Raw genomic sequence first — 144,179 nt, forward strand, 5'->3', positions numbered from 1 at the left:
GTGACCCCCATAGCAATGAGAACCAGGGAAGATCAGGAAGGAGAGACCAGAGGGGGTTATGTTTTGGAGACTTAAGCCAAAAATGCATCTAAATTACACCAGCATGCCTCCACGTCTTCCCACTGATGAGCTGCTTCCTGAGCTGGAACTCTCCTCTCTGCAGGTGGAGGGGCACAGGGCTTCTCCCCATCTCTGCCTCTCTTCCCATGGCTGGGTGTGCTGCTGCAGGGGGGTGGTGTTTCCACTCCACGTCCCCGAAGAGAAATGAACTTGTGTTTCTGAGGAGAGGGTTTGGCTCACGGAGTCACCACGAGCCTGCGTCTCTTTATTGTTTCCCGATATAAAACAGTCTCTTTGGCCGAGATCCCGCAAAGATTTATGCACATGCTTAATTCTGTACTCCGAGACTAATCTCACTGGTTTCAGTGGGACCACTAGCAATGTGTACATGTAAATCATCACAGCACTCATTTCTGAAAATCAGTGTAAATAGAAAAGGGATTTAAATGTATATCTAGCTATTCAGCTTTCTTAGTTAAGGGGAGAGGGGAGAAGAAACATTTTCTCTCAATAATACGGAGCTTGAAAATCCTTCTGCAATCAGACATTATTACAAAACTGGTATTGGAAGCCCATTTTAAATAATTTTTACTGCAAAGTGAAGTTCATCATAAAGGTTTGTAGGTCTTAACTCCTCATTGACTAGTGGTAGACAACTCAAGAAGAATTTTATTTCGGTGACAATTACTGACATTCCTTCTCATTGAGTGTCCTGGTTCTGACCAGAACAGGGTTAATTTTTGCAGTAGTCAGGAAGGGCATGGCCAGGACCCTGAGGCTATTCTATACCACTTGGTGAATACCATTCCTAAACCATGACGCTGAGCTTGGCCTAATTCTTATACCTCCTTCTGTCTTGTCTTGCAGGGTCAGATCTTTATGTTCTTGAGAGAAAATAATCTTTTCAATAATCAAACATCCAAGAGGGTAATGTGGGATTAGAGCAAGTATGGCATGGCTAGCACTTCTTTTTGAAGTATGTGCTTTCCCAACTAGGATACTTTCTCATGATGTTCTGTGGAGTTTGGGATGCTGTCCGAACACCTCAGCCACTTAGCTGGATAGATTAATATTTTTTAAAATTTTTTTTAATATTTTCATTTCTTCAGTAAGCAAATTCTTCCCTCCCTTTACTAAGTTTCTGTATCCTGCAAAGACTTAGAGACTGGATTTTAGCAAAATCAGACACATCAGCCTTCAGCAGATCAGCTGATCTCAGTAGGGGAAACACAAACTGATTCAAGCTGCATGTGACTGGGAGGCTACACAGGGGTTTGGAGGAGTATACCTGAGTACACCAGGGTTATGCTTCAGCGTGGACATAAATGCTGTTGTTTTCTAATTATCTGGGGAGAAGAGGGACTTTCATGGATAAGGAGCGCTAAAAACCAGATGCCTCATGTTCCTTTTGCCTGCATCCCTGCTTTTCTCAGCATCACTTAAGAGTTTGCCTTTAAAGCCTTCTCTTCAGAGGGACTCTAAGGAGAAGATATAGGAAGGGAGTTTACCAGTACAATAAAGGAGGGTGTTAACCTCAGTCTTACCTACTGGAGGGCTTCTGCTGTTGTAGTATAATCCTTCTCTAGAATGAGCCAAACTCTGTTACTTAATTGGGCAAAGCTCCCATTGAGTTGTGCTTGATTAACAGCCCTGGAATCTGGCTCTGTGCAGTTGTGATGAGAGATGCCTCAGCATTTCAGGTCAGCCCGCCAACGCTGATCTCCCCAGCTGCTGGTTCCCAGAATTTCCCAGCTACTGTTGGTGTGTGCTATTTGGGGAGGGAAGTTTCTCCTTGAGCAGCTGAGAAATGTTGCAGTAGGCATACTGAAAGGCACAGGCATAGGCTGGCAAGAGGGAATGAAGGTTAGGCAAATGGCAGAGCAGAAACCTCTCTCCTTTTCTCCTGTCCAGCCCATTTGCAGTGCCATTGCCAAGAAAGTTTTGGATTTGGCTTCCATTTTTTTTTTTTTTTAAATTTTAATGTGATTGGGTTGCTTTTGTGGTTGCCTTTGGAAATTTGTGCTGTGTAAAGGCCATTGTTATTTGGCATTAATTAAGACCTTCTATGGGTCTGTCTTGATGCTACCAGAAGCTGTGAACTGTTTGGCATTTTATTTTGTTTGTTTATTTGTTTAAATGAAGCCAGCAGACCTGTTCACAAACAGTTTTTAGCATCTTGGGAAATTAGAGACCACCAATGCAGGGTTTTGTAGTAAAGCACAGTCTCTTCTAAGTTACAGCAGGATTAGAAAAGCACTATACTGAGCATACACTTATAGGGGCTGCCTAAAATTGTACTCTTCAGAGAGACTGTCATACTCATGCTGATGCTCATTGTACATGGCTTTCTAATGTATGCACTCAGCTTGAAAATCTGCATGTCAGACATGTACAGCCATGCCGTGCTGTTGCTTTGCTGTTACCATATGCAGGAGTCACTTTATGCAGAAAATACTCTGGTCAGTACTGTCTTTTAAAAACAAATACTTGGCTTTACTTGTCTAATGAGTACTGACCATGTTTTATTACATGTAAACTCAAAGAACACCATCCATCCCCTCAAAAAAAAATAGTTAAACTGTATCGAGTGGAAAAATTAGATAGTGCAGAGGGCTGTTATTAAACCACCTCAGATGCCCCATCAGCCTTTGAATTAAAAACAAACAAATAAACAAAAGGCCTGTAGGCTACCTGATGTTTAACAAAAGAGGGGCAATTAATGAATTGGGTGTGAAGCTGCACTGTGATTTTTATGCAAGATTATGAAAAGGGTGTTAAACTTATGGAATCCACAACATTTGGCACAGGGGTTACTGGTTTTAATTTCACATTCTTCGTTCACTCTTAACTATCTCATGCACGTGTAATGAACAGGAGAAACTTCTTGTGCAAGACTTTCTCAGTATCTTCACTTTGTTGTATAAATACAAAAAGGTTAAGCAAGAAAATATGAGCTATACATTATTTGTTTTCTATTACAGAATTATTAATGATATGGCAGATGTAGTGTTTGCATACTATGCTTTATCATTAAAACCTTGCTGCATAATTCCTTAAAGGTAACTCTTTTCAAGCTGAGCAGTAACATGGCTTGAATGAAGACTTCAGAGTTTAGAAATGAGGAGTACACAGGCTTGGGATTCAGAGGAGCTGATGCTCCGTCAGCTCTTCTGTGTTGATGGTGACATGGTCCTGTCATGTTCACTCTCTGTGCTTGAGAATTGCCTTTGGAGAAGCAACAGCATCCCGCTGGCTGAAATTGCTCTGGGGTCAATATCTTTATCCTTCTACAGGGAAGGAACATGGATCCTGCCATCCTCTCTACGGACCACAACATATTTCCATTCCTTTTGTTTAAAGACCATAATTTCTATTGTTTGTGTGGCTTCTTTCCAGTCCATAAAGGTGTAATGGCAGGGCATGACAAACGTGTATGAGATGGATAAACACTAATTCCTGAGACAGAAGTAGATCTAGACAATTGGATTTCTAAACACACCTATCTAGTTGCTTTTCTAGGTAGAGGGGGGATGTCTCTAGGGAAATAATAGGAGGGATATCACTAGGGAAATAATGCTGTTTTGTTTTGTTATGAAAAAAATAGCTGATATTTTGGCCTAATTATATGAATTTCTGGACTTATATACCATCTGAAGAGTGATTTATGAGAGAAGCAAGGAATACTTTTCCTTTGTTTGAAATCAGTCTCCCCATATATGCAGCTGTTGTACACACAGAGCCAAGAAGAACAGATGTGGGAAGAAGAAACTGGAGAACATAAGAATATATAATAAAATAGATTATCCCATGTCCAGAAACACACATGTCTCACATGTACACCTGATGCACAGCTTACACCAATTTAGATTACAATTCTTCATCTTCCAGGTGGATGGAAGCAAGTTTGGGTACACTGAGGGATGGTCTGATCTCATCTAGGATACCTTTATTTTTACATAAATACTGCTTTGACGCTGGTCCCATCTCTGAGGCCCTGCAATGTTAAATCAGGCAAAGCAGGATCACCTTAGCAAAGAACCTGCTACCACACCTCAACCACTCTGGCTCTGCTCTGTCTGTTCTATAACTTACAGTGTCACTTTGTCTGGGGCAGTATAAAAAGAAAGGGAGGGACAAGTGAATTACAGCAGTGCAGTCTCTGGTGCTCTGTAGCTTTTATGGGGCTGCTATGCCTGGCTGCAGGGGGATTCTGTACTCTGCTGCCTTTCATTTTACAGCATCCACTTTGTGTTCCACTTTACTGCTGAATTTTCAGGAGTGTTACTTTGTTATTGATGTTGTTCATGAATTGTGGTTTTAATTGATGGAGACCGAACGTGGGGAAAAGAACTTGTGATGTTTCTGCATATCATTGTCACGGCTTTTTCTCAGCACCTTTCCATAGTAAATCTACTCTTACGCTTCTGACAGTGCACTTGTAGCAACTGAGCTGACTGATTATGTGTAGGTTCACACCAGTCTTTCAGAAAGCAAATCCATTTACATTTCTCAGAGAATCCTTTTTTTAAAAAAAAAAAACCACAAAACTTTTACCAGTAGCTGAAATGACTCTAAGCTTTAATGATATTAAAGATATTTTATGTATTGAGGTCTAATCTTTGATACACAGGACATCCCTAACAGCTAATGGGTTCAAGATCTGTCCCTATGTAATTAATTCCTCTCTTTATGTTTTTAGGCTGGTAGAATAAAGTATTTAATTAAGGGTATATTTGTGAATCTTCCCTGAGGCTGATTCACCATAAAACTTAGAACTGACATGCTGCCCAGGTAGTAACTTTCAACAGAGTCCCTTCCTTTCAGCAAAGAGACCTCCTGTTTTGCAGTAGTAATTGTCTCTTCTGAATGTTTGGCCAAATCAAATATTGGTGCAGATCAGCGTAGCTTCATTGCCCAGAGCAGATTAATGCCCATTCCCAAAGCCCACGGCTTTGATTGACTATTTGCATAAAGGCAACTTTGTCACAAATTAATAGGAAAGTTATACTTGATTTTATGTGACTGGCATTGTTTGCTTGTTTGCTTAAATTTTCTGAATTTAAACCATTGAGCAAAATCTTAAAATGAGTGTGGCACTTGTTTTTGTTGGTTGTTTTTAGTCAATATTAAATTCTATTAAGTCTTCCTGAGCTCTGTGTTGAGAGAATTATTACACCGATGTACTGGAAGAGATGTAGACACATAAATGTATGCCCTTTCCAAAATGAAACAAAAAAATGGTTTTACCTGATTTACCCTGTTGGAACATGTGGTTTTGCTTAAGAAAAAAAACCAAACCCAAACAACAAAAACATACAAACAAACATCAACCCCCCAAAGCAGAGTACCTGGAAAATATTATGACTCAGTGGGAGGCATAATACAGATTTGCTTCATGTAGTAATCCCTTTGATTTCTTTTTCTTTCATGTGTGGTACTATCATTTATAATTCTAGCATTTGTTTGCATGTCTCTAACTATGGTGTTTACTCCCAGGAATTGTTTTGTGATGGCTGATTGCCCTAAATAAAGGATGGTTAGATAACCTCGTCTTTAGCTAAAATAGCTTGGGTTTTTTTTCAACAGACAAAATACAATTATTGTTAGAATATAAAAATCAAATATTTTTCTTTACCCAGTAACCTGCAGCATGAATAAAATGAAATCTGACCTTCTGTAACAATTTGTAGCCCAGTATTCACAGTCTGGTTGAGAAATGGGATTCTTTTGTTGACATGCAAACTAAAAATGCATTTACTTCTACTTGTTTTTTCCTATTTACAATATATTCAGAGACCTAGTAGAATGGCATTAACTTGGAGGCTGAAGACCTAACAAGAGACACGGTTTCCATTTTACGCACCAAAATCTTCACTCAGGATAAAAATTTGGACAGGCTTAAGCAAAGGTGTTGGTAAATGACAAGTGACACCTGCCAGAGATGTGACTACTGTCATCATTTTGACATACGTTCCACAATCATTCCCTCTGACATCCTATATGTATACCAAAGACTATGCTTTATCAAATCCCTGATAAGAACATACCTAGAGTCCCTGGAAGGCATAAAATCCAAGTAGAGATTTTGTGGTTGGACCCTTCTCTGATTTCATCAGGTGTATATGTTTTCGCTGCAGAGTTGTTAAATTATTGTATCAGCCCAGTTACTTTTATATTCCAAAATTGGTATTTTATATTAAAAAAGATAGTGCTGATACATTGCAAAATGCATCTTTCTGTTTGCCTGGGGTTTTGTAATCTTTTGGTATCTCATGAGTGTAGGAAAAAAGTAGTGCCAGAATGAGTAAAAGTTATGAAGTCTGATTTCCTATAGGTTTGTGCTAAATATGTGAATTTTCTTGTGTCTAGCAAGTTTTGCTTGGCAGAAGCATTACCTTTCTTCTGCCCTGCCCTCCATCCATGTCCAAAACTGGATCAGACACAGTATTTTTATGACTGTCACCGTTCTGTCAAAACCTCATTGAAATCACCCTGGAAAACTTGGAAGTTATTTTGTGAGATAGACAAATGGGTAGAAGCCCCTGTACAGGCAGCTGTGTAAAGTGGCCTCCTCAGGAAGGTGGACTGATAATAAAAACTGACTTGCTTAATTCAAGCTGCTTCGACTGTATGCTGGAGTAGATAACCTGTGCCTCTGTTTATCATGGAGGGAAGAAGCAAGAGCAGCCCTTTTATCACCAGATTTGATTTGCTGCAACTCAGAAGCGTTGTCCTGCTTCTAGGATATCTCAGAATGGATTTTATTCTGCAATAGTATCAGCTGGAGGGTGATTGATTTCGTTGCGCTTTTTTTCTTCCCTATTGTGTAAGAGTCGTGGAGATTTCAAAAAATGTTTCTTTTATAGCATTAGCTGAAAGGCTAGGGAAAAAATAAAAATCAAGGCTGTGTCCCCTCTTGATCCTTCTCTTCCACCCACCAGTAAAATTCAGGGAAGTTGATTTGCTGTGTTTCAGTTTTGACTACATATTTTTTTCAAAATGTTAAAGTTTTGTCGTTGATATCACTCTAGAAATAGGAAATGTAGTATTCCATTTGAAACCTCAAAATATACATACAGTTGAAATTTTGTGAATTAAATGATATTCCACAGCTGAAAACGTGGCCAAAATGCTGCCTTCCTGGGCAGATGTCTGGTTCCTTTGGATCAATATTTTCTAATGACTTGTAGAGATCTATAATTATAAATAAATACATATGTATAAACGCTTGGTTGTTCCAGTATTCAGGCTTGGTCAGCCCCTCTCTGAGGAGCATCTGTTGGGAAGTCTAAAGAGAAGTGTGTATATATGATGGTTTTCCTTTCCCCTCCTCTTCCCCCTTTGTTTTCATTTCTCTTTCTGTAAGGGAACATCTGAGGTTCACAGAACTGGGGATATTTGAATAAATGAGAGAGAATGACATCACTATGTTTTATATCAACAATGACTATCTACATGTAACCTAAACTCCCAGAGTACCTAATGATCAGCTAAGCTAAACAGATTGCCCAGAGTACCTGTAGGTTGTTTATACACTTGAGCGGGTTTTTTAAAGTGGAGATGGCACTGCAAAGATCAGTTTAAAACAAAACAAAAAACAAAAAGCCTATGCATACAGAAGATGATGACCCTTTTCAGAAGCTGAGTCCCATGGGCAGGGACACCTTCCACTAGACCAGGTTGCTCAGGGCCCCATCCGGACTGGCCTTAAACACTTCCATGGACAGGGCATGGACAGCTTCTCTGGGAAGCCTGTTCCAGTGCCTCACCACCCTCACAATAAATAATTTCTTCCCCCATATGTATATGTCTGAATATTTCTCCCCCCCACATATCTCCCCAGCTGCAGTTGGGCACCTACCTATACATCTGTGCTCAAGTGCTAGGAGGGTAAAGCTTTCATGCCAAAACGTAAGCCACTTGATGACATTACCCAAGCGAGACCTTCTGAGATGAAAAATATTTGTATGTGAGATCTCCTATATTTGCTCCCTGTGGTTGCTCAGAAGTTAGACTTGGGGAAGGAGCACGCAGCCTGAAAGCCGCTGTCGAAGAACAAAAGAAGGAGAGTTATATCAGGTCCTTCCTCTGGGACTGAAGCTCTGTGTGTGTGTCCTGACAGGACTCCTAAAGCTGAAATTTCTACATCAAGGTACAGGCAGTGGCAGAAGGCCCTTTCAGTGCTGACATGGCTTCTCCCACCTCCACAGCCCCTCTCTCATCCCTCCACTGCTGGGGAGGAGGGAGCTGCCTGCCAGCTGTGGCTGGAAGGGCTGGGGTTTCTCCTTCTTTTTCTTCATATCTCCTTAATGCTATCCTGCTGGTTTTGTCAGCTTGAATTAATCCTGCCTGAATTAATTTCTGCTGTAAAACTGAAAAACTGGCACTGAGAATTTTCAGGGTTTAATTTTTGTCTTCTCTGTTTAGAGCACACGCTCGGGTAGCTGCTTCTCCTGGTGGTTCTGACTCATGGCACCTCTGGATCACGCTGCTCTCTCTGCTCTACAGGGCTGGGGAACAGCCAACAACCCTTCAGAGACACCCGGGTACTCTCTGAGACGTGTCACGATGAACAGTCTGTGTCCAATGCTTGTGATGACCTCGGGCAACTCTGGTTGCTTCCGGGTCTCAGAGCTGCTTAAAGATGTTTGCTGGAGCCTTTGGGCCTTGCATTAGACAGCAGCTGATCCACTGCAAAGCTGCCATTAATTCAGTCCTGTGGAGCTATGTCTGCGTGATGGACTTGGGCAGGCTTGTCTTGCTCAGGGCTAGAGGGACAAGTGTTGTCTAACCAGCAGACACACGCACGGATGCAGTGGAAACTTTTTGCTAGAGTAGGTTTTTGGTAATAGTTCACTGATGGTGGCAACTGAAGAGGGTGGAGGTCACAACAGAAAAGCTGCTCCCATCTTGCTTCTCCATTAAGTGAAAAATGCTAGTGTGGTAGAGCAGCATTCCTGTATCAGAGTGGCTCCTCTGGAACTCTTTCAGACTCTGGATTGCTTGCTGGAAGGAGTTGGCTGAAGAACAGTTAACTCCAGTTGACTGTGACAATTAGAGCTGTCCTGATGAGTGTTCTGTGCAGCATTGCATCCGTGGCTCTGAGACTGGTCACCTTCACTACCCTGCCATGTGCAGGCCCAATACACCACCACCAAAACAGCCATGATTTTAGAGATTTAAACAGCAGCATTTAACTCCGGAGGATGAGGTACCGCCCAGGCTCTCATCTCGTTTGTTTTGTTTACTCCTAGTGCTTGAATACTGGAGATGAGTATGACCAGGAGCTACCCTAAGCATTTCCTGGAATAAGTTTCTTACTGGACCTAAGCCTCGCAAATGTTTTCCACTGCATTCCTGTCTTCAGCCAGTTAAAACTCTTCCTGGTCTCATGTGCGCTGACAGTCCTTACCCACAAACATGCTTTAGACATAGAGGCTACAGTATGTGAGTACTGACTACTGCTACATGTGTGCCTTTACCTTTACATGTTCCAAGGTAGCTGGGGAAGGTTCCCTAAAATGGGGATCGTGATGAGAAAAACAAAAATGCAGAAAATTTTTATGAAGAGTGCAGTACACGAACTGTCCTAGTTAATGACCTCTCTGAGAAGCTTATCAAGCAAACATTGAAGAGTCTTTGAACTTGCCCTTAACACAGGCATTGATATTGGGCTCATCAGTGCTGCAGAATTACAGTATACTTCAGGGAATTGTTTATCACTGTGATCCTCAAAAATAGGATGACTGTAATGGTTAGAGGCAAACACCAACCATTTTGTCCTAGCATGGGCTGGGCTTTCAAACACTTTTGAGATGATGAAAGCTATATTCTTTTTTGCTTTCTGGATGTTATCCTGCCTGCTATTATCTTTAAGCATCTGGCAAATAATATTGTGTTTAGATGAGCAAACTCAGTTTTTATAATGAAATGAAAACAATTTCCTGCATTTTATTCTGCAATTTTTCACCTTTTTTTCCCTCACAGTACTTGTGGTACACAGGTGAGGAACATCCAAACTGATGTACCCTGTGGCTTGGTTTCTAATGTATCTACCACTTCTTTCACTCTAGGCTTTTTTGAGTCCTTTACTGAAGTGATTATTTCAATAGACAAAGCGCTGAACTTTGAGTTGGATTTATTAGAACTCAACAACATCTCTATATTCTATCTGTAATTGAACAGTAGTAAGAATATTTTACTCTTATAAATTGCTTTTTTTTCCCCAAAACTTCTGAAGTTAATTCACTGATCACTGAATCCCTCCACATCTGGGGTGCAGCACTGCTGTCAGACAATTTGTTGAAGGTGAAACACTGGCACGCTTGAAGTTCACACTTACAGGTTTGAGATGTTGCTGCACACATGGTGGTTAGACTGTTACAACGTGAATCTGGAAAAAGAGAGGAGAAACTAATTACAAGAAGTGGCATCAGGAGAAGCAGTGCCCTCCTCTCTGAAAACAGAGAATTTTATGATCTGCCTCCTCCTGTGTGATTAGTCACTGGGAGAACAGCTGTTCACCATGTACTGGGCAGAGTTCCAGCTGTGTGACATTATTGACATGCCCTGATCATCACCAATTTCTGCCTACACTTCGGCTTACATGCTTGAAATGTTCATTTTGTCAGCTTTTGGGTCGACAGGAGGTGAGAGCCTGTGTGAAAGTGAGATGAGGGTACTTCTGCAACAAACAAGACTTCTCATTTCACGTGTCCTTCCTGCAGTTTTCTTGTTTCACTGAGATTACATTTGAGTTAGCGAAGCCAACAAGGGGCTCCCTCAACTTGGGGATCAAGTTGCAACATGAAAAGTTTTTTATTCAGCAATTCTGGGTTAAATAATCTTCAATAGATAAAATAAGACCCTCTTTTTTTTTTTTTTTTTTCCCAAAGAGGTGGGTTTCTGAGTGCTTGATTTCTGCTAGCTGACTGAAGGAGAGATTCCACAGATAATCTTAACATTTCTGTGTGGCCTCATGAAATTATATCTGTCATCCCTTCCCCCTCCAAGGGGTCAGTATATCATCAGGTCTTAGTCGAGGGGGTTTTGGAAGGGTTACAAAAATAACTCCGTTACACTCACTGAAATGTGACTGACTCACTTGGAAATAAAACCTATGCTAGGGAACCATAAGAAACAGATGAGTTATGGCTGTCCCAGATTTTGGATATGCTCTTTGGTCTCTCTTTGCACTTCAAAAGCGTTATGTAATTGTCAGAATTAATCAATGAGTTACGCTTACATGGAGGAAGCTAAAACAGAAAGGTTAGTTGCTTGAGAGCGAAACCAAAAAAAAAGCAGTAATCTTTTCCTTCTTAGTCCCACAGTAGACATATTAGATAGGGCTGTGGGTTGTTCTCTTCCTTCTTATTCCAAGGGAGGATGATGTCTCTTCATCCCTGGTGCTGCATTCCCACAGACATGAGTGGCTCCCCCTCGAGCAGGGGTGCTGTGGTCAGAGCCTGAATGAGCCCCAAGGACCTTGAACCCCTGGCACAAGAGGAGCAACTTACAAACTTGCAGGGGAAAATGGTGATAAATATTCCACTCCAGCAGCTGGTTGTTCTTTCATTGCTCTCTTGAAAAACAAGGAATAATAAAATAGCAGAAGACTGACACATTTAGGTTTTGGTTTACCTTGCTTTTAAGTATCTCGGCAGCTCAGTAGCTGCTTCTGAGAGCTCCAATATCAACTGGACAATCAGTGCTCAGAGAAAGGAGCTTTATGTTTCCTTCAGCGTTAAAGGACAAGAGCTACCTGCCTAGCTGGTGAATGTGATTAATTGTCGCTTGTCTGTAGGAGAGGAGTTATGGCCTGCTGGCTTTTCATACTGACTTGTCTGCCTTGTCTCTCCTACAAGGCTATGGAAAAGAGCAGAAGGGAGGATATTGTAGAATTTGTCTGTATGATGCTGATATACAGTGAAGTGCATGAGTATAAATATACTTCTTCTTTTTAAACTGATCTGCATCCACAAATAAGCAGATTACAATAAAGTATGGAGTAAATCTCTTAATTTTTTCACAGAGAAGAGCAGTCATGAAAAGCAGATCAGCTTCCAAAACTACTGCTTTGCCAAATGACACATTTCTATATATACACCAGCATGCTCCAGCACTGATATCCTAGTAGCAAAGGAATAAAATCTTTGTCTTTTAATGCCTGTGTTTATTCTTTGTTCCCTCAATAGATGCTCAAGACATGACTCTGTTGATAGGCATTCATCAGGTTTTGTTTAGAGGAATTGTTTTTTATATTCTTCCTGTGACAGAGACTGGGGATAGAACTTAAAACAGAAGAGCTGTCATGTTACTGAAAATCTTAATTTTTTTTTTTTTTTTTACTTTTTGTGGAAAACTCATGTAAAAGGATTGTGTTAAAAAAAGAAACTAGTGAGTTTTTATTAGTTGTTTGAGCAATGAAAGGAAGACCCTTCAGAAGATTCTTCTGCTCATCATCATATGCAGTTCTTACTTTTGCTGCTTATTTAAGCACAGAGAAGTCTCAATTTTTATACATAGTAGGTATCTGGATTATGCCCTGAGAAGTCAAGGATGTGTTATAGGCCTGTGTCCAGATGATGATGATGATCATAATAATTCTTTTATTTGGGCTGGTTGGGGAAGATAGGACTGTAGTAAGGCATTTTAAAACCAAAGCCGGGCTCCCCATCAGGTCTCGCCTGCTCCAAACCTTTCTCCTGTTCTTTATTTTTACATTATGATAATTTTCTTTTTCTGTGTGTCCTTCTTAGCCTGCTCTCCTGACAGCCCAGCTGGTACTATTCATAATTGGCAGGCCATTCAGGGCTTAGGCAAAAATAGCTATAAATTAAAACACGACTGACTGACCACTCTCTCCCCTGCCTTGCACCTTCTGTAGATACTTCCATGTGTGGAAAATGAGTGGGAAATTATATCATTTTGTTCTAACAAGGTTTTATGCATGCTTTGCAGGGATGTAAAGGAGTACAGACTGGTATCGTGTAGACACAGAGCCAATAGTTTACATTAAGACTGGTGTGCTAGTTCTTCCTTTGGTTCACACTTTCCACTTTTGGTGCATTTCATTAATTTTAATTATTTATAATATTAATAATACATCAATCTTCCTTCTACTCTGTCCCAGAGGAACCCAATCATGAAAGTTAAAACTTAGGTACGTTATTACTGTGTCTGCTAAGCATTAAAAGCCTGATTATTCTAGATAGTGATATCTGGAGAGTATACTGATAATTTTAGATAGTGATTCACCTAGATAGTGAATTGAAATTGAAAGAGGGGTGGAGGGTGTCAAGCTATTACAAGCTATATAACAGCAGCTCTGGAAACCTCAGTGGTGATTTAATAATGAAAAAGACTGTAAAAGTATTAAAAAAAAAATCCAAAGCTTACGATGGTCCCTACCTGTAACAAGACTGATTAATAAAATACTTTTGAAATGATAATTATTAAGATGAAAGGCTAAGAATTAGTCTGCGTAATTATTAACCAACTTTCAGAACTGACCTGACAGCCATTTCCTGTGTTTTGGAAAGGATGATGGACAGAGGAAAAAGGCTGCCATAGTAATCCACCTGTCCTTACTGCACAGACATGTACTGTGAGGTGTAAACTCGTGACTGGTACTGTGGCTCAGACAGACAGAAAGTCTGACAGGTAAGTGTGTTTATACTGAATGAATGGAAGACATGCTTAGGTTTAACCTGACCTCAATCATCCCCTCTTCTGAAAAATGAGAAGTTCTGGGAAATTTTTGGCATCTGTTTTGTTGACTTTGTGGTGGTTTAGGGTCTGTTCGTAGCTAAAGGGGCGATTCTTCTTCTAGCAGGTTTGCAAAGCAGTTCGTGTCCAGCGCTCTGGTCTAGCAACTGTAAATGGAGTCGAAGCTCTCCTAAGTCTACATTTTGGCAGTGCTTTTTCACTAATGACTTTCCTTAGAGCAGGCATCCAATTTCTCTTAAACGCTTTTAGGTCCAGTTGACCCAGGAGAAGGAATTCTTAGCAGGAATTTTCCATTCCTCGTGCATCCAGTCATTGTACAAAGTGAAGAACTCGGCCCCTTTGAGTAAATTACTGTGTTTGGTATAAGTGTCTTCAGACTTCAGCAGCTGCAAGATGTGCAGCCAGACTTGTTTTCATTCTCTCCTCCTCCCCGCTCCCAGGAACTGCTGCTCAGAAAAGAGTTTCTGGGATGAGTTTTGACTAGCTGTTTCTGTCTTTGCATATACTTTTCTTCCTACATGCTTTCTGGCATATTTGTTATATTCACGGGGTAATTGCTGTTCTGTACCACGTGGAGACCTTGATCTGCCACTAAAGCAACTGCAGGTCCTGTGTTGAAGGTAGAAGCTTCCTTTTGAAGGTCGCCATGAAGTTCCTATTCTTGCAGAAGGTAATACATTTCAAAGCCATAAGGAAAGCTGTCAGTGGGATCAGGGTGAATGTCACCCTTAGGCACATAGATACCTTTTTTTTTCTTTTTTTTTTCTTCTTTTTTTTTTCTTTCTTAATTAATACAGACTAAAGCTGCTCAGGACTTGGAATGTTAGGTGTAACTTCGAAGTGGATTTGCTGGCAGAAGCTGGGGTGCAGGATCAAAGATGCATAATAGGCAAAGAGGCATGGACCAGCCTCAGAGAACTGAGAGCCATCTCCTAAAGATGAAGTCAATGGTGATTTGTTGTGTGATCTATTTTGAACAGCTGTCAGAGCTCTATTGTGACTGGTTTTACTGAATAGTGCTTAATGCATAGTTTGACTTATCATAAAGTGGGAGGTATATACACCATGTTTGGGTATTTGGAAGCTAAAGCCCATTTTAGGATGTAGTTAGCTTCACACACCTTAGTGCAGAAGAGGACAGATTTTGAAAAAAACGTGCTTTTTAGATGTAAAAAGAGTCTGTGTGTGTTTGGTAGTAATTCTCTTTACTTTGAAGAGTGTGCTGAGCACGACAGTGTTGTGGGACTGAAACAAAGGGTGAAGAAGGAATTAGTGTTTTACAGTGCCCCGTTTTAAAGTTGATGGGTGATTTGTTTTGCAACATTGCTTCCTTTTGCAGTTTCTGATCCTGGAGGAACAAACCGAGGTTTTCCCTGGTTTTGTGGTCCGAGTGCAAGGACATAGCAACATGTCAACAGGCAGATGTAACCAAGCACTCCATAGGGTAAACCAGAACATAGACTGCAGAACCTGAAGAGCTGTGACAAAGCAATGAGGGAAGGGATGTGGAGAAATGGATGGGCTAGAGGAACTGGATGGAAATGTTTTCCTCATTACCACACTCTTCTGCCTTTTGTATATATTTTAAGATACTGCTCTTGGTCCTGGTGAGCCTGCTATGTTGGCTGCTGTGCTTTTGCTTTCCCTGGATGTTAGAAATGCTTGCTGAAACAAGGATGAGAGATGGGGAAAATATGTTCATATTGTTTGGTAGTGGGTGAATCCCTGAAGTGATTCCAGGTGAACCACTTTCTAGACTCCTCAGCCTGCTACCACACCTGAATTAATTATCTTCACAGAGATAGTTTTATTTACCGTAAGTCCCCAGAAGTTGTGCTGTCTATGTGAGAAGAAGACTTTAAATCATTCCCGTAACCCCTTTGTCATACCTATTTTCTGTTAGAATTGTTGTCATGTTTATTCTCTAGATAATATTGAGAGCAAACTGATAATTGTAGCATTTGTTAGCTGTTGGTATGATCACTTTTTCTAGGTTAAATGATTTATCATGTTTTACCACAGCCTCATAAACAGGAAAAGCCAGCCTAAAGACAGAAGAGATACTAATTAGAGAATGATAGAAATACAAATTTAAAGCAGCCACAGTAAGGCAGAGAATTTATACAAAAGAGCGTCCCTTTTATTACAACCTAAGCCTTAATTATATATCCTAACTCTTACATTATATCCTGAATTTAATTGCAGAAAACAGGGGATGGGAAAACTAAGCCTTCACAGCCATATTTGGCAGAAGCTCTGGAGCAAGATTGCTATTAGAGGAGAAAGTAGGAAGTGAGCCCTCGTGAGGAGCACCTCAGAGAGATCAGGATGCTCTAACGTGGCCAAGGGGAGATGAGCAGAACCTGGAGCTCCTGCCACCAAGTAACAGGACAAAAGTCAAGTTGGTGAGTGCAGGCTGCATGTGGATGGCCCTAGAAGTAGCTGAGGGTGAAATCTGGTGGTGCATTTTAGTGTTTTGTCATTTAAAAAAATGTTTAACTCTACATGGGTGGCGTGTATTTGTCACAGGATGGCTTAACAGGCTCCCAAATTGTCTGTCAGCTGCCATGAATGGTGTTTTCTTCAGAGTTTGTTCAAGGAAATGTTATTTTGAAGGATTGATAGCATCACATGTTGATCTTGCAGAAGGAACCTTTTTAGTAGATTGTGAAAGGATACAGAATACAACAACTCCTTGTTACTTCTCAGTATTTTTAGATGATAGCAAGATTTCTTTGCTATGTGTGGGGACTCTCTCATGTAGACAGCACCTTCTTGTGCTGTTTTGCTTCTTCCCTTCCTCCCCAAAGTGATCACTGAGAAGGGACATGTCCAGCCTCAATTAGTGTACAGGGCTGTGATCAGTCCTGCTAGCTGGTTTTTCTTCCAGGGAATCTTGGACTTCATCTGTTTTACTAGTTTATTTTTCTTTGTCTCCAAATACACTAGATTGTCTAGCTAGTTTAAATTGAGTCTGTTCTTGTGAGTGTGTTCATTAAGTCTGAATAATGAAAGCATCTCTTTTTCCTCTCGGTTTAATACAAACAATACAAAGAAAGCCATAACCTAGATAATCATGAAGGCTTAAACCCACCACGTTCATTTACTAAAAGTAGATTCCTCAAAGTTGCAGGAGTTAGGATGGTTTTGTGCTTGTTTGGTTGGGTTTTTTTGTTTTGTTTTGTTTTGTTGGGGTTTTGGTTTTGGTTGGTTGGTTTGGTTTTTTCTTTTGTTGTTGTTGTTTAGGGGTTTTTTTGTAGTTTTTTGTTTTCATAAGAGCATTTTCTAATTACATTCTATAAAAGCCTTGGCTGATTTACCCAAGGTTAAACACCCAATAAAATTACAGATGCTAGTGGGCACTTAATATTAAATATTTAATATGTGTCCATAGTATTTTAATATTTCAATACTTAATATTATCTACCTATTTTATCTATATAGGCAGAAAATTGTCCTCTGTTTTCCCTTTTCTCCAGATGAATTTACATGCCAAGACAATAAGACATATTTCTTCCAACCTGGTTTTAAAAGCGTCAGGGACCAATTTCGTAAAAGAATGATGTGGTAGTGTCAGGATCTACCTGTGTCAGGGTATTTGGAAAACTTCATACAATGAGCAAAAGCTCCTGTGGATGCATTCTCTCTGTTGCTTCCAGTGTAATTTTGGGAGATGTTGTTTATGCTCTCCTTTAGTAGCAGCTTATATGAAGCATGGAATTGCTTAGGGAGAGAGCAGTGAGTGAGAGACTTGCAAAAACAGCGTGTGTGGAAATGGGAGAAGGTCTCTACCTCCATTTTAAGTACTGTGGATTGTTGTGGGATTCATTCTCAGCTGACAGAGACACTAGATAAGTCTCCATGCAACTCCATTCCCAACTGAGCTCATGGGGCCAAAGGTTTGCTGTCTTTATTCCAGCTGCTGATCAAGGAAACAGTTGGTCTCCATTGTTGCCATCTATTCACAGACATTCAGAGAGTATAGCTGGATTCTTCACCCACACAGCACAAAAGCTAAGGCTTTGTTTTATTGTAGATAAAGAAAATGATAAAGTCTTCTGTGCTTGTATTACATAATTTTCACATCTGCAGTATAAAATATATCTGTAGCTGTGGCACTGCAAAACCTGGGCTATTGTTTTGTATTCAAAGGCTTCTGCTTTTTTTAAAAGCAGTTTTGCCCTCAGTAGGGGACTTATTTGCCAAAAAATACTGGGGTGAAAAGACATCCAGCCTTCACTCTGTGAAAGAGGTTTAGAGAGAGCTGCTGCTATGTCCTCCTGGACTGGGGGACACAAAGCTGTCTGGCTTGACACCTCTGAGAAACAGGAGTGTATCTCCACATCTCTATCTCCTTTGCATAATCTGTGATATCTGAATTAAGTTTCATGACATATTAACACTTTGAAGCTGAGTTAATACACTGTGTTGTATAATACATTATGTATGACTCGGGCATCAATTGTGCTGGAGCATCAGCAGCCACAGACTTGAAAATGTCTCTTTCAGTGACAGAAATCCTAAATAATACTGAAACCAAATTCTGTTGGCATAATTTTATTTTGTATTTCTTGTCCCATTACAGCATCTCTTACTTGCAAAACCACTCATGTTCAAGCCATCTAGCTTCCTCCTCTCTCCTCCATGTACTTGTCACAAAGTCCCTGTTCCACATCTTTCATATTACAAATATTCCCATGGTGCTGCATGGTTAATTTTAGTTTGTAACATCAGAAGTGTTAGGATTATGTTATCTTTGCTGAGCCTGGGCACTATGATGTGAAAAAGAACAATGATGAGCATTAACATTTATAATAGCAATGTGCTGTAAAGAAGAGTAAAAAACGAATAGAAAACAAACCCCACTGTGTTTTTTCTCTTCTTGTGTATTCGTGTTTCATGCTCCCAAACACAGCTAAGATAGAGCTTGTTTCATCAGAAATTTTCTTGTAAATTATACATTGGTCTGACATTGGATCCAGTGTGTGTGTGTGTGTGTGTGTATATATATATATATATATATATATATATATATAGGCAAATATGCAGTCAGAGGTTTATTAGTCTTAATATAACTCATCTTAAGCCTGATTACTTTGTTTCAAAATTAGACTCTTAGAACATATTAATTATGGACATATCCCCAGACAACATGGCTGTCCACGGGGGATTTCTGCCCTTAACTCTGATTAGTGTTAATAGGAGATATTCATGTAAACTCCTAGAGGACCAAAAGAGAAATAGTGTTCTGCTAGCTGTGGTTTTTTGTTTAGGGTATACAACAGTGCCGAGGTGTTCCAAGAGGGAATTGGTAGAGTGCTTCATAGTGCCAGTCTGAAACCTTTCCTCTATTTACATAAATATTGTAAATATTCCTGTTTACAAGAGCATGTGGTGACAGGACAAGGGGGAATGGCTTCAAACTGCAACAGAGCAGGTTTAGATTAGATAATAGGAAAAAATTTACTGTGAGGGTGGTGAGGCACTGGAATAGGTTTCCCAGAGAAGCTGGGGATGCTCCATGCCTGGAAATGTTCAAGGCCAGGTAGGATGGGGCTCTGAGCAATCTGGTCTAGTGAAAGGTGTTCCTGTCCATGGCAGGGTCTTGGAACTAAATGAGCTTTAAGGTCCCTTCCAACCCAGGCCATTCTATGATTCTCTGTGGTGGATTCTGGATATGATAAAAGCACATCACAATACTATATACAATATTGTATATTTTAAAGTTCATATCTAAAGTGATACTCCTTTTTCTTTAGTTGGGTTTTTTTGTTGTCGTTGTTTTGGCTTTCTAACCTGAATTAGACACTAGGGAATATCTTTTTTATTTGTTTCCCTGGAAGCACTGGACTGAGGAATGCTACTATTATATAAATAATGTCTACGTGACTTGGTATTGTATGCACTAACTATTCACTTGTCGTTATTCTCCCACCTTGAATTTCTTGTGGAAAAAATAATCTCATTTGGAATTAGCAACAGGAACAATTTCCAGACTGAGGGCTGTCTTCTGCTAGAAGCTTGATAAACTTAGAGATTATTTGGCTTGTGTTGTCTGAGACTTCTGGGACCTAGTTTAAGCCAAGCATGTGATAATTAAAATAGTTTCTTAGTGATGGAGAATTTACTGCATCTTTTGACAATTCATCTCAGTAGCTAATTATACTTAAAACATGCTTTTTATCTTCAGATTGAACTTGCAAATATTGGATTCTGTTGTGTGTCTGCCCACTAATTTAAAGTCTTATGAAATATCTTCTTCTTGTCTAGTCCCTTAAAGATTATAATCTTCTCTTTGAAGCAAAATGCATTTAGTTCAATGTCTCACTGCAAGGAGTCTTTTTTTCCAGACCTAAATCGTTCTTGTTGCTCTTCTCGGCACTCTTTCCAAGCTTATTTATTTTTATTTATTTATTTTAATTAAAGGTACTGTAGTTTCCCAGAGGCTTGCCTGCTTTGTTCACGGAGATGTTATGGTTTGCTTGGCTTCATTCATGTGCATGTCTGCAGCTGTCCCCAGCCAAGCAAATGGTGCAGATCCTCATGCCTGCCCTCGTGGAGGGAGGTCTGACACCCTCGAACTGATGGAAAGAGCAGGCAGGTGTTATCCAGAATCCAACCTAAGGGTTTTGTTGTTTAACACCATTCAGAAGCTGCGCCCAGAAGTCAAGCAGGATCTCTTCCAAATGATCGTGTCTATTCTTAGCAACAGCTAAATCTTATGATCATCATGGTAGGCCCGTGTGACCGGAGGGCCGTGTTCCAGGGCAGAGGTGATGAGGAATGCATAATGCATGCTTTGTCATGGGGGGGCACCTCAAGGAGGAGAAGGCACAGCTTTCTGGATATACAAAGGAAAATGATAAGGTGTAACACCCTTGCAGTTGTGCCAGCTGCTTTGCAGTCATAGGAGGGCAACAGCACTCGTACCCAAAATGGGAGCAACACAAGTAATTCTGTCGTTTGCTGTCAGCCCGCTCTCTGCAAGGAATGCAAATCAAACTCTAGGATTAGATGAACACTGATGCTGTCAAAGCAGTGCCCTGAAGGTGAGGGGTAAAAAAATAGATCCAAATAAGAAACATCATGGGCTTCTCGCAGGTAACTGCAGGAGCTGACCATCCTCAGCCCATCGCTACCAAGTCCTGCCAGCCCAGCTTCATGCAAGGGAGTGCTTTGAAATTGCTTTACTTGATTTATTCTTTACCCACCTGACTTGCTAGACTAGTTGAAAATTTCCTTTTTTGTATCATTCTCTTAATGAAAATGAAGGAAAACTGGGTCAGGTGTGTGTGGGCGTGTCTTCATATAGAGGGAAAAAGAAAAAAAAAAGAAGAGAAAAAAGCTCACCAGAGAGGCTTGGAAGGAAATTTATGTTGAAAAGAAGGTAGTGATGGAAAAAAAGTGTGACTGTGATCCCTCTGTCTCTGGCTATTTTTTTTTGTCAAACAGGCAGTAACCAATATTTGTGGTACCTGATGACATGGAAAATACACTTTCAACTATTTGTTTTATTCTAATTGCAGATGAAGAATTGTTCAGAAAATCTTTATTTTCTCAATCTTCTTTTACCACTCTAACAACACAGACACAATAGGGCATTTCCAGGATCTACCAGTAATTTTCTGTCACTCGGTTTTGTTACAGTAAATGCATATGTGCATCTTAAGCTTTTACTTTTGGTATAGAAATGATTAAAGCATTATGTGGTCTCTTTTGGGGTTTTCATTTGGTCCTTGTTTAGGTAGGTTTCTGTTCCTGATCAAAGTTTTTATTAGTGAAGGAAAAGGCATAAATATCTCTACAGATTTGCTGGGCTGTGCATGTTAGCATATGTTATGATGAAACACACAGAAGCCAAGCACTGACAATACTCCAAAGCAAAATCAGTAGCAAAAAGCTGTACAACTATAAAACTCATGACACTTCCATAAAGTATGGCTTTTTAGTGTGGATGGCCTGACACTTTCTTACTATTTCATTTTTTATCTGATTTATTCAGTAAGGTTGAATGTCACTGCAGGCTGAAATACTGTACGTATCATCTCAAGAAGTGGTCTCTGCAAAGACAAGCCTCAAACATTGCCTGATTTCTGTATTTAGCTCTGGTTATTACAATTAAGTCACTCAGAAGAGAGCACACAGCAAATATCCACAGTATTCAGAAGGTACATAAAGTCTACGTTGATTTTGGTTTCAGTACTTTCTAATAGTTAATGTAATCCTATCCAGTTGAGTGGTGGGTTTTATTTTTTGGAGGGATAGGGACGTGGGAAAAAAACCCTCACACCATGTTTAAAGCCACATCAACAAAGAACTTTACTCAAGGAGGAGATGTTAATAAGTAATGAAACAAAGGCTCTTTTATAGAGATTAAATGTACATGTGTCTAAGTGCAAAGTTCGTGTTGCAAAGTGCAGCTGTTTCTCTGCTCACAGCCCCAAAGCCCTGGGTTCAAAGTCTTCCTGCTTTCCTGTCACAGAGCTGACCAGGGCAAGGTCCAGCCCAAGTTCAGAGTTCAGTGTCTGAGGGCCCGCTGGCTCTGCCGGACGCGCTCTCTGACACGCTCGGGACAAGCAGGAGCTGGCTTAAGATTATAAGTACAGACAACAAAAACTTCCTGTCCTCTTTTCTGATGTGTCAGATTTCATTAAAGAAGGGATGTTCTGGAAGGAGCAGCTGGACTGTTTGAAAGTAATGCCCTGCATAACAGAGTGACCTCACTAAACCCCACGGAAGGAGTGGGCCAGTGAGAGGATGCACGTGGGAAATAGCGCCCGTTTATGTTCTCCTTCCTCCTGAGGTTTACTTAAATGAGGGAAAATGAAGTTAAAGAACTAATTATCTATATCCAAAGAGATGAAGCTGAACTCTTTAAAAAAGAAACAGAAAAGAAAAAAGCCGGTCCATGTGTTTCCTTTGTGTCACGATAACGGTGTTCCACACCATGGGGGTGAAGAGAACTTAATATGTCTGGGTATCCTGCTTTCAAATCCTCTTTTTTCTTCTCCTTCAGAGGCTTTTTCGAAGCTAACCCCAACTTTCTTATTCATAAGGGCTGCAAACCCCACCTGTGCAGCTTTTTTGATTAGCTGTGGTCATATCAAAGGCTGCTGTATCCAAGCACAGACCCTGAGTGAGAATGGAGACTGACGGCTGAGAGCAAAGGCTGGTACAAACACCCTTGGAGGAATTTATATCTCAGGCAATGCTGTAGCGGTATTACAGACAGAGAAAAGTTTCCTATCGGTTGCCACATCCTTTATCAAGGAAAGGATGGTAAACCATGGGTGGTAAACCAAGTCATCAGTGCTCAGTGCCCACAGCATGCTGCAGGTCTGAGCAGACTGCTGTCATCTCACTTCATTGAAAACTTTCTCAGACATCAGAGGTCTGCTCCCTTTTTATTGCAGTTTCTATATGTCTGTGTTCAATAAATTTAATTATTGAGAGCCACAATTAAAATCAGGACTCAAGGAAGGACTGTAGTAGCCCAAAACGTGAGGTTTGGACCTAAAGATTTGTGTGTTTAAAAATGATGATTTTTTTCTTCCCTGCAAACATTCATGAGTCTGTCAAACACCAGAGGAGCTTTCCTCTGAGGAGTTAGTCCTGTGCTTTGGTTATTATTTCAGGTCTAACCTCCCACTTCTGAGCAATGTATTTAAGAAACTGAGAGAGACCCTACAGTGAACACTCCAGACCACAGCTTGTAAGGGCTCAGATGGGTGCATGAACTACTTAGTGCTCAAAAAGGGGGAAAAAAAAGGCAGCCAAGGTCCAAAGATCCAAAATAATGTGTTATAATGTCTGAGACCTTCCTGGCAGAATGCTGAGAAGTAGAAATAACAGGAACTGCACCTATGATGTTCCATTCCTGTCCTGGACTGTGGAAACTCCAGTATTAGGCTTTTTTTCTGTCACTCTTTGCTGGCTCTGTGCAACCACTGCAGTGAACAGATAAGTCACTGAGACTAGTATTAAGTAGTGACACTGGCAGAGCATACCCATAATCAGTTCATTTGGTCTGCACTGATGCAAATCTCTGACATAGCAGTGATGGTGAGTAACATTTTCTGTTGCTCCCACTGCTGAAGTTCCGCCCCAGTCTCTGGCCTCTCTTTGCTAGGCTGATTATACCTGGCCTTGGAGTCTTTGTTTCCTAAGAAACTTTGACTAGAGCCACTACCCTCCCCAGCACTTCAGGCTGCTGCAAACATACAAAAGGTGGGGAGAAGATGATAAAATTAACAGGTGTAAAATGTGTACATCGCTTACAGCACTAATAAAAGTCCTTCAGGTGGTACAGCTCTACTGGGTGGTAACTACAGATTTGATCCTTGGCTTGCCTCCTTCAAAAAGATGATCCCTGTCAGGCTATTATCTAGTGTGTGCAGTGGGTTTCTTTCATTCTTTCCTCTTGGCATTGACACATATTAATAATAATATATTTGCAGTGGGAGGTATAATGGCAGGGAGGGGGGAGAATCCCTATAGACCCATGGTTAGTAAGGTTGCATGGGCTAGGGCAGCAGGCTGAAGTTCAGGTACATAGTCCAAATGAAGCAAAACAGGACCAGGTTTGCAAGGTAGCAACTCTTCTGGTTGCTGGCTTTGCTAAAGTAGATAGGTGACTGTATCTCCCTCTTGCCTTCCACTCCCCCCATTTTCATGACAGTCCTCTCTGCCAGCGTCACCTGGCTTCAGTTAGAAATACAGGAATAAGCAGGAAAATTACTCACAGGTCGATTCTTGTTGTCCTTGTTTAACTTCTTCTATTTTACTCTCTCTTTTATTTTTCTTTTAATTTAAACTTTTGCCTGTGTGTGTTTGCTATTGTTTCAAATTTATTATTTGCTTTCTCAGCAGACTGTTTGAGAGTCATCCTATCTGTTGCCTACCTGAACCAAGAATCAAATCCTAGAGAAGGACTGTGCTGTACTACTTGATTGGAGATCTACTGATATCCTAGTATTGGAAAAGACCTAACAGGTAAGTAAAAGTCAGTTTATTCAAGGTGCTGAAACCCTTAGAAGAAATTAATCCTATCGCTATGTTCCCTTCTTGAAAAAACAATGTCTGGAAAAAGGTGTACGCATGCAAATATGCCTTGCAGGATTTTTTTAATCCTGAAACTAGTATCTTTCCACTAAGGGTATGTGCCTGTGAATAGTTTTCTTCTTAGTTTACACACTCCCCAGTCTCTTTTTCGAAGCCCTTCAGGTAAGGCTATCAGAAAAGCCTTCCTTCCATCTAACTTCCCACTTCTCATGCAAGCTCAGATGTCTTAAGAAAATGCAGGGGGATTTCCTTTGGCTGCAATACTGGAAAAAACCAAACCAGAACAGTCCATAATAGGATTGGCATAGCTGCCCTTGGGCTGGCATTTTTGTTTGTTTCTGATTTTTATTTTTGTTTGTTTGTTTGTTTGTTTGTTTGTTTTGCTCTCCTCTTCAGAATTTTCTTTTCTGCATTTAGTCTTGTCCACACTGGAGTGGTAGAGTAAGAGGGCTTGTCTGCAGCTAGAGTTTTACTGCTTTATTCTCCCGGGGGAGTTAAGGCAAACTTTCCACCACCACTTGCTTCTTCCCAACGCAGGTCGTGTTATATCAGCTAGAATGTGCTTGTACAGATACTCAAAATGCTCTGTAAAGCCAATTGACATCTATCCTTTGGTGTCATATTTATGCAGTGAAACAGTTTGTGAATTAAGACTTTACCTAACTTTTTAAAAATTGCATTTCAAATAAAATACAAATGTATAGTGGGTGACTGTTAAAAGCAGAAGAGATCTTTCAGTGCCTCATTACTTTATATTTTGGTAATAATGAAACTAGTACACCTTGGACTAGTGACACACATTGTTACAAAATTAGAACGAAAGAGTGAATTAAAAATGAAGTTATTTTTATGCGTCTACATATATTTGCTATGTAAGGCCTGACAAACTTCTTCAAAAGAGTTGTCCCAACAGCAATGTTTTTTTCCTCCTATTCAGGTTAAATCTTTTGCTGGCAAGAATCTCAGGTTTTTGCACTTCAATCCTAGAGCATGGTCTGCACTGTGTAAAATACTGATTGAAAATATGCCTTCCTAAGGGAAAAAAAATCGTAAAATCATCAACTTTGCCTACAACCTGTTAATTATGATATATTCAAGAAAGGTTCAAGTCTTTATTATGAAAGGACGTTGTTCCTTTTGGTCTTTATGTCTGATTTCATATGAAAACACAGATTTGTATTGCTTCTGTGTTAAGTGGAAGGTTCTGTGACATCTCTCTGGATCTGGGTGCTGGTTTACCATAGTTAAGGGTGGAGATCAGTGGTTCAGAATTGAGCTTTTGGTTTACTGAGATCTCAATTCTCAAAAAACAAATCTCAATAAACTGCCACCTACAGTGGGAGTGATTTAAATATTTCATGATGTCGTGGCTGGAAAATGAATGAATGTAGAAGGATCTTCTAGAGTTAACATAGAAATTATACCTTGCTCGTGCCACTTTTAGCTTGTTCTTCATTTCTTCAAGTCACTCTCACACTCTGGGATTGATCCTTTGTTCCTGCTCTTGTTCCCCAAAGTGCTCCCTGCCTGCCTATCAGTATGGACGTGTAATTTTCATCTGTGGAGAATTTTCTAACTTTCTAGTCATAACTGAAAATTTATGTGCTCAGTTCAGCTCAATGAATTGCATGACAAATCTCTAGCACTGCAGACGCCATCAGGGAGACAGAGAGACTGGCCGTCTGTCTTGCCAAGTATCTCAGCAATCCCAGGACAGAATAAGCTTCCTAATGTGACAATGAGCTGTGTTGACTTCTTGATATATTCGGGTACAAAGTTCCCGCTGGAGATTTTGTTTCCGAATGAGAATTTGCCGCAGCTGGGCATCAACACTGGGCTCTCATATCTGTTGGAGAGGGACAGGGAGGGGAAAACATTTCGGTGCTTTATCAGCCGTGCTGGTGGATGGTGTGAAGATGAAAAAGGAGCAAGTGTACTTCTCACAGCCTTTAAGGTGTGTTTCTGCATGGGAAGGCTGTGTTCAGTAGTGCAACTTAAATGTGCACTAATTAGCTCTTACTTATTTACCTGAATTGATATATAATATATGCTATTTTGATATATTTATTCTTATTTCAAACCCTTCGCTACTTTTTATGCTGGATATGTAACATCACCATGCTTTTATTTTCTGTGTTGACAAGCAAACTTGCTTCCTTGTAAGCAGATGAATTGTTTAGTTTTCAGACAAAATAAGAACATACTCTTTGGAATTATATTATCACACGATCTGGTCTGGCTGAGAGACTGGTGGGTACACCTTACACAAATAACAGGTGTTCAAATTTATTGCTATGGCTAAAATAGCATTTGCTGAAATATAAATAAAAATCTCTGAGAATGTATAAAAAATTTGAAAATGTGCCCAAGTTTTTTATTTATATTGCATTTCGATAGCTCATTTCACATAATAGTGAAATTGTTTTGGCTTACTTGGTTTCAGAAGAAGTGGAGACAAGATAAAATAATTGGTTATCTTCAGTTATGTGTTAAGATGTATTTTTTAATTTTTCCAGGAAAGATCCTTGAATTAAACATAAACCAACTTATTTTCCATGGATTTCATTTGAGCCACAAGTTCTAGGTCAATAAGGCCTTCATTTCTTTTTTGAAATACCAAATCAATTTATGTGAGGGACAGAGCACAAGTTTTAACTTTAGTCTCAGTTTTCTATCTTTAATATGTTTTCTGAATGGACTCCTGTAATCTGGAATATTAGTGATGCAGAGCTTGCTTACTTTGATTATTACCAGTAGCCAGTCACTGGCTGTGCATGTAGTGAAATGAAGCTGATGAAGAGGAGGACACACCCATGGAAGAGAGGAAAAAACCTGGAATGGCAACTTATCATAAAATCATAGAAAGGCTTAGACTGGAAGGGACCTTAAAGATCTTCTAGTTCCAGCCTCCCTGCCACTATGAAATTGGCCACTCATCTTTCTTGTAATACAATGATGCTGGTAAAAAGACTTTAAATCCTGCAATTCTTCATGTCTCTATGGAATTCTTGTCTCTAATTGTTGTTAGATTTTACTTTTCTGTGTTTATGTCCCATTTTTTCCCTACTTTGCCATTGATTTTGTGGCAAGGAGCTAATGTAAGACAGTGGTTTTGAAAAACGCATCCTGTATTTCTTAAGCATCAGCTCAGTGAATCTTCCTTTGAGCTTCAAATCCATTCAATACTCAGGATTTCAGCCAGGGCCACAAGGCAAAACTCTTCTGTTGCACAAAAAAAAAAAAAAGCAAACAAAGAGCCAAGGGACTTTTAATGATCAAGCAGAGATGATAGGACCTTGGCATATGAAAAACTATGATGTAGTAAATCAAAGCAGGCTGTCTTGAGTTTAGTAATATTTCTATGCTAATAAATTAGTGTCATAAGTGATTTGTCAATAAGATGTAGAATATGCTATGAAGGAAGTCAGACAATATTTTTCTTTCACATAGAAAAAATGGGGTGAGGTCATAGCAAAATCCTCAACAGGATTTTTTTTTTTAAGGAAGATGTGGGTAGTCTGACACACTGTACAATATTTGCATATTTAAATTCTTATATGCCTAAGAGATCCTTATATACCTTGGAAGAGTTTAATGAGAACTTCTACAGTAAGGAGTTGCAGTGCTGTAGTGGAGAACACTCCAGTCTAGGGATGCGCAGAACTTCTGAAGCAGTGGCTCCAAAACTTGCTTGACCCAAGCTGTACATGTGGATAGGGTGAAGTTCATGGCCCATTCCATCTTTCTTCTCAGAGATGAACATCATAGCTGCCACTTGCAACAAGAACTGCATGCCCAAGAAGAAGGGACAGTAATATCTGTCCATCACTATTCCCTCACACACAAACCAAACCATGCCCTTCTATGTCACAAACTCTCCAAACTCTCATGCTAATGCAGTGCAGACAAGAACTCTTGTTTCACAGCCATGCACGAAACAGATGTGCTGTCGAAAGGATGTTAGGCACCTGTCCTGAGGAACCAGAAAGGCAGGAAGGAATTTGAGCTTGGGCCTATGACTGTGTTGGGACTAGAACTGTTGAATATCTTCATCAGTGACATAGACAGTGGGATCAAGTGCACCCTCAGCAAATTTGCAGACAAAGCCAAGCTATGTGGTGCTGTTGACACGCCTGAGGGAAGGGATGCAATCCAGAGGGACCTGGACAAAATCCAGAACTGGGCCCATTTGAACCTCATGAGATTCAACAAGACCAAGAGCAGAGTTTCTGGTATCAATCCAGGCTGGGGGATGAACAGATCGAGACCAGCCCTGCTGAGAAGGACTTGGGGGTGCTGGTGGGTGAGAGGTTGGACATGACCCAGCCATGTGCACTGGGAGCCCAGAAACCCCCCGTGTCCTGGGCTGCATCCAAAGCAGTGTGGGCAGCAGGGGAGGGAGGGGATTCTGCCCCTCTGCTCTGCTCTGGTGAGACCCCACCTGCAGTGCTGCCTCCAGCTCTGGGGTCCCCAGCACAGGAAGGACATGGACCTGTTGGAGCGAGTCCAGAAGAGGGTCCTGAAGATGGTCAGAGGGCTGGAGGACCTCTCCTGTGAAGACAGACTGAGAGAGTTGGAGTTGCTCAGCCTGGATAAGAGAAGGGTCTGGGGAGACCTTATAGTGACCTTTCAGTACTTGAAGGGGGCCTATAAGAAAGATGGAGACAAACTTCTAGCAGGGCCTGTTGCAACAGGACAAGATGCAATGGTTTTAAAATAAAAGAGGGTAGATTCAGACTAGATATAAGAAAGAAATTTTTTATATTGAGGGTGGCAAAACACTGTCAACAGATTGCCTGGAGATGTGTTGGATTCCCCGTCCCTGGAAACACGCAAGTTCAAGTTGGATGGGGCTCTGAGCAACCTGGTAGAGTGGAAGATGTTCCTGCTCACTGCATGGGGGTTGGACTAGGTGACCTTTAAAAGTCCCTTCCAATCCAAATCATTCTACTTATCTTTTGATCTGATTTTTCACACCATGCCCTATTGCTTACAACCTTCCTCCGTTGCTACTTCATGTGTACAAAATTGCAGGTGAAAGTCCGGTCTGACCATTTGGCACTGCTCTCTGCAGTGATACTAAGGAAAAGCCTTAGGAGGGTCAAAGAATTGTTAAAACTCTAAAGATCCACCCTGGTGCAACTTTGATCTGTTTGTTTTAATTCATTCCTGCCTTTAACAGATTTGGAAGTTCTGTGTTAGTACAAAATTTATCAGTGTTATGTAGATGTCATGCCTCTGGAACTTTCTGGTTCAGTAGCAGAAGAAATGGAAGCCTTCTATTAACCTACCTAACAAGTATCATACTGAGAAAAGAGGTTCTGTCCTTCTCAACATTCACAGAGTTTGGAAGGGTAGAAAGCTGGTTTATTTGCTGTATTTTTCAGGGCAAAGTTACTAATCTCTACTAAGACCTTTTTTTGTAGTAGTAAATCAGGATCCCTGCAGTTTGGACCTGTTAACCAGAGTACGTCAGCCAGTGACTCAGGAGCAGGTCTCTGAGGCAGAACTCCAGCACAGCCTTTTGCACCTCATAATATATACTCAGAGCCACCTCTGCATTGTGCCCTGTGATTGCAGTTTCTTTTTGTGGGTTTCTGATTTCAGGTCGTGATTCCTGGGCAGATGGTTATTCCTATCTCTGGCTGCTGACCCTTGGTTTGACTTTCTGGTTCCTGAATTTTGGCCACGAACATTCGGCTCCCTTCCCAGCTCTGGACACAGGCCCTAACCTTTGGGCTCAATAGCCTGGGCTCCAGCCTGTAATCCTAGATGGCCACCAGGTCATCTGTAGTAGACTGTACTCTAATTTATTTAGTCACAAATGAACTCTAAGAGATAAGTCTGGGTGTTGGTTTTGTTTTGGTTTTTTTTAAATTATGACAAGTGCAGCTATTTATTTGCAAACTGGTCTTTTATCTGTATTTTGCTAGATTGCTAAATGTGAACTTCTACTTTCCATTAGTTATCATATTGTTCTAATGGCCATCTTTTCTTTGGGGAGAATATAATCGTATCTCAGCCAGTGGAGCAGGTGAGCAGAACTGTTAGCTTTTATAAAAATTTCAAATTGGTGGCTATAAGTTGAATAAATTACATCAGAAAAGGCAATAGTGTCAGAACTTCCATTTCATTTCTATATGAAATGTTATAAATGTTACTGATATACTGTATGCATGATCTACTTATAGGAGTTCATAGTGTCATTCCAACACACATGACATAAGAGTGTAAACAGACACTCAAACACGGTCAGACCTGTAAGAGTGTCATGACTGAAACTTGATGAAAATATGTTATGAAGTTCACAAAGGATGAAGATAAATTTCCAGAAAGAGGAAGAACTGAAACTTATAATGTGTGTTAAATGTTCAGGTGGAAGAAGGGTCAGATTGCTTTGGAAGGAGAATAAATGGAGAAGGAGTACAAAGTTGAGTTGTAAAATGAACTTAGTTACAAGTAATATGGAATAGGCAATAATGTGAAGCTAAGTGAAAAGAAAACTGCTTTTAGATATCCTATATATGTTACATTGCTCATACACAAAGATGGTATAGCATAGACATTTATATACACATGCTCAACAGAAAATAAAAGTCACAAGATCTGGATGAATTTTATTTCATTTTGCCCATAAGAAGTTCAGGAATAAAAAGTTCCCTGTTGATGCAATGTTTTTGCTTTGTAATATTTTGATGGTGCTAGGTATCCAAAATCACAGGAATAAATGATCCATCTGTCCCGTTCCTGTGTCAAAATATGTGACAGTTGTCAATCTAGGAAAAGCATGCTTCTTAGTTTGCTGTAGCTTAAAGGCAAGTTATATTATAGTCTGTTGTTCATGGCTGTTTCATAGCAATGTGAAGCTTGCTTAATTTTAGAGCTTAAATCAAGGCACATCAATATGGAAACATTTAGATTAACTTTTTTATTAAATTATACAAACTTCCTTGCTAAACCCATCTCCTTATGCCCTTTGACAAGAGGAACTGTCCTTTACTAGAGGAGTTTTCCTCTAAATACTTTTTTTTTCCTCTGAAGCAGGCTAGCTCAGATGAGGGATAGCAAGTTGTTTGTGGAATTTAGCTAAGATGTGACTCTCCTTTGCTTTGTGTAAGTGAAGAGGATGGTGGAAGCAGCAAGCTTAGTGTATTGCTTTGGTGTGTTTCTTCCAAATTGGTCACGTACCTTAATAAGATTTTACATACTTTTGTTAAACTATCAGTTCAGAGAAGGAAATCTGGTGAAATAAAACAAGTGCCTTCTTCAATTAGTTCTCGTCCAGTTAAAATTTGTTAGTATAAAAAGCTACAGCAGAACAGCAGGGCATAGCTTTTGTCTAAACTGAGAATTTTTACTTAGTGTAAAGCTCTTTAATGGAACTGCCCATGATTTCATGTGACATTCACCTTGCATAATGACATCTTTTTTTTCCCCCCTCCAAATGAATTAAAAATGGAAAGTACTTCCAGTACCTCTTGGTAGGTACCAAGAAGTCAGATCCCTTGGTACCACGGAGGTCCTTTCTTCATTACAGGCAGGTAGTTTCCATTATTCATGCTGGGTACCATTTCATTTAAAGTCCCACCATTACTTAAAAAGCAAGATATTAATGAGAGATGTTACTGGAGTGTGGTCTTTTAATTTGATATTGTTCGATCCAGCTGTTTTAAAATTTCTAAGAATAAAGCTTCCATTACCTTATATTAGAGAAGATTTTTATAGGCAAGAACATCTAATTCTTGTCTAGTTTCCCTTGATAGCCAATTGCCTTTCCTAAATCTTCACTATATACTTCTTGGTTAATCCTTTTGCTTTGCTTTAAATAATTTCTCTGATTCCTTGATATCCATACATTGCAGTTAGTTATATACAGATATTTTTCATACGACCCCCATCCACTTAGCTGGTGAGTAGCCAAGTAATACATACTTAGCACTTTTAATTTTACCTCATAAATCAATCATCGTAGCTGCAAAATCAGTTACATTTTTTCTTAAGCCATCATTCAATACAAAGAGTCCATTATGCATGTCTGTGAATAATATATTAATTGTGTGGTTTAAAATCATAAACAACGTTACACAATTAACTACATAAAATTGCTCACTTTGAAAACTGTATAACTACAATTTCTATAATAGTAGCTAAAAGACGACAGCATTAAGCCGGGCATTGTCACTCTGAATTGACACTGGTAAAGCAGAGGCCTCTTAAATGTGCAATTATGATAAAGGGAAAGCGTATTCCTTGTTTCAGATTTATTGCTTTAAGTACTTTTCCAAAGGTTTTCACCTTATTTTGTATTGCTGTGCACTAATGGTGTGAGACAAGATTACTTCGGTGAATGGCTTTATTAATGTAAAGAAATATTACTAAAGTTTTTTTTTATAACTGGATTTAAACATCTTTTTCGCTGTGCTGTATTCTCTATCAGGTTGTTAAAAAAAAAAGATAAAAATTACTTCTTTACTGATTTGGCTCTTTTGTTCTTGGCAAATATTTCTTTTTCTGTTGGGGTGGAGATAGAGATGGAATGGATAGCAGGATCTACAGGAAAAGAGAACACAATCCAAAACCAGAAGTAAGCATATTTATATATTGATAATTATTTGTCCCAAGTTTGAAAACTAAACTGGGATCCAAATTCCATAGGGTAGGCAGTGTTAATGTCTCCAGTGAAGGTATTCCTGCTGTATTATGGCATGGTTAGATAAGGCAGAGAAAGAGTTGAAAAAGGCATTACCATTCTTTCAAATCTGGTAAACTGAGGTAGGAACAGAGAAGAAACAATCTGTCCAATATGACAGAATTTGGCAGGAGAATCAAGAGTGTAAGCTCCTGCCTCCCTGTTGAACTGATCTACAAGACTGTATTTATTCTATAATCTGTTTTTATGCTCTTATCTATTTAATCTTCCCCTCATACCAATTTTTATAAGTATGTCTCCACAGAGAACTCCAGTGTAAGAAATGTTTCTGCAGATGAACCCTGAGGTTTTATAGCAACACTGTATAATCATTACACGGGAGGTACCCGGCGCTAAAATGGTGCAAATTATCATTAGGAGTGAATCATTTCAGCCCAGGGAAGGAAGGTTTGCTGCCTGCCTACTGCCTCTTTGCCATCGCTCGCCCTCCCCAGCAGCCGCTCCCGTGGCATTACATAATGTCACATATGTTCGGCCAGATTGCCCGGTCCTGCTGGGGGCAGGGGAGGCACCGCGAACGGCACCCCCTCACCCTCCTCCTGCCGTCACGGGGAGGAAAATCCCGCTTGGGGTTTGCCTATAGGGCTTTTGGGGCATGGGAGACTTCGCTTCCTCGCGTGTACTCCCCGCAAAGCGCAGGGAGGGAGGAGATGCTGAGAGCCGCCACCCGCCTCCCTTCCCACGGCTGGGCTCCCACAGCCCCCCGGAGCAAGGTGGTGCTGAGGGGCTGTGCTCCCCTTTTTCCCAGAGCTGCTGCTAAGGAAAGGCTGCACACCAGCTCCTTTCGTAGCTTGCCTCATGCCTCTCCCATCCATTTTTCCCTGTTATTCCTCTCCGACTAACAGGGACAAGTTAGCACTGCAATCCTGTCACCTGGATACTCGCAGACAAGGGCTGTGTGGTCAAAATCAGTGTCTTACAGCCATTCTTAACCTTTGCTGCATAAAAAGTATGGGCCACTCACGAGTTGGACTCGATAATTCATGCAGGTCCCTTCCAACTCAGAAGATTCTGTGAAATAGCTGTGGAAAAATAAACTGGGGGAAGTTATGCCATGGCTTGTAACTGTGGTATAGAAATACACTCAAATGAAAGCCCAGGCATGGAATTAATGCATTTGGCACCCTACTATGCAAAGTAAAAATCAGCCACTAACTCTTTAGTGTGGTGTACTAGTTATTTCACATGTTATTTGTTTAAACTGAAAATCCCAACACTGCTTAATTGCACTGTATGTGAAACTCCAGATCTGCTACAGTTCCAGATTTATAAAACAGTATTATAGAGAATATAGGCCTATTAATTTTACAGTCTAATTTCTGATTAGATTTTACAGCACCTCTGATGAACTGCATAGATTTCACCCATTAAAAATGATGACAATTCAGTTCTGTCATTTTAAGTAGAATTAAAGCCAGTATTGCCAAGTATGATAATATCTTATGAAAAAAGTGAACCAACATTTATATATATATATATAAAAAATAAAATAACCTGGCGCCTTATTATTTCTCTATAGGAAGATTGCACTTGCCAAGACTGTTACCTGTTTGTGCAGTCAAGAGCCTTTGGGTCTGACAGCTGACATCAAAAGAAATTCTCCATTCAGGCTGAGCAGGTTAAGTAATGTTTCCTAGCACAGCTGTGTAATGTGTCTGCTGGTAATTAAAAGAGTCCGCTAGAGCTTATTAAGGAAAAGTGTGAAGTAAACTGTTTTCTATCAGAAAACAGTTTTGTTAAACAATAAAATCTCTGCAATGTTCTATTCTTTGCTTTAGAAGAAACTAAGAAAAGGGTGCTTGGGGTTTTTTTTTTAAGAGGAAAAAGAAATCCAACACTGAAACAGTCTGTTCTTGACTTTTTTTAGATGCAAACTTAAATAAACACCCCCAAACCCAAAAATGGAAATGTTGTAATATGAAAATAAAATTTCCATTTTCATTATTGTCAACTTTAAATTTGGGGAAGGGGCCTATTCTGATTTGAAACAAAGCCAGATTCTGAAACCAGACGTAAAATGACATTCGCACTTGTGAGATGACTTTCTGTTTGCATTTGAAGATGCAAGGTACGTTTTTTAGCTCTGATTTGCTACACTAATCCTGTTGACTTCGCTTGAAAAGAATGGCACGTTTCCCACTAACTTTATTAGTGGCAGGATTGGGCCTTGATGCAATACCTCATGTCACAGCAGCAAAACTTGTTGCCAAATAGTCTGTCTCAAGGGAGGAGATTTCCAGTAACTGCTCCCTGAGAACTATTCTAAAAATGCAGCTTTTTTCTGTCCAGCCATCGGGATAATGATATACTCCATCCCTGAAGAGAGGGGCATTGACTGAGCTGCATTGATGGCACCAGAGGTCCCTGCTGGCTTGTTCACTAAACAGAACTGGCAACTGACTCTGAAGATAAAAGTTCTTGACGTTTTTCCAAGCTGGTGGAATGGAGCTGAGTGACACTTAGAAATAAATAGAGGAGGGAATAGTATGATCTTGAATGACAGAGGAGCTTTCATGAAGTACTTTCACGGGGAAGATTTGGGATGTACTGTTCCAGGCTTGAGTCTAGGGGATTTGTTGACAGTTGGATAATGGGAATGTTTGGTACGACTGGTATGAAATGTAGAGGAAAACAGAGGGAAAAGTTCCAAATTAATCCTTTATTCCCACTTAAATGGTTAAAACCGAAATACAATGATATATCTTTTCCTTCCCAATAATTGACTCTACAAATTGTCAATCTCTTTGGAAATCTATTAGAAGAACATTCTCGCTCCTGACAAGGAAATGTACTTCATGAAAAACATTTGTCATTTGTCTGTTATCATAATTCATGATCTTATCCTTCATTCTCTTGCTTGTTTAAGCAAACAGAAATAGTACTTTTAACCTGACACTTCAAAGGTAAAAATATTGTGAAGAGGTCCCCATTCTTTTTCTTCTCATCTCTGATCTCAGCCAAAGCCTTTGAACATCAAAGTGGCTCAAAGTTTGGGGCAAGTTCTTAAGGATTGGGTTACTAGAAAGAAATCAATTGAATTTCCATGTTCGTATTCAACATAGACCAGAAAAAATATTAATATTCAAGAATATTCTAATTTAATCACAATAATTAAGACAAGTTGTGCTCAATCTTTTGCTCAGTACAATGAAGCTCACTCATTCCATTGTATTGCCGTGAAAAATCCTTGACTTCTGTCAGTCAGAAACTTCTGGAGAAAATTCCTAACCTAGGAATTATAAAACAATTAGAAATGCAAAATAAATTCCCCAAACAAAGAATCCTGTCATCTTAACTACAGCATCACACTGTCATGTAAAAGGTTAACACTTAAAAAATGAATCTTGTACCCTCCATCTATTACCTCTAAGCAAGTCCCATTTTCACTTTAATTTTTGTAGGCTGCCATCTAATTTCAGCTCTCTCAGTTTATCTCTGGATGTATTCTCATTACAGCCATCACTACGGCCAAAATATTTTAAACTTCAGTATAATGCCTGTAGGCCCATATTCTTAGCTACAACTTTAGGGGTTCCACAACTGCTCTTTTCCTTTTAAACAGTGGTACTCCTTTATGCAGCAACTCTTGCTCTTGTAAGGACTTTCTAGAAACAAGTAAATTCTGCAGTTTATTGTGAAATTACCTTCGTTGTCAGTGCTAGAGAGTCATAAATCCTCCCTCTCCCCACTACTCACCTTCGAAGTTCTGTGTTCTTAGGAAGGGCTCTAATAACATTATTCTGGTAGTTTTAATTTCTGGTCATTTAAAAACCAAGTCCTGGGGACATAACTCTTAATATTTTCTTTTTTTTCCCTTTTCCTATTACTGATGAGAACACATTTGACATAAATAATAAAACATGTTAGTCCTAAAACTAGATCCCTCCTCAGATATATGTGACCACACCTGGGTGCGCAAAGCTGAGGGACCATGGGAATCAGTAATCAGCTCTCCAGCAGAAAGGGATGCCATCAGGAAAGCCAGTCAAGTTGGCCAGTGACTCTGTCACATGACTGCTTCTGGTTTAGGCTATAGTATGTTCTGTTATGGAGAATTTTCACTAATCTCAGTAGCATTACCCAAGAAGGTACCTGTCTGAACAAGGCTGCCTGAAAAAAAACAGGCTGTTCTCGTTTGTTTGCCAGGGCGGGTTTTTGAATTATTTATTTAGTTATTAGTTAATAGTAAAGAGTGCTTAGTTCAAATTCTTACAAATGACTACAAGGTCCAAAATAAAGTTAAACAGCTCTTTATTCTAACATCTTCACAAGCCAGAATCCCTCAGAAAACAACGCAAATCTTGTGCAGCTCGTGGCATACTCAGACCATCGCCAGGCACAGCAGCCCAGACTGCCTCTGTCAGTCCTAATCCTCTGATCAACCTGACGGGAGGGTGGTGGCACATGAGTGCTTCCTTCAGAAGAAAATCAGAGTTTGCAAAGAAATAGTTTTATTTCAGTATGAAGGATATAGCCATAGTGCACAAACATCTGGATTCAGGAGCTGAAAAGGGCTTCTGAATCTGCCAGTTGGGATACATCAACTCTTTCTGAAATATATATAGGACACAAGCAGAAAGCCATCACCCAGTGCCCATGCAATCGCTTTAAGAACATGAGTAGTGAATTATGGTTTTACTTCTCTTTTTTTTTCCTGAACTCGGTGATAAAGCTTCCATTACCTTAACTTGGCAGAATCAGCCCCCTGACAAATACCTCTTAGTAATAAGTCAAAGTTCATGAAAAACTTGGTAGCGCAAGAGCAGTAATAGCTTAAATAGATTTTGTGGTGTATTAGTAGCCACTGGGAGAGACCAGCAGGTATGAAACAATGCATTAGTGTGTACAATATTTGCTCTGGAAACAGAACTTGCTACAAGATGAAATTTGATAATCGGCCTCATCAGCGGATCAACAAGCTGGGCATTAAAATAATCTAGCCTAGGGAACATAAAAGCATGAGTGAGCAATAAGCAAAGCACATTTAGTTCAACTAATAATAGGAAGCCTTAATCTTTTGACTGCAACCCTGAAAGAAGAGCTTGCAATCAAAACAGGGTTTTTAACCAATGAACCTAGGTTGAATTTTAAAGATGGGTTAGAAGTTCAAGTGGGCTTGGGTTGATGGCAAGAGCCAGCCATGAACAGCTCAGGGCTTTTTTTCTGATTTTAACTGAAGAAAATTGATGCTCGTGCAGGCTTTTATGCTTACCAGCTTGTCAATATGGTAATAGCATAGTCTGAAATTGCTGGTTTGGTTGACAAGATCTGTGTCTTACCAGCATAGAAATGAAATCCAGCATCATGAACAACCCTGCGCACAGGCAGCTTTGGATTGCTGAGTAAGAACAGGGCCAGAATGGAACCCTACAGAGCAGGAGAAATAAATGCTCTAGGAGAAGGACACAAATTACCCTTGAAAATATAATGCAGGTAACTGTTGGATAAATATGATTTAAGCCAATTTAGAACTGTGCCAAACAGGAAGATAAAGTTCCTCAGGCATTCAAGAAGAACATTAAGATCTAGCAAAATGAAAGTAGCTGGAGAATGAGAGCCTGTCTTTAGGAGAAGGTTACATCTCATTCCTGTCTTGCTGAAAATTTTAAATAGTAAAAATCCCACCCAAAATCAAAGCCAAAAGCAAATTCTATATGTATTTTGGTGATGCTGGTTTCTGGGGATGTAAAATAACATAGAAATTCATGGAGGTATTTTATGCTTTATGTTGTGCATCAACTTAAACAGAATTTGTGCATAGTGTTGCACCTCTTGATTTCTTCTGGATTCTAGCAACTAGATAATGCTTAGTGCTACTATTTTTTGATTAAGAAGAGACAATAAAAAGACAATTAATCTTAATAAGTGGGCAAAACGTTCCGCAAATCATGATTTTTATAAATTTTCAAGAATTTGAGGAAAATTCCACAGATTTCTTTTTTTATCTTCTGGTTTACAGATTTTCTTTCTACCAGAGGCATTCTAGCAGGGATGTTGATGAAAATGTTCACTGATATTTGAACTCTCAGAGAAGAGATAGGGGAAAGAAAGAATAAAAACTCATAAGAGAACAGCTGTGCAATAGGAGGAAAAGTTGAGTATTCTCTTTTGCAGTGTCTGGATCATAGAATTTATCCCACAAATTAATTTTTTTTTATGTGAAGGTGGGAGCTGGAAGAAAGCTGATGAGTCATAGAAAACAGAATTACATGTCTTCATGTCATGATTTACACTGTGTTTTACTCATAAATCCAAGTACAGCTTATTACTGGAATCACAGTACATCTCTGATACTGGGAAAGAGAATTTCAGTAGAGAATAGGGAGAGTCATAACACAGTAAATTGCTTATGCCTTTTTTTATAGAAAAGAAATGAACAAAATCTATTTACAATTGTAGGAATAACTCTGGAAAACACATGAAACTATTTGTTTCAAAATCCAAGAATTTTTCTGACTTGTTGTATCATTTATTAGCTTTCTTTAAGCATCCATATGAGTGGTATAAATCAGAGAGCATGAGTAGAAAATTACAAATAACTAGTGCATAAAGTGGCTTGGGAGAGGTGAAAAAATGTCTATGGATTTAACTAATTTTTCTGTCTCAACCTGGCCAATATAACTGCTTATTAATTATTTGTTAAATAATTGTGAATAGTGACCACCTTTTCAAGAGTTTAATCTGCTCTAGGCAAACCACACAGACACTTGTTTTTTGCAAACACATTTTTTCAAGAAACTGGTTTTGTACGTTTCTGCTGGTAGACAATGGGCCCAGCCAGTAAAATATTTAAGTATTATTAGGGATATAGAACGTAACATATTTTAGAAGATGCCTGTAAGGAGTTGTGTGAGTCCTTCCTTACCCTTATATTAAGAAAGTTAGCAATAGTATTGTAGAACTGAATGTATCAAGAGTTTCAGTATCATTTACATTAAAGAAGGGATTTTAGGTGGGGCTATAAGTTTAAATAGTTTGTCAGAAGAACATGGGGTTTGTATGTGATGACAGTATTCTGCTTAAACAAAATAACAAAACAAGGCAAAAAGTAGGCACAGCAGGTTAGACAAAATTCAGCATGAAAACATTTTAAATATTTCTTTTTCCTGCTGCTTGATCATCTGGTTCCTCAGATGTGGAAAGAAGCAAGAAGCAGGGATCCCTGGGAGTATAAACTTCTCCTCCCTTTGTGAGAGGAGCTTCCAAGATTAGGTTTCTTAGACTATTTTATCAAGGCAACAACATTAAGGTCCTGGCTTCCCAAATAATTTGTATGGTGAGCAATAATTATAATAATACTGGAGGACTTAAAATGTTGTTTCTAATCAAAATAAACATGAGACTAAACTTTCAAATTATTAACAAAATGTAATTATTTTCTCTACTTTAAAATAGTTGTTTTGGCCATCGTAATGCAAAAAAATGGATGTTGTTCAAATGAAGAATGCAACCCAGATATTCTCTGTGCTAAGTCATCAAAACTCAGAATGAATTCTCTTCTCTACAGAAGATACTTTCACCTTTCTTTTTAATCATATATCAGACAAGAAAAAAAGAGCAGCAATTATTTCAAAGTTAGAATTACATACATAAAAACAAGGTATAGTGTCTGCTGTTTATAAATGGAAGTATCCTCATGCTCTCACTCCTTTCAAAGGAAGAGTAATATTGGCTAGGCAGTTCTCTAAAATATATGCAAAAAGTGGTAAGGGAAATTTCCCAGCTCCATGAGGGGATGCAATTTATGTGAACAGAACTGTTGCTTTCTGGTTTATAGTGAGTTGAGTCACTCCTATGCCTTGACAGTTTTATGTCAGATGTAAACTACTGGTACGATGATCAACAGCATCGAAGCTGGATTTGTTATATATCTAACATTTAGTGAGGCTAATGCCTTCTAATAAAACCTAGATATTTGTGTGCTAATAAAAATATGCAAAGATATATAGTTGGATCAGTTATAGAAGCACAGCTAATATGATTCTGATAAACTCATCATATAAAATACAATCAAGCAGAAACTTATCTGAACTTACATGGCCCAGTGATTTGAGTTCCTTGGGTTTTTCGATACACAATTTAAATGGATTTTCTCAGTAGGCATCTGTAGGTAAACAGAAACACTAATCACTTGTAACTAAATCTGTGATGTTAGGTAGGTAAGTACCAATTTTTTTGAGAATATTTAATCCTCAGACCTGGGACCGAGTTTTCAAAATAGCCCCTGTTTGAGTACCTGCACAAAGAAGCCAGGTTTTCTTCAGAATTTCTTAGTTCTACATAAGCTCATATGTGAAAAAGGAAATAATATTTAATAAAAATACATGAGATGCACAGTTTAGCTTAACACAGCAGTTTCACGTACTTGAGTCAGAGCTCTTAGTACCATTTGTACTAAAGAATATTATTGCAATTTTAATATCTAATTAAAGTGTTCATATATTTAGAAGCATTTGTCCAGTACCTGTATTATTTTGAAGGGCAGACACAGGACAGTTTAGCTTCGGTTTTTTAGGTGCTTCCTAATGGTCCTTTCCAGAACTTTATTCACTTGCAGCGTGGTCCTGGCTGCCAGATCGCGTATGTATAATTTGTACGTACTGTTCACTTTATTTGAGAACATACTGTTTCAACAACATGGCTTGTGTCATCATGAGAACCACGACAAGGGGTTACCCAGATCCCATGTTAGCCAGACAGAAAAATGGGGCTGTGAAACAAAATTGTTACTGAGAGTAACTTCTGAGTGCAGAGCCTGAGAGAGGACAGGATTCTTCAGTCCTCATTCAATCTGTTACTGCTGACATGGGGAACATCTTTGTCAAAGGAAAGAGGGAAACATGAATTCTGAAATGAAAATGAATTTTCTGAACAGTTTCAGCGACCTGCATACAACCTTCTCAAACATTATCTTTGCATTGCCACCAACCCACAAGCCACAACAGTGCTTGTGTAGTGTAATACCTGTGCTACTGGTACTTTCTCAGGCCAGTTTATAAGTAGTGACTCCAGGACGGTTATTTTCTGGACATGCTTTCACACCAGCGATGTGACACGTCAGAACAATGTTCTCAGAAATATGCTTTGAATGTTTGATTGTGCAAGTAGGATGAAATAGCAGAAAATTCACAAGTATGGGATGCGTTCTTCTGAATAAAAACACCAGTATTTCATTCTGCTAAAATAATTAATGTAGTCATATCGACTTAGCATGCACCCATTTGACTCTTCCATGAAAGGTGTTACAGGGGCTGAAAGTAGTGTTTATTTCCTGCCACCAAATATAAGACCCGAAGTGTTAGTTCCTGTCTGTGGTCAAAAAATGCACACCCCTATCCCCAAACCACATATGGCCAAATAAGCCTCACCCTATCTCATGCCTCAGAACAGATACGGAGTGCTAGAGGCATGGCCAAAACTCACCAGATGCTGCAAGCATATGATTCCTTCCATGAGAGTTTATATGGTACAGCTGTCTTTAAATGTTTTTGTAATTGAAAAGACTCCAGCATCTGGTCCTTTGCTTATTACTCTTAGAACAAATAGTCATGATCTGAAGTCTACTTTTAAATAATGCAGAAAAAAAAAAAAGGAACTTGAGTCACTGAGGGTACATTTCTCTCAGATGACCTGCTTCGAAATACTTGTAAAAATGTAAGTAAAATGTGTAATTAAAAAAAAGGAAAAGGAAGTGGAAACCAGCTCCAGTGGGGAATGATATGAGTTATGTATGCATACAAATACCTCTGTAATTTTAAATGTAGGTAGATGAAGTAACAAGCAGTGTGTACTCTTGATACCTTTCAGCTATATAAAGAGTACATAACTCTTCCCTTTACATGTTGTTGTGTAATTCAGCTCCACCACCAACAGTTGCAGACTTGCTGCTGTCATGAACAAAAGAGGATATGTCCTACGGTACCCCCTGCAGAAACCCTCCCCTGGACCAGCTCTTCCTCTGATAACACTTGTAGGGTTACTACTGATTTCATTTAGTCCTAGATGGAACTCCTGAAGAATGGCAAACTTTTCCACCTTACTACTTCAGATTTATGGATGAACACTATCACATGATTATAATATATTTAGGCAAACCTCTTTTGAAGTCATTTGTTGAATAAATAAGAATTATAATGATTCCTTTTTTAACTTTCTTTTCTGTTTTGTTTGTTTGGTTGGTTGGTTGCTTTTGGTTTTTTTGTGTGTGTGTGCCTACCTACGTTTTGGAATAGTAGGTGATTTAATCCTCTGTGAAGGCACCTTTGAAATAGAGGGTAATCTGACATATTACATGTATTGAACTAGGCTGACTCAAGGATGGAATTTCATTATTTGTCTATGTAAGGCTGACAAACTATTTTAGAGGAAGATTTAGTCTGGAAATGCATTTCTGTAAAGCTAACTAGCTTCTCAACCACATCCTAAGCCTTTCATATCATGATTGGATGCCATGAAGCAAGGCCATAATTATTTTGATAGAAAAAAGGTAGTTTAAGAGAAGTTAGTTTTTTGAGAGGCTGAGATAACCTCAAAGGAAAATCAAAATAAGAGCAATTGTAATTCTCTCCCAAGCTCTTCAAAGCACTTTATGTAATTTAAAAATAGGTTAGCATTAGCTTAAAAATGTTTGGGAATAATATAATAGCATTGTCCTTTTAAGACTACTACTTGTTTTTTTACTGTATGGCACAGACCGATGTGTTCTACTTCTGCAAGTTAAAGAAAAAGTTTGTTACTGAAACTGTAGCTTTGTTCATAAATTTTAAATGCATTATTGTAATCGTCAAAGTGAACAAAAGAAAGTTGTGGGTGCATCCACTGTTTATTTAACCATTTTTTAAGCGGTCACACAGATTAATTATGTATCTCAAGAATGTCAGAACCACAATTATATTCTGATTTTGATAGAATTTGTATAGGTCAAAAACATACCTTTCTGCCTGGGAATTTTCTGTTAACAATTGTAAAGTAGGGGGTGTATCATTATACATTTTTATAGATATAAAAAGAAGTGGTTCGCTGATATACCGAAGTGCACCACCAACAGCTCCTCACTAAATGCTTGCAATTCTGGGAATGAGTTCTAATGTAAACTCTATAAACCTGGTTTTCTCTTCCAAGACCAATACAAAGGTAGTTTTTGCTTTCCTGTCGTAATTTGCCTTCCATTCAAAGGCATTTTATAGTGATGAGTTCTCCTTGAAGAAAAAAATTGAAAGAAAGTCCCATTTTGTAATGTCTGTAACAAAGTGAAGGTATAGACACCACCCTAGACAGGTACATCCATAGATGCTCATCTTTTATGCATGGGGGGTGACTTTATGTGTTTAATTTTGGTTGAAGAATGCACAGGAAGGACCAACAAATACACATCAGTACTCTCATACTTCTTGAGAGGCAAATTCCACTGTATGCTGGAATTTTTCCCTTACTTGTATGGAATGTTTATTTTGTATATTGTTTGAATTCTCATAGTTAAGTAAATATGGACAAGTGGCACAACTCAGTGTGATACAAATATTAATTGTTGGAAATAACCTACTAATTCTATACATTGCATTATTTAATACAATTTCAGTTGATTGTATCTTACTGAAACTTGCATCCTCAGGCAACTTAAGTAACTCTAAGTCACCTAACAACAATCATTTTAACAAATGCTCTACACACACGTTTTTTCTGTTGCTTGTCCAAGATTCCTCATTTTGTAGGTTTCTCATCTACGTAACATGTTCCCTAAGGTTAAGAATGAAAGAGGTCTCTACTACAGACATTCTTGATTGAAATAGCAGATAAATTGCTGCAGTAATGAGAAAATTTCTTTTTCCCTAGATAATTCAGTGGCTTAGCATTGAAAAAAATTTGAGGTGAAGATTCTTTGTGAAATAAAAAAATTGAAGATAATTTCTTTAGGATCAGAATTTGCTAATGAGCCTACTATGGAAACGAAGAGCAAAACTTATTGTTTTAATGGAAGTATGATCAGACTATATTTACAAGACTTATGCTCTCAAAAAAAGAGACTGTTGTATAAGCACTGTGACATGCAATGGCTTTAGAAAATTCTGCTGCATGTCTGGAAGAAAGTGGTTAAAAACACACGATGATGAAGTTAACCTAAATCTTTCATTGGCTTAAAAAAATAGGTCAAGTAATACATTACTAGCTCCGCTCTAAGCCTGTACACAATCCGTACATTCCAAAGTGAAAGAGGTTTTGCTTAACATTCCTACATCCACTTTCATTCATGGTATCTCCAGGTTAAAATATTTAGCTTTTCACAAAAGTGAAAAGCCTTTGCTTTATTTAAAGGGGAAACTCCTATGCTCTTTAACAATAGTACTCCCTTACTAAAAAGATGATTGAATAGATCATTTATTTTACCTGAGTTTTAAAACTAAAATGTTGGCGTGTTTTAATGCAGAAATTATCACGCAGTTCGTATGTGACTTGCAAACAGATTTGTTTCTCTTTTTCTCAGTCTTTGACTGCTGGAAGTAAAGTATCATGAAGTGTTCTGTAGAGCGTTTGGCAGACAGCGTGCGACGCGTCGAGACGTTTGTTAAACACAGGCACACAGGAGGTGCGATGAAGGTCGCATGCACTTTGTAGCTTCCCTTATACAGCCAAGTTCAGCCTGTGAGTCTGGGTGCACTCCCTTCTTTGGTGGGAGCAAAGTCTGAAGAACGATTGACATTCAGCGCAATCTCTGACAGCAGAGATTTTGGGGATGCCACCTACCAAAATGGAGGGCTGGGTTAGGGTGGGAAGCTCTGCCCGGCTCTGTTTTTTTCCCTCCCAAATTGTATTTATTTGCCACATGGGCAGACAGCTTTGATGGTTTTGCCCCCGCTCCTGGAGCTGCTCCCGCGGGCTGCCGGGGGTCTCCCCCCGCCTTTCCTCCTTCCCAGCGGCACAGGGACCGCGGGCCGCCCTGGCGCCAGCCGGTAGGGATGCTCTCTGCTCCCGGGAAGCTGGGGCCGAGCGATAAGAAGACGTGCCGGGAGCTGGCAGGGCCGGGGCAGAGCCCGCCCGGGAGCAGTCGCAGGTGCCGGGGCCGCTGCCCTCCCTCCCCGTGCGCTGCCGGGAGCATCCCGGCTTTTCCTTCAAATAATAATATATAATAATAATAATAATAATAATAATTAATAATAATAATATATAATAAAGTTTCTAGCGCGTGTTTTCGGAGGAAAGGCCTGAAAACGTAAGCTCTAAACCGACCAAGTGGTAAACGCTGGAAGCGCCCCCCACACTAATTTCAGGGAAGCGAAGGAAAGAAAAAAAAAAAAAAAAAAGAAAGGTGTTCATTTTAAGCCACTGTTGTTTTCATTAAATACGGGTCCCCCGGTCCTGTCGCTCACAAGTTTGTTTCCCGGGGGCCCTGCGCCTTCGGTCAGGTTAATTAGCGAGGGCAGGAGGGGATGCGATTCGCGTACGTGCGGCGCGGCCGCCCTGCCCTGCCCGCCCCGCCCGGGGCGGGGGGCGCATCCCTGAAAAAAAGAAAGGTGTTATTTTTAAGCCACCGTTGTTTTCATTAAATACGGGTCCTCTGGTCCTGTCGCTCACAAGTTGCATCCCTGCATCCCGCCCTGCCTTCCCTCCTTCCCTCCCTCCCTCCCTCCCCGCGCCGGGGGTTAGAACCCGCCCTGCCTTCCCTCTCTCCCTCCCTCCCCGCGCCGGGGGTTAGAAAAGGGTTAAGAAACTTGGCTGGAGAGATGAATGGCGCGGCGCGGGGAGGGGCCGGGCTGCGCCGCGGCGGGCGAGGTGGAAGGCGGAGAGGGAGGATCGCGGCTGCGGGTTAGGCTTTGAAAGTCAGCCTCGCAGGCATTGCAGCAGAGCCCGAGCCGCGGGGAGCAGCGCACGGAGCTCGCTCGCCCTGTCATGGCGCGGGGATTCGCGGGGGGGACGGCGGTGAGGACCGCGCGGACTCGAGGGTGGCGGGCAGGCGGGCGCGTCCTGCCCTGCGCTGCCCTGTCCTGCCCTTTCCAGGCCGCGCGGGCACCATCCGCCCGCCTGGCTGTGCCGGGCCGCCGCTCTCCGGGCTCCGTGCCGGGACCGGCCGCGGCGAGGCGTGGGGCGGCTGCGGCGGAGCGGCCCCGAGGCTTCCGGGGCGGCGGCCCGGAGGAGCCGCGGCGTCTGCGGGTGTGAGTGCGGCGCTGTTCCGCCGGGGGAAAATGGCTCCGAGCGGCGGGCCGGGCCGCGCTGCCGGCCGGCGGCACCGACCGAACAATGCCGGGGGGGAGCCCCGCCAGCGCCCCCCGGGGCGGCGGAAGTTTGCCCGTCCGGGGGTGGTGTTAATTTGGGGGAGCGCGGGGAGGGAAAGTTACGAGCCGCCCCCCCCCGAGCCCGCGGGACCCGCGAGTTTCTGCCGAGCGCTTGGCTGCCGCCCGGGCCCCCCCGCTTCGCAGGGACACCCTCGCGGGGCGAATCGCCCGTGGAGCCGCTCGCTCGGTGCTCGCAGCGGCCGCGGGCCGTCGGGCACCCGGGGCCGTGCGGGCACTCGGGGCCGGCCTCGCTCTCCGCCGGGGCGTCGGCTCCCGCAGCTGCGGGCAAGGCCACGCTGCCCCCGCCGCCGCCCCCTGGGCGCGGAGCCGCCCGCCCGCCCCGCCGCCACCTGCGGGCCCCGCCGCCAGCGACGGGGCTTGCCGCGGCGCCGCCGCCGCTCGGAGGTGGCTCCCTGCGCCCCCCAAAGATGCCTTCTCATCGCTTCGGGCTCCCTTAGGGACGTCGCTGTTTTCCCCTTCTAGACTAAAGGTTACTTTTCCAGGCGTGGAGGGTTTTTCTGTGTGTCCCCGAAGCCCGTTAAAGGTGATTTTTTTTTAATTGCCAGCCCACCCTCCCTTTCTCCACGTTGTTTGAGGCTGTTCTTTGTAAGTGTCGGTGGGTGATTAAGTTGGAAGGCAGTGAGACCTAAGGAAACGTGGTGTGGGCAAAACAAGGGCAAGCGTTGTAGCGAGCAGATAGCCTTGTGTGTCTGTGCTGCACCTCTCTTCTCATCCTGTGTTGTGTATTCTGGTGGTTTGCTGGGCTTTTAATTTAAAAAAGGATTCAGCTGAAATGCTTGACACGTGTTGAAGGTGCTGGAAAAAAACAGCAGGGTTTCTGGCTTTGGGATTATGTTGTTGTTAAGAAGGCTGAAGTGGAAGTTGTCCTCTTTTGCCTCATCTTTCTGGAATCTGGAGACTATATTATTCCTTGTTTTATTTTGAGGGGACCTGCCTGCAGTGTCTGACAGCTCACAGGCTGATTAGAATTTAACTGAGTCATGGCACTATAAATGTTCAGAGATACCGTAAAGCTTTATTTAAAAAAGAGTGCGAATCCAGTCTGGAAGACCCGTGGGGAGGAAGCAGTCACTTGTGGAAAGGGGGTGTTGTATCTCTGAGTGAGTGGTAGAAAATGTTTTCTTTAATACTCGTATGAGATTTACTGTTTCTAGGGCTGACTGAACACATGAGAGAGTGACACATTGAGATGCCATATGAGAAAAGCTCTCTGACCTGAGGATATCTTGTCGTTAAAATCAGATTTAATGGCATCTGAGTAACTGTTACTATATGGGCAGCAGTAGTTAACATCTTGGAGAGCAAAAGTTCTCATCCAGAATGATGTTCAGGCAGGTTTGGGGTTTGTGCTGTCTGGGGTGAGTCTCTTCCCAAACTTGTGGTTGAGAAGTCTGACTTGTTGTTCTACAGCGGTCTGTCAAGATAGAGTTGACGTGGACTCCGAAGCAAGACAGCACGTTAGCCATGAGTGAAATGCCTACGTAAGGGTGTACGTGTTTTGTTGAGTGGGATGGGAGAGGTACCGAGTAGTGACTGCATGGTTTGGGCAGGGGTGAAATCTGACCTGCTGTGAGACTGGCCTGTGGTTCTGGGTTATCTAATGAGCAAGAGCTATCAATGGCTTTCAGATTTTTGTAGGCCATGCATGCACAGAATACAAGATGCTGTCAGATGCCAAACCATACTGGATGAACTTCTTTTTTTTTTTTTTTTCCCCTGTTAGTCTTGGGGTAGAAAATTACCAGATGAAAACATGCTCTTCCTCTCTGCTCCCTATACTTCTTTTTCCAAAGTAAAAGATGTGCTAACCAAAATTTATTGTAGTCATAAAAACTATGTTGATAAAGAAGTAAAAGTGAACTAATGTTTTTATATTGTAAACTTAAATGGGTGATCTAATTGCTGGCTGTATCACCTACAGTGTTTGATAGCTGTGTTTGGGGTAAATCTGTTCCATAAAAGGCATCAAGGAAATGTTTAATGTTTTTTTAGTGATTCAGTGAAAGTTACAGAACTTAAACATGAATTAACTTTATAGTGATTGTATTTATCTGTAGTTTTGCTTAATGTGTGATTGTTTAAAAGAATTGGCAAAAGCTTGCTTGCTTGAAGCTTGTTTGGTCATTTCAGAGCTAACTTTGTTTTTCTGGCTTTGAACATTGGCAAAAGGTTTCTATAATACCAGCTTTATTGTTAGCAGTGAGAGCACTGTCAGCTTTACCAATGACAGTGCAGGATGTTACTGTATTAAAAGATAAACTGTTTTGTGTTGTGCCAAGCACATGCATAAACTTGCCCAAGGCAAAGCCAGGGAGTTGCATTTCTCCCAGTCAGCTGTCCTGCTCAGGGGCTGCGTTTGACACCTCTTTGTAGGGCTATCAGAGAAAACATGGGGTTTATAATATTTTTTGTTAATTTTAGAATAGCCCTTCAGAGATTGCCTGAACCTAAAACCCAAATGGCTTGTGGTTGGGTTCTTTTTTTCCCTACATGTGAATGTTTTGGGAGTGGAGGGGATCCAGAAGAGAGCCTGGGGAGGGCGTGGGGTTCCCAAATGGGTGCCTGGTGTGGGAGCACAAGCCTCTTTTCCAGTGGGGCTTTGGTGGCTCCCCTCCCATGCATGGGGCTTGCAGGCAGGGCAGGTCAGGTCTTGGCTCATCTCCCATGTGCTGAATGATAGACTGGGTGATGAGCAGTAGGCGGGATTAATAGGATGTCTGTCCTGTGGATTAAAAAAGGATGAATACCATTTTGGGACAAGAAGTGCAAATTTTGAAGTATAAACCATTACCCCTGAGGAGGGGTTTAATGACAGGCAAGCGGAAAGATACACAGGTAGGGAGTGAAGCCTGAACAGGAGGAAAAGGTGTGAAAGAATATGTACAAATGTACAAAAAAGATAAAAAGCGTAAACTTGACATTTTGTCTAAACAGCCTTAACTTAAAAACAAGAAGGTTAATGGTAACAGCATTTGTGGTTTGCTCTGTCTTCCTGCCAACAGGCCAAAACGATAAGGACAGTAACTGAGCTGTGCTGGCCTGCCTGGGGCAAAGAGTTGTGAGGAAAGTATTTAAAAGGCTTGTGGCATCGCTTTTGGATATTACAGGGTTAGGGTTTCGCTGGTTGCATTTTGAAAATGCTGAGTTAGAAAACAGCATACAGTGGTTGGCAGGCAGCACTTCGGGTGGACATCTGTGACCATATGAAAACTTTCCTGCATTTCCCAGTGGGAAGCTCTGCCTTGGGAAAAGTGGGCAGAGGGATCCTTTTAGTAAAGATGAATGCCTGCTCTTTAGTGTTTCTGGATTATTTATTTCAAATACTTGGAAGTGCTAACGGATCTATTTAGCACTTGAAAGAATTAATTTGGTAATTTATTTGGCTGTCTGTTGCAGGTCACTTGGCTTGATGGTTGAAGAAGGAGAATGGGAACTAAAACTCACGTAAATAAATATTCACGTGTAGAAAGGGGAAGAAGCAGTTGCTAGACATCTTGGGTCAAATCCTTTTGGCATAGTCTTCTCATACTTAAATTGTTATTGGAGCTCATTGTGCCTGTTTAATTGCCTATCTTGAGTGAAACTGTTTTCATACCACTGAAATACCATTGTCTTCAGCAGAGGAAAACCAATATTGCTTATAGACAAAATCAGATAAAAAGAAGAAGCTACAGATCTTCTGTTAGTTTCTGGTTTCTAAGATGCTGAGTTTAGCATAGAAAAGAAACTTGGTGTTGGGAAAGACTTCTGAGGGGTTGATCTTCCTCCTCTAAGAAAGGAAGTTGTGAGGGAGTCCTCGTGAGAGATCAGGCGCTAGATGCAAAATGCGTTTCAGTCTTGGATGAAACTATAATTTGAAAACAAATAAGGGAGAATTTAATGTGTCCCAAAAAGCACTTAATGAAGTTCTGTGCTGAAATGTGTCCAAGCAGTATGTCTTGCTCACATATGAACAGTATTTTTGTTCTCATTGGTCCTGAGTTGATAATGTTGCTCTGATACTGATTTTTTTCGCAGTGAACTTTAAGATTCATGGCTGCATGCTTTCTGCTTCTTCCTTGTGCCCCATCCCACTGTGAAAACGAAGAGGGAAAGGGAACTGAAAAGGTCTTTTCAGTGATGTAGAAAGCAGGGCTTGCCTCAGAGGTAGAAAGAAATGATCATTCTTGCCGCAGGAGATTGTCTTGTAGACATCGTTCATGTCATCACCTGTCCTGCTTTTGGCAGTTCATAAGGCAAAACAAATCAACATTCAAAAAACTGTAAGGTGTGCAAAGCAACTAATCCATATGTGAAGTTTTTGGGAATAAGGTATTATTCTAGAAAAGCCTTTTTTTTTCTTAATTTTAAAAATGTTATTGAAGAATATGAAATTTCTCCAGAAATAACAAATTCTTTTGTTCTCTTTTCTCTGAATTTCCATAAACCTTTTTCGTTACTTGGAACAATACAGAAAAGACTGTTTAGTGCTGACCTAAAGCAAAGCCTGTCTGTACATTGAACCTTGATGGCAATACTGTGTGGGGTGGGTTTTTTGTGTTTTATTTTATGTTTTTACCTACTAGGTAGAAATCTTGGAAGGAGGAATGCTTACATTCACTCCCTTGTCAGTGGTGAAAAACATTTTGTCTACATCTATAGATAGTATAGATCATTCTTAGTATTCTATAGTATAGAACAGTAATACTGGAATTAACTATTTTTTCTCAAATTAGGGTGACTTGAGAAGATGAGGATGTTCTTATTAGAAGTGCTACTTTTTTCTGTTCTGCAGGACCTCTTGTCCTGTTTTTCCTTTGGCCACAAAAGATTCCACGTCCAGCTTATTTCCCCATTCAGCAAAATGGAGTTGAGAAGGCTTTGAACTGTGTTTATTACCTATGTTTATTATCACTGTACCCGACATTTCTCTGTTTATTTTGACTGCAATGGTAGATGTTTCTTTTTTCCCCTAATTGAATACAAATACTGAGGCTTGCCTACTGTTCTGTAGCGCAAATTGTCTTTTGATTTTGTGATGTGTATAGGAGAAGGATTTGCAATAGTATCTGCATGTAGTATTTCGGGGTATTTACTTATTTTTCAGCTTAATTGGCTCTGTTGTTAGGTATCTTTTGTTGGATCTTGATGCTGGCAGTAGTCCAGCATGCTGCTGTTATTTCATGTACCTGAAGGCTTTGAATAGGTTTTTTTTTTTTCTGATGATGACCCATCTATCAACACCTGTATCTCTTCTCCCAGGTAGCAGGCATATTGCAGTGGTCAGTTAGATGTTTGCTCTAAGCTGACTTGAGCCCAGGTGGTTTTGTGGAGGGGGAAGTGCTGAGATGTGCCCCCAGCACACACCATTCCCACTCTGCCCCCTCCATCCTATGCACCTGTACCCACCTGTGGGATCCTTGGTGCTAGAGAAATTCTGTGTTTAAAAAGCTTTTGCATGCGTTTTTTATGGGAGTAGAAGCTAAAGGTCTTGAAATAAGGAGAGGAAGTCTACCTCTGCCAAGCTAGAGGAGTGGGGGAAAGTTCAGCTAAACAGTGGAGAAGGTCTAATGTATTTTATTGTTTTTTAAATACATTTTATTGCAGTTAAATTTGACTCTTTATGCTTGCTGCTTGGGTGGTAACTTCATGACAGAAGATGTAACGTAACCTTTAATAGTGATGCTCGTTACAACAACAGTGGTGAAATAGTAGAAATAAGAATGATCTGGACTATCTGAATTTTGCAACATTCAGTGAAATTTCACTTAGGAATAATAGAAAAGTGATGAGAATTTTTAAGGGGGTGCTTGTGATGGATAAGATATTCTTATTATAGTGTCATATACTATTTAATTCTTATATCTCAAAAACAAATATAATTTCTACTGGTTTTGTTTTTTCTAGCTAATTCTGTGGCATTTAGCATTACACTCACCTGTTTTACTGTGCTTTTGTCTTTTCCTTATGTATGTGTAAATTAATAGTCCTTTTAAAAATTATTTTGATGTTCATAGGTGGAAGTTTGAAGTGTTAAACACTAATCACTACATAGGAAGGAGGGCTTTCATGTCACAGCTGTTTTTTGAATGAAAGGAAGAGAAAGAGGACTGGGACTTTCAGAGATGAATGTGATTTTGTTCTTGCAGAAATACTGTTCCCTTAGTCAGTACAAGTCTAGACAATGTGAGTTGTTTGTGCTGGTTTCGCTGATGGTTCTGTTTGGAAGATTTTAGTTTCTTCAGACCTACACGTTTTTCTGAAATAAAATTGTTATTTGCAGTTCTTACGAACCGAAATAAAGCATGGCTTTCTGTTACACCAACAGTAAGAAAGTAGATGGAGGCAATGTGAGGTAGGAAAACTTGCTATGCAGAGTTTCATAGGGCCATTTCTGCTGTTCTTTCCAGATCGAGCATGAAATTGTTGAGGAAGAAAATTAATACATCCTTGGACTCCTGAAGGAAGAGCTTTCCGGATGGGACCACATTCAAGGTAAATAATTTGTTTGGGTTATTTACCTTGTCTCTTTGTTTTTGGGTTTCTTCTTTGTCTTGCCAAAGCTGTCAGACATGTGCCATGTATAAGCTGTTTAGGATTATAATATGTTTTGAGGTGATAAATTTTCAAGTTAATCCCTGTCTTTTACTCTAAAATGTCTTTTTTCTTTTTTTTGTGTGTGTGTGTGTGCTGATTAAAGAGAAATAAATATTTTTGTAATGTTTGAACTTTTTGTGTGCAATTCACTGTTAAGTCCTGAAGATTTAACCTACTTATTTGGGAGGTAGCAGCTAAATAGCGAAGAACTTGATTTACGTATAATTTCAGAGTGAAAGAGAAGATTAAGAAAAATTTACTGTGTTACCCTCTCTTTTTTTAAATAAAACAGATCCAAATTGAGCTTCTGTGGCAAGGGACCATCCCAGTAAAATCATTATTAGATATTACATTGCAGTGGCTTGTAGACATGTAGCATCACTGTCATTTTGTTCGGATCTGCTCCCTTGGTTCCCATTTCCTAAATCCTATTTTTCTTTGATACCAGGGAAGAATTCCCTGAGTGTTGTCCAGTGATTGCTTATGTATATGCACTTTGGTTTGTGAGTAATTTTATTCACTTGAGTAGCCCCACTGTCCTCAGTGGGCCTACATGCGTGCCTAAGAACTTGAGAATGCTGATGAGCATAAAGAATACAATTTGGGCATGTAATGGTTGACAAGCAGTTGTTGTTTTGTTTCTGGTCTCTCTTAGGACTCATTTGCATTGCCTCCAGTGGCAACTTTTTGAGTGTTTGTAGGGAAGGTCTAGAAGCTGGAGGCAGTCAAACCAAATCCCAGCCTGCAGAACTTCTTGCATATCTGTTGTAATGGCACGATGCAAGATGTATTTTTCTCTTTTTTTTTAATAAATCCATGTGTTGCTTGACTTTATTTGAATACAGCGTTGGTCTGTGTAGCACAGTTTGAGCATCTCCAACAAAATAGAATAGAACAAAGTGAAATCCTTATAAAATATATGTGCTTTTTAAATCTAGGTGGTTTGGATTTATCCAGAATCGGTGTTTTGGAAATAAAGGGAAATTAAGATGATATCCATTTTTTCCCCCATGACATTTTCCATTTGACTTTTCAGAAAAAGAAGTCTAGCATTTCTGTAGTACATCTTAGTTGTCTGAGCAATTGTATTTACAGAAAAGTTAATTGTGTTACTTGCTGGTCTCAGAATCACTGAGATAGGCACTTTGGAATTAAAACATAATTAATTAATTAGCTGCTTAAAACTTGAGATTGTTTTGATCAGCAGCAGATGGTCTCTTATACAGCTTAAACAGAATTTAGTAGACAGTGGCTTTTGTGGCAACAGGCTTTTAGAAATCTTTCAGTTCTTCAAAAACAGTTAAAGTAATTAAAAGCTTTGTTTCAAGATTGTTGCCTCTGTTTAAAAGCAGTTCTGTTTAGTCAGAGTTGCAGAAGCTTAAACTGTAAACAAGGATGTTGCACCAAGTATTCAACTTAGTAACTAAGGTAGTTAAGTTAAAGATTTGAGAAAAACATGTTTATCAGTGTATAGGTGGCTGGTAATCCTGGCACGGTTTGCATTCCATCTTCTGTTTCTAACCAACATTAGAAAACAGTTATGTGCTACGTCTTGGTTATTTTTTTGGAGTGGGGAGTAGGTTTGTTTATTGGTTATAAGCACTAATTGTAGAATACCTGTGTTGGTATACCAAGTTTGCATTGCACACATAAATAGTTTTAATGTGGAATGCAGTAGTGTCTTGATGAGAGGTTTATTTTTGTCACTGGAGTTAGACTGCTTGCTTTAAGTCAAGAGTTCTGGTCTTTATTAGGCTGGTCTTTCTGCAAAAGAGTACTGCTTTAGAAACATAACTGCTGGACTTGATGCTGTGTAAACCTTCATGAAGTGGGAGAGAGGGATGGAATGCAGTCATGCTTAAGGTGAGCTTGTATCAAAGGAAAAGTGTGTGTCAGTGAACTAAAGTTTATAAATTATGTCCTTATTTAAGTCTATGCAAGTCTCAGGAACTTCAAAAGATGCAAATCATGAGAAGCTACAGATGACAATTAAAAACTAATATTAAGTGTAACTATGTTGTGAAAAGAATAAGGTGGTGACTCATTGTGAGCAAGGTTAGCAGAGGCAGCCTTTAATTGAGGAGAAATTGGTCACTGTAAACCAATTATGTCTTATTTTTAATGATGGGTTTCGGAGAACAGCAAATGAGTGTAATATGATCTTGGCTGATAACATGTGCTTTTCTTAGTGGATAAAAACCTGAAAGCCTGAGGATATGAAGCTGCAAACAGAAGTTTCACTTTTTTTTTTTTCCCTCACCCTCCTCTCTCCTCTGAAGAGGAAAAAGTAGGCTGTGCAAGTGGAAGCAACTTAACTTTTTTTTTTTTTTTGTGAAACTGATTAGTGTTTGAACATATTTTATCACTGGGGACTAACATAGTTCTTCCATTTTGTCTGCTTAGGAAATTTGGTAGAGGAGTTGGTAACTTGCAGGGTAGAGAAGCGTCCCTCGTTCTTTCTGTAGCTTGGCATTTAATATTTTACAGCAAACTTTTAAGTTTAACATATTTGAACTTGTACTAGATAGGGTTAATAGGCTAGAACAAAAGGTCAAAGCATAAGGCATTAGGCTTAATTAAGGGAGAGCAAGAGTGGCGGGAGTATGTGACAGTTAAATGGGTTTCCCACAGACTAATGTCTGTTACAGTGCAACCATGCCTCAACTTAAGTGGGTTATTTTGTGCAAAGGGCAGCAGTGATTAGCAGTTTGACATGCCAGACGTTTCTGGCCAATCCCATCTGTTTTAGAGGTTAAAAAGCATACCTTTATGAGCTGATAGATTGATTTGTGTGCCCGTCTGCTAAAGATTAGAAGTCCAAGGCCGATGCTGTAAATGCCAGTTATAGAATATTGTACTTTCTTAGTTGCTCTTTGTTTAAACTGTCAACTGTGGTGTAATGGGGCTAACAGCTATAAAAGTGGCTGTTCAGCACAGGGAACGCGGCGGGGCTGCTGCGGCGAGTGTTTTGAACCAGAAAGGTCTGGGAGGAACGTTTCCTCCTTCCTCGGGTTTGTTTTGAATGTGAGCCTGTTGGCTTTGGGCGTTTTGCAGTGCTTTGCTTGGAAGGGGAATGTGGCTTTAGTGCACTCCTGCGTAAGGCTCACGCCTCTTCTTTATGGCTGTCGCTGTTCTGCGCTTGTCCAGACGTTACCTGTCTCAGCACGAGCAGTTTTCCACTTCCAAGCACAGCTGGCTGGAGGAGAATTTTGGTACTTGAAAGGTTTCAGTGTTTGTCTGAACTCATTATGCTGTCTGTATCCTTCCTGCTCTGTTGTTGAACTGGGACAATACATGCGTATTCTTATTGTTTTTTCTTTGGAGCTCTTACTTTCAGGATAGTCTTTCTGATTGTGTCATGAGGTTGCCTTAGAAGCCTAAAATAATATAGGTAGCACAGTAAGCCTTGACTGTGTTTCTCGTCATCTTTATGACTTTACAAAGTCAAAGTTACATTACTATTAATATAAGACTATTAATAAATCGTTGATGCAATAAAACTGTTTTTGATAATGTTCAAGGTTCATACATAGTTGAAGGTGATTATCCTATTTTAAAATCAAGTAGAGGTCAGACTGTATTGTAAGATAACTGACTGTGGCCCAAATGATATGTGATAGCTTCAAGCCCAATGACAGTCTTCCTCACTTTAAATAAATACATGATTTAAAAATAAATTGTTAACTAAACATGTATTTTGTGGTAACATGCTGATTAACTTCCGTTGTGTTTTGTGAAAAGCAGTGAGATATATGCACTCACTTAAAAGTCGTGCTTAAAGCTCTCATTTTTAAGACATTGTTTAAGTTTTCCCTATTCTCTCTTTCTCTTTCATTGAAACAGTGACACTTGTAGCTAAATATAACTGAGACATATTAGAGACAAATTAGCATTTAGCACCTTGCATTTAATATTCCAACATTAACTTTTAGAATTAGTCACCTGTTTAAAGTTTCTTGGGTTTTCTCTTTGCAAACATGGTTATCTTTCCCTTGCTCCATTTAAAAGTGGAAGATGGTAATGACTTGCTATTCATACTGCAAAGACTGCTCCATGTACCTGAGCTATACTTTTACTGTAGCAGTTGTGACCTATTCCTGAAGAGATTTCCTAATTTGTCAGTAACTTGTCTTCACCTTATGTAGCTTTGTTAGAGCCACCCTAGTTTTTCTTTTTTCTTGTGAAAGTCTTTTACTTATGTTTGAAATGCCTAGAAATATTTTCAGTGTCCTTTAAGATGAGCAAGGCAACATCGTTATCTTGCAGTTTATTTAGTAACTTGGAGCTGAAATGGGCATATGCAGCATCATGTTCTCTATGGAATAATATCTATTTAAATGATTTGGATCTAATACATATTTACATGAAAAAACGTCTTGCCCTTCTCTGTGGGGAGAGAAGGTGAACAAGCATAAATTTTATAATACTCATTGCTTCTCTTGCACTAAATCATACTTAAATTGCAGAAGGTTGTTGGCTTGAGAGTTGTGTAAAAAGTGCTTGGCTAGTAAAGTAAGGTGCAGGGAGATTTATCTAATTTAATACAAAGAAAATATTGTCAGCTGCAGTGCATTGATACGGGACTGCCTAAACCCAAGAGCTGTACTTCAGATTTTTCTATATATTTGTAATAATTTCATTGTTACAATACGCAAAATGTAATCCTGAAATGATCCATTAGTGCAGCATGCATGTATGCTCTATTTTGGCTAATTTAATTGCTATTGATTATACCTGAACCATTATCTAATGTCTTGGGAATGGGATGGACTCTGTGTCTGCTTTTCTACTGTTCCAGGGTAGAACATGCTTCATCAAGTTTCTTGCAACAGTCACTGTTAAAAGTTTATAATAGCTGTTTGAGCGTTATTAGCATTTCCCACTCTTAAGTGTGGCACGGATCAAATAATAAAGGTTTTCATGTAGCACACTAAAAGTTGTACTTAGGACTCAACACAGGGCGTTTTCTCCCCGTATCTTAAGGATTTAGTTCTAGTCTTGTTGATGAGAATGTAAGTCTAGGCAGCAGTTTTTTTGGGCTGGGACTTACCTGTGAGTCTGCACAGTTCATGAAGTACAGTGATGTGGAATCAGTATGGTGGCTTCTCCTCTGTTGTTCCACTTGCCTCATAGGATAAATCTCAACAAAACTAGTCAGTTTAGTGTTGCAGAGTGTAATGGCACTATACCAAATAAATACTCAGTAGTTGTCAGTGATGTGGATGCATTTTTCAAAATTATATTTGTTGTGCTTTTCAGTTAGAATATTATAAAAATTTTGCGGAAGATTCATGCAGCTTAATTGGCCATTAGGCATTAAAAACAATTCCAAAGTGTCCATTGTTTTCAACTTTGAATAGTCTTCAAAGAAAAAAAAAAAAGAGCACTCTCAGCCTTTGGTGTTTCAGAGGATTTGCTTTTTTAACGTAATTTATGAAAAGGCAAGTACTTGGTTGGTATCCCTGACCCTTTGCAAACTGGGTTAGAAAGGATGCTGCACCATGCTTGTGTGAACTGGCCGACTATGGATTTCTCCTTACTTTAGATTTCCATACTCTTTGACCTTGTAGTTGTCGACTTTGGTCTGGAACAATTTCAAAGTCATGTAAATGAATGTAATTAAGGTATTGCTTATCATCTTGGAGAGTTCACAATGATGCTTATTGGCTAGAAAGGTTTGTTTACTTAATATGGAAGGTTAATATAAGGTTAAATTTCACTGTGTAAAATGGCTTCATAATGTTTTTATTTAGCAGCTGAAGAAAATAGTGTTTGAAAAGGCAAATAATAGTTTTATTTGACCTCCATGTGTTTCCTGTAGCTTGCATTATTGGGAAAATTTATCTTCATTGCATAGTCTTATTACAGTTTTTTTTTCTCCTCCTTTTACAAAGGGAACCTCTCAGAACTATTTGTAGGTCTTTGTATATTAAAGGAGCTACATTAAGGAAGGAAGTGCAAAAATATTTGACAATAATTGCTATAAGTAGTCCATCCACTTCTACTCTGTCTTTTGTTCCCGCTCTCTATTTTTGCACGAATTAGATTCACACTTTGTTCTTTGGTGCTGCTTTTGTCTTTATTCCCACTGCTGCCAAAATACAGTGAAAAAGCAGCAGAAAACAGCAGGGAAGAACATCAAGATACTGGTTTCTGCCTTCGTTTCTCAGGCAGCAGAAAGAACAGGGCCTAGGCCTCTATTTTCTTGTCAGTAGCCTTCAACTTTGTTTGACTATAGTTGTTTTGCTTATCGTCTATGGAAAAAAATTGCTTTCCTGAGTGTGGGTGGTTTTTTTTTTCTCCACTCAGGAGTTTTCATAGTTGGCAAAAAGGTGAGTGTATGAGAAGTGTCCTGTTAAACAGAACAAAAAGACCACAAAAGAACTTTTCCCCACACCTTTTTCATCTTCTGTTTGTGACAATTTTTGTAGGAATGTAGCTCCCAGATAGGGAAGCAGACACCTCTGATGGAGTGGGGTGTCCAAGCAAGGGTGTTCTGCCAATCCTGTACTGGACTGAGTTTGGTGGGAAGGACTAACCTATGTGAAACTTGGACACAACTCTTTCTTCAGAGCTCTTCTGGAACCATTTGGGCAACAAGGGCTGCTGACTGTGTTGGCCTTATTTTGCAGAGTAGTTGCTTTTGTAATTTCTTTCTCATCTAACCAAGACTAGTGCGTGGGCTCCTTGCTGTTGAGGTAGCTAACTTTCTTCTGCTTACTCAATTTTTCTGTGCTAAAGTAACTGTGCAACGATGAAAATATGCTTTAAACACTCATTAATTCAGTGAATGATCTCATTTGACTGTTTCTAACTTTTGGAGATACCCTGTAACTCAAACTCAAGAGCACACTTCCCCTCCCATGTTTGCAAGAGCTGAAGGTTTCAGCTTCTGTCCTGTGCTTCCTAACTGTGCAGATAGGACAATAGCTTGATTTTTCTTGAATTTATAATAACAACCATAACTTAAAGTGATTTCAAGGTGCTTTCAGAAGATAGATAACTTAGAACTGATTAGGTGATATTTCACTTAAGTTGTGGGTCGATCAAATGTAATGCTTTTGTGGAGTCCTCTCCTTGGTTGCATGTTACTCCTGTAAACCCTTTTACCAAAAGACCTCTTTTCTTAATAGAAATCTCTTGGGGGGAAAAAAGTGTGTAGCTTTTTCTCTGTGCAGAAATTCAAGATATTAAAGAACTACGACTCTGCAAAAGTTTCACATGGGCAAACTATTGGGAGCTTAAATAAAAGTAAAACTCCCAGTAAAGCTTGAGGCTTTGGGACCAGGGGAGGTGGAGCACCACAGATCAGTGTGAAATCCTTCACCTTGGAAATTGGAAGGAATGGTGCTGTTGACTTCATTAAGGCCAAAATTCCACCTGAATTCCAAGATCACGTGTTAAAAGTCCTAGAACTCCCTGAATAATGTATCTCTAGAGGTGTGTGGTTATGAGGTGGAAAGGCAAAACCAGCTGAAAAATCCCATTAATCTGCAACTTTGGGTCCTATTTATGGAAAATAAGGGAAGAATCTATGCACTTTTGCCATTCACTCTTGCTTTGCTAACAAAGAGCAAACCCACTCCGAACTGCTCAACAGTGCAAACAGTAAGAGTGCAAAATTTCTTGAAGAAAAATTTCCCCTTGCCTCTGGAGGTTAAGATGATTTCTCAAGAATCGGTCCTGATCCTCTCAACTTATTGGTAATTTAAGTCTCTGCTACCTTAAGTTTTATCCTGCTACAGAATAGATGCAAAAGGAACATTTAATAAACTGTGCTGATAGCATTTTGTAACCTCTTTGCACTCCCTCACATAGGGTTTAACTGTCGAGATGGAAAGATAACAAGGTTGTGTAGAATCACATTTACTGTTTACTGAACTCTGGCTCTTGGATTACAATAGCAAACATGAAAGTTTGATCATGTTTTTTGAATATAGCTCTTGAACACAGCTGTCTTAAGTGCTTGCTCACAAACTTTTTTTTTAAGCTAGTTTGTCATATGCCTACGGCTGTCTCAGCATGCATATGACCAAACTGGTTTTTGATCTAAAATACATAAAAGGTCACTTTGCCAAACTTTATCTTCTGGACCTCAAGTATTACCATTAGTCATTTTCTGCTGTGAATTTCCTTAATGGAAGAAGGGTCTGTTCAGTGTGCCCTTCAGGCTTTCCAGGCAATTTCACTTCTGCCTTGCCCTTCTCTGGTTTTGTTTTCTGAGTATTCTAATGTGTGACGGGGAGATGAACAGTATTTGGACACTATTTTTGGGGTAATACTGAGTGTTTCTGATTACAGGGCTGTATGGTTCCCCTAGCTCTGATGTCTTGCCTAGGTAAATATCAGCTTTATTCTGTCTCTGCAAAACTTGAACTTGAGCATTAAAGCAGGTCTTAAAATATCCTCTTTGTGCTGATGATCACGCTATTTCTGTGTTTCCTACCTTATGACTTTGTTGTTATTTTTTGAGAAAAATGGTGCATGCTTCACAAGGTACCAGGAGCACAAAAACAATCAAATTTCCTCTGTTGTGGCCTTTTGGGGATATCGTAGGCCATTGCTGTTCTGCTTCCTAAGTAGATTTAGAGCCTCAGATATCAGTTACTCTTTTGGATAATGGATTGTATGAATTTAACATACAAGCATGCTTGTCTCCTTTCCCTGTCCTCTGTAAAGGTCACTGTACAGGAGGGAAAGTTGAGTCATGGGCTATAAACACTTGTAAGTCTGCTATCTGATCTAATTTTTGTTAGCTTATTGCTTGGTGCTGTGGCAGGTGGACTTCGTCAGGTTTATCCATGGCAGTGCTGCTGACCGTGGTGACCTGTTCCATCCCTCTGCAGGAGGTCCCTTCCCTGTAGGGGAATGGCATAAGTCAGAGTGTGTTGTCACCTCACCTGCTGCCCTTCCTTCCTGAGCAAAGAGAGTTACTTGGAGATGCAGCTGTTTTATGTGTATTTTTTTTAATTTGTAATTTTTTTTTTTTTTAATTAAAAAGCTTGCCTGTGTCATGTGGAGATCATCTGCAGGATTCAGAGAACTCCGACAAGATGTCCTGGATTATGGAAATAGCAGTGGTTGTTTAAATAATTCAGGAAAATAAGATATTGAAATATTTCTGAATGTTGCAGTATCAAACCCATAGATTGGAGAAAGACCATGGGAAGGGCACGTGACAACAGGTATAGTAGGGCTGGTGATACTAGGAACATCAAATACTCTTAAGAGTAGGAGGGAAACAATGGATGGGAACCATTTTTACAGTTTTGAACACTTGTCTTCTTCCCTGGGGTGAAGCACATACCACGGTTGGCTTTTGGGATGTTGTCAGTTTTGGGGCTCTGTTGTTTGTTGTTTTTTTTTTTTTGGTTGGTTGGTTGGTTTTTAATCCTGATTTATATTCTCTAATTAAGCCCTCTGTCAAATGACCTCATACATTCTTATTTGGAAGAATTAAGGAAGAGGGCCATCTTATGATGTAACTGAACTTGTGGTGATGAGATTTACTTGTAGAAATTTGGGGGGGAAATACTGATAGAAGTTCGGGGGAGGGAGGGAGAATTGTATTTATTTTGTATGCTTTCAAATCTTTTTGATGGGTGAGAGCCTTTACTTTTTCTGGATAGAACTGGTCTCACTTGGGATGGATTAAATGTGGAATTTCTTAATGTGTCCCTTCCAAGTACCATTTCTGCAAAAACTGTGATTGGAGGCTTCTTGTCACTTGAAAAGTACAAATAATGCAATACTCTTCAGTTGTAATAAATAAAAATGAGATGGAGAAACAAAGACATGCTTACCTTTCATCCTGCATAAACAGCTTTACTAATTAAGATAAGGGCAAATATCCTAACTATTCTCGTTTTTGGTTTAATCACTAGACTATATTAAAACTGTGCAAATAGAAACATAATTCATAAACTCACTTTCCTGAATTCTGACTACCCCTGTGTGCACTGGTGCTGGTGTGTTCCAGCAGTGTGTTCCTGTATTTGTTATTTACAAGTAAGTTGCTTAAGATATGTAGAGATTACTGATAATTACTAAAATGAGATCACAGAAGAGAAGAAAAAAGTGTAATATCTTCAATATGCCTTTATTAGCTCTCCTTGGTTACCTTGTGTGTGCTGTTTAGTCTTTGCAGATTGCTCCTGTGTAATCTGTAGAAAACATTTTATTCTGGAAATGTGTAAGTGGTTTGTTGGAGGAGTTCAGTGACCATTGCACAGCCGAGAGATTTGTCTCCTGTTGGATTTGACCCGCGCTGAATATTTTGATACCGTGTGGTCTGTGGGCACAGCTTCCTCTCAGTTTAGAAGTGCTGTTTACCACGCCTTGGGACTGCACATGTAAACAACAGAACTCTGAACTTAGGTCAGCTTGAATTTTGGTCCACAGAAATTGCTCATTGATTATCTTATGTAAAGTAAATTCCTCTCCCCACACCACCTTTTAATCACCATTACATCATTTTTCCCAGCTGTTTGTAAGTGGAATAGGAAGAACTGGCTTAATCTGAAGCAACTTAATTCTTAATAGTTCACACTGACATCAGTGGTTGTCTGAAGTCTCTGAACTGAAGTTTCTGTTTCCTTTCCAAATGATGTGTGAGGTATACAAGCTTTCAGGTGCAAGACCCTTCTAAATAAAAGTATATAAGCAGACTTTGGTTAATATTGTCACGTTTGTGAAGTGGCATAGGTAAAGCTGTAGAAGTTGTATTATATCTAGTAAAGAGAAAACTGCCAGAAGGTTTAGTTATGTACTTATACTATAAAGTCTGTTGTGGGTTTATTCTGTTAGAGATACTGTCAAGCCTAAGAGGATGAAGGCAGGTATGCTGTTATACTTTTTTTTTTTTTTTTTTGTGAAAGTTGGGGAACAGTGCTGTTTTTTCCTTCTTTTTAAGCCTTGCAGCATTTAATGAGGTGGCTTACTGTCATCTACTGTGACAGAAAGTACATATAATAGCATGCATGCTGTAGGAAGTTACGGCTCTTGCCCTGTAAGTGCTGTGCCCTGTTCCTGTATATGAGGGTGACTCTCTCCCTGCGTTGTTATTATTGCTTTTAGTGGAAAAGGGTGGAATGCAAACCTGTGGCAGACTGACTTCCACGTCCTTGCTGCCTCCAGTAATGGAACAGACAGGCTCATCGGGGATATCTGGGCAGAGAGGGTAAAAAGTATCCAAACTTGAGTTTAAAAATTAATCTAAGAAGGACATACTAAAAATAGATCAGAGCGTGTGAACATATACGTATGAAAAAGAGAACATTAAATATTTTGGTCCTGAAAGAGGCTTTTTAAAGGGATAGCACTGTGCATCTCTCTCAACATGCCAAATTGCATGTTTCTGATGCTTAAAAATATTCACTCTGGTTCTGAGGGAAACCTGTCCTGGTTTGCTTCCAGTGTTTTCTGCACTTCTTGTAAGCTTTGACACTGTGAGAGAACATCAGATTAAAGTGGAACATGCCTAAATTTAGGGGAAATAGCCCTACTGCCTGTATAAAGTGAGCTCTTTTTTAGAGGTAAAGGTTGATTTTTGTGACCAATTAACGCTGATTTTAATATGCTAACTAACACTTATTTTAGTTGTTCCTTTTAACAGCTAAATTGCAGCAAATATGCCTTTTCCAAGGAGGACAGTCTGTCCCTTCGCTGTACCATGCACTGATTCCAAGGGGGCTAGTGTGGAAACTGGTGAAACTGTACAGTCTCTTGTGGGTTGATTGTTTGGTTATTGTTGTTTCCTTTTCCTGGAAGGAGTAGATTATATCCAGGGAACAAGTGATTCTACCCCCCCAAGTCTGACTGTGGTTTTCATATGCTAATGATTGTTCTGTGATACAGGAGCACAGAAGTGGTAGCTGAAAATAGCACTCCACTGTGTTTTGGAGCATAAAAACACATGCACACACTAAAACAGGGTAAGAATGGGACTGTTAACATTTTACAGGTGTGGGACTAAAGTGTGTGGAGTCTTAAGTAAGACAGAGCATCCAAAAAGGAAGTCTGTGGCAAGAGAGCCATCCCAGGGTCCCACAGGCTTGTGCTAGCATTCCTTGAGCCTAGCACTGATAAAACACTTTGCTGTAGCTGCATGGAGGCTTTATTTAACAAAAGGATACTAGAAAAGATGCTTACATAGAACTAGCAAGAGTGGTACTATCATCTTGGCAGTGCATTGCATGAGTTTAATCTGTGGAGCAGGCAGGGAGAAAACTAAGACTAGGTAAGACAACAGGTAACCCTCTTACCTTAGTCTTTATTCAGAAACAAATGGAGTAAATAGTCTTATTTGTTTTTTTTATGTTTTTATGGGTTTTTTTATGTTTTGGTTTTTTTAATGTTTTTTTATGTTTTTCTCTCTTCTTGCTAGACTTGAAGATTAGAGGGCAACAAGAACCTGACCTGTGCTTTAGTCTGAGGAATTAGAGTGCCTCTCTTACTTGACTTTGTCATATAGAGGTAGAAGCTCTGTTACCTGTGTGATGGGTGCAGTCAGGATTCAGTGTTATCAGTGGTTGTTGTCTAACCTTTGCTAATCAATTTTCATTTTAAACCAGTGTCAAATAATGTGAGATTTTGCTTGCACAAAGGATGACATAGCATATGTGAGGGAAAACTTGGGCATATTCACTTAATTAGGTATGGAAATACAAGAGAATAATAAGAGTGGATCCTTATGTATACAGACCAAATACACAGATTGATATTACAGCTTAATTTCACTGAGCAGGGAGGTCTTATCACTGGCCCATCCGTGCTGCCACTTCACTGGTACAAGCATAGGCTGTGATATTACCCTGTTGGGAGCAGTTTAAAGAGGTGCAATTATTTGTCTTATTAAAAACATAAATATTTGTGCCGTCTTCATTTCCTGAGCCAGCTTACTGCAGGATGAGGAAAGAGAGTACTAGTGAAGTAAAGGAAAGCAGAGGACTGGAAGTAATGATCTTTTTAAAATTTATTTTATTGCTGTCTTCTCCCTCAGTAGGCTCACCAGAGCCTGCTTGCAGATGATCAAGAAGAGGAGCAAGAGATAGATTAATCAAAACACAAATATATATGTTAGATGATTCTCTGGACAAATAGACTGTTTCCTTCTAAGAGATTGCATCAGTGTTGGAAGCTTTCTGGTTCCCCTCCCCTCTTTATTTTGTCTTCCTTTTCCTATTTTATTTATTTTTAGCAATTTTCCAAAGTAAAGAAAACACATAAGCAGGTATTTAAGTATAGGATCTTTTTGATTTAGGTTTCTGAGATACTATACTCTAGTTTTGCTAAAGTAAGTTTTATTAAATTAGAAGCCTGACTCATGTGCCACATTCCTTCATTGTAAAATACAACTCTACTGTGGTTAATAAGTGACTGTTCTAGCCTAGTGTTTTATGAAAAGGCATATATTGCTACATTAACTTCTCAATGCAATTGTAATCAAAACTAATTTAAACAAACAAAAAAACCAACTCTCACAAACAAACATACGAAAAAGAATTTATTGAAGAGCACTCATTTCAATCTTTAATCTGTGCAGATGTTGTTTGCATTAGGAATTTCTGTAGGTAATCCTTGTTCAATATGTAGTGTTCCAGAGCTTTGCTTTGCAGGCTGCAGGAGATCTTTCACAAAGTATTGGTGTCCTTCTGTGAATGCAGGAGCAGAAAAAGCGTGATGGGAATTTCCAAATCAAAAAAATCTTTTGAAAAGTCTCAATAGGTTATCAGCATTTCGTTGAGCGAAAATACTGGAATAGATTCATAGAATATGTTGGGTTGGAAGGCCCCCATAAGGCTCATGGAGTCCAACTCCCTCCTCCTCACAGGACACCCTAATGCTAAACCACGTGACCAAGAGCATTGTCCAGATGCTCCTTGAACTCTGGCAGGCTTGATGCTGTCACCACTTCCCTGGGGAGCCTTCCAGTGACCGACCGTCCTCTCAGTGAAGAACCTTTCCCTAATGTCCCAGTGGGCATGGGAAAGATCTGCTCTAGTTTGTAATTGCTGGGAGAGTCACCAGGCTTTCTCCCAGTCATACTAGCAGACTGTGGTGCTTCCTGTTGGCTTACACGGAGAAATGCTATGTGCTTCTTGTTACAAGTACTTTTTAGGGTTAATTTTGACTGATACAGTATTTGAATATTTTATGCCCTACCTGGATCTGCAGCAGTATCTACTGTATAGAACGGGGAAAAAAAAAAACAACTTCTTAAGTGAATATGTTTTAAATTGGGTTTTTTGTTGTAGTTGTTATGGGGTTGGTTTTGTTGTTGTTTATTATTTATTTGTTTATTTTAAATTACACTGGCTAGGGTTTTAGAAGATTATCCTTGTCACGGTTTAGCATTTGGCCCAAAACTGTTATTCAGAAAATTTGGACAAAGTGTTAGGTATCTTTATTGGCTGAAGAGCTTGTATTTGGGGGGTAAAAAGTCTTTTTGTTGTCAGTGGACTAACTGAACTGTCAGTGGCCCATAGTACTGCACATGCTGCAATTGTTGAATCGTTGAATTGACTGATAAGTTACTTCTTCCAAATATTTTTTCTGCTTTGAAAAGTTATTTTGATACCGGTATTCTTAAACTCTTTAATAAAATAATACAAATATTGTTAGACTTGATGTAGACTTTTGGTTTTCCAGCTGTGTTTGGGTCTACACAAGGTTATCAGGTTATATGCTAAATATTAGCTCAGAGTCTGCTGCTTGAGCTATTGTATTACAGCACTGTAAAGAAGTTTTCTAACAATACAAATGAGCACTTAGCCTGTATTGAGTTTGCAAAGAACTTCAGAAACTACAGTCAGACTCTAATCACATATGGTTATCTATAATAAAATTATTATTTCTGGCGCTTGGACATTTAAAAAGCATTAAGATTCAGGAGTGCTTAAATGCAAAGGAAAATATTGATTACAATTTGGAAACCTGCTATGAGTTACGGAGTACAACTATATATTTTCATCTTTTGCTCTTTAAAAATTAATCTGTTCCTTTTATGTCTGTTGTATAAAAGGCTGTGTTGTTCAAGCTATGTGGATGAGTAAGATGAGCCCCTGGTTGTTTTATGTTTCAGCTGTAGCTTGGGAAAAATATATTAATTGAAAGGTCTCATGGAATTGCCTTTTCTTTTCGTGAACTCATTATGTACCTGAAAATTGTACTGTAAGACATCATCTACTGTAAGACATTTCTGGAAATAATTGGAAGAATATGTGGAAGGAGATACCCTTCATATGGTGTGGTTCTAAAATCTGACCTCCTTGGCATTGGCCATGATGATAACTCTGGGACTGAAAATGTGAATTTGAATTCTCTGTCTTGTTTGGTTGAGTAAGGTGCATTCTCAAAATTACTGCTGTTCCTAATCAGTCATCATCCCTTAAAAATATAAATTAAAAGTTACCTGAGGTGTTTGGTATCAGATGAATGTTTCAGGTTTTTAATTCCTTTTTTCTGGTTTTTGCCTTTTCAACAGTGATAGCTTTTGACTTCTTTCCAGCCAACACTCTCAGGCATTGTGTTCTAAAACACTCATTGAATTCTCTGGGTAACTGAGAGTCACTTGGTCTTGTGCTCTGGTCAATAAAAAGATGACTTGCTTTTCCAGGTCATCTTTCCTTTCTGGTTGGACATTGCAATGCTTTGCCTTCAGAGGTCCTAGAGATAAAAGAAGCAGCAAAGAGAGATAAAGCACTGGAGGCAGGTAGAACTATAGTTTACCAGTCGCTGGAGCATTTCATCTGTCCTTTTATCGAAGTGTTTTGTAATCTGCTGTTTTCCTGAGGTATGTACAGCCAGCAGGCTCCCAGCCTTCTGCATCAGGACACAGAAGAGTGTCCCCAGGAGGTTGCATGTCACGGAGGCTGTCTCTGACTGCGACCTCCCCGTGAGGCTCCGGGCTCGCCTGTTCTCCAGGCTGTGCTTGGTGAGTGCTCCCAAGCTCCAGTCGGCAGCTGCCTGCGTGGAGAGGGCATGAGTGGTAAGAACATGCTCGGGCAGTTCTTCAACAGCCGCGTTGGCTTCCTTTTGGCTTCTGGGTACAGTTCAAGGTTTTGGCCTCGGTTGCTTTTAAGCCTAACGCGACTTGAGCTCCGGCTGAGAGGCTGCCTGCCTTTTTGATCCAACATAGCAATTAATGTCAACTGGGATACTTGACCTAGATCATCCTAGTTTTTAATGTCAAGTAGCCATTGGCAGGAAGTTCTTTGAGAAGTACTTTTGACTGTGAAATGCGCTCCCAACCTGGTGTGGTGGAGTCGGCTTGCCTGGCGGGCTCAGTGCCAGGCCTATCTTATTTCTTTGCCCATGGAGATGAGGAATTGCTCAGTGCTTCTCCTGTTCTCCTTTGCCCCTGAAGAAAGGTAGGTTAATGTGAGTTTGTAATCGCTACACTACGACTTTTCCACTTGAGTCATGTGGGAAGATAAATGAGATATATTTGAAAGAAAAAATAGCATATATGCCTTTATCCGTTAGGGCTTTTTTCCTGAGAGAATTTAATTGAATGTTTTACATGAAATGAAAGCAAAAGATGTTTCCTCACACAGACCAGTTTGAAACTATGGCAAGTTAAATTTAGATGAGTGCTGTTTTCTTTCGGCTTTGTGGAAAACTCTACAGTTCATTGCCAGGCATGGAAAACTTCCTTCCTGCTGGGAAAGGAACCCATTTAATGGTCAAACCATTAAAACCAAGTGCTTTAAGCTTAAAGCACCATCCCCAGGCCTCAGCTAAACAGGCTGTAGTAGGGCCTGCTTTGCCCCATGCAAAGGTGTTGGCTGCTTTTTCCCAGCCATGCCATTTTCCATGAGGTTGGTCAGTTTGGTGAAGGGAAAGGTTCAGGAGCGAAAGTAGTTTTGACGGGGAGGGATTTTTTGTCTGGAGTGCTACATGGCAACTGCACACCAAAGCTGGAGCCAACTGTTGGAATATAAATACAGTCATAACTTGGGCCTGGAAAAGCTCTGTTCCGCAACTACTGTGAGATGTCTGAAGGTTTGCTGAGAAATGCCCAACAGCCAGCCAAGATGACTGTGGTTATAGAAAGATATGAGGAAGGAAGAGGGGAGAGAAATTTCATTTTAAGCGTTAGGTAACTAATACTTGTTAGTTCACAGAGCTGGGACCAATTTCTAACTACCTATATATCATGTCTCTTTTTGCTCGGATCCTACAGGATGAGGGAGTTCAGCTTGCATGTCTGCTTTGGTCAGGATAATAAAAAATCTAACCACTTCCCTTTCCTGAACACATTTTAACGCTTTTCCTGTCAGTCTGGGTTCTGGAGAGCTTTGGGAATACAGTTTAGGAGAAGAAAGATGAGGAATCAGAGATTAGAAATAAGGAAAAAAAAAAGTTACTTGTTTCTGGAAAAGGTTAGGAAATCAGAAGTAGAGTTAGAGAACTCGAGAATATTTGTAGTTTTAGTTCTTGACTATCCAATAAAAATGAGAACTCTTAAGGAAAAAGATATAAGGTGATAAACTTAATCAGGTAGCTTGATTCAAAGTCAACTAAAGATTCAGTGGTTTCGGCAGATTTTGGATAATACTTTAAGTGTAAAACAAAAGGGGAAAAAAAGGCTTAAGGAAGTAAAGTAGAAGAAAATATATAGGTCACACCTAAAAGGTAAGATCTTTTGGTAAGTCTTTTTTGAAGACTGGTAACAAAGAAAGGAAGTTTCTGTGCTAATGAGAAGAGTTACTACCCAGAATCAGGCAATGCCTGTGACATTTGAAGAGAAAAGTGCTGAAGGAATAAGTTCAAACTGATGAATAGTGTTGAAATAAACGCATTATTTGGTGTCATGTAACTAAAAGCAGTTACGTGAAGAACTGGTGTTACCCAGGAGCAGGGTATTGAGGGGGAAATGCTGAGAACTTACACAATCAGTGTTTTGCTGCTGGTTTTTAAATGGAGAGGATTAATATGGTGGTAGGGCAGTGCAGGATTTGTCTCACCTGTGTTATAAATGTCTAACTCTTGAGTGAAAGGTGGGGGGAAGACCTGATATTATTCAGCTAAGAGAAACGGGAATCCTGTAGAACTCTTACCAGGCAGGGAACAGGAGCAGGCACTTTTAGAGTGTGATTCATTTGACCTCCTTTAGACATGAGTTCAGTAGAAGAGCCTAGTTCTTCCCACGGGCTGTAAAGGAAGACTAACATGACCTGTTCAGATACCGACACCTACACTGTAAACATCTTCATTTGGTCAAGTGAATTCTGGCTTGGCATCCACATCTAAGGATGGGAAGACAAAGGTGCTCTGTTATTATGGCTTGTGGTTAAGTGTTAGATGCCTTCCATCCTACTTGAGTAAAGACTCAACACCTTTTCAGAATGGAAGTTGGCATTCCAGGGCATCCAAAGGTCTGCCCAAGTCAGGCTAACGATTCATGCTGAAGCATTGCAAGGGCATTGCCCTCGTGCCATCTCCTCCTGGGCAGCAGAAGCCAACCTGTCGAGACTCCTCCCTCCTCCTGTGTCAGTGCACATGGGTACCAGCCGTGGGTTAAGTCCTGCAGCATCGCTGGCAAGACATGAGCACGTGTGTGGCTCGCCCAGCTCCGTAGCAGGAAGAACTTCAAAGAGCTGGGAGTAGTGACCTGTTGAGTTTCCCCCCTCCAGCAGTGACTGATTTACAGGTGAGCATGGGTAGATGTGACAAGTGGTCAGACGGGGAGTTCCGTGGGGACACTATTACTGGAGAGCACAGGGTGACAGGCTCGGTGCTTACCTGTAAATCACCCAGCGCGTGTGTGGTGGGCCATGAAAAGCAGATGATTTATTGAAGCTGGTTCCTGGGTGAAATTGGAGTGTTGCTCTGTATTGTTAGATTGGGCCACATATAGCACAAGAACTCCTGTTTTGTTCTTGCTAAGCAATTTTGGACTATAAGTAACATGCAGATGTTACCATTACATTGTGTGTATTGTATCCATAAAAATGTATTTTTATTACTTCATGGCTTTGAGATTTTTATTTATGCTGCAAAACTCCTGACTAAATAAATACATGTATCTTTATTTCATTTGAAATCTCCGTTTATTTTTTTTTCCTCTCAAATTTTCTGGTGGTTTATTTGGAATACCAGCATATTATATGATGGCTTTTTAAGAACCCAAAAAACAAGCTTTAATATTCTGTCTTTGTGAAATGCGTTCAAGTTAAATTTTTCAGGACATTTTTGATAGGGAACTTAAAATCAAATCAGAACAGGTTTTTTATTAAGTATTAAAATTTTAAGGCACTGGACTAATTCTTTTTTAAGAAAAGGAGGAGTGTCACATTTAGTGTTATGACTATTATGAATTATTTTATTCAAGTATATTTTAAAAAATAGCCTTGTTGAAAGTGTCTTCATTTTTATTGCAGAAAAATGTAAACAGATCATTCTCATTATTACACTTATTTTCTTAAAGTGCTCATTGTTTCTGTGCAGGCTCATTTTATAATGTATGCATCTGGTAATGAAAATAATAATTAAATTCTTTCACAATGAAACTGTGATTGGGGGGAGGGTGGAGCTGGAGGAAGCTCAAGTAAAGCTAGCTCAAGAAAGCTCATGCCCAGTAAAGCTAGCTAATTGACTGGTAAGGCTGATTCTCCTCCTTTAATGTATTTTAAAGCCTAAAGTTACATTTTTAAAGAGGTGGTTCTCACTTTTTTTTTTCCTAATTGGCACTCCATATGTGGAAACATCATTTTTTTTCCCTTCCTTTTGTTCGTCCAGTATTTTTATCATGTTTCCTGCTGCCCTTGCCATGTCTTGTCCTCATCCTCATGTGTGTTCTGACCTTCATCCACTGAGGAATTGCTCTTGTACTGGGGCTGTGAGTGGTCCAGGCACTGACTCTGAAGGGTTTGAAGATGATCCTGCTGGGAAGGTTGGAGAGGTTTGAGAGAAGGTGGCTCTGTTGATCCAGAAAGTGCACAGGGTGATGAGCTGTGCTGTGTGACCAAACCCTATCAAAGTCTCTCAGTTCTGGGAAGGACAAGAATGTAATCTGGAGCTGAGTAGCAAAACCAAACTGGTGTGGATTAAGATACAGCTATTTGGGTGAGTGCGTGCGTGCAGATTGAAATGTAGGAAATAATGTAACATGGCTGACCAAAAGTATCTGGATTAAATCTGATTTACTTTTTTAGTTCTTAATCTCCTTGCCTTTAATTTTTTTATTGCTTATTTTATTTGTTTGTTTGGGATGATGTACTCTCTTAATGTTTTTGTCTGTGTAGTGGGGTTTTTTTGTTGTTTTTCTTTGTTTTGTTTTCTGAATCCTTGTCTTTTCTTTTAAAATTTTTTTAATGATTTTTTTCCCTTTTATTTATACCCTATGCCTGAGCGCTGTTTACTTTCCTGTATACCCCCTGCGTCTCTTTCAAGGCATATTCAGAGAGGTTTATTCTTGAGTTAGGTCTTGAAAATGATAAAAGGAACATCAAATGTTTTGAGAGTTTAGGACAAACTTCTGACAGTGCCCAAGCTCAGTGTAGCCCTGTGTGTCTGTATTCATGTTGTCTTGCAGGCACAGATTAAAGCTGAAATAGTCTCCCAGCGTGGACTGCGTAATGATTCCTCCTGTGTAACAGAGGGAAGGAAAATGATGTGGGAAAGACATCAGAGTTGGCTGGATATGTGGGATTCAGCTTGGGGGAGCTGTAATACCAGGGACCATCCTTTTCAGAATGCCTTTCAGTCATATTTGAGGTCTGGGATGGCCTGAATCCATATAAAATGTGATTTTTGGGGAGGCGGGTCTGATCCATGCATGAGTGGTATGGTGTCAGTGTTTCCTTTTTGAGATTAATCACTGTAATATTTTAATAAAATGGATGTACAACCTGCTTTATTAAAAAAGGCAAATGGTGTGCAATATTAAAGACCTAGAAGGTGCACTAAAATGATGGCGTGCAATATTAAGATTTACCTTGCATGACCAAAAAGCAATATGACTGTATTTGAAGCTGCTATTCCATCATTAACTTGGAAACTAATTTTGGTCTTTCTTGAACTTGTTTAAACTTTGGTTCAGTCACCACCTGTAGTAGTTTATTCCACCAGCCTTGGCATTAAATACTTCTGCAGAACTGATCTATTTAATGTATTTTCAATCAGCACTTTGAAAATCTCTAACTTATCTCAGAATATGTTCTTTCCTGATGAGAAATAACATGGATTCTTTAACTTGGTCATTACAAATGTCTGAGGTCATGTATCACCTTTTTTCTGGTGTTTTGTTGGCATTTTTATCATTCCTTTAGCTCATAAATGAGAACCAGTAATTTTTCTTGTTTGCCTGCCACAGCTGTATCCATTTGACTTTTTTGGTGCATGGATTATTTAAAACATACTGCTTCTCTTACCTTTTTCCAGAAATTTAGGGGAAAAAAAGAATAATTTGGTGATGAAAAGCCAAGTTTGGCATTGCAAAAATTTGAGTTTCGTTGAAAGTTTTGCAACTATATATGCCTGTTGCAAAAGTTCTGTAATGTGAGACAGAACTTGGAGAACTGTACCTGCAGTTTGGTTTCTGCTGTTCTCTTCGGCTGTGAGGAGAGAAAGGAGTAACCCAGGTGCTCAAGTGTACTGGGGCTGCTCTGGAGAGGGGGGACACCAGCAGACCCCAGGGCTGGCCTCTTACCTGCCAGCCTCCATAAAAAGCACTTTCATCATCTGGCATAGCTTCTTTCTCAAGGGAGCAGTTTCCAAGAACTTTTTTTTTTATATTAATTTTTCTCTTAAATTTTGAGAGTAGAAAACCGTCTACTCAGCATTTTTGTTTACATTCACAGAAGTAGAGTTACACATCTGACTAAAGGGGGAAAATCTCTTATGGGGACGTTATCAAGTTTAGCTGGCTGTAAGGATTGCTTGTTAAACTTCTTTTAAAAAAGTGTGTGGAAATGTTTTGTGCTATGCATTCTCTGGCAACAAATTGGGTGTGGGGAGAGCAGGAACAGAGAAGAAGGTAGGAGAGTATAAATACCATATGCAGCTGATAAAGGAAAAGAGCTCACCCACTTCTACCATATAAGTGATAGACCCAGAAATCAGAGTTCAAAACATGTCCAGGTTTTGTACTGTGCTTTCAGTGAACCCATACAGACTACTGAAAACTGAAACCCTAACTGCCCTGATGGAGGAGCATAACTGAAGCTGTACAGAGGTTTTGGCCCTTTCCTGCAGTTTATCTTTCTGGAATTGGTAGCGTGGTGTATAGAACACGTGTAACGCATAACCAGTGTTTCTGCGCTGGTGCATGACATTGAGGGACATTGGTATGTCATGTTAGTGGTTGTAAGAAAGTATTACTTTTAGAAGCTGTGGACATTTAAAGTGCTTTATTAAATTTATTTCCTGTTTCGAACAACTGAGAAGTGCAAAGATGTTTTCTTGATGGGTGGATTAAAGGATTTGCTACATGTTCTTTATCATTATGAAAGACTAGCAAATCCCATTTTCATGTGGGTTGGTAAGTTTTTGTGAATAATTGGTCAAGTTAATTTAAGTATGCATTTCAGTTGTGTTAAGTTTTTTTTCATTTTTGTTTTCACACCACCAATTCTCAGGTTTTTAGGAGGAGACGTGTTTTTGCAGGACATCTCATGCAATTCATCCTCAAAAAAATCATTGAGAGAGAGTTTCATTTTTTAAAATATAATACAGTCCAGTACCTTTGTTCGAAAAGCACATATCAACGAGCCTTCATTGTTGTTGAAATGATGCTGTTTCTCAGTTGCATTCCTTGATTCCACTGTCTACCTAAGGAATGAGGAATATCTTCACATTTCTGATGACGGTTGGCTGGTGTCTGTGAGACCTGCTTATTTTTCTGTGTCAGTCATGGGCATTGATCTGCCCTTGAATTTGTGGACTCAATTTTGCAAGTTTTGTGTTTGTCCCATCATCCATCTGTCGTCCCCCCCTCATGACTAACTAGCGTTGAAGCCGGTAGGTTGATTCATGTGATTAGATTTCTCCTGTTCAGGTTCAGTCACTGTTGTCTTTGTACTCAACGATCCGTTTGCTTGTTGTAAGGTTAAAGAGGATGATTCGGTGGGCAAAATTCTTTTTCTGTATTTTTAATTTTGAAACTTCCTGCTGATAAATGGAAAAACTGTATCTAGAAGCTTACCTGATTGATATTTGAAATTCTAGCCCTTACGGTTCAGAAAAGTTTGTTAATAAGGCAAAAAATGACTTGGTGCTGTTACTTATATGTGATGACAAAGAAACAGCTGCTTGAAGAGCTTACAGTGACCCAGTTTAAATGGTCTGCACAGTGCTAAAACCAGTTCTACAGTATCAGGGTTTTTTTTTCTTTCTCATTTTGAAAGAATCAAAGATAAATGTCTTGCACATTAAGGAGATGAGCTATAATAAAACATATATGGATAATATGGCAGCGGTCCAAGAGCATTAGTATGCATGCCCTGATCGAGTTGTGGTGGCAGCTAGCAGTCATTCTCAACTTACAGCTAAATGTTACTTGGTGAGCATGGAGAGCCTTCCTCTGTGAACTGTTCCTGTTTTGGGAGGAGGAAACTCACCCCAGTTAAAGATGTTTCTTGCCTGGTTTGGTGTGAAACCTGTCGGTTTGGAGAACTAATGTTCAGCTTCTCCAAGGGGCCACTGTTGTGGTGGAGGGGCTGGACTGCAGATGACTTGTGTGTAGACATGGAGGTGACTGTGTTTGGATGGAGCGTGTCCGTGTTGTAACACAAACCTGCGGGCGATAGGCAGTCGTGCTGACACAGGACTGGCTGTTCTACATGGGGCAAAATTCAAATGTATTAGCAGGCATGTGACAGTTTACATGAGCACCATCACTACTGCATGGTGATTCCTGCCCAGTTTTTTGATAGAGCCGAGGCTGCAGGTTCTTATGAAGCATAGCAGTGGGAAATCAGATGTGAGAGTAATTCCCCTAGCCCTTGCCTGCTTCCTTCCTATATCTAATTAGCCTTTGGGGAGGACAGCAAGGAGTGGGCGGCTGGCCAGATAAATTGTTACAGTGGATTGGATCTGGCCAGCAAGCTGCAGCTTGGGCGTTCTAGTTTGGATCACAAAAAAGGGTTTATATGCATTTCTGACTGGGCTTGCCTTGAAAGACACATGTTAAATGTTGATGGTTGTTTAAAGACCGGGTTCTCCCTGTGTTCTTAAGTGGCAAGCTTTTGGAAGGTCTTAGTATTTTCTTTTCCACAATTATCTATTTGTTCCCTTTGCTTAGGGCGGGAGTAATCTTTACTGCTTCTCTGCATTATTACATGCTTCTTGCAAGTGTTCAGGCTTTTACTTTATTATCCTTTGGAGACTCTTTCACAGATAAATGAACCTTGATGTCAGGTGGTAGTGAGCATGAATATTCCAGAACCAAACTGCTCCTGCTGTGGAAAACCCTATACATAAGAAGAGAATTAAGAGAAGGAAATTTTCCATGAGGTTGTTCCCACAGACATTTCTTGTCCATTCTTTACACTCAGATTGTGAATGTGATAGATCAGAGGAGAAGGCTTCCTTGTGAGCATGGGAGATCCTTTTGGTGATATTGGGATACATGACATAGCACCATCTGTGTAGGTGAACTCTTTGTACAGTTGCTTTTGTTGGTTGTCTTATGCTTTTGGAGGGTACTATAATGTTAATTTTGTTCTTGTGGGAAAATAAATTAGGTCCTTTTTTCAGTGGTCAGTACTTTGTTGTTGATGCTTTGTTTCATGCTTGTTAGTACTAACTCATAAACATAGCAAGGAAGACAGGTTTGGAGTTGTGTGTCAATTCTCTTCCTATTATGGCTGATCCATTAACCACGGAAAGTTGAGACAACCTGTATTTACCTATACAACTGTTTTATAAAGTGAGAGTAGTAACCACAACATTTCATCTCTTATCTTTTGGAAATTAGTACTCAATTTGCTTTTTCCCAGTGCTACATTTCTGCTATCTATGGTTTCTCAGTACTGGTGCAGTTGTGCGCCAGGAAGGATGGAATAATGGAAGGATGTTATTTTTTATGATTGTATACATTATGTACCTTTCTAATAGCTCAAACTATTTTTTGTGATGTTAATGAAAGTTTGGAAAGCTGAAAATTTAATTTTCAGTTGCTTTTTGTTTCTGTTTGAGGAAAATAATTGTTCTTACAGGATTTTAATTTGGCAAATCTGTGTTTTTGTGTAGATTCATGCCTCTTGAAGAATACGTTTTATGTCTGTGTTTGGCACAGACATACTGTTAGTCATCCATAAAAGAAAATAATTGAAAAATGACAAAGGTTTTGTAAATGTTTTGAAATCTTTGGGTGCGTTTAAAAGATTTGTGAAAGCTTCATGTTTTTGATTCTTTAAATCAGTCAGCCTGGGGGTGGCGGTGGTAACAATTGTACTAGTGGCAAACTATTAAGAATTAGACAAACTTGGATGGACCATTTCACACCTTGACAAACTGGGATTATGTTTTGTGGTGTGCACTAAATAGAAACTTAATGTGTCTTCTGAAAAAGCAGAGCAATTTTACTGTGCTCTGTATTTTCCTAAGCCAGTACTTTGGCAAGACGTGCTGTAGTTTGAAAAATTGTTATGAGTATGAAGTGTTATGAGTGTGTTCATTTATAAAGGAAATGTGTTTGAGTAGAGGGGTTATGTTTGCTACAAGACAAATGAGAGGCTTTGTTTCTAAGAGGGTCTATCTAATGTTTCTCAGAAAGGGAGAACAGTTCAGGATAATCGCCTAAGAACTTTCCTTTCCATTACTTTTTATTATTTTTATTGTTATTATTTATTTTAAAACACTACTAGTTCTTAAGTAAGGAAGTGATCCTTAAGCTTATGGCTTTGACTAGAAACAGGATAAATCTCACTTTCTTGCACTGAAGTTTCTATTCACTTTATTGTGAGATTTGATACCACTTTTGGGTTATATGCCAAGAAATAGTCAAGAGGTCTAAAACTTAGGAAGGTATTAGAGACTCATAAGCGTTTGAGTTTCTAAGGCTAAAAAAAAGAGAACCTAATATGTTGTAAATTTAGATGCATGCAGTAAAGTGGGAATCCCTGGCTTGAGTGTAAGGCAAAGAACCTGCAATTCTAAATTGAAAATATTGTCAAGTGAAATAACCAAATGACAAGAGAAGGCTTGTGGTAGATGAGTTTCTGACACTCTTGCTGGCTGGAGAGCAGGAGAGGTCTGAGTCACTGTATGACCTAGGAATTAGTATTGTTGAAGATAAAATGAAGCCTGTTTTGGAGAAGGAAATGCTGTTGGCAACTGAATACCCAAATACACTTGATAACCAGGAATTGCTGCTGAACACTGTTGGCTTCAGCTGTTTTGTTGGACACATGGCAACAGTATTATAGTGTGATCATTGCTGGCACTGCACAAATATAATTCACTCTTCTTTTGGGCTTATCTGATTGTCAGCTTTTTACTCTCTTCTCACAGTAGTTGGGGTACCAGGATAAAAGCAGACATGTCTGATGTAGGGGCACACATGTGGAAATACAGTGCAGGTATACAAAACATGCCTGCCTGCCAGACACTTCTGCTTTTCACCTCTCATGGCTAGCTGTATTGTCTGTAATAAGTATGCTGCTTCTTGCTTTGTAATATCTGAGATTTCCACAGACAAGAGCATTTAAACAGAAGTATTTGAAGGTGAACATTGGCGGTGTAGCATTTCAGTGATGATGACTGCTAAAAAAACCCCCCAAAACACAAAACACTGTTGTTTTCTTTCCCCAGGCTTGTGATATTTCTTTAGCAGTCAGGTGCTGACAAAATATTAATAATATTTAGTGCAGCACAATCAGATGTGTGAATAAAATAAGTGCTTAGTTATATCACCCCCCTCAATCCCATGTCATTAATTATGAGAAGAAAGAAGTGATAGAGAAGCTTGAGGAGGTTAGTTGGGGTGATGAAAGATGATGTCTGAGGAATAGGAAATCTTGTTTAACTTTATAAAGCATAATATAAACAAACTTTTGGACTTTTTTTTTATATTGCAAATTATTGTTGAATGTAGGTAGCTCCCAACCCTACCCCTCCTTTTAAGTGCAAATTTAGAAAATGTTGTGTCTGATGGAACAGGGGAAGGAGCTCAAGGACCTCAAACTATACTGGATGCCTTCAAAGGGTAAGAGTGGGAGGTGTAGCTTAGACTTTGAGATTGCAGGAGTTGGAACTGATTTTTATATCATGTTTATACCTTCCAGATATGGGTGGGTGCAGAGATTGAAGACAAAATTAGAGCCTATGGTATTAAAGGTAGCCAAGCAGAATTATTAAAAGGCAACTGATTAAGGTAACTTTAAAGGGTGTTTTTCACCATTTAAAAGATGTTTCCAGACATCACTTTGCTCTGAAATGCACTTTTAAAAAATTCTGTGCTCTGCAGCCAGCCAAAAAGCTGTGCTTGTGAATGTTAAAAATGACCTTGAGCAGAAGAACTCAAAGGTTGTTGGTGGCTTTGTACTGAATAAAATAAACTGGTACAGCAATGAGAAAAACCTGCATTAAGGTTCAGGGTCCTGATTCAGCAAAACACATTCAATCTTAAACACGGATACAGTCATTATTCTTCTGCAAATGCTCATGCAGTTCCTGATCAGGACACAAGTTAAATATTAGAATAAAACCTATTCATGAGTGTATGTAATATACAGTGTCCTTAATGTCCTTAAATTGGTGTCTGAGATGTCTGAAGCAGGAAATGAACCCCCCCAAAATGAGTAGTGCTATCTGTGCAGGTTGTCAGCCTCACTTTTTTTGAGATGAACCTTTTGGAAAGGTGTCCCCAGATTTGGAAGTTACTGCTATTGACAAAACATCTGCAGAAGATTGCTGCTGTATTTGAGAGTTGTTGGGAAGCCTGAATTAAACATCAGGTTTTACTAGCAAGCAGTAGCAGTAGGTTTTACTAGCAAGATGCCTGGGTATTAATTGAGATCTCAGTAGAATAAGATCATTTTGTTTGTAACTATATCATAGAATCACAGAATGGTTTGGGTTGGAAGGGACCTTAAAGATTATTGAGTTCCAGCTCCCTGCCATTGACAGGGATACCTTCCACTAGACCAGGTTTCTCAAAGCCCTGTCCCTTCCAGGAATGGGGCATCCACAACTTCTCTGGGCAACCTGTTTCAGTGCCTCACCACCCTCATAGTGAAGAATCTTTTTCTAGTGTCTCATGTAAACCTGCCCTCTCTGTTTGAAGCCATTCCCCCTTGTCCTGTCACTATAGGCTCTTGTAAAAAGTCCCTCTCCATCTTTCTTGCAGTCTCCCTGGAGGTAGTGGAAGGCCACAGTTAGGTCATCCTGAAGCCTTCCCTTTTCCAGGCTGAACAATCTCAGTTCTCTCAGCCTTTCCTCATAGGAAAGGCTGCATCCCTCTCATCATCTTGGTGGACTCTTCTGGAGTCACTTCAGCAAATCCATGTCGTTCTCATGCTGGGAACCCTGGAGCTGGATGCAGTTCTATGTAAATGCTAATAATCGAATAAGACTTTTTTTCCTTTGTGGATGTGGAAGGGATTGCTGTGTTTGATCACTTTAGTCTACATTATTTAATAATTCGTGCCCTTAAATGTTACTCTCAAGTAGTAGTTAATTAATATATTAGGTACTAGTATAAGTAGTATATTGCATACTAGTATAAGAATGCCAGCTGTATCAAGCATACTTGAATATGCTAATGATAAGGCTTCTTATGAAGTAGATGTACCTAGTATTTCATAATAGTATTAATTTTTATTTTTCAGGTAGTTTTTTCTTTTTCTTCGTAACCATTCTAAGATTTATCTGTGCTAATGTTTTAGCTGTTATTTCAGTACTTAGTTTATATCTGGTGCTGCTTCCTTTTTCATGAAAACTTTTTTATTATATTAGTACTGCTAATATATTAGTATATTAGTACTGATAATGTATTAGTATATTAGCACTGTAAAGAGCAGCCTATAACATTATCTATTTAGTCATGTTGCTTAAAATAAGTAGCCCCCCCCCTTACATAACTTGCACTTAAAAATAGCTGTGCTTTATACTATAGGTAGCTCACAAAAAGCATAACAATGTATAGTAATGAGAATCATAATTTACAACTCTTATCTCTAGAAAAGTCTCTTGTGTGGTGGTAGACCAGGGGCTGCTTTGGATGCTGCTGGGAAGTCAGGTCAGCAACGTTGGGAGATATGGTCAGTCACAAGATGATTTTTCAACTGTTTGTCATTAATACTGGTACCAGTGGGAGTATCTGTGGTTGCTCCCAAGAGAATGTTTTTGTCAATAGCATCTTCAGCAAGTATGGTTTTATTTAAAAATGAGGTTCAGGTGGGAAGAGATTACATTATATTAGGTTCTGCCACCTTTATTCCTTCTTTTTTTCTGCTGCACAGAGGTATACTGTGTAGGAAATAAGGCTTATGCTTGAAGAATATGAACTTTGTGTCGTCAGAATCAGCAGTTAGTAAATGGCAGAATTAAGGTTGAGTGGGCAACTTGTACTTGGATAGCCTATAAAATGCTTGACTGGTCCTTTCTCTGTCTTGCGTGCACTGGTGTGAACACACCTGTGTAGGGAACCAGGTGGGCAGAGAACAACCCAACCCTCCACAACTTGCCATCTGTGAGAAATTGTAGCCACAAAGACCACTTTCATCAGATGGGTAGACATGAGTGACTGTCCAACTTGACAGATGTTACATTGTCGTGCTGGTTGTGGTTTGGGTGTGTGGGCATGCTGGTAGCTGCTGTAGGCTTGGAGTCGTGGCTGAGTGGTGTGCGATTGCACTCACTCCTTCTGTCTGACTCTCCTAGGGACAGCCTGATTTGGAAAGTTTTCACTGGGCTGTTGTGGCGCTGGAAGCAAGCTGCTAATTTGTATTTTTGGCTTTTGGCTTCTGCTTTTGGCAGAGCCACACGACGTGTCCCATACTTGGCAGCAACAACTATGTGGCTTGAAAGCTTTCGCTGCGTCTTTGAATCACCCTGCTCAGCTGAAATATTGCAATAGGAGTTCTTTGTATTTGTTTTGGGGGTTTTCACAACACTTGGTGTTTGGAAAACCTGTAATACGTTTTTGTCTTGTTACACGTTGGAGAAACTTAGGAAACTGTGGATGTTGCACGGTCAGCTGGGCATACTGTGAAAATACCTCTTAGTGTTTTCTGCTAGGCTAACATGTAACATGTGAACTACTTAAACTGGTCTCTTCTAATCCCTCTTCCTGATAACTCTGGGATAGAATGGAAGGTTTTCCTAGGAAACACAGCATAGGATCCAGTACTGCAGTAATTGTGTAATAGGCTAAGTGACTAAACTTTATTAGCCTTTTTAAAAAAAAAACAAACAACACAGCTGGCTGCCTGTATGGCGCATCCTGTCATTCAAAGGTCTCTGCAGAAAGATCGGTAACACACGTGTGTGGGTCTGCTCAGTCTCCCTTTGCCAGAGTCCCTGATGTGGTGGAGAAGGCACCTGAGGTGGTGTGCCCCCTCTAACCTCCTGGTCCCCCAGGGCTGCAGAGCAGAGGTGGCTGAGCACACCTTGAGACCGCTCTGAGTAATCACAGGGGTTCTTCTGACATCCAGGTGCTGCGGGAACACCTTGGCCCTCTGTCCAGGCATAACAAATGCTTTGGAAACCTTGATACATCCCTGGAAAAGCATCTGTATGGGGCAAGTTCCTCCTCTGCTGACACAGAAGGCACCACCACTGATGTTACTGAAAACTAACGCTTAAAATTGTTAGAGCCTTCTAACAAGGAGGTTGTTTCGTGAGAAGAGCTGTGGTTCTTGGGAGTCAGGGAGTGAATCTATTTTAGTAGAAGGTGGAGGTTAGTGTTATAGCAGTTGTGACATAACTGCCAAAGCTGCGTCCTTCTTTAGTAAACTTAAATATGTTTTGTTACTGTAAAACAGATTATAGTACTTAAAAAATGACTGTACAAAACCAGACTAAACGAAGCCCTTAGTGCTCAACCAGAGAAGAATCACAACACCCTCTGCTGGTACGAGTGACTCCTTCCTCGTCTCCTCAAGGACTTGCCTGGCGGATATCCTAGAAATAGTAAAAGACAGTTCTGAAGTGTCATGCTGGCTCTTTTCGATTAAGCTGAGGTTGTTTTAACCCACTTGTACTTAATTTTTCTCCCCCCTGTAGAAATTTGACAGTTTAATATGACCAATAACATACCATCACTAAAACAGATGGAGAGAAGGTGGTGATGTTTTTTTCTGCACTTTCAGACATAGGAATCCATGTTGCTTTCTAATTAAACTTACAGAAGGCTACTCCTAGTTGGCACACACTTACTGGAGGTGGAGTTGGAGATTCTGTGTGCAAATAAGTTTCTGAAGAAAGCGCCCATCCCTTCGATGTGATGATAGTTGTATTTGAATATTGCTGCCAAATCCATTGGATAAACTTGTGGTTTCACAGAGTAACCATGTGTTCCTGGGGCCTTTCCTAGAGATTATCTCTGCATACTTACTCAAGTTTTTAGAAAGCCTCTGTGTCACTTGCGAAATGATGAGCAGTTACAAGTAGGCAGGGCCGGATGGTTAGTTTATTTATTTCTGTTTCCCAGCGCATTCAGTCATGCTCTCAAACTCTTGGTGGACCCATTGCATGGTAATATGCTCAGCTCTGCTTCCTTCTTGGCTCGGGATGACTGAGAAGGAAATCACAGGTTAAGGTGAGAAGTGGTCACTTTTTAATTTCTTCTCATAACACGTCTGGTGCCTGCCACAGCAGCCCTCTGCCTGTTCCTGACCCTCCTCCTCATTACCTGCCTGGCCTTAACATGCAGCAACTTGCCGTGGTAGGTGCTGCTGCTTTCACTCGGAAAAAGCATCTTCACCCAGGATATTAGTGGAGGGGCTGGGGGTTGAGGCACAGAGCACCTTCTCTGTGGCCGGTGAGCTGGGCCCGTCCCTGCAGCGTGCTGGAAAAATGACATTTTCAGCTGCGGGGGAGGCGAGGGATGGGGATGGCTGTGCGGGGGGAGCCGTCTGGGTGCTCGGTATGAGTAACAGCACCGTTCCTAGTAAATGGTGGCTTACATAATTTCGTTATGAAAGAATGCTGCTGGGTGAGCTGTGCTCCTCGGTGGGTTATAAAGCGTCTCTCCAGCACGCCTGCGATGCGCTGCCTCCTGCACGGCAAGGGTTAAGAGGAGACAACATCCTGTCAAAGACCTTGTTTTTAATTTTGCCTCTCACACTGGCACAGATCCGGCTAAGAGCAGCCCAGATTAGTTCGGAAAACCTTTGAAGAGATTTAAGATGTCCTTCAGCCAGTTTGAAGGTTTTTGTCTTGCAAATCCAGTACAAGGGCGCCTGCAGGCATCTCGACCCTTGCTGTGCTGCTGATGCAGCTCAAGGTCACACTAACCCGCCCTGTGACATTCAACAACACACACATACACACACACACAAAAATTATGCAGTGAAACTGCTTCAGCATTCAGCCAACCAACTACTTCCTCAGTTCCTCACTAGAGGAAGAAGTGTATATTTTTTTTTTCTTTTTGGCTTTATTTTTTTGGCTTCGTAGATTTTTTTGCTGCAGGAAATAATCCAGGATTTCTGGTGTGTGTGATGACAAGGTCATTTCTTAATTAGAACACATGTAAAGAACAAAGCTAAATGGCTTCAAAACAGCTTTGTAGTTGATGGAGAGGATTTAAATTATTTAAAGAGATAGTCACCCAAGTATGATGGAAACTGAATTCTAAACACATTAACTCTTTCAGTACTCTACAGTTTCCATATGCTACTCAAAGGAAAATGTCAGACTTGATGAGCATTATTGCAACTACTGTTAAATGAGCATTTTTACATCTATTTATAGTTAGTGTTCTATTATGCTCTCTCTTATCAGAATTACAAAAGCAAGATTTGTATTTTTCTTTTTTTAATTAAACAGTGAAATACTCACTGGCTAGAGATCAAACGATAGCCATAGGAAATTGCTTGTTGAAGATCAGTGCCTTAATTTCTACTCCATCTCATATTTTGATGAATGTATTAGCATAAATATGTATATATGCATGTGTGAGTACACGTATGAATGACAGTGCAAGTGAACAGGTATTCTTCAGAACTGCCTCTGGGAGAAATCTGGGCTCCTGTCCTCAGTGCTCAGTGTGGCTGCAAGGCATAAGAACATTATGGTAGAATAGGGAATGGGAAATGAAAGCAGAAAATTGACAAGAAATGGCAACCTCACTTAGTTTGAAATGACTGCGAGCTGGCTGGAAAGAGGGGCATCTTGGAATTTGAATTTTGTTCCTCAGATTTGTTTGTCTCATTGCCTCAAAGCACCTAAATATGAAGGGATTTGGTATCATTGTTTTCAACCATGGTTTGATGTGGCTGTATGTTAATTATCCATACATTTAATCTTGCCCTCCTATTTTTTTCCTTTTTCTGTTTTCTAGTCTACTTACTCTGTAAATGCCAGGTGGTCACCCTTCTATGGTTGCTTGGGCGTGCAGAGCTTCAGGTATCTGTGGGCAATGCTCACCTGGGCACCCCTGACCTTACACACAGGAGGAGAAGCTGGATTTACTGTGGTCTGTAGGACCTGTCTTTTGGTACCAGCACGCAATAACTTTCCAGATTGTCTACTTGACAGAGTAGGGAGGGTAAAAAACATACTTGGGAATTGTTCAGCAAAGAGAAAGAGGCAAAAAAAAAATAAAATCATTGAATAAAACTTTTCTTGCAAACTTTGGGCTCTGTGTGTGTGCTCACAGATACCACTGCACGATCCATCAGAGAACTGAAATGTGGAGAAATTCCCCCTGTACTTCCCCCTGTAATCAAAAGCGTAGCACTTAACACAGATTTAAGTTTTTTCAAGTATAAATGACATAAAACTTACTGGCAGTTTATTAGGAGTTTATTACTTCTGATTGTTTTGGTTCTTGTTTCATTTGTTTTTTCTGGGGTAGATACTGTTCAGCTGGAATATGAGGTGCAGCAAATGTCAGATGGAGTGTGCTTACTCGAGAGATTGTGCTGGCTCTGAGGACCTCCTTCTGAGAAAGGAGGAAACTGCATTTGCCAGGATAAAGAGGGAAGATCTGGTATTACAACTTTTTTCCTCTTTGGGTTGCTTTTTTTCCCTTTCCCTGTGCTGTCTGGCTCAAGCAAGGCTTGTGAGAAGACGACGACAGAGTAAAACAGGCTCCACACAAGAAAGACACGGATAAGACAAAACTGATGTGCTCTGTGAAATCTGTATGCTCCTGCCCTTGCCTGGGGTGTGCTGTGCCCTTAATATTATGGGAGACCTAAGCTCACCTGCTAGTAATTTCTAATTTACTGTCCTAATTCATCGATTTGTTATCACTAATTGTACTTCATTTACTTCTGTGTAGTTTCCAGTACCTAAAGGGTTGAAAGGTTGCTGTAATTGGCACCCGCAGCTGCTCTTTCTTTTGACAGGGGATAATTTTGCAGCCTATGCTTTGTGTGACAGCTGCCTAATTGGGCATTCTCCCCTTGTAGCAAGCCTGCCTCCTCCAGCCTCCCTGCTGACAAATGGTGGTGGATTATAGATGAGGACACGCTGACCCGTTCGACCTTGCTGAGGCAGCGGGGAGGGGCCTCCTGCTACTTGAGGGAAGCTTTGGGTCATTTAAAGGACAAGGTCATGAGCCAGGTGGGGAAATGACATGATATCACATGACAATAGCCCGATGACACGGTCAGTATGTCAAGGACAAACTCATCAGTATTGATTAACGCTGCTTTTTCCTGGTGTCTCTGTGAAGCCACTGGTATTTCAAAAATATTTCGCTAATTTTTTCTAGGTAAGGTGCCAGATGTTATTTTGGGGGAGCATTGGTGCAGTGTTTTCTTCTCAATACAGATCATGTGCAAAAGCAGTGTGGTTTAAAACCCCGTCGATGATAATTTATAGTGTTCATCTCAGTGTTTTTGGGAAAATGTACATCTGCCTGTACTGCAGGGAAAGGTCCATGAAGGATGCATGACAGGGCAGAACTTTAGGAGGGGGGGAAATCCCTGCTTTGAAATTTCAGTATTTCACTTTTCACTCCTACTTGAAAAGCATGTGTATGAACCTTTTATGAAAACACATGTGTCCACATATGTAGAGCTGACTGGAATGTGGGAGAAGTCTTTATTTAAAGAGAACCAAAGAGAAAAGTTAAATGTAAATTGGATGTTTAAAGACAAAATCTTGTATTAGCTCAAGGGTGATACAGTTAAGATAAAGCCTTGCCTGTTTTAAGAACTAATACAGTATCCAGCTATGCCAGGCAATAAAAACCTGCTAAGTGGGTTTTCAAAAATGTTATGAATACAAGTGACAATGTTTTGAGAGCATCTTTGTTTTGCATTTCTATGCTAATAAACTTCAAGGTAAATGAACAGCTTGTTTGACATTTGCTATGTTAGACAATAATAAAATGCTTTCTTCTGGAGTAATTAGACTTGATAGATTGATTATGTTAAGAGGTAAAGATAATCAGAAAGAGAACTCTCTGAAAAGGAGTTATTGCCTGTTTTTGAACTTCACTGCTGTCGTTCTGGTTTAGCCAGTGCCTAGTGATGTGTCACACGTGTGTGCACACACATGCACACACATATGCACAAACACTTGTGTGCATATACAGACACGCACAGCGTGCACAGAGTTTCTCTGAAGCCGGGAGAGGAACATTCACCTAAGAGCCCAGTTCCCTTTTCCGAGAGATCTGATTTGTTGTGGGAAGCTGTTGTGTCTGAACCTCGTCAGTTCACCAGGATGTGATTTTGCTCCCCCGAGGTAAAAAGCCGTCAGTGGTAAAGTGTGATAAATTAGTTCACTCAAGTAGATGCGCGTGCGTGTGTGCGTGTGTATGTGTTTAATTCTGACCTTGCTGTGCATGTGTTTAGCTGCTCTCAGTGCCCGAGTCAAGCCCGGTGGAGGTTTAATCCTGTGCCCTTGTACACGTATACTTGATTAGTAGTTGTGGTTATCTCAGCAGAAGACATTCTGCCCTCCTCCTTGTATTGGTCGGGACCCAGGCATTGGGGAGTCAAGTCGAAGGAGAAAGAAAAGAGGTTTTGCATTAGTATTCTATGAAAGCCTTACTGTCTGCAGAACAAATTGATTGCTACAGTGTACCTGTGCTTGGCACCACTGCTGTGAAAGAAAGGTATGGTTGTAATCTGTTTTATTGTATTACATATTGTGACACTCCAGGAATGTTTAACATTCGGCTCTTCTACGGCACATGCTAGAAGTCTTAAGTAAAGAAAAATATGTGAATGAATGAAAAGTGTGCGAGGCTGTCGTATCGGCAGCTTTGTTTACTACGGCGAACTAAGTAGCCCCTGCTAATGAGACAAATTTATGTGCCAATGGCAACGTAAGGAGATGATTAACTGAATTCTCTGTGTTATATTCAGTTACTCACTTCAGTGTCAGTAGTTACTTCGTACCTGCACAGATAAAATTCTAATTAATGTTTTAAGGGGGTTTTGGTTTAGCTTTTAGCAAGATGGTAAATGTGAAATATACTTGAACGTGGATGTGTGTGCCTCTTTAAATGAAAATGTGTTGGTTTTTCCTAGTTCTTAGTCTGCTGCACTGGTCCTGCGTGTGTGGGGGGGTGGGTATGTGAGAGGAGGTATAAAAACCTGCAAATCTTAGATGTGCTGCTGTGATAAACAGAACAAGAACAAAGGTGAGGAAAAGTCTTACAGGATTTGAGTCTTCACATCTGTCATACACACCACCACCACCACCCCTCCTAGTAATGTGTAAATATGCACCTATCTTTTAATGAGAAACCTAGTGCTCTTAATTTTCTTAACCCAGCTGTAGACTTGACATAGTTGATTCTCTGGTTTTATAGATGCTCAGCTGATGTCAGTCTTGTGTTTCATGGGAAGTATGAAGCACTCCATTAATAAAATTCAGGCTGTTTCACAGAGAGCCGTGCTTAGTACTTCATTCTTGGCATCACTGAAAGTGTGTTGGTGATTATTTGGATGTTTGCTTGTGGTCACTGGGAAACATCTGAAGTATCTGCTCTTGTCATGCAGACATTCCTGACTAATTAAGTTTAGGACAGGTGGCAGACTCCTCCTGGGCATTCAGATCTGCGTGTAAACCTAATCTAATAACTTGATGAGAAAATGAAAATCCATCTTTCCTGGTGCGTTATCACCACGCACAAGCCACAGAGGTATTTGTGAAATCCTCTCTCTACTCTTTGTCCTGGCAGGTGACAAGTAAATGAGTTGCTTTAAGGAAGTGAGGGACTTGGAAAATGCTGTATGCTGAGCAGCAGTCCTGCACACTGTAATAGTTACTTCTGTCATGTGGCCCTGCTGACTTAAGATTAACACTTTATAGATGTGCAGTGTATTTATGTGAGTGTACCCCTGAGCTTACATTTTGCACCTTGCAAAGAGTGTGTGGATACAGCCTTATGCATGCAAGTTGTTGATCTTCGAGATCCTTTGACAGCTAAGAAAATTTTGAAGTACCCCAGTTGGGGAGGCTCTGTGATGTGACTGTTTGGACTCAGATAGTGGCTATTTACTCTAATTGGAACTCATTAGTCAAAACTTATTTATTCAAAGCAAATATTTTGTGAGCGAGTTATTCTTCCCCCTGAATTACTTTAAAAACAAAACAAAACATAAACACATGTTGTAATGATAAGTTGGTAAAAATGGTTGCATGATTTACACAGCAGATCTCAAGATCCAGAGACTTTGCCATTTAACAGGGTTCTGAAAGTTAATTGCAGCAGTATTGCAGAAATGGTTAAATCTTATCTCAAATTCTGAATTGACTTTTTGTAGATTTTAACCAGTTAGTGGCAGGAAGTTGAGTTCTGAAGAAGGTGTTAGCTAAATACGGGGCAATACTGCATTTCAATGCAATTAACTTTTGTTCATAAATAATTCAAGTTATGACTTTAGATAAATGATTAGAGGAAAAGAATGACGTGATTAAATTCAAGTCCTTGAAAACATTTTACCAGTCAAGATTGCCATGACTGCTTTGGGACTTCTTATAATTCCTCTGTTGGAAGAGCCAGGTCTGAGAGTTTGTGGGGGTTTTGTTTTGGTGGGTATTTTCTTGTTTGTTTTGGTTTTGGTTTTTTGTTGTTGTTGTTGGGGTTTTTTTGTCAATTCTCAGTCTATTGATAGAGATATGAGGTAGACTGTTCAAGTCATAGTTAAAAGAGGACTGATAAGTTTGTGTTTTTGATATCATGATTTTCTTAGTGCCATGAAATATATCAGCTTCAATAGCATGAGATTTTTCTGGTTTTCCGTCTCCTTCCTGCAGTGGAGAATAAAAGGATGTTTGCAGTTTGTTAAAACTTTTTACTGCCGACTTTACTGAATGAAAATGGCTGATAACATTAAAATCTTGATAAGATTTTTGGAATACAATTTGGCCTTGGGCAGACTGCTATATTGTGGGTGGGGTGGTGGAAAAGACACCAAATGAGGAAAAAAAACCCACAACAAAACACAACCCCCCAACCAAATAAATCAGATTTTAAAAACCATTCTTTCTTACATTGGAGGCATGCAGTTGATTCCAGCATTGGTTAACTGTGTAACCACTTTTTTGTCTGAAAATACTTAAGTAAAAGTTGGTACTTGAGTGTTATCATAAATTTGGGCAGATTTTAGAGGTGAATTCCAGTTTAGGTCTGTTTTTGAAAGGTAGCTGTGCCGTGCTTGAGATTGTGAAATGCTTGTTCCCCATCTCCACCCCTTTTCCCTCCATTATCAAGCTCTACCATAGTAAAAAAAAGAGGAAGTGGAGGTGTTGCATAACTTCTCTAAGTAAATAGATTTTCTGTGCAGATACTGAAGGCAGCCTGAACTCAAGCAGTGCTGTCGCTACCAGATTCCTGCTAATGCTAAAGGCAGTTGTGTAATTAATGGCCTTGTGTACTGAACTGAGACTGCTGGGAAACCTCTGGAGGGAATTATTTTGTCTATTGTGTTGGTTAACTTTCCCTGAAAATTAAGTTTGTTGGTGATACTCTGTTGGGGTGATGGGGGAGGATTTTGCAAGACCTGATGAAATAAGGTCTGGCATCATTCTCCTGACCACTGGACGAAGCATCTGCAGCAACAGAGCCAGATTGAATAGTTGAAATGGAGCTGTTAATAAAAACATGATCAGTCTTACTTGAGGAGGCATGTGTGGTAAGATAAGAAAGTAGAAAGCTGTGCTTAAAAATTTTTAGTGTGTTTTTAAGATGTTTTCATTATAAACTCATATTGAGGATTGAGACCTGTTCTTGGTACTAGCACGATTATACCTAGTGCAATTGTAGTAAATGATCTAGAATAGACACAGATTATATCTATGTTGTCTAATCCGTTCTCTTGAAGTCACTTGAAAAACCTTGTTAAAAGGTCCAAACACCTTTTTTTCATTGTTTGAATCTTTGTTTCTGCAACATCAACCATAGGTGGCACTGACTATTAGCAGTTAAAAGGTTTGGGATGCTTCCCCTCCTCCCAAACTTATATGTTTTAAGCCACTGGCTGCCACTTGATCCATTTTCTCTCACTCCGGCAAAGAGTACATGTGGTAGGTATCTGCAAGTTCTACACACTAGTAAGTAGAGGAGTTAAGCTCTTTATTTATTGAGTTTGGTCAATTTGGAAACTTCCAGCTTCTGAAGTTAGAATTTGAGTTTGTACAAACTCATCAGGCTTTGTTTGAATGGGAAGAAAACTCCTTTCTGCGGTCTTAGTTCTAGTTGCTGGTGCGACTTGCAGAGGGTGCTCAGTCAGGGTTGGTGTAATTCAGGATTCTAGAACGTGGGCACTACCAAGCAGTTTAGCAGATGCAAAAAAAAGCCATCTGTCTGGGTTCACTTGCTACTGCAGCATCAGTTGCCTTTCCTTCATTGCCCTGCTTCTTGCATGGACTGCTGCAGTTCTGTGGTTACACTGGTGTAGCTCTGGATAAAAGCACACCCTGTTTTCTGGTGCATCTGAGCAGCTGTGAATGTATTGCAGCTGAATCAGACTGCTAAAAAGCAGGTTTTAACAGCTTTCTAAAGCAGGAAATAAAAATGTACCTGTTTGAGAAGGAAGTGCTTAGGTATGTGCAGACATTTATATATATTTCACTATGAAAGACCCTTACTTCAGTATAAGAAGGACTTTGTTGTTCTTGGTCAGGAAAGAGACTGAAAGTGGGAAGAGGATCAGAAGAGCCACTGCTGTGCAGTGGTCTTTCCAACTCCAATCAATATAATAGTGCTTGCCCAGCTCAGTAAGGCTCCTTCAGCATGTTAGATCTCTGGGAAATAGGGAAAGTTGATGGAATTATGTTTTTGATCCTAGTGCCATCATTTGTCTGTTCAGTTCAGTACTGACACAGTTGTTTTCTTGAAGAGAACTTTTTTTTCAGCATATATAGTGGAAAACCTGTATTGCCTATACTTGACTGACACACCTAAAGGTGATGGCAGTGCCAGTATTTTTTCTTATTTTGGAAGACAAAGCATTTATGTAGTGTGCAATTCCTACTCCTTTAGTAAGAACCATTGTTTCCTCAAGTTTAAGGTACCTAACTGTTGGGTTTTTTCATCAATGAGGGAAAAAGAAATATCCAAAACCATCCACAAACTGTAGAGAGAGTATCTTGTAACTGAAGAGTGAGACTAGAATTTAGAAAAATCTCTCTTCATTTGCTATGGGTATGGACTTCATGTGTTACTGGGCAGGTTGCTTAATCTTCTCTTGTCCTCACTGTTCCTCATGTGTAAGAGTGGTTATATTCCAGTCATTGATGTTTGTAAAGTGTTCTGTTTTGTTCAAAGATGGAATCACTTTTTTTCTTGCAATTTTGTTAGTGCCCAGTAGCCTCACAGTGCATGTAATGAGAGGTCCTGGTGAACAGTGAAGGAATGTAATGACTATGATCAGTCTGTAAACAGCAGCAACCATCTAACATCAGGTATTTGGATGTCAGATTGAAACTGAAGTGCCTCTTACTTGTCATTAGTTTGCATGTGAATGGAGTTTGTTATGACCTCAGCTTATGTATAAGCAATATGGAATTTAATTCTGTAGTTCATTCAAGGCCAAAATAGTTAATGATTTTCTTTTCCAGATTCTTGTGGTGGATGGATAAGTCTATGAAAGTCCTTTCTGCAGTTAGGATGTTGCCTGCACTCTGCAGCTTGGTGGTGGAGTACATCAAGATGATTATTTTTATTAAATTTTTAAATTATGATTGTATGTTGCAACAAAGAAAAGCAGGATGCTTGGTCAACTTCAGACACTTTTTTCTTCTCAGCTTTTCTACCTGTGGCTATCATTTTACCAAAGAAAATAATTTCATGGAAGGGTAGTTCAGATGCATGTTTTGTGTAATTTGCAACTGTGGATACTTGCACATAGTTACAGCTGACAGAGTACAGTCAATGGAGGAAGAAGTGTCTTATCAACAGTTCCCTTCCCCAAAGAGCATTTCTTCTGTTCTCTGAGATTTATGAGGTTATGATGTCAAAGATTTTTTTGTAGCATTCAGCTAGTAATGATGGAGTGCAAACTAATTTGAAATTAAAAATGCCTGGATGAGCTTTAACTGTGCAAAAATCAGGCTCATAGTGAAATTTGCCAATTGAATGAGTAGAAATGTTAAACAAGAGAGGTTTTAGGGGTAGTACTTAGAGTGGCAAAGATTGTGCTTACATATCCCTATCAAGTAGTCCTGAGTTTTTTGGATGTGCTTTAGAAAAACTGTCATAAATACTATTACCTTTCTTGTGATTGATACCTGTGTGTAACACAGATCGCGCTTGCTCTTGGAAAAGCATTTGCTTTAAAGTAAGGTAGCTGTAGTGGAATACAAGAATTTGTGGAAAACTCAAGAAAGGTGTTTTCAGAAATACGTTATGTTCAGATGTATTAGCAAAAAGGAGCCTGTTGTTCCTCCATGTTCTGTAGTCATTCACGTCTTACCAAGCAGCTGACAAAAAGAAGTTGCATTCAGTGCACACTTTGTTTCTTATATGTAGAAGTGAATTACAAGAATGGTTTGGTCTGTTAATTTTCATTTTGGAATCTTATCCCCCACCCCCCTATACAGGTGGAGCTTTTGGTCTGAGTGGTGATGGATAGGCAGTAGCTTAATGCTTTTTCTCCTTCCCTCCCTCCCACCTGTTTTTCAACTACAGATTATAGAATCAAGGTGTTTTATATCTTCCAGTTCTTCCTCTTATTCCATTGGTCAAAATCATGGTAAGAATAGTGTAAACCCCTGAAGATTTTCCATTGTAACAGTGTTTATTGTAGTTCAGTGGAAATACTTCCTACAATGGTGAAATACAGCAGATATTTTAGGAATTATGCTATGTAGAATTTCACCTCTTGGCTTTATATTTTAATGAATCAAGTTGCTTATACCCTTTTACCACGTGCAGTATCCTGCATCATCTTGTTTCTGCTCTTCTTTTTCTTACTCTTTGGAACTTCAGGTTGATGAGGCAGTGTCCCAGACAGTTTGAATAGCCTTACTGTCTTCACTTGCCATTGAGGCTTTTCTTCCTCCTTATACGCACTTTTACCCTACAACCCCTCCTTTCTCCTTTGTTATCTCTGTATCTTGTCTTAGTTTGTAAGCGCTTTGGGGTTGTAGCCTGAATTTACGGGAATATAAAATATTTTACAATAGTAATTATGCCAAATGTCAAGTGTAGACACACTTGCTCTCATAAACCTGACAGCACATAAAGAAGGCAAGTGGAATTTGCATCCCAGTAGGTTATTCTTGGTAAGCCAAACTGTTCACCTTCACAAGTGCTACAGGCAAGCTCTGGTTTGTGATATAGTAGAGAGATACCAAAGGGACTTTGAAAGCAGGGGTTAAGTTTCATTTGCAATAAAACAGAATTCAGAGATGGACCCAATAAATCAAACCTCTGATTTGAGAAGGAAGAGGAGAAATTATGTTCAAAGAAGTGGAGAACTTGTAGAATTGTCTGCTGTTGGGGCTCAGAAGGTTATTTCATCAAGACACCTGAGACACAGAAAGCTTCTTTTGTTTCACTGAAGGAACTCTGGGTTTATGTTTAACCAGTGCCTGGGGCAGGTGCTCTCTCAGCCTTCACCTTCCTCCTCGAAAGTTTCCTTATTTGTGCCTTCTTTGGCATCATTTGCTGTCATGATTAAAAACAAATAACTATGGTCACTCTGAAAAGGGAGTTTTCCTAAGAGCATTATTTCCTTTCCTTCTCTGGTCTTTCTTGCATCTGTGCCCTCTGAAGTGAAAACAGATTGCATCAGGGTGAGGATATTGTCATTGTGTCAGCCAGGGAAGTGAAGAGCTTTCACTAGATTTTTAAAAGCAGCAACTCAAGAGAAGGGGAGCCCTTTGATGCTATGTTTTAGCCTTTCTGCATTATATTTTAGGCCTTTTGTACCCTTTTCTCCATATATCATTAATCTTTGTGTTCTCTTGATCTTTTAGTGTGTATCACTCTTTCCTTCCCTTCCAATCATATGTAGCAAAAGAAAGGTATCGGGTGAAAACTGTATTACTACAACAGCATGTACTTTTGTATTTCAAAACCAATAAGGGCATTTTTTTCTTTTGTAAGAGAAAGGGAAAACTTATTCTGGAGGCCAGTGTAGCTCTAGGACTTCATTTAATTGCTGTCCAGCTGAACTTATCAGCATCTCAAAGGTGCAGATGTATTTATTTTAAACTTCAGATAGACTGTGATGAGGGAAAGGGAACAAACACGTCTGTGAGGAAAGGCAAGTAACATACATCATTTGTGCTTTGGCTTGTGGTCTTGCAGGAGGTGTTTTAGTGGATTTGGATTAATTTTTGGTCTAGTAATTTACTGTTGGAGGAGAGGAAGAAATAGCCTCCAGAGTGCAGATGATCTTCGCCTGGGGAGCAGTGCAGAAGCATAATGGAATTTCCTGTGTGAGAGGTGCCTGAGTATTACAGCAAGAATGAGTGTTTGTGGAAACAAAAGGGTAAGGAAGGAGGACACAATAAGTGGTTAGGTAATGTGGGTAAAAATGAAAGTTATTAATGTCTGTAGAACTCAAGAAATTTTAAACTTAATCTAGTACAAGAGAAAAACAATTGGAAAGTTGAAGTAAAGGGTTGTATGGTCAAAGCGTCTTGAGGATAAAGATTACAATAACAGCTGTGTTTTGTGTAGTGTGGAACAGTCATTGGATGTCCTTAATGTTACAGAAGCGTGGGTTGTAGAAATAGGTGAATGAGAGTAACAAGGCTAATTGCAGGAGAAGATGAGTAAGATTTTAGAAAAGCAGAATGCAGTGTCAAGGGTGTGTACTGTGTTGTTGGTTTGGTTTTGGTTTGTTGGGTTTTGCCTTTTCTTTTTTTTTTTTTTTTTTTTTAATCATGGTGGGTAAATCGATAGCAGATGTGTTAGAATAAAGATAATTTCCTGATGACAGCTTTTTTTGACAAAGTGGATAGTATTAACTGGTCAAGGAGATGTATCCCCTCTCTCCTGGCACATCACCTTTACCAGCTTGCTCAGCTCAGTTTCACTTGTCGAGGTCTGATATTGTCACAAACCAGCCACAAGTAAAACCAGCTTCAGGGGAATACTAATTAAGTCTACTGATACCTTCTTAAGAAGTAAGACTGACTCTCTTTCATGAGCTGATTGTGAATTACCAAAATTACTTTCCTGTTACATCAGAAATAACTGTTTTCCACCATAAGTTTCTGCATCCTGATTATAATGTATTTATTTTTGGCAGGGAGGAGTGAAAAGCAGATTCACAAAGATCCATCATTGACACTTGAAAGGTATGAGTTTTTGCCCTGAACTTGTGAAGAAGTTTATTAACCTGTTTTACTCACCCTGGGCATGGAGTGGTAACTTTGTCTCATTCACAGTAGCTTTGGTACTTATCCCTCACAAGAATTCCGAGTCAGATGGTGATTTATTTCATGTTACTGTATAGTCTTGATCTCTTTCTCCTGAGTTTGCTAACTAGGGTGCTAAGCTAACAATCTGCTAAGTTTCCTGGGAAGCTGAAGATATGATCACCTGCCCGCCAGAACTTCTGGCCTTTTCTCAACAAATGGATTTTAAATTGTATACTTTTAGAGCATAAAGTCTCTTTGAGAAGAATAGGTTATGGGATCTTCTGTGGGCTTTTTTTTCCCTCTGTTGCCCTTTGTTGCCCTCTTCAGCTTGTATCTCCCTTTCCAGTATGATTTGCTTCAGCATTTATTTGGTATTTGTGAGTTGTCTTGTGGTTCTGCAGGATCCTGCAGGTACATGAACTACTTTAGAATGAAATCATATCAATGTTGTATTCAGTGGAGTTCTTTTGGTATTGATCACTGATGAAACTTAGCAACAGAATTTGAACAAAACCATTCTTCTTTAGCTTTATGACAAGATTCTTATAAAGACTGAAAAATAGAAGAAACAAAAAAAAAATTACAGTTTAGCAAGAATAGAGGCAGTCAATGAAATTTACCTACAGGTTGTTGACAAGGCCTTACTAGATATTGATTCAGAAAACGCTGGAGTTACTTACTGATGGTATATTGAGCTGGGAAATGACTCTTCCAGTTACATCAAGGAAAGATGGCTTTATATAACACAAAGGACACAGGTTGTGACCTGTCAGCCATATTCAGGTCTCTACCATGGCAGATTAAGCTGGAAATAATTCCTAGCCTGATCAGCTGAATCGACAGAGTTGTGGTTATGGATAATAACTCTCAGATAATGACCCTATACTACGTGATACATGGTTTAAGTTACTTTGGTGCAGTTTCACTTGTTTATTTGCCAGATTCTTGATTTGTTATATGACAGTTTCTTCCACTATCTCCATACTCTATCAGTAGACATTAAGTGAATAGATTAAAACTGTAATCACAACTTTTGAGATATTTGTGTGTTCCCCCACATCCTCAAAGCTGAGACAAGATTTGCAGAGGGAAATTCAGTACCTACCTCCCACTGCCTTCCACTGTTACCACTGGCCCATTATATTATGATGATGAGTCAATATCAGACTTCCAACCTTTGGGAAACTAAATCACCTGCTATGCTTACTATGTGTTGAACAACTGGAATAACTGATCATGCATATCTTGGAAATCCTTTGCTGAGTCCTGAATAATAGAAGAATATTGAAATTTTGAATGTGAACTACTTTGCTTTTAGTAGTTGTGATGCTTAAACTGGTGATGTATTACTGGTTTTAGTATGGTAGATATCCATCTATCCCATGTCAAAGTCTGCAGCTTTAATATATGTTGTGTCATTTAGATGCCTCTCTCATGCACAGATATGCATGTGTGTGTAATCTTGCCATTAATCTGCTGTCCTATTAAAATCCATAGATCTACTTCTGTAAGGAAAAACAAATAAGTAAAAAGAAAGTACAAAGTTCAAGGACTTACTACTGCACTGTTCATGAATATGGTATTTTTAAAAAATTTTAAAATAATTTTGACATTTCACACATAAAAATAACTATAGACAATATTTTTTCCTTGTTATAAAAAAATAAGTAACATTGTACCTTTACAGAATTGGGCATTGACAGCCATCTATTTCTTGAAGATAATTCATTGTTTTAGGCTGCTTGACTACTAAATTGAGCAGAAGTACTCTCTTCTTTGTGCTAGCTGTCATATTCATTTTTGTCACTAAATTGGCTTGTCGTTCATTGCAGTTTCTCGTTACCCCCTTTTAAAAGACAGCACACTTGTTTTATAGAAGGTTTGGTTATGAAGATTAAAGAAAGATTTTATTTATTTATTTATTGCCCCCCTAGTGTAAGCTTCAGAGGAGACCTACCACAATACCGAATGAATGGTTATGTACACTGTGATATTGCTAAACACTGTAACATAGCTAAATTAAAGACTTTTTCACACATTTAGGCTTTTGTGCATTAGTGAACTTAAATAAACTATATGACTCCAAACATGCTTCCTTTAAAGTGTTGAGTAGTTGTACTGCTAATCAACTAATATGGTTCCAAAATGTGTTTGGTTGTGATGTCTTATATACACCTTTTCATGTGTATTTGGTTTTCAGAGTAGGTTACTGATTTGTTTTTGAATGTTGAATGAACCTCTTATTTTTTGGCAATCATTGCCCAATTTATTTTATTTTTCTTTTCTAGCAGTTCAATGCAGTGAGAAGCTTTATCAGCCTCTCACAAAGGAAGGATAGAAATTCTCCTTGAAAAAAAAATGAACCAATTTCCCCTTTTCTTCCATTTTGCTGAAAGGGTTTAGAAAAGGAGGGACTAAGGAAGAGCAGAATTGTATTGCCCTGAGGTCTACGACTTAACTCAATTTGATCTTAAACCAGTGACTGTTTTAAGATCTGATGAATCACTATCAGAGTTAAAAGCACCTATACCATTGTGCTGAGAAGCTCACATCTCAGGCTTCAGGAGTGATTTGTATCTGGCCCTAGTAGCTCAGGCAATACTATAGCTTAAAAGGGTGACAATCTAATTCTTGTGAAGGATTTTTTCAAAAAGGAGACAACTTTTTAAAACTTTACTTTTTTTTTTTTTTGTCTTTTTCATTTGAGGCCTTTTCATTAGTAGCTGAGCCAAGCCAATCACACAGGTAGAGTGCTGCAAATATAACACCTATACAAAAATTAAATGGAGAAAAATTAGTAAAGAAATGTTGAATAATAGCTGCAACAAGATTCAGGAAGATGTGTGATGGCACGAAGGTTTTACTGGCAATGTCCAAGATGCCCACATACAAGTGAGTTATACAGGTCACCCCAAATGGGTTCCAATGAAAGCTTTAATACCAACACAAACAGTCCTATTTATAGACATATCTCTCTGTCTAAATATAAACTGCTCCCAGTCATGTCTAGACTAACATCAGAGCAGTGCTATATTGAAAGTGAGGGTTCAGAATTAAGAGTACAAGCCAGACTATTCTTTAAATGACTACTTAGTACAATGAGCATCTGAACTTTGTGGAAGCAGTGCACCTTTGAATGTCATACGATGTTGTGTCACCCGAGACACCCCTTCTTGCTCTTGTTTAAGCGTCAGAAGGCTACGTCTGGTAGACGTGACCTGTGAGCTGAATGTTCTTCTGCATATGTTTAAAGCTTTGAGAATGTATCGGTGGGTGTATGGATGGATAGATCAGTAAATGACTTTCATTGCTAACTATTTTCAGCAGCTGCGCTTTAATGAGTCTTTCAACTGTTGCTCCTGTGTTTAATCTGCTCACTTACTCAGCGTTCAGCATTAAAGAAGCTTTCTAGGAGGTAAATGTTGTCCTGATTACCGAAGAGGTTAGTTTGATTGTGTTCTGAACAGACCTTGAATTCTTTTTTTTTTTTTTAATTGAGAAATATGTGCAGTGCACACAGATAATTAGGATAAATAAACAAGCGTTGTACTTGGAAGTGCACATCCAAATATACAATTCCTATGTTAAGTTAAATATCTTGAACTGAAAGAAGTTAAAAACTGAGGTCTTGACTCTCTAGCAGTGGTCTTGCTGTCATGTCCTGTATTTGTCAGTGGGTTTTCCTTTTAGATTTGTCATCTAATATATATCAACACGTGGCTGAATAGGGTGAAAAGGATAGCAAATAGTCTCTCACTTGCTTTGCATTTGATGTAAGAGTTCTTCCTTAGTTTACTTGCTGTACTGCCTAACATTTCTTGTTGAAATAAATAAGGACAGAACAGCTGCTCTTAAAGGTAGGGAATACTTAAAATATGTAATGTACCAATGTGAAGAAAATGTAGTGTAGTGGTATTTCTGGTAAGTGTACTAAAAAAAAATACATCCAGGAGCTTTGATCAAATGCCAGCTCTTACATCAGTCCTCTTTGTAATCTTTCTTGCTGATCTGTGACCTTGACCTTGTGTTTGTGTTTGTATGTCAAATCTATTTTAGGGATGGACAAACTAAGTTCATTTTAATAGGATTTATACTCATGCTTCACGGGATACCTCAGTAAAATCCAAAATTTAAAATATTTGGATTGATTAAATTTTGAATCATCTTTTAAGATTTCAGAGGGCTTGAATACTTTGACTTCTTAAATTTTTTTTATTTTTTTTTTTTTGTAATTCTGTTTAGGGGGTACTTCTTAAAAAGGCATTTTTATCTCACTGATGAGCTCTTCTAAATTCAGCACCGATGTCCTGCCTGGAGGTGGAGTTTTCTCTTTGAGAATCTCAGCAGTGGCAGTGCTTTCATTTGGCCTTAAGTGCGATTCACCAGTGAAAGGAGCAGTCCCTGCTCTTCGTTCTTTCTCATGCCGCTCATAGTCACACATTCCCACACGGAGAACTGTGAAGCAGACACTCAACAGTGTCTTTGGGGTTTCTTCTGATGGTGAAGAGGTCCTTAGTCTGACTTGCCTTTGTAGGAGCTTTGTGTAGGAATGCTTGTGTCAGTCCTGGGAAGGTGGAAGGCACGAGTGGCTGCAGATCCATAGACCAAGACAAGGCTACGTGCTCTGGCAGCAGCCTCACATTTAGATCAGACAAAAATTCCTGTGGAACCATGTTTGTACATTTAAATGTGCAGATTCCGAACTAGTTCGTTCTGTTCATTGCTGACATTGTTCTCCATGGCGACTGAGATGGCCTCGTTTCCTAGAGGTCAAGGTGGAGCTCCCAGTCAGCCAGTTAGCTCTGATGCACTGGTGCCACATGTGTTCAGAAGGGTTCTTGAGCTCAGGCCTTATTTTAGGTGTGTGCTAACAGGGCAGTGAAGTTGGTTGGTGTAAGGGACACTGTGGGCATATGGCTTCATAAAGGCTCAGTGAAGCTGTTGGTTTCACAGGCACTATGAAAGATGGTCCCAAATTAGCTAATATTTATGTGCAAGTATGGGGTAATAGACTTGCTTTTAATAGTTCTTTCAGGGTAATGTGGTTTTATGTAGGAAATCAAACTTCAGAAATCAATCACGCATCTGTGTTGCTTTGTTTTATGCAGGTTTTAATTTGGTATAACCACCTGTTTCAACTCTCTTGACAGTAATGGAACAAGTGGTAACAACAAATAGCCTTTTTTTGCTATTTTGCAGTTATTTCTTTCATGCAGCATTCATGAAAAACATACAGTGTGCTTCTTTTCCACAACTTTGTGATGGTATAATAACTTCTTAAAATGCATATTGCCTTTATCAGCATAAAATTTGATAAATTACTTTAAAGTGTATGTCCTCATATTGAGGGGTAATTAAACTCTTCCCCTTGCCCCCTCTTCCCCCTCTCCACTGTTCCTGTCATGGCTTTGTGACAGTGAATAGTTTTCACTGCTTTTGAGTTAGGTTGGTATTTTAATTGTTGTGATTTGATTCATGTCTAAGGTTGAGCTGCAGCCCAGTTCCTTACATTTCAGGGTCATCTCATCATCTCTGTATACATCTATGTGACTTTAATCTGAAAACATTCATAACATAAATCCCCAAGTAAAATATTAAGAAGGTTTAACACTGTGGCATAGTGATAAGATAAGGGCCTTGTGTCCTTTTGTCTCTGCAGGAAGTTTTGAGCCTCTTCTCGCAAGGTTTCACTAAGGTTGGTTTTTATGTTTTTATCTTTAATTTCACTTGAGTTTATTGCTGCTTTGGAGAGGAGAAAAAAAACCCAACTGTAATTTTTTATTTGAATTGAACTAGTAGAGACCATCTTGCTAATGCAGATTTTTCTTTTCCCACCTAACTGTAGTTATATGAGCCTCTTCTGTGTCTATAACCTTTACAAACATCATCCACAATAAGCTGAAATTTCCCATTACAGTAGAAGCTGTATTGTCCTTCCACTCACTTAAAAAAACAAAACAAACCCTCAACCACAAATCATCTGGATCTCTAACGTGGATTTATGGGGGTTTTACATATAATGGAATGCTATGCGACTGTGATCCTGTATTTCACCTTGCTGTGGAATTACTGTGTATTTGTGTTCAGTTAGCTGAAACCTATTCTGCTGTAAAGTCTAGAAAGTGGCTCTCATTCATAACTTAACCATGAGACGCTTGGTCCCAAGTGGAACACAACTACTACTGTCAATAAAATACTGCGCATTACTCTTTAGTGCTTTGTTGCACTTTGGCATCTGAAACCAGTTCTTGGTTAAAATAACATAAAGCGACTTATCCTATGATAAACCACATAACATACAGTTTTTCCAAGAAATACACACTTTTATTGCAGCGCTATCAATAACTGCCTGTGTCTTTAGATCCCCCAAGAAGCAGAAGGTCAGAGTTGTGTGGAAGTGCATTATCTGCGTGCATCGTTCATAACTCAGAAACATGATTGCCCAGAAGAAGACATTGATTTCTTCTCTGTATATTAATCAAGTTTCATTCTTGAGGAGTTGACGTAGTGTTAAATGCATAATCAGTGATTTGTTTTGGTAGGTGTTGGGAGGAATGGGAATCTGGTTGTGACTTTCCTTTTTAATTGCTTATTTATAGGCAAGTGGTTTACCAGAGATTTGAAAGGTGCATCCTCCCTCTGTCCATGCTGTTGTATATTATCCACCCTTCTATCCTGAAAACAAGTCTTTGTATAGATTTTTGTGTGTTTTTTGCTCTTGGTCTTTTGAACAAGAAGACTCAATTAACCAAAAGCCTTTCTGCTTACTGTGCTTCTGAGCCTTGCTCAACACCCTTACCCAGGTTAGTTGAGATTTAGTGATACATGTTATTTCTGGACTCCTGTCCTTAATGGGTGTGGGGTGGGGTGTAACTTTTCTGCATCATCTCTTAGTTTCTGCCCTTTTTATCTTCAGTAGCAGAAGATGATTGAGCAGTGGTTCATGGGGCAGTTTTAGATGTCAAATACTTGATTCCTTCACAAAGTGGCATTTATAGGTTGAATGTCTATTCCTTCTCATACTACAATTAGCAAAGAGTTGGCAGATAGTGTATTTGAGTTCGTGTCTGTGTTAGCAGATCATAATCAAGAAATGAACTAGAAGATGGCCTTTACAGTACCATTAGAGAACAAAATAAAAGTGTTCCTCCAGTAGTATTTGTAAGAAGAAATATATGTGCATGAGTCTGGCTAAGGAATTGACTGAAATTTCTATGAAACACTGTGGTGAATTGTAAGTTGTATGAACAGTGTGGGGTTTTCTGCATCTGGGAGTGATTATTTCTGTGATGCTCAGTTCTTCTACTTGTTAGAATAAGAAATACTTAAGATAGGCTGACATTAGCTATTGTTTGAAGAGTGCCACAGCATGACAGACGGCCACACATGCGTTTTGTCTCTGAACTTTACAGAACTTTGCAGTAGGAGGTTTTAACATGCAGGCCAGATTTGGATTAAACTGTGTATGATGCTTAAGTGTACTTGTAAACCTTGGAGAGCTGCTACTAAGGCTTTCAAAAACTCAGCTTTCGTGGCAATTGTCTGCCCACCATTTCCCCCTTCCCATATACTTACTTCAACTGTTTTGGGGGTTTGCTTGGACTTAAGGTCATGTTGAATGAGGGATTTTTTATGACGTAGGTGGAGGTTTTTGTTTTTCTTTTATTTTGGCTGATTGGCTTGTTTTTTTTTTGTTTAGGGTCTTTTCCTTTTTTAATTTTTCTTTTCTTTCTCCCCTCCTTACTGGCAGGTTTGTGAAGTAAGCTTCAAAAACACAAGTGACACGTAACTTAGGCAGAAACTTAGACCTGTGGCCTTTTGTAAACTGTGCACTGCATTCTAGAAGAGGCAGCTGAGATGGGTTGAGTGCCAGCATCGGATGAGTCGCAGCAGAGCAGCTCAGTGTTGAAATATCCCACTTCTTGGGGGAGTAACCTCCACGGAGTCTCTTGCTGCTGGGCTAGGCTTACTTTGGCACTGGAACTGCCTGTCTGTCTCCTGTACCCATCACCCTGCAGTGCAGACAGACCTTTTTCTCTCAGCACTGTCGCTCTCAGGTTGCTGTTGTTCGTGCTCATGCTCTCCTCTCCTGGGAGAGAGGCATCTCTCAGGGCTGGATGGGTGTTTCGTCTCAACCTGTTGTTCCCCAGTGCTGCTCAGAATTTTGGTTTCATGTGAGAATGCTTTGCCACAGAGTTTGAGGCATTCCAACATCCACGTCTCTCCTGGCGTGATGTGCATCCTGTCTTGCCACCTCCCCGAGCAGCTCTCTGCGTGGATATGAAAATCTCTCTGACATTTCCACACCTCATTTCAGCAGACGCTGGAAATATTGTATTCCCCCTGATATATATTCCATACCATCCCAAAGCTACTCGTAGTCATGAGGTGGTATTGTATGGTCCGGGTGAGTCACAGATTCCCGGACTGGAGAATCCCATGTGAAATCTGAGGAGTGGGGGGACACTGAGATGAGGTGTCTGAAATCCCCTTTTCCACACCCCAGATGAAATGTGTAGGAACAGCCTCCCCTTCCTTATGTGCCTCTGGGGCCACTGTTAAAAGCAGTAATCAGCATTTACGTTTTAGCAGTCCCTTAAAAGCTAAAGTAAATCTAAATATTCTCTGCCAGGAGAACAGTTGGGTTTTTGTTTCCCCACTCAGTTGTTGGTTCACTAACATTTCAGTCCAGTGGTCTGTCAGATCTTATTCTCACAGGAGAAACTGTGTCTTGTGCCTGCTGTGCTGTTGGTTCTGCGTTCCTGTCAATTTTATGTTACCTGGGACTTTTCAGTTAGTCAGGGTTTGTGTGCTTTTGCAAAATGGTAGATTTTGCGTCTCTTTGAGCTGTTGCATCAACTGTTATGGATTTGGATTTCTACAGTATTTTTCAAAATCCTACTATTTAAACTGCTAAAATAATGAGAAGGTTTTGACTGTGCTGGTTTGGGTTTGTTCCCTTCCACGTACCCCCTCCCAACCTATCCCCATACTGAAGAAAACAACACCCCTTTCTGTGGTTTGAAAATTCTCTTAAGAAAGTCAGTCAGGACTGGGTTTGCATTACACAGATTACCAAAACTGCAGGGAAAAGGCTTTTCCATCTTGTATGCTTGTGTAGAATTTGGCCATGAAGCCATGGCTATTGCCAATCCTGCCATTATTCCAGGGGGGGTTTCATAGAGGGAGCCGTGCTGCAGTGTTCTGTGGGATCGTGCCAGCCGGGAGGGAACTGCCCTAACTCGGGATGGGGGATGCCAACTCTGTGGTGGGGTTGGGGCCTTGGGAGCCCCTCCAGAATTCCTGGCAGGAGCAGGAGCTCCTGCTGCTCCTGCAACATGATTCCCTGTGTGCCCTCTCCTGACCGAGCTGTTTAAAAAGGGATAGGGTATCCTTCCCATGTTTAAAATGTCTTTTGGAGTCAGTCAGTAGGCCTTAACGAAGGAGTGAATAACATGCCAAGCTTGGGAAGAAGCTTATTTTTGCTTTCTCAAAGTGATATCCTACCATTGCAGAAGAGGAGCCTGATTTATTTAAATAAATTAACTGTAAAAAATGGTTTCTGGATTCCCAAGTTCTTTTGAGTGCAACCATGGAATAATTCACCCACCTATTGCTGAGTTCTGCTCCCCCACCTGATCACTTTTGCTTTTTATTTTTCGGTCTTCTTCTAAATTACATTTGCAAAGGGAACCTTCAAAATGTCTTGACAGCCTGAATCAAAACTGTGAAGAGGTCTCAGCTGCTCCATTCATCTCCACAGATTTCTGACATAAAGTGTGGATTTTTGAAAGCAAAGCACTTAAAAACTTGATTCCCTTAAAGCATGTGCTTAAGTACCATTGAAGTACCTGCACGTTTGTGCAGCTTTGTGGATTTGGTGGTGGGGATTGGTGAATCAGACCTGTTTCGCTGCTCATAACCTTAACAAAAAGTGTCAACTGTGAAGTGCTTTTACCACTGCTCTGAAAGCATCCTTCCTGCTTGCTGAAATCAAAGATTTACAAATTGAGATTAATAACAAAATAATTTAGGGACAAAAAGTCTCATTTTCCTCACTTGTACTTGCTTCACTGCAAGATTCTGCTGCAATTTCCAGTGCATCTGGGAATTTTTTTTGAGATCTTAATTTCTTTGTGTTCTGCAACATTTCACTACAGGCAGCCATAAAGAAGGGGAATCACTTAAAATCCTGTGCTTTAGGTACTTACCCAGGGCTATTACTGGAACTGCTGAGCAACACACAACCTTTAATATATTTATCCTCAATTATCTTTCTGAAGTTTGCATTTATTATTACTCCATCTGGGAAAACAGGGTACAGAGAAGTAAAACCAGAAGTCAGACAGCCTGTCTGCAGCACAGTGAGTAATTGGACCCCTGGATCCCAAGCTGCCACTGTAATCACTGTACTGCATTCCTCAAATCTGTAATAATTAAAATGACTGTCTGAGCCATTGGTTGATGTGGTGGGCTGGAGCCTTTATGTTTGGGGATATGAGAATGGTAAATCAATGAGCTAGTGAGAGACTTTCTGGCTCTTCTGATAGTAGCTGAGCATTAGAACACCAGATTTATTAAATAACTGAAAATTTTTATTTCACAGACCAGTTTGATTTTAGCTCTGCAAATTCATGTTTTGATGCATCTCAACTTAAAATGGAACATAAAATTGCTACAGAAATTTAATAGTCATGAAAGAACTCTGAAATGCAGTTAATAAAAATATTTTCTCTGTGAATCTATGCAAATCTCAACCTCTATTAATCATTCTAACAATGTTCATGAGTTTGGTAATCTCTTTTCAAATATATGTTCATTTGGGCAATCTGCTAGCCATTACCAGTTTCCAAAATGAATACCTTAATGGTTGATACAAGATTTTTTTCTTCTGTAGTCTTAATTCAAGATCATAGGAAAGACATTATTATCCAGTTTTATGGGTTATGTCTAGTAAATTGTGTAACCCTCCTCAGATAATCCTAGTCTAGTATACTGTAATACTAGTCTAGTTGTTAATTTACTTTGGCACTCTGTTCCATTTAGCAAAGGGATCTAAGTAGAAATACTAGTCTGGGATATTTGAAAAATGTCTTGTGAATGTAATTTTGCTAGTTGTCAGTTCCTTACATGATGGGAACTGAATATCTGTCGGGTGAACTAGAAGTCTGCTGTTTGTTTAGAGTCTCCAGTTAGGTTTCATAGTTGAGGTTTTCATTAATTCAGAGAATTCTTTAAAAATCAAAATTGTATATTCAGGAGCAAAAAGCCATTGGCTCAGATGTTGTTCTTTAACATATTAGAAGACGTATTCTCAAATTTCATTATATTTTGCGGCAGTAGTACTTTTTTTAAACAAAGGATCTTAAAGTTTGTTGTTGTTGTTTTAAAATCTTTGTGGTGGACAAGTATATTTGTAGTTTGAAAGCAAAGAAAAACTCCAAGAACTGCAAAAATAGAATTAATATTCTGGACATACACGGTTCAGTGTACATTTTAGTATTCTCTTATCTTCCCTATTCTGCCCACAGTTTCTCCCTAGGCACACTTTAAAAAGCTGAGGGACTGATTTCTCATGGTATGCTCCACTTGGGGAGTGTCTCACCAGGTTACAGCATTTGTGCTGTGGATTCTGCTGGTGGTTTAGTTTTGTCTGGGTAAACATGGCTTAATGAGCTGTAGCCAGTGGGTGCTCTTGGAGGTTCTGAAAGTAGTCTCTCTTAAACAAGTGGGTGATATATTTCTTAGGTACAGAAGTCTGGAAAAAGATAGTAGAAGTTGCAACAAAGAGTGCATTTACAGTAGTTATGTGGTCAAGAAAGCACATCAGCCTATAAATTTATTTTGTCACAGTAGCTAAATATGATTTTTAGGTGTAGAGATTCATAGATCTTAGCGGTTCATTCAACCCTTACTGAGAAATAAGAGATCTGTTGTCGTATGACTTCTCCTTTCTCTTCCTTTTGCCTTTTTTCTTTGCTCTGTTCTGGTAATTTCTTGAATAAAATTTATTCTTGAATAAAATTAATGAAAATTTTTAATGTTTCAGTGAGTCCAGAGAAGTTCTTTAGTACAGTCTCTATGTTTTTAAAAGGTTGCCTTAGTGTCCAGCTGAACATTCATTTGCAGAGCTGGTTTGATTTCCACATCACCATACCTCAGATAGTAGAAGAAAACCATATTTGGTTCAAAACTTTCTGGAAGTGCCTGGTTATGAGACTGCCTTCAAACTCTGGAATTTACTGCCTGGTTTTCTGTCACAAATAAGGTGTAGGATTAGAGACAGTTTTTTAAAAATGTAATTTTAGTTCTTGACAGATGACTTCTTCACATTTGTGTGTTGAACATTAAATCATGTAAGATTTTATAATCCTGTTGCAACACGAGATCAGAAGAGGCTTTTAAGAAGGATTGCTGATGTTAAGTTTCATTCTCTTTAAAGAAAACTTCTTTCCATCAACCCAATTTCTGTAAAGTTATTAGTAATCCATAGCACTGAGTAATTCAAAATAAAATTTAAAAAACGAAGTGGCAAAACACTTCTTAGAGCAGATATTGTATGTAAACAGTACTGGCTACAAGTGTCATCTCCTGGAACAGGCTTCTGGAGTACCTGAGGAATTTGCATAAATGCATTGTCTTTTTTGAATTACCCAAGGCTGTAATAAGTGAAACTGTACTGAACATTGGCTTAATGGGGTATTTGTTTGGAACTTTATCTTAAAGGTGACCTGCAAGGTTTGCTTTTATCAGATAGTAAGAAATCTTTACAAAATTTCAGTTTTATTGTCTTAAATGCAAAGCAGAGCATATCAAGTGCTACTCATTCCTTTTTAATAACAGCATGCAGTCAGCTTAATTACCTTTAGAAACATGAAAATGTGACTGCAGATAAACAGTTTATTTTCTAGGAAGCTAGAAAAACATATTTTCCAGATACAGTGCATTCCCAAATATCAGAGGAAATAATTCTGACTGTATTGATGTTACTGTTACTGAATAGTTGATGTATTCATTGGAAACCTTCGTATTTAAGGATTTGTTATTTGTGATTTTAGTCTCTTTTGCGTTGAAACTCTGCAAAAGCCCACCCAGAGGTGCACAGGTTTTTGAAGGAACAGTAAGATGATCAGTAACTTTCAATTAGTTGAATCCACATTTAAGTTTGATATATTTTTGAAGGAATGCTATGGCTTTTCCAGGTAATTATGTGAACGATGGGTAATGTATTTCTGAGAGAAGTACTGAGACCTCAGTAACAGCTTTCAGCTTTTCATTTGATATTTAAATACGTGGGTATATGCATTTACACTACAATGCATTGCTGGGTTATTTTGTTTTGTTTTGGGGATTTTTTTGAGATAGCTCAGTACTTAGTATTTCTCCAAATGACTTAAAGACTAATAACACAGAGTATTTGCACAGGGGGATATATGGTCTGTTAACTTCATGACTATTTAATTTTTCTTCTCATTCTTTACTTTTTTCACTGATATTTTTCTGACTTCTAGTTGCCTGTAGGTTTTGAATTAAAAAATAGCCTCTGGGAAATCAGTCATAAAATATTCATTCCGTTTAAGGAGGCGAGGATTTCATCTGTGTACATCCTTTTTAAACTTGCAAATACAAGTTTTCAATGAGCTTTTAGTCTGCGAAAGCAAATTGCAGAGTAAAATATGCAGAAAGACAGTTACCTTTGCTCGTGTTGAATATTTATGCCAGTTTAGAACTGAATGAGGGAAGGAGGAGGCCTGTGTGGTGTAATGATCTCAGTATTGACCTGTGGTGACCGAACTGTTCCTGCTTTCATTGACCAGCCTTATAACTAAAACTGAAGAGATGCATCTTGCACAAGCACCATTGTCGTGCTTTTTAAAACAGCTTTTTATATCACAATGCATCATCCAAGAAAGTGTCAACTTAGAGGTAGTCTACACTCTTTGAAAATAGAAACACTTCAAGGAAGACCTGTTTTGTTTTAGTTTTACCACTGTATGTTTCATGTATAGAAAGAATGTAAAGATAAAAATCCTCAGGCAAAGGGAGGATTTTGATATCAGGATTTATGTTACATCAGGAACATAAGCAACCTTTTCACCACTCCTGTCACATGATTGTTCCAATGACTTCTGGGAGTAGTTGGGTGTTGTAAGAACAACAGATTTCATCCTTGTTGTGCTCACACTGGATTTTGCAATACTGCATAGTCCTGGGGAGCGGTGTCAACTTGGTTTCTACTTTCAGCAGTGTCATCTACCTGCCAAACAAAAATGTACTCATGATGTTGCCTATTCTGTTATTTGAAAGCAGATTTGACAGGAAGCTAAATGTTGACTTTAGGCATGCCTTTTCCTATTAGTTCTCTTTTAGGGTGATGGACTACTCGTCCTGTGTATTTGCATTTGCATAAGAAGAAAGGTTGATGCGACTGTGAAATAAAGTCCAATGGAATATTTTTTAAAACTGTATTTAGAGCAGTTCAATGTTTTTCTTTCATGTTTGCTATTCCTTATTTTAAGCTGTAGAATAGGGAAATTCGATGAACTCTTGTAGTAACTATGCTTATGAATAATAAGTTTAATTTTTGTATAAAACTTTGTCTGAGAATTGTTTTCACAAAGGTCTTTAAATTAGTTACCACACATTTTGCCCATTGCTTGAGTTTTAGTTTCTTCTGGAACATGGTCATTGGTTTATGTATCCTGAATGTCTACCTAAAACAATGTGTGGAGGGTTAGTTTTTTTTCCTTGAAAGGAAAAGAAGTCTCAAGCACTTAAAATTTATACTAAATATTTTCTTTGTTTTGTGTTTCTTACTTAGGAATTTCATGTGCTTGGTGGAGATGGAAAAAGAAGAAAAGCAAGTTGGTTTCCCAGGGAAAGAAGGCAGCACATACTCAATGGAACTTTATTTCTGTGGAACCATGTTTTGAGTGCTCCTCCTAGACATCGTCCGTGAATATTCTAGATATCAGCAGATTGATATGATTGGAAACCTGGCTCATCAAACAGTATACACTGGGAGAAGCCTGCTTAGAATAAGACATTTTCTATTGTTTCTGAAAGTCTGTGAGAAAACACTATAGACATCTACCTGTTTTTTTCTTAATTTTGCATCTGGATTCAGCAAAGCCAGTCTTTGAAGTGAATAGAACCAGAGCCTTTTTGGAAACTTTTATTGAACATGACTCATGGAGAAGAGCTTGGCTCTGAGATGCACCAGGATTCTGTTGTTCTAACTTACCTAGAGGGATTACTAATGCATCAAGCAGCAGGAGGCTCAGGTACTGCAGTTGACAAAAAGTCTACTGGGCATAGTGGAGAGGATCAAAACTTTAAGATTTCAGGAAATATATTTCCCAGCTGTCAAAGTAATGGTCCAGTTCTTAATACAAGTACATATCGGGGATCTGGCATGCTGCACCTCAAAAAAGCAAGACTGTTGCAGTCTTCAGAAGACTGGAATGCAGCAAAGAGAAGGCGGTTGTCTGATTCCATTGTGGATTTAGATGGGAAAAAGGAAGCTTTGTTGGCTGGCATGGTTGAAAATGTGCCTAAAGGCAAACAGGATAGCACATTACTTGCCTCTTTGCTTCAGTCATTCAGCTCTAGGCTGCAGAGTGTTGCTCTGTCACAGCAGATTAGGCAGAGCCTTAAGGAGCAAGGGTATTCCCTTAGCCACGATTCCTTACAAGTGGAGAAAGATTTAAGGTGCTATGGTGTTGCATCCAGTCACCTGAAGACTCTGCTGAAGAAGAGCAAAGCAAAAGATCAGAAGCTGGACAACAGCCTGCCCGATATAACAAAGAACCTGCCCAAAGAGAGGTTTATAGAATCCCCTCATGCAGTGCAGAGCGGACCCAAAGTGATAAATGAGCCCCTGTCATGTGCTGCAAGGTTACAAGCTGTTGCAAGCATGGTGGAGAAACGATCCAGTCCTGCTGCTTCACCCAAGCCCAGCGTAGCGTGCAGCCAGCTGGCCCTGCTCCTTTCCAGTGAAGCTCACTTGCAGCAGTACTCCAGGGAACACGCTTTAAAAGCACAAAATGCCAACCAAATCGCAAGCGAGAGACTTGCGGCCATGGCCAGATTGCAAGAGAGTGCTCAGAAGGATATGGGCCAGTTTGGTCTGGCAAAAGGAATGACAAGCCATCTCAATGGTCAGGCAGGATCATCACCCAAACCAGTTTCTAGCAAAAGCAATATGGCACCGTTTCAGAGTTCGGTGGGAGTCATGCATTCGCCTCCCAAAAGTGGGGGATACAAAAGTACTTTGGAAAGGAGTAACGTGAAAACCTCTCCCAGCAATAGTTTGCTCTTGCATCTGCTGAAGAGCCAGAATACCACCAAGCATGTGAAAGGGCGTGAGCAGAGTGAGAGAACCAGCATTTTTGAAGACAGTAGCACACCAACAACTGTTGATGAGTACTCAGACAACAATCCTAGTTTTACGGAAGACAGCAGTGATGATGAAAGCTCCCATTCTAACTGTCTTCCTATAGACCTATCTTTTAAACAGAGGACAGATAAACCAGATGCAGGTCCACCTGCATCGCTGGATAACCTGACTCAGTCCTTGCTTCATAACTGGGATCCAAAAGTTTCCTGTCCAGAGAACAAGGAAGAGAAAGACACTCCGAAAGCTTCTAAGCTGAATCCCCATCAGAAAGTAACACTGCTTCAGCTGTTACTTGGGCATAAGACTGAAGAACAGGTAGACAAGAGTAATGACCCTCAGGGACCACACAGTGCAGCTGATGTGGCAAAATTCACTGTTCAGACTGGGAAAAGGACTCCTGTTACTGACAGTCCCAGTGCAAATCGAATGACTCCATTAAGCACTCCACCTTTGCTGGCTTCTACAAAAGCAGACTCTCCTATAAATCTCTCGCACCAATCTCTAGCCATCAAGCGCAGCTCACCACCGTATGCCTGCAGCATCCAGCCGGACAGACTGATGAATCCCGCATCCAAACATTTGATAGACCTGTCTAAAAGCAAAGAAATTCAAGGACCCAAGCTGAGCAGGAATGACAGTCCCCAGAACTCTTCGGCATTCAGTGCCAGCAAGCTGTTGCAGAACCTGGCTCAGTGCGGCATGCAGACTTCCATGTCGAGTGAAGAACAAAGAGCCAGCAAACAGCTGCTAGCAGGGAACATGGATAAACCTGTGGGCTTGATTGATAGATTGAACAGCCCTCTGCTTACGAATAAATTGAGTACGCATGAAGAAAATAACAAAATATTCAGTTGTCAGCCTGCGCCCGCGGAACAAGGACTGCCAGGTTCGGAAATAGAAAATCTCCTTGAAAGGCGCACTGTCCTTCAGCTGCTTCTGGGAACTCCCAACAAAGGTAAAAGTGAAAAGAAAGAGAGGATTCTTTCAAGAGATGAAAGTTCTCAAGAACAGACGGATAAGGCTTTGAATGAGCAAATATTGACGGTGAAAATAAAAACTGAACCATCTGAAGAACCTAATGTTCCTTATAATTCAAATGCACAACAAGTAAGAGAGTGCAAGGGTAACAAATTTCAAGGTTTTGTTCATTCACTGCAGAGAAACACAGCTGCTTCTCCGGCATCCGAGGAGTTGAAATCTGAGCCTCTTTCACCTCAAGATTTCTCTTTTTCCAAAAATGGCCTCCTAAGTAGGTTGCTGAGACAGAATCAAGACAGTTACCCTGCAGATGAGCTGGACAGGAGTCACCGAAACAACGAGCTGACACACCTTGAATCCAAGAGCCTTTGCACAGTACCGAAGAAGAGGAAGCTTCACGCTGAGCCTTTGGAAAGTCCACTAAAAAAGATGAAAAGTAATGTGTCTGATGCTGCAAACAATCACGCTTCTCCTACCGAGGCGCTGTACGGGCCTTTGCTTAACCAGCAAGAACTGAAATTCAGCAGAAGTGATGCTGAATTTAAATATGCTGTAAGTCACGGTTCAAATAGTGAAACTGAAAATAGGAGTTGGTCTAGAGATAGTAAAGGCTTTAATGTGTTGAAACAGCTGCTTCTCTCAGAAAACTGTGAGAGAGATCTGTCACAACATAGGAATAACATACTAACAGAGGGCAAGAAAAAAGGAAACAAAACCAGTGCAACAATGAATAAACCTGAATTCACCATTTCTTCAGTAAGATCGTTGATGGGAAGCCCTGTGCAGCAGAATAATTGCGTAGATCATAGAACATTTCAGTATCCTGTAGCAGTAAAGAGCCCTGCCAGTTCCCCCTTCCCTGAACATTTGGGGAATACGGTATCTAGACTCGAGTCTGACCAGTTTAGCATGTGTTCCATGCCCAGTGAAAAGGGGCCCATCAGATGGGTGATCACAGGCATGGACAAGAATGATTATGAGAAAGACTCTCCGAGACTGACCAAAACCAATCCAATATTGTACTACATGTTACAGAAAGGTGGCAACTCTCTTAGTAGCCAAGAAGCACATGACAAAGAAATTTGGAATGAACCTTCATTTACTGAGAGTTCAACTCATGTTACAATCAAAGAGGAGTTGCCATCTGACACAGAGCTTAAAACTCCTTTTAGTAACTTAAGAAGCCCTTACAACAGCCATATGGGGAGTAACACCTCTCATCAGCATGGTGGTGTGAATGGAGAAGCGCATGGACTTCTGGAAAAAGTGCGAACAATCAAAAAAGAGCCAGAATAAACTGCAGCCTCCTCAGTGAGTTTACAATCAGCGGTTTTGAATCTTTGTTAAAAAAAAAAAAAAAAAAAAAAAAAAAAAAAATGATTATCAACTTGAATCTTTGTTAAAAAAAAAAAAAAAAAAGAAAAAAGAAAAATGATTATCAACTTGACTACTGTATAAATTGAGCATGATTTTAAAAAAAGCATGGTCTAATTGAAACATGTTTTCATTTGATAAACTTTTTATTTTTCTGGTGATGTTATTTAAAATACATGTAGATAAACTTTGCTTTACAGTAGATTGTCACAAGGAAACTAGAAAGGTTGTAATTTGTACAAGATGTTTCTGTATGTATCAGATTAAGTTATGAGTACTCTTTGATCAGAGTCTTATTTGGATCTGCAAGGTTTTGGTATAACAAAGTGTAAGCATACAGCCTAGGTGGTGGTAATGCTGCGTTTCCTCCCTCCCTGTAAAATAATCCTTATTTTTTTGAAAGCCTGAGCATAGAGACAGCGTACTTTTTTTTTTTTTTTGAATGTTTAATATGTTTTGTGACATTTTAAGAATAACTTTTAAGAAACAGAGCAGTCCGTCCAAGGTATTAGCTCGTCATATTGGAAAACCTGCGTCAGTGTTAATAATTGAAGTGCACTGAAATGTATTTTTTAGTGCTTCCAAAATTTGTATTCTTATTTTTAAATCTTGTTTGTGGTCCTGCCAGAATAGTGGTGTAAAATCTATTTTTCTTCCTTGCCCTGCTCTTGACAAATGCCTTCCTCAGAATTCTTAGCCATAGTTATGAGTTACTAGTTATGATTAAGGGTTTTTTCTAGGTTTTTATAAAAAAGGCAGATTTTCACAGGCCATGCAAGTGCTGCATGAGTCCTTTTGTCGGCACATTCCTGTCACTTCCCTGCTGAAAAGGGGAAAGCCAAAATGCCTCTTGGAGTAGCGGAATTGAGAAGGCTCAGTACATGTATTTAGTGAGGAAAATGGTGGAAAGCCTGTGAAGCGGATGAGTGGAATTGTCTGTTCAGCACCATCCTGCTTCCCTGCAGAAGAACACCAACTGTGCTAAAGCAGCACATCAGGCTTCCACTCAAAGATGGAATAGGATTTTAATGAAAAATGTGTTGGCCTCTTCCTACAACCAGGGAAAAGAATCCATAATCTGCCAATATTTATTACTCTCTGAACAGCTGATGCATGGTTTAATGCATTACCCTTTCACTGCAGAAAACCTGGTTTTAGAATAATTTTCCAGGTTGCACCGAGGATAAAACTGTGGTTTTGTCATGTTCTGTAATGGATAGTGGGACACGTCTGAGAAATCCTCCTCTGCCCTTTTCCTCAATCCCCACCTGTGCTGTGATTTGTAACATCTGGCAATATCAGCCTGAGATGGGAAGAACTGAAAATTGCAGTCAAAGCTGAGACACCTTAAAAGAATTGCTGGCTGGGGAAGAGCTGTGAGGCGCCGCTTTCCTGTTAACGCTGTCAGTGTTAACTCCATTTGCAGCCCTTATTTCTCATGGGGGAGGAGGAGGACAAAATCCAGTTCAGTTCCTCTAGATTACGTGAATTATTGGCAAGCAGAAGTTTTGCTGAACTTTTTACTCCCCTGGAAAAAAACTTGTTCTGTGTGGCTTCTTAATTTCACTGATAATCCCCTCTGCTATCAGCAAACAGCTGAGTAGTTGGCTTGCACGGATAAAGAAAGCCACACAGTTTTAATTTTGACTATCTTCACCATTGAGAGCCAATGACATGACAAAACTGCTCTTTCTGTCCATCTCGTGTCTGCATAGCAGAGATGAGTGATGGGGTGTTTTGCTCTTTTCCTGTCTGATTTGGTTTCACAGAGACCCTTTTCCCAGACTACTGGCTTGCTGAGGCAGAGCGAGCTGTTATTCCCCCTCTCATCCCTGTCCCCAGCCCAGGATCAGTTCCTCTTTTTCCCAGTGCAGTTCCTACTGAAAGGGACTTCTCCTGTCTGCCAGCTGGAAAATGCACCACTATTCTGTTTTGCCTCCCCCCGGGCGATACCTTCTTTTAGGGAACACAAATATTTGGCAGTATCCGATATAAAACATTCCCCCTGGTTTTTATGAGAAATAACAGAGCAATTTAAAGATATATTTTTATGTTATTTCGGTGAAGCATAATATATTAATGGGCTGTACAAAGCAGATTTATATTTTAAAACCTTCACACAAATCTAATATCATTTTAAATGTCATTGTTTGAAGTATAATATAAAAATAAAATTTTGTTTGTTTCTAATATTGCATTTATAAGTGGCCCAGTGACAATTCAGATGTCTCATAGAATAATCATTAATGAGATAAAGTATATTTTGGATTGACAGTGGAACTGAATTCTTTTTATATGAGTCAACCCAGCAGAAATATTAAAAAGATGGTATTTGTTCCATCCATTAAATGTCTTTTAAAGTCTTAATTGATTATTTTTCTTGAAACAATGTGTATATAGGTAGGAAATATATACAATATAGAATAATAGATGTTCCCTGGAGTAAATACAGGGTTATAATTTACTTGAAGGGCTTCACAAAAAAGTGCAGCTTGAGTGGACATGGAATAATCTGGTTGAAAAAACTTCATCAAAGTCAAGTTGAAATGAAAAATAGAGATGAGAGTCTGACCCCCAAAAAAGTAATATTGGAGTCTAGCAGTGTGCTGACCTATGTATTTATTCTAGGGTAGTCTATTGTTATAATATATACTTTTGAACATTTAGTTTGGAAGGTTTTATAAAATGTTTAAGTTAAAATGTTAACAGTTTGAGCAGTTAAGGCTTTACGTTCTTTTTAGGTGATGTTAACAAAAGGGTATTGCCATTCTCACAGACGTCAGTCAACTATAGTATACAAGAATTTAAGTTCAGGACATGCCGTTCATGAAGAGTCTTGCCTCTTGCAGACTTTGCAATCTCAAGCAGCAGGTAACACAAGGACGAGGACCTTGAGAGAGGGCAGGACATGCCAAGGGAGTGCTCTCAGTCAGCTGCTAGGAGGGCAACAGTCTCCTGTATGAAATTCTCCAGTACCACTGGTGTTACCCCTTCCCTAGGGAAGAGAGGTCTTCTTTAAATCTACCCCATCCACATTTACAGCCTTTAAACCTTAGGACCAAAGGCTCTTTAATAATTTTTTGTCTCGTAGCATGGGTGAATAAAAAGGAGTCGCTAGTTTCCTTGGGGACTTTTCCACCAGAAAAGAGGGATGCAGGAACTGGGTTTGCTGCACCAGCAGATGGACTGGAGGGCTGGCCGTGTTTTCCCAAGCAACTCAAATTTCCATGATTTCCACCATATATGAATTGCAGACCAGGGTCATCTTGGTACTCTCAGCACCTCCTATCTCCCACAGGCCATTAGACCATAGATTTGAAAGAAAATGGGGTCCTGTCAGATACTGGCAGCAGCAGCTGTATAAGCAAAGCAGTGCAGGATTGATGGGTGCTGATGTGTGATCTCACCACCGAAGGGGCAGGGAGGGAGGGGAGAATGTATCCCAGTTGTGGCTGGGTGAGACTGCAGGGGGGGAAAGTTGCCTCCACCTCACAGAGCAGTGAAGTGAGTTAGGGATTTGTCTCTATACCACACTTAGAGTGGTAATTGCAGCCCCTTGGGTCTTAAACCTGAATTAACTTTAACCTGACTTAACTGGGAAGGGTTGCAGCACTTGGGTTTCTAAGTGCCCGATCTACAGATGCTTGCACTTGGCATGTAGCACTCAAGCCAGATAGATTTGGGGATTGACTTGTAGTCACTGTGCAGATATGCCTTTTTTTCCAGAGGGAAGTGTACAGGACTCAGATAACCGGATTTTTAGTGTCTCCTCTGCCAAAGTTTGAGGAAATGATGGAGGGTAACACGTGACCACAGAATCAAAGGTGTTTTGCTGCAGGGCTTCTCTGCTGATACCACATAACCAGGAGTCTCAGTTGGAGAAGTTTATAAATGTTATGAGATCAAAAGGGAATTCAGCCATAACTTTCACTTTTCTTAGCCATTTACTCTTAGTAATGTTTTTAAATTTTTGATTTACAAATGTTTTTAAAAGAAAGAAATGAGTGGTTTAAATTTTCCCTGTTAAATGTTGGTGAAAGTATTACAGCTCTCATTGACGTCAGTGACATGATATTACCAGTTTGTTCTCTGCCACATCTTACAGAGGAGTAAACTGGTAAGTATATATTATATATATTTATATATAATGTAAATATGTCGACTTGTTACACCTATAATATGTTGAAATTGGTTTTTAAAAGGTGATGTAAATAGTGGTTTCCTTAATGAAAAATACATATTTTGTATTGTTCTAATGCAAAGGAAAAAAAAAACCTTTTAATCTTTTTTGTTATGTATATTCCATGTATAAGTGTAAATATGATCACATAGGTTTAAAAACTTTTGCATGTATGTATACAGTTGCAAGTCTGGAAGAATGTATAGAAAAATACTTTTATTTAAAGTTGTGATTACCTGCTGCATGAAAAGTGCATGGGGGACCCTGTGCATCTGTGCGTTGGCAAAAAAAAAAATGTCTTAACAAGTCAGGTCAGTTCAAAACACAACAGTATTCCACTTCTGGACATGACTTCTGCTGTGGTATTTTAGCTTTGTGAAAGAATGTGCTTCAAATCAAAAGGGTCTGGGGAAAAAAAAAAAAAGCAAAACTACTTTTAAAACATGAAGTGCTCATACAACTATAATCAGTCATGTAAGTTCAGGACTCCATTTTGCGTAATTGAAATATTGTACCAGGACTATTCCATCCCTGTAAAACAAAGGAATATTGATTTTCATTGCCATACATAAGAATTTGGAATTTTGCCACAACCAGTTTTATTGTGATGTGTCTTCAGTAATTTATCTAACTGGTCTCATTTTTTTATTAGAAATTAATTTCCTCATGTGATGTCACAAAACTGTACATACTGCAGTGTGAAGTTTTTTTAAATCTTTCAGTGTTTACTTCCTGCAGAAGATTTGAATAAATGAGAAAAATGCATTGTCTTGATGGTTTTTAAATCTGCTTTATTTCATGTGTTAGTGGGCTCTTTGCATCTGTGCTGTTGATACAAATATCTGACAACAAAAATACCTCAAGAACTTAGGCACAAATAACCTTCAGCAAGGCTACTGACTGGAAACGGAGAGTCATGGAGCTGGAAGTGAAACAATCTAAATCAGATTAGCAGCTTTACTTTACAAAGCTCTGTACTATGTTTTATTCAAATACCCTTCTGCTTATTAACTTGAAATCAATGACCATAAACTGGAAACCTCTAAATGGGAGTTCTCACGTGAAAATCATTTTAAATGTTGAAACATTGTTCAGGTCCTCTCTGCAGGGCAGGAAAGATCTGTTTTCCCACTAAAACCTACTTTGGTCCATATCACAAAGAGGACGATTTAGTTTATTCCAGCTATGTTTGTAAGCAAACATTAAGATAAGTGAACACAATTTGCCCATGAAACCTACAGAAAGGTTTAATAGTGCACTTGCATTTTTAAGTTAGCCTAGGACATTAGTGCAAATGATGGATTGCAGTATTAGCGCAAGTGCTGTTTCTCCAGAAAATTTTTGTTCCGAGATGTACAGGCACACTGCATCTGGAGCTGTACAGTTGCAGCCAAGCTCTTGGGTTGTGACTGCTCTGGGTAACAGTAACAGCTATTTTCACGAATCTTCATGTGTTTTGTGATCTCTTAGCAATGAACTGCATGCATGAGGTTCTTTGGAAGCTTTCTGGAAAGCATAAATTATAAAACATAAAGTTAATTTTAAAACAGTAATTCTGACTCCACAGATCTCAGCTAGGTCTTCATGAACTACATAACTGAGCATTTTAATTGGTATCCTAAATAGAATGGGATTGGGATGCTGTCTGTCTCTGGATATGTCAGCTTGTAGTACAGATGCAGTACCACCAGTGATACTCAAGTGTACTGCAGAGGGAACAGACCCTTGATCCAGCTTCTGCACAGACTCTTCTCTCTGTAAGTAGGCTTGATCTGAGGGATGAATGGCTAAGCCAAAATACAGCCACCTGAAAAAGCAATATACCTAAGGAGCCAATCTCATCTCCCGATGGCAGTGCAGCTTGGAAGTGATTTCTTGAATTACATGCTTTCCTCACTGACGTGGTTCCTCTGTTTTTGAGTCTGCCTACCAAGCAAAGCCAACAGTATGCCTCTGTTTCTCAAGGGGTGATGCCCTAGGACAATTCCTTGGAGCACCTGAATATCACTGATTTTTCTTTAATTACTTGGGGGGAGGAGGGGGGCGGGAAAGGCTCTTTTAACTTCACTGTATTTATCCAATTGTGCTGTAACACCAAGTAAAACTTGCATTGTGTCTACCAGAACAAACAGGCCTGTGGAGCTGAGCGTATGCTATGCTAAAAACAGCCTGTGGAGCAACGAGGATGTTGAATGGGTGTGAGTATCCTGAGAAACATTTCACTCCGAGTGAATGTTTGCAGCACTCGATTAGTGATTCATAATGAACTCGCTCAAAAATGCCTCAAACCACCCATGAACTCTTTGCAAGCAGACCTGTGGTCATGTGGAATCTTCCTGGTCTTCAGCTTTCCCCTCAAAATGAAAGATGCATGTGATGTTGATTGCTTTTTAGCAAAACAGCTGCTGGATAAAGAAGTTTTTGTTTCTGCTTTAGAGATGTCAAAATGGGGAGGGAGGGGATAGCAATTGTGTTCATGGGACTTGGCAGCCCAGTCTTATGCTCCTCAATGAAATTAACTCTTAACATTGTGGGCATCAAGGACAGATGTGGACTCTGATAGATCATTTGCAGGGATGTGCATTGTGGAAGCCTTTGTCAGAGTAGAGAAACTTGTTGCAGTAATACAGACACGTACACATAAGAAAAGTAAAGCAAATTATTCTTCATCCACTGTAAACTTTGCCAAGAAAAATGTGTGTTTGAAACCAAAGAGGGCAATGCCAATATTTTTGTGTATGACACAGCCTGGCACGTTAGAGATGTGGAATATGCCCATGGGAATGTCTGTAGGGACTTAGCCTCGAGTAGTGGCTAAGATACACAGGTAATAATTGCTGATAATATTTTTATTTCCTTTTGATTGTCAGAGTGACTCAAAGGGAGTATGGCACAAACTTGGGGCATGAAAATCCTCTCTGCTGGTAACTATCAGTGCTGCTAATGAAAGAGCATATGCTGATCCGAGCTCACAGCAGCCCACTTTGATTGGGCTTTCTAAGGACTGCTTACTCTTAATGAGTAAAGAGATTTGTCACTATTTCCAGATTACTTTTCTGATTAAATTACTCAGAATTTAACTGAATGCAAAACAAACATTACTGACTTGTGACTGCCAGTTAGATAAACCTGATGCCTGCCTTTACAGTGTGTGTGCCTTCAGTGCATCTTCGTGTGTTGGAGAGAGATGGAGAAATAACTGTGTCCTCCTTCGCAGTATAGATGAGCTGGATTCTCTTCATCCAATCTTGTTTGGTAAGGTGGTGATACTTTCTCACTAAATGGGAGGCAAACTTACATTGTTAGTTAGTGAGGGATCTCTGGCCTCAGTCTTTACTGAAGCTGCTGTTGTCTTTCAAAGTCACACCCTTTTTTATACTCAATTTTTTTTTAAAATTTCAGTATAGAACTCAAAGGTGACTCGTGCAAAGGAATGATGAGTAGCCAGGCAGACACAGATATATCCAGTCTCTTGTTACCTCTCAATATTTGCCTGTCTCCACCTTTGTAACTCCAGCAAAATGTCGTAGTTCTCCAAGTTCTGCCTAACTCTAGAGCCCATACCCAAATCTCATCACAGGTACAGAGAGAGAATAAGAGATGAAATTCAAGCATGATTTGGAGTTGGATGCCCTGATGTTCAGTCTCTTACATGCTGTGACTTGGGAAGTGCCTTACTAGGGTTTCTGTAGAAGATGGAAGTTCCTCTAATAGCTGATACAGTTGTGCAATTTTTTATCCTGAATGTGTTATTCACATTTGACTCTGAAAGAAACCTTTGGGTTTGTATTTTTTTAAAGAAGCTTAAGTGGCTCTCAGATGCCTTACAAATGGCTCAGCATGTGATTCACCTTAGGTCTTGCAGGAAGCCTGTGTTCCTTAAGTTCCTTATGTTTGTAGGTACCTGTGTGCCTGTCCTCTGTGTTTGCTGTGGTGAACCAGCGACTTGGGGGTGTTTCTTACCTTTTGTGCCACAGTTAATTGAAGAGGAGGAGGAAGAAAGAGAGGGAAGGGGAATCTTAAGGCATCAAGCTACAGTATGTTATTCTCAATTGTGTTTTACTTTCTAATCCCGCCTCATTTTCTTCTGTTTAACATGGCCACAGTGAGAAAGTCCTCACTAGCATTTGAGGCAGGAGTTAGATAAATCCAGGAAACAAAAGTCTCATGTAGCTAGTCATGTCATAGATAGCAGAATCACAGAATGGTTTGGATTTGAAAGGACCTTAAAGATCATCAAGTTCCAACCCCCTAGTATGGGCTGGGACACCTTCAACTAGACCAGGTTGTTCAACCTGACCTTGAACACTTCCAGGGATGGGGCATCCTTTTTGGGTAACCTGTTCCAGGGTCTCACCACCCTCACGGTAAAGAATTTCTCCCTAGTATCAAACCTAAATCTACCCTCTTTCAGCTCAAAGCCATTCCCCCTTGCCCTATCACTACATGCCCTTGTAAAAAGTCCCTCTCCAGTTTTCTTTTAGGCCCCCTTCAGGGGAAGGGACTCTAAGGTCTCCCCAGAGTCTCCTCTTCTTCAGCCTGAACAACTTTCGTCTCTCTTGGCCTGTCTTAATAGGAGAGGTGCTCCAGCCCTCTGAACATCTTTGTGGCCCTCCTTTGGACTCATTCCACCAGGTCTACATCTTTTTTGTGCTGGGGCCCCAGAGCAGGACACAGCACTCCAGGTGGGGTCTCAGGACAGCAGAATGAAGGGAAAGAATCACTTGCCTTGACCTGCTGGCTGCGCTGCTTTTGATGCATCCCAGGGTATGGTTGGCTCTATACTAACTAACTGTATTTCAGTATCACCACTTAAATCATGGAACATTACTGATGCAAGTTTACTTACTTCCTAGTCCAAAATCAAAAAAACTTTACATTTCAGTATGCAGCAGTACCAAGAGCTGGTTGGTTGTTACATAGATATGCTTGAAAATCTGAAAGGAACAGTCGAGGTAATCCTTGCATATAGTGATGTGTCTGTCTCTCTTGTGTGAGCAACTGTTAACTCTCATGCCATTTTTCCCCTTCCTTGTACCTATTATTTTGAGTCCTTTCATCTCGTCTTTAAACTGCACAGGAGCCCAGTTATCATCCATGAAGGGCAGAGGAGACAAAAGAAGTATGTATTTTTAGACAACTGCTTTGAAATAAGTGTTTGCCCAAGGTACTGTGTTATGCATTGACTGTATTGAATGCTATATCTTGGTCTCTCCTCTGAAAGTATTCACCCAAGGCATTGCATAGTGCCTGCATACTGAGAAGAGAGGTGATGACATCTAACAGCACCTACCCCTGGTATCTCCTTTATTTAAGAATGCTGCTTACTGTGGCAGAAAGAAGCAAAGTATATGTCACACAGCCTTTTTTCCCCAACAAAAAAAAAAAAGAAAAAATTGCTTTTTAAGAGTTTTTAAAAGTGACACAGAATAAAAACTGCAAGTTCAAGGACAGGGAAGGAGAATGAGAGGGGAATTTTTTTTTTAAGTGTCCTCAGCACGGTCCAGCTGGCAGCCTGTAGCCTGCTCCCATTCTGTCCCACCACCTGTTTCCCAGAGGGAAGGCACAAGGGTGGTGCAGGCAGCGGTTGCTTCCCAGGGGGCCGAATTTTGCCATTTGCATGAGATCCAACGTGGAGAGCTGGGAGCTGGTGGCAGCTGCTCTCAACACCACCAAAACAGTGGCAGCTGCTGTCAGAGGAAGAGAAGGTACTGAAATCCCCTGCTGAAAATGTTTACAGCCCAAAGAATCATCCCGTATTTTTGCATGGCATAGATTTGCAGTTATTAATTTAGAAGGGGAAGGAATAATTGTCTGGAAACTGACAGCAGCTATTGTATTGAATACATCTCACTCTTTCAAACTTGCATAGAAGGTCTAAGGATAAAGCTAGTTACATCAAAAAAACCCTACATACAAACTTTTCTCACATTTAGTGGCTTCAACTGATTTTTTTCATTGTCTTCCAACATCTGCTTAGCACTTAAAAACTTGGTTCCCTTTAGTGAGAAAGGTGCTATTCCAGTTTTCCTGTCATCTTTCTCTATCTTTTTACATAAACATTTATGTTGTACTTACACTAGAACGACATGGCTTGCTACCCCTTGTTTGATTTCAAACTATGTCTGTAAACACAGTGCACTGCTGCCTGCAAAACATCTCCTGACAGTCCCAGGAACCTCCTGCACAGAGCAGAAGTCTCCTCTGACCCAGGGTAACTTGTGCCTCGCTCCCAGGGTGCCTGGAGCGGTGAGTGGTAATGTCCATCACGTGAGATTCTGAGCGCTGGAGAAATTTCTGCCTGGTTCAGTTTTTCTGTCTCCCAGTTCGGATCAAGTGGATATGGAAATTTTCGGCATTACATAGAGCATGGGCTGCAGAAGCAGCAGCCAGTTTGCAGGCATCTTCTGTCTTCCTGTTAGCCTGCATTAATGGTGCAGCTGTGCCAGTGTCACCCTGTGGGCGTGTGCCCAGTTGGCCTAAAGCAAACGTGGTTACACAGGAGCTGAGACAGTGCTGTCTGTTTTCACGTGGACTGTGACTGCCTGGGGCATGGAACCCCATGCTTAGAGGGTTCAGCATAGGAGATCAAATTCTTGACAACAGTGGAAGCATCTGTAGGGCAGGGTAGAGCTTCTTGGGTTTTGTGGTTTCACACTGGATGCTCTGAGTTTGCTCTCCTTCTCTGCTCAATGCACGTATTTTTCTGGAGTGGGAACGAGGAGGGGAAAGATCAGATGAATGAGAACAGCATTCACTGGGCAAAATTCAGTCCCTGGAGTGAGGACCAGACCAGAAGGTGATGAAACACAGAAAACTGTCCAGAAATGTGTCAAGGCCAGAGACAGTTGCAGTAGACTGGTCAAAGAAGGAGTGCTTAGAGAGGTACTCTGTCTCTTCTATTTGGTATTAAAATTCTTGCTGTTGCCTGAGACCTGACAGGGATGAAAAGAGGTACCAAAAAGGGGCAGTATAACGGAGCCTCAGTGGCTGCAGTGACTACTGCTGCTCAGTGGGGTGGGGGACACACAATGGCCAGCTGGGTAGATGGTACCATCCTGAGTCTGAAGGGAATGATGACTGGGTTGGTCTTGCTGAAAGAGTCCAGGATGAAAGGGAGATGCAAAAAAGGAAAGGTATTGTGGTACCAGGATGCCTTGCTTTAGCATCTGAGCAAACCAAGTCAGATTACAGAGCCAAAATGATAAGGCTCTTGTGAAAGCAGGAGTTCCTGTTTGCTATGTTTTCTTTTTCCACAGCAAAAGTTACAGCTGCTACCTCATCTCTGTTTACTCAACTTCTGCAGCAATCACTGCAGTCTTCCTGCCATGAGCAAGGGTTCTCTTTCCACAGTATTTATGTACAGCTTTGATCTGTATTGCTATCAGGTGGTGTCTGTAGCCTGTCACGACTGGTTGTATTTCCTACCACCACCCTCACCAGGAGAAGAGGAATGGTCCACAAATTATGATTGAGGAGCCCCATGTTTGTATTGTGAGGTTTCATGGAATTTCAGGTAAGGCAGATCACAGAGTAGACAGTAAAATCCACAACTCTGATACTGCTTCCTGTCTGCATCAGTTATTTAAATCACACTCTCTAACCCTGTCCCTACTTTGGTTATCTCACCTGAGACCTTTGAGTAAAACTAGGTTAAAATGTACTTGCAAGAGAAACATAACTCTTGGAAGTATAACTCACTTGCAGTGCATTAAATGAGCAAATTTAAAGGCCAATGAGAATGAAGCAAATAAAAGAAAGGTTTCTGAAGCCATTGAATAACTGAAGCAGAAACAGGGCACTGGCTGTGATTTGTACCTGAAACCTGTGAAAGCTGACCCCAGGCTTGCAATTGTATTGCAGGTCTAACCCCTAATAGGCTTGGACAAGTAAATAAGACCTTACAGCAGTGAAAGTGCCTTATTGTGACTGTGCTCGTGGGAGCCAGTGTTTTTCTCAGCCAGGCTACACCTCACTCTGTTTTCCTCAATATAAAGCTCTTTCACTTAGGCTTAGTTCCAGTGTTCAAGATTTCAGTGTATTTTTAGCATGTTGTTTGTTTATCATCTGCCATATATTTCTTATAGCAACAGCAGGGCAAGTTAAACATGGGGTCTTGTGTCTAAAATAGCTTTTCTTGAAGAACACAAACAATTATTTTACACTCTGTGGTTAGGTTTTTTGGGGAGGGTAGGGGAACTTTTATAGGAAGAATAAAAAGGTGGAAAATCTTTTAAGCTGACTGTGCCTACAGCTAAACCAAAATGTTTAGATTTATGGACATAATAAGGAATTTGGTGCAGAGGGTTACTTTTACATTTCTTTCTGTGGAGAAAAATGTCAATGAGCCTGTATGTGTATGTAAACACACACAGAAGATGGGTACAATGATTCATGCAGACAAAAGAAAAATTAAGAAAGCTGACAATGCAAGGGCTGGTATTTAAAGCAGGAGTGGTGTGTAGTGAGTGTTCTTTTAGAGTAGCCATTATTTATTAAGTAGAGACAGAGTGAGTGGAGCTATACAAAAATATAATGAGACATGCTTCAAGGAATTTGCAGCCTATTGCAAACCCAGAAAAAAAACCACTGCAGGCACATAAAGTACATTAAGTGCTAGTACAAGTTAGCAGTAGTGAAGGAATCTGGCTGAGGTCATTGTTGAAAAGCATCGCGAAAGGAATGAGTCTGGAGGAGGAGGAGAGGGGAAAGTCATCTGGGGTGAAATTCTTTGGAAGACTTAAGTGGACCTGACACCTACTCCTCTACGTGGGGTGGATTTTATCCTTGACGCTGGGGAAAGATGATTTCCCATTCAAAGAGGCTGTTGAAGGAAGGAGGAGAGGCAGGTTGGACTGGAGGGAAAGTTTTTATGGTGGGGCTTGAAGGAGCTTGTGAAGAAAAAGAGGAGGGGAAGATGAGAGAAGGAAGGGAAGGGGGAGAGAATTTGGATGTATGGATCTGCAAAATAGCAACTGAGCTTCATTTGGTGCTAGTCAAGAAACAGTAGTTACAGATGGTACCAAGGTGATTTTGGGGATTGAGTCAATCCGGAGTCTTCAATATCATAGGAAATGTAGAAAAATTGTCAATAAAACAGGATTAGAGGAGGAGAATGCTTATTTCTTTAATTAATTCCTTAACTAGGCATTGGTATGCCTTATTTCAGGAGTATGTTGTTTCTTAATTTGAAACAAGAGTCACTATCTATGGCTTGTATCACAGAGGTAATCAGAAAAGGAAGGGGCCTATTGTTCCCCAGTGATACCTTGAAAATTAAGTGCATGAACCCCAATAAGTATGAGGGAAAAAAACGGGAAGATCAAAAGTGGGATGAGAAAGAAGTTATTAAACTGCCCAGAGGGTGTGTGTGTGTGGGGGAAAGGTGCTGAGAAACTTGTTTAATAAATTAAAAATCTAAAACGTACTGCGGTGTTCGAAAGCTCTGCTGTTCTTGGAAATGTTGCTGGTGCCCACGCCAACATGTTTACATCTATTGTGGGTATTTCTGCCCAGCTACAGCACCAGAGCACTGCAGATATGCTCTCAGGGCTTTGCACAGACCTGGCCTGGAGATTTCAGCAGAGAAATGAAGTGTGTCACCTGGATCTGAAAAATGAGCAGCAGCAAGGTAAAAGCAGGAAAGGCTATGTGGAGAGAGCTGATTCCAAGTCCCCAGGTGGCTCCCTTTATTTATACACAGTTGTTTTTAACTAACAGAGAGGTATATACTGGTGTGTGGGTGGTCCCCACACTGCAACCCCAGGCTAGGCTTTGCTTAGTTAAAGGTTAGTGCTGACAATGCCATCTTATCATTGCAAGCTGAAAAAAATACAATGGGACTTCTCGGTAGTCAAATTTAGGGAATATTCCTGGTTTCTGGATGCAAGGGACAAGAAAATAACAAATTATGGTTGGTATGACATAGCTATTGGGCAGGTTTCAAACCAGCCGTGGTTCTTAAACAGAGTTTGATGAAGTAGATGACCTTACCTGCTCTGTAAGTTGTAAAAGAACCCACTTGCACCTTCTCTTGTTCTGTAATATTACTGTGGGCTCACTGGGGCTGAACACATACAGAGGAGTCAAGCAGATCTATGTAGTAGGTGAGCCTGGCTGTTTTCTACAGCAAACTATGGAGAGAAGGGGCAGATGGTCTTCCTTCCAAGTCTTCAGATCATAAATTTCAGGAAGGAATTCTTTGTCCTTTTTTAAAATGACGCAAGAAAATCTTCTGACCTTGGACCTGTTAAACTATGAATGCCTCGCTTTTGCTGTTGCACTGTGAAAACAAAGCAGCCTTGTTGCTTTTGGGTGTGATCTTTGGCTCTCCTGTGGTGTAACTTAATGAGTGTGGTAACACCTCACCTCTGCAGCCTGACCTTGCTTACCTTTTTTATGGGGAACAGTGCATTTAGTTATAAATTTGGGTAAACTACATGTTGTTTCCCAGATATCTGACTATGCATTTGGAGGCGGGGAGGGATAATTTGCCATTATCTTCAGTTTCTGCATTCCTCAACTCCTCAATTCAGAGCAAGGGTTCTGGAGTTTATGGCCTCCTACGTTTATTTCATAACAGTGCTGGAACTTTTAAACCAGTGAATTCAACCATCCTGACAAAATATTTGCTTTTTCCACCTATCTTTTGCAGAGATGCTCCAAGTCCCTATGGCCCTAGTAGAAAAATATCTGCTGTTGAGAGATAGTCTCCAAAGATTATTCATGTACCATGAGTAAATACTTGGAGGAATACTTGATGAAATGAAAGAAGTATTTTGAAATATTTAATTGTATACCAGATGACTTTTCATCTGTTTAGCATGTTAGTTAGTGTGAAATACCTTCTGTGTGTCTCCTCAGCAAAATCTGTTTAGAACATTCCACACAGATTTGGGAAGAGAAACTTGCAGTTTGGGGAAAAAGATGTATCTGTGGACTGCTGCCCCTGCCAGATTTCAGGAGTTTATTACTCTTAGGGGAAAGCTTAATAGTCTGTTAATTGAGAAGACAGAAGATCTTTTACGCTTGGCTGCACACTATTATTAGGAGCATAGCAATAAAGGGAACAAACCTTAGCCCACATATTCAAGTAAAAATTTGCAAAATAAGTTTAACGAGATAGTGACGGATTATCCACGCTACAATGTGTGGCAGAGCACAAAAGGGCTAATAGCAATAAAAGCATTGATTACTGACAGGGATTCTGCTGATTGTTATTATTGCCACAGACAAGGTGCGGTTGCCCAGGCAAACCACATGTTTATTCAACATCGTGTGATGGCTGACACTGTGACAAGAGCTGGGGTGTTTCTGGTGCTTCTGATTTAATCCACAGATTGCAGAATTTACAACTCCATAATGTAATGGCAGTGTGGAGTCTGGCCTAGCTTGCAGAAAATTACTAATTTTTCCAAAATCTCACCGCTTCTTACACTTCGGATCCACACTACTAGATGAGAGTGAACACTGAGTTCCTTGAACAGTTTGTTCCAAGGTTTTGCTCGCTTTGTATGCAGGCAAAACTGCTGTTTTTCAGAGTGTGATCTGGTGGTGCTGTGATTCACACGTAGTAGCACTGGTACCATGACAACTTCAAACTCAACCGTGCTTGCGAATTTCAATCTCCCAGTGCCAGCCCCATCTTTTATAACTCCCATGGTGGTTTCTTTGGTGGTTTGTTTTTTGTTTTGGTTTTTCTTTTTTTATTGGTACTGTGTCACTCTGAACTGCTTCTAAGATTTTACTGGAAGTTTTTACTGCCCCAGCTTAACTGGAGAAAAGCACACAACATTAAACTTGCAAACACTTCTGGGGTTTATGTTTTTATATCTAAGTAAATTATCGCTCTGTAAACAAAAAGAATGATTTGATAAACTCTGTTGTGATTGATTCTTATCGACTCAAAAGAAGTCAGGCGTGTGACCGTGCTGCCAGTATGAAGTGTGTGAAATTTGGAGCTCAAGCGTGCTTGTGAGTAGCTCCTGGTTCTTGAATGTGGCCTTGCCTGGGCAATTGCCTGAGCCCACATGTCCATTCCGGGGAAACCAGAGGCCTCCTGCAAAAACAACTGTGGGCTTTTGAATCTGCATATCTAAATCCAGTAGGTTTCCAGTGGATCTGCATCATATACCAATTGAGAGAAGATTATTTTATAGCCAAGTTTAGAGCATCTGGACTGGGGAACGTAGAGAACGTGCAAGTGTTGCGAAGGAGGCGTAATATATCTTTTTATGTTTGGACTTTCTTGTCACTATGATTTAGAGATGCTACCATAGGTTTAAAAGAAGTGTTTTGTTTGTTTGTTTTTCACCCAGTGACGTAAATTAATTTCGGTGCAGGTACTCTTGTCCTGTCCTTTGGGTATCTGCTACAGGAGAGAAACTCACCCTCTAAGGGTACTTAAGCTAACACAGGGGACATTCACCAGTCTGGTCTGTCCCCCACATTTGAATGACACCTGTGTTTCAATCAGTTTTAATCAGACCATCATCTGCTTTTATAGACAAGCAATCAGTTCCAGTGCAGAAGGCAATGAGCCAGAGGAAGGCACAGCACCAGGGAGAGCCCACAGCTGGCCAGTCCCCTGCCCCCTGCAGCCCTTTTGGGAAACCTGCTGTCTGCAGGAGCAGTGGGCAAGCATTCATAACGGGCGTTTTTTTAAAACTTTGCAACTTCCTGAAGATGCTTCTGCTTATGGTCCTATTTTTTTTTTTTTAAAAAAAAAAGGGGGCTTCTGTGCATCAAGGTTTTGTGTCTGGCATGATGCAACAGCTATGTCGTAAGGAGCTTTTGGTGGCTGACATGCCAGAGCTGACAAGGGTTTTACCAGGAGGGGGGTTTTAAGTAAAGAAAACTCATTAACTCCTACTTCTGCAAGCACATGGGTGTAGCTTGAAACAGAGGAGCAGGCTCTGTTGTGCTATGTTTGTCTCAACCACCAGGTTACGGGCCAGGTTGTCCTTGCCGATGCTAAATTTCCACTCTGTTCTTCTGTGAAGTTGTTTGTTTAAAAATACATATAACCAGGGCTGTTGGTGTATGTGGCCAGGAGGGCAGGGTCCTGGCACCACAGCAGGCTGTCACTGTCCCTTCCCTCCCTCATGGCAGAGCTCATCTGGCCCCATAGTGGCCAAGGGGGCTGGTGCTGCCCCCAGGCCACCTCTGCTCCCTGTGGAGGTGGTGGGATGGGACTGGCCATAAGACCCCACTATGCCCTGCTGGAGTGGGTGGTCCAGGCTGTGTCCCCAACACCCCTGTGCCGTGATTGGAGTAGGAAAAATAGTGTCTGCTGTGTTCTCAGATGAGGCACTTCTCTTTGTTCAGGGAAGCAGAGGGTAGGGGCCCAGGCAGGGCATTTGGTGTTGATATCTGAGAGCCACATATATTCCAAATATCTGGAAATAATGTGGAATTTGCTTGTAAGATGTGCACCATCCACTGAGGTACTTTTGTAAATCCCAAAAGGAGGTGGGGGGGGAAACAACCCCACGTTGAAGAAAGGGAACTTTTCAAACCTTTCAAATGCATTTTTAAAAAAGCGCAGCAGATCTATTGTGTCTCATGATGAGTTCTGACTAGTCTGAAGTCTCCTCATACGAATTCTGTCAAATTCTCTTAGCTTTGCCAAGAGCCGAGATTATTTTGGGCTTGCCTGGATCATGTCAAACCCGTTCGCACCCTCTTACCCTGGCACCAAATGTACCGATGTGCTGCCCTGGCTGGGTCGTGCTGCTGCTCTGACCGGGTCAGGTATGATGCAGACAGAAAAAACAAACAGGTGCCCTGCGTGGGAATGTGCTGCAGCTGGCACTTCCTCCCAGGTCCTCCTGCCCTGGGAGAAAGAGAGGCTCGCTGTGCCATGTCACAGGAGAGGGATCTGGGGGCCAGAACTTGCAGGGGCATTTGGGCAGTGCTCAGAAAGGAGGAGATGAGGCTTGAGGAGGGTGGTTCTGCTGATGGAAACTCTCCTCCACCAGTGACTCAATAAAACCTGGTAGCCAACTGGATCACCACCAGTGCTGTCTTTAGGTCTTGCTAAGACAAAGTCAAAATGCTGTGACTAATATGGCATGTCTACTGTGCCCACATCCATGAGCCTCTTAACAGTGTCAAGGTAGTCTAAGGAAATGTGAGGCTGCTAGAGCTGTTACAGAGAAATTTGAACTAAGACACTAGTAAAATACAGGACACAGTGCACAAACCGATGCTGGCTTCCTGACTAAGGGTTTCACAGCCCCCTTCTGCCCTAGGACAAGACGTGCTGCATCTAGAGAAATGGCAATACAGCCAGTCACCGGTGTCACTATCTAGGGAGCAATCTCAGCCACTCCACAAACCAAGTGAGTGACAGAGACTGAAATGCACCCAGCAAAGGGAGGGGAAGTTTGTGTCTGAAACTGCTGTTCTTTTTTCACATTGGTGAAACTCAAGTCTGCACAACTATGTCTGCAGAAAAGTGTGAAAATTCCTCTCTAGAAAAACTTGTGATAACAGTTGGTGTGCTTTGCAGACCAGAGACACCGACAGACAGCTCTCAGGAAGTGGATGGGAGCACCACACAAGAATATTAACATCTGCCCAGCAGGAATGAAGATCTGGAGCCATGTTTTCCAACAACTGAAATGAACTGACAGAGTTTGGGCAGCTGTCCTTCTGAACATACAGTGTTCAAAGATTTGCATCTCTTGCAATTTGACAGCCCAGTCATGTGTAATACTTTTTCCTCATATACTTGGTTTCCATTCCTGCAAATGGACTAGGTGCTCTGATAGCCTGCCAACTGTTGGGTTTTATTATTATTGCAATTATTATTTTTTTCCTGTGCTTGTTTCAGTACCTTCAGGTGTGGAAGTGCTTAACTGCATAATGCTCCAGATGTCTGAAGGCCTCTTGGGGATGAGAGCATGCATTGGTGATATGGTAGCCTGGAACAGTGTTTTTTGTGTGCACTAGGAATGACTACAATTAGTATTGAAAATTTAGGACAGGAAACCACCTACCTAGAGAAGAGATTGGCTACAGATGGAGCCATGCACAGTAATTCTGAAAACCAAGCAATATCTGACATCCAGATAAAATAAAGATAAGACTGAAACTCAGCCACTCAAAAAACAAGTTAAAGTAGGTCAGTGAGTTTAGACCCAGCACTGCAGTTTGAACAACTCACAGAAAGTATCTGCATATTTTTCAAAACATAGGCACTGCCTAAAGCCATTGCTTTGCAGCAGATCCAGAAGTCGACTGAACATCCAAAAGTCTAATCCAAGACCTTCCAATGCTGCAATAACATAGAAAATGAGACTAAATCGTCATCCTTTTTTAAAGAAGTGTTCAGTCAGGGGAAAAAATTTAAAAGGGTTAAGCTTCAGTTGACACATGCCCTACTTCTCATATGAGCTTACTAGGAACAGCAGTAGGAATACATCTCTGTGAGAGCAAGCCAAGCATGAAGTTTGGTTTTGGCCTTTGAGTTATACTGTTATGCCCTGTCCTGGGGCTTGTGTGGGACCACAGTACTTCCCCCTGGCTCAGTCCTGCCCACCACCAGCTGCTCTGTGCAAGGGCAGAGCCTACCTACAGCCAGGGCTACCAATATCCTCCCTGCATGTGGCAAGGCTTGTTCAGTGTTAAGAGTGTGGAGAAGAAAAGGTGTAGCAAGAATTCAGCTTCCCCTGGGCAATGTAGGTTAGGTCCACTGAGGTAATGCCCCTCTGGGTTCTCAGCAGGGCATCAAGAAATGCAGCAGGCTGGAAAAATCCTATCAGAAACAACTGTACTGGTCACCATTAGGAAAACATGCAGCAGGATCACCGTTTCCTCACATGGGTCCAACACTAGTAATAAAAATAGTGTCAGTGCTAACTTGTTACTTGGGAAGAGCAGAAGAATTAGCCAATTCCTGGAGCTGGCAGGTGACTTCTCCATTTTTGTGTTGGTATTTCTTCTCTCCTGAAAACACAGAAACTTCTGGTTCTGTTATGCTGTTTCTCTGCAGGTTTTCAACATAGAACATCAGAGTTCATTAAAAGAAAAAAAAAAAAAGAAGAAAAAAAAACAGAATAAAGCCTGTACAGACTTTCACAGTGAATGACTCAGGTTGGTATTTAAATTTATTTGAGAAGAAATCAACCTAAAAATATAAGTGAAGACTGATGCAGTTTTCTAGGTTAGGTCTGCCTTATTTAGTGAGCCTCATTACATGTTCAATGACATAAAACCAGGTGGCAGTTGACACACTAAACCAGTCTAAACAGGTCACAGTCTGCTCCAATGTCAATCATTTGCCTGGGGTCAGGAAGTAAAAGTAGGCCATGACTTCATTTCTAAAAGCATCAGATCCATTTTTGTTCCTTGTTAGTTTTGTTCAGCTCTCATGTTGAAATGCAGTGGTCACATACATCCAAAATAAGTGGCTGAACCTCAGACTGTATCTTCAGTAGGAAGCCACTGCACAGGTTTGCTGCTGGTCCTCACTGTGCAGTGTCCACCCCTGACTTTTTTAGCTGCTGAAAGGGTGCTTGTTTGTTATCCCTCTTGCCTCGAGCAATAATCATTACGAATTTCACAGAACAGCTCTCTTAAGCAGCTCATTCTGTGTGTGCCAAAGGTATACACAGTCACTAAATGTACTGGGATAAAAGTCTTGGCTAATAGACTGGCATCAAGATCTTTCCTTTGGTGCAGCTCTGCTGATTCACATTGGCTGATTGATACCTCTGGTGCCTCTCTTTTCAGTTAGCAGAGTAATTACAATAACATAACTTTTTGCTAAAAGAGAGTTTTCTGAAAATACATCGTATACAGCAACCAGTCCAAAGCTGATGATGTGCCAAACAAGAGCTTCTGTAAAACTGCATTTTCTGTGAAGCAAAAGGCATAGATTTATTTTAATTGGGCAATACTTAGTAGCACAATCCTAGAAGGTCCATTCTTTGCTTTCCTATCTCCAAGTAGTTGCTCCATAGGAAAAAAAAAATAATATTCCTTGAAGTACAAAAATCCAAAATACAGCATTTTTCTTTCTTTTCACCTCCAATCCAGCTGTAAGACCAGGAACTGGAGAGCAGGGTCTTCAGTCCCATGTTAAAGTGCAGTGGTAGGTCAGCAGAGAATTGGCCTGAGATTTTTCCACTGGGGATATACCCCAGTCTCAGTTCCTTTAGTATGCAGCACCACTTGTGGCTGTGTGATACTTCATCATGTCAGTGATGTTTTCACCAGGTATTTTGGAGCTTTAGTAATAAAAACATAGGCAGCTGCTGAATCAAGTGAAAATTCATCACAATCCTTTTAGATAAGACGCTGTAGGACCCTTGACACAAGTCTTTCGGTGATAAATTTCTATTGTGTATTAAATAAAATTACTTAGAATTATATCCCAATTTTTAATTTTGGGCAGCTGTGTGGATCATCAGCATTCCTAAAGGATCTGAGGTAAATTCAATTACTGAGAAATGTTTCACCTGAAATAGGAAAGTTGAGTGGTGTGCATTACATTATTAGATGTTTGTTTATTGATTTCAGAGGGGTTATCCTATTATAGTTTTTTAATCCTGCTAAAGACTGCCTCAGGTTTTTGAAAAGCACTTTGGGTCTGAGCAGGCACACTGAAGGAGCAATTTATTTGGTCTGAGTGTGAGGAAAAAAAAAATCAGCGTTTTAAAATTTGTCACCAGTTGGAAACTGAGATTTAAATTTGAGAAAGGTCAAATCTGGATTAAGTATTTTAGATGTATTTCTCAACAGAAAAGAGTGAACAAGCAGAAAAATTCTGAGAGACAGCTCATTGATGGAAAAAAATATTGCTGTGCAAATATTAAGAAGAGAAGTCTGCTGGAAAGTGAGATGGAAGCTTTCCAAACTCTGATACCTACTGTAGCATAAACTGGATTTCAGTGGTATCTTCCATTAATTGTTACTCATACTGCAACAGCCCAGCAAAAGAAAATCTCAGTTAAACCTCATACCACTACTTTTAGACACTCATGTAGTCTCTTTCCTTGTGGCTCATTCAAAGTATACCTTTACACATTAGAGATCAAACAAAAATGAATTCTGCAATTCCATATGTTTGAATACAAACCTGAGACCGAGTCATAAGCAGATAAGAGCAAAACCCTAGTCCTGGGACCTAATAAAGACACCTGAGCTTCAGAGATTCATAAATACATTCTGATTTCACAAAGCAACGTAGTACTGCTTGGTTGTGGGAGTATTTGGTGCTGCAAACTAAAGTGAGATTGTTTTCCCATTGGAAATGTTGATTACTCATTTTTCTTGGTTTCCCTCACAGGAACTCTCTCCAAGGTTATGTATTTTAGGATCATAAGTGTAATTGTATCCTCAGAGCACATCAGTTCAGTTTATGTAGAGAGCATCATGGCATGTGTCATATGAATTCACTGGTCAAATGCTGTCTAATGCTGGTCTGCTTTAGTTCAGATTATCAGTAGTTTGTAAGTATAAGACCATGAACTTTGTTGTCATTCAATAGATCATCAAACCTTACTCTCAGTTATCCTGCTGTTGACCACGTAGGTTCCTTAGTGACAGAAAAAAAAGGTGAGTTTGTTGTTCTGCAGAAATTAGTAGTACCCTGCTTTAAGCTACAGAATAACTGGAAAATAACCAGTCATCTTCGATTTACAGAAGCACATTTTCTAGAATAAAACAGAGAACTCAGCCTTGTAAGCACAGCTTAGCATCTAGCATTGAGAAATCAGGGTAAGTTTTAATAAGGTCTTCAATGAAACTGAAGGTGTGTGTTCAAGAATCTCACAGCTTCTTGAAGTATCACAGCTGTACATGTTTTCAGTGTAAAGTAGGCTTAGAACAGTATAATTAAAGTATAAGGGGGAAAGATATTCCACTGAAAAATCTATTTTTAACTTCAAAGAAACTTAAACAGAAGAGGTAGAAAACATTAGGTCACTTTCTCTAGAGCCCTTAGAAGTCAAAGGGAAGTGCTGGATTGGATGCAATCAACCACAGCAAATGTGAAAGCTTGGTATGAAAATACCCTCATCAGCAAAGAGATATGATGTCTGATGGCTGCGGATGCCAGAAAATTAATTTCCACGGGGATTCTTAAAAACATTACTTTTTCAACAAATGGATGTAAAAAACATTTCATGCTATGTTTCATGCCTGTTTTTCAGGGTCCAGGCTTTTAATTGCAGCCCACTGATTCAATTAAGAGTGAGGAATTCTAACATTTGTTCACACCTTTCTCTCAAAATTGTGAATTCTTCACATAGCTGAGAAAGTCACTAAGTTTAAATTACTTTTGTGTGTTCAGATATTCTCCTGAAATTCATTGTCATTGTGGGCAAATTCCTGTAACTGCTCTCAAGCCAGCTTACTATTTATTTCAGTTTGCATTGTGTTAGTCTTTCATTTCTAGAACTAGTTCAAATCAACGTATTTTGATGTATCTAGTAGTGAAATCTTGTGTTATGAAAAGGGGCTGAAATAACCAAGATTTACATTGATAGAGGGGTGCAGGAAAGTTTCCTTCTTGTAATATTTGGCTGTAGTTAGTTTTATTAACCTTTTATTTCCCTGTTGTAGTCAGGTGATACTGGTTATCCACTGCACAATCTAAATTAAACAGCAGCTGGTTGGCTCCCACATTATTCTGTATAGATATTTCAAACTTCATCCTGGTGTATTGCTTTCCATATGTTTCACACTGAATTCCAAGTAGAGGAATGTCTGCCTCTAGCCTAGATACTTCCAGTCACACCTTCCTGGTATGGAAAGTCCTTGTTAATACTTTAATCACAAATGTACTTTCTCTAGATCTCCACAAGCACTGGCATTTGCTGTTGTTCTTCCAGCTGCCTGCCATTTGTTGCTTGCAAACAAATATGAATGAAGATAAAAAATCCTCAGACTAAAAATGAAAAAAAAAAAAGAAAAAGAAAAAAGAGAAGGGTTTGCCCCTATTTCAGAGATTCCATCTGAAGCAAGACATAGCTAAATACCTCAAGTGAGCCTGCAGACAGCAGCATAAAATATTCGGTAAGTATCCTGTATACTAGGGGAAAATGCATTCTTCTTTTTGTCTTTTTTTCTTATAAAATGAGATTTTTAGTGTATACAGGTTAGTCTTACCCTGATTAGCCATAGAACATTGAACATACCCAGTAAGATCTCATTTATCAAGGTTAAGGTGAAAGCTTAGAAAATGGAGGACTATGATAAGGTCAGCAACAAAAGGCCAGAAGTGTCCCCGTGCTTCCCAGGCAGTGGGGCACTGAGCCAGGCTTTACAGGTGAGAGGGGCTAAGGCTTATTTCCTGTTTGCTCTGCAGTGTGAACGCAGTGATACGTGCTGCTAAACCTGCAGGTTAAGGTTTCCTATTCAGCAGAATAGGTAGTATAGCTGTGGCTGAGGTTTTTCTCATGCTGTCTCATGGTTTTTGTAGGCTTTGAAGATTATTCAGCCTGAGAGAGAAAGTAAATTATGAATCTTTTCCTATAAGGGTGCTTCTTTTTCCCAGGGTTATCTGTGCTAAATGGCACATTAAGTCGAAGAGGCAGTGGAGCCATAGCAGCTAATTTGCACCATGGTGAGAGAACACTTTGGTTGTTTCTTGTCCTGATGAATCATAGAATTATTTGGGTTGGAAAGGATTTTAAAGATCGTCTAGTTCCAGCCCTCCTGCTGGGGACAGGGACACCTTCCACTAGAATGAATTGCTCAGAGCCCCATCCAACCTGGCCTTGAACACTTCCAGGGATGGGACATCCACAGCATCTCTGGTGAACCTGTGCCAGTGTCTCACCACCCTCACAATAAAGAATATCTAGTCTAAAGCTACTCCCTGTCAGTTTGAAGCCGTTTCCCCTTGTCCTGTCACTACATGCCCTTGTAAATAGTCTCTCTCCAGCTCTTGTAGCCCTGTCAGGTACTGGAAGGTGCTCTAAAGTCTCCCCAGAACCTTCTCTTCTCCAGGTGGGAACAACCCCAACTTTCTCAGCCTTTCCTCATACGAGAGATGCTCCAGCTGCTGAGAGGGCTGTGACTGTTGAGCCCAGCTGAAGAGAAGGTTGGGGGAATCTTGTAAATGTATTTAAATATCTGGAGCAAGGTGTAAATAAGACAGAGCCAGGCTCTTTTCAGTGGTGCCCAATAGTAGGACGAGGCAATGAGCACAAATTAAATCACAGGAGGTTCCACGTCAATATAAGGGGAAGCTTTTTATTGTGACATAGCACTGACACAGGTTGTCCATAGAAGCTGTGGAATCTTCATCCTTGAAGATATTAAAAATTCTTCTGGACACAGTCCTGGGCAGTCTGCTCTAGATAGCTTTCATGTTTACAGCCCTTGTGTTGTTAAACTTTGGAAGTTTGGGGTTGTTTTCACACAACAGGTCCCAGAAAAGATACAATTTTGTTTTGCTTTTCTAGAATGGACTTTTCTGATTTTGATTTTTCTCAGTTATTAAATTAGAAGTATTATAATTGGTCTATCAGTCTATGAAAGTTCAGAAATGAAGCTTATTCAGCCACAGGTCTGTTACATCAGCAGAGACAATGGCACTACAATAGTATCTCTTCTTTGTCTGTAACATGATTCCTGGGCTTGATCTGTAGCTCACTGAAGATAAATGGAGAATGCCCACTGAGTTTATTCAGACCTGAACTGGGATCTGAATTAAATTCAATGCACAGAGAAAGATAAATTTTTTTTAATTTTTTTTTTTTTTATTCTTCAGCACCTGAAATTCATCTAGCAGCTTTTCCCACTGAGTAAGTCACATATCATTTAGCAGCTTTTAGTGGCATAGCCTAAAAAAAATAATGTAATTTATTTTATCATCACTGGTTAAATTGCTTAGGTTACAATGCTTCTGAATGTGAATGAAGAGAGTCTGGCTGTAAACTTTCTCAGCAGTATTTCAAAAATATT

At 40.0% G+C, this 144,179-nt stretch overlaps 1 protein-coding gene across 4 annotated transcripts; it reads left to right on the forward strand.

The window, feature by feature from the left end:
* Window positions 1–16,164: 16,164 nt before the first annotated feature.
* NRIP1 (nuclear receptor interacting protein 1) lies at window positions 16,165–118,090 on the forward strand. Of its 4 annotated transcripts, XM_029961420.1 has the most exons (5): window positions 16,165–16,193; window positions 24,655–24,780; window positions 54,237–54,321; window positions 99,216–99,264; window positions 114,149–118,090. In XM_029961420.1, the coding sequence occupies exon 5, from the start codon at window positions 114,512–114,514 to the stop codon at window positions 117,998–118,000; it is 3,489 nt and encodes a 1,162-aa protein (XP_029817280.1). In that variant the 5' UTR covers window positions 16,165–16,193; window positions 24,655–24,780; window positions 54,237–54,321; window positions 99,216–99,264; window positions 114,149–114,511; the 3' UTR covers window positions 118,001–118,090. The 4 variants fall into 4 exon arrangements, with proteins under 4 accessions (XP_029817280.1, XP_017932431.1, XP_017932432.1 ...); XM_018076942.3 differs by lacking the exons at window positions 16,165–16,193; window positions 24,655–24,780 and adding an exon at window positions 47,311–47,440; XM_018076945.3 differs by lacking the exons at window positions 16,165–16,193; window positions 24,655–24,780 and adding an exon at window positions 48,257–48,370.
* The last annotated feature ends 26,089 nt before the right edge of the window (window positions 118,091–144,179 follow it).

The sequence above is a fragment of the Manacus vitellinus genome, unplaced genomic scaffold, assembly GCF_001715985.3.
Source record: "Manacus vitellinus isolate BGI_N305 unplaced genomic scaffold, ASM171598v3 scaffold_34_pilon, whole genome shotgun sequence".
NCBI classification, from domain to species: Eukaryota; Metazoa; Chordata; class Aves; order Passeriformes; family Pipridae; genus Manacus; species Manacus vitellinus.

Bases quoted from the DNA above. Each gene is read 5' to 3' on its own strand.
- NRIP1 (XM_029961420.1), top strand. From the start codon at position 114,512: ATGACTCATGGAGAAGAGCTTGGCTCTGAGATGCACCAGGATTCTGTT.